The sequence below is a fragment of the Hippocampus zosterae genome, chromosome 8 (genome assembly GCF_025434085.1).
Source record: "Hippocampus zosterae strain Florida chromosome 8, ASM2543408v3, whole genome shotgun sequence".
Lineage (NCBI taxonomy): Eukaryota > Metazoa > Chordata > Actinopteri > Syngnathiformes > Syngnathidae > Hippocampus > Hippocampus zosterae.
In genome coordinates this window covers 9,501,883-9,643,428 of record NC_067458.1, presented here as the reverse complement: position 1 = coordinate 9,643,428, position 141,546 = coordinate 9,501,883, and the positions used below count along the sequence as shown (strand labels likewise).

The 141,546-nt window shown below is 41.3% G+C and overlaps 11 protein-coding genes and 2 long non-coding RNA genes across 19 annotated transcripts in view; 3 read left to right on the top strand and 10 right to left on the bottom strand.

Annotated features, from left to right (window-relative positions):
- arid3a (AT rich interactive domain 3A (BRIGHT-like)) overlaps positions 1-621 on the bottom strand; it is a 49,383-nt gene extending 48,762 nt beyond the window's left edge. For both annotated transcript variants that reach the window (XM_052074077.1, XM_052074078.1), the window contains exon 1: positions 259-621. The gene's annotated coding sequence lies outside the window, so the exon portion shown is untranslated. The remainder of the gene's footprint in view (positions 1-258) is intronic.
- A 2,338-nt stretch (positions 622-2,959) lies between these two features.
- r3hdm4 (R3H domain containing 4) lies at positions 2,960-13,474 on the bottom strand. The gene is made up of 8 exons (XM_052074409.1): positions 13,240-13,474; positions 11,750-11,907; positions 9,542-9,666; positions 9,213-9,330; positions 8,134-8,219; positions 5,860-5,945; positions 5,308-5,363; positions 2,960-4,963 (listed from the first exon to the last, which is right to left on the bottom strand). The coding sequence occupies exons 1-8, from the start codon at positions 13,278-13,280 to the stop codon at positions 4,860-4,862; spliced, it is 774 nt and encodes a 257-aa protein (XP_051930369.1). The 5' UTR covers positions 13,281-13,474; the 3' UTR covers positions 2,960-4,859.
- A 1,414-nt stretch (positions 13,475-14,888) lies between these two features.
- Positions 14,889-47,695, bottom strand: abca7 (ATP-binding cassette, sub-family A (ABC1), member 7). Its single transcript, XM_052074410.1, has 49 exons — positions 47,622-47,695; positions 46,589-46,656; positions 46,277-46,370; positions 45,493-45,634; positions 44,217-44,341; positions 43,069-43,187; positions 42,752-42,955; positions 42,577-42,657; positions 42,215-42,443; positions 41,961-42,100; positions 41,752-41,868; positions 41,434-41,631; positions 41,150-41,355; positions 40,841-41,017; positions 40,101-40,323; positions 39,639-39,860; positions 39,312-39,516; positions 37,246-37,359; positions 36,798-36,969; positions 35,547-35,678; positions 35,023-35,162; positions 34,793-34,930; positions 33,719-33,876; positions 32,192-32,273; positions 31,818-32,020; positions 29,872-29,971; positions 29,108-29,250; positions 28,560-28,684; positions 27,936-28,037; positions 27,619-27,811; positions 26,300-26,394; positions 26,054-26,086; positions 25,249-25,348; positions 25,094-25,168; positions 24,830-24,993; positions 24,478-24,655; positions 23,366-23,481; positions 23,038-23,182; positions 22,768-22,891; positions 22,486-22,657; positions 22,213-22,339; positions 22,015-22,077; positions 21,541-21,647; positions 21,306-21,447; positions 21,005-21,139; positions 20,047-20,150; positions 19,792-19,884; positions 18,438-18,684; positions 14,889-16,626 (listed from the first exon to the last, which is right to left on the bottom strand). The coding sequence occupies exons 2-49, from the start codon at positions 46,652-46,654 to the stop codon at positions 16,246-16,248; spliced, it is 6,951 nt and encodes a 2,316-aa protein (XP_051930370.1). The 5' UTR covers positions 46,655-46,656; positions 47,622-47,695; the 3' UTR covers positions 14,889-16,245.
- A 1,482-nt stretch (positions 47,696-49,177) lies between these two features.
- On the bottom strand, positions 49,178-62,184 carry si:ch73-40i7.5 (amyloid-beta A4 precursor protein-binding family A member 3). Its single transcript, XM_052074408.1, has 11 exons — positions 61,880-62,184; positions 60,362-61,295; positions 59,204-59,234; positions 58,544-58,689; positions 56,854-56,940; positions 55,583-55,759; positions 54,109-54,288; positions 52,763-52,975; positions 52,370-52,489; positions 51,985-52,125; positions 49,178-50,254 (listed from the first exon to the last, which is right to left on the bottom strand). The coding sequence occupies exons 2-11, from the start codon at positions 61,280-61,282 to the stop codon at positions 50,183-50,185; spliced, it is 2,088 nt and encodes a 695-aa protein (XP_051930368.1). The 5' UTR covers positions 61,283-61,295; positions 61,880-62,184; the 3' UTR covers positions 49,178-50,182.
- Positions 62,185-67,938: 5,754 nt separating this feature from the next.
- pex11g (peroxisomal biogenesis factor 11 gamma) lies at positions 67,939-70,202 on the bottom strand. Its single transcript, XM_052072936.1, has 4 exons — positions 70,031-70,202; positions 69,443-69,621; positions 68,854-68,916; positions 67,939-68,741 (listed from the first exon to the last, which is right to left on the bottom strand). Exons 1-4 carry the CDS (start codon positions 70,100-70,102, stop codon positions 68,525-68,527), a joined length of 531 nt encoding a protein of 176 aa, XP_051928896.1. The 5' UTR covers positions 70,103-70,202; the 3' UTR covers positions 67,939-68,524.
- Positions 70,203-71,469: 1,267 nt separating this feature from the next.
- Positions 71,470-77,888, bottom strand: si:ch73-40i7.2 (PML-RARA-regulated adapter molecule 1). 2 transcript variants are annotated; one of them, XR_007963599.1, is made up of 10 exons: positions 77,745-77,888; positions 74,723-75,284; positions 74,254-74,356; positions 73,894-73,949; positions 73,513-73,579; positions 72,945-72,987; positions 72,625-72,790; positions 72,248-72,334; positions 71,888-72,081; positions 71,470-71,806 (listed from the first exon to the last, which is right to left on the bottom strand). XR_007963599.1 is itself a non-coding variant. In XM_052072935.1 (10 exons), the coding sequence occupies exons 1-10, from the start codon at positions 77,748-77,750 to the stop codon at positions 71,769-71,771; spliced, it is 1,107 nt and encodes a 368-aa protein (XP_051928895.1). In that variant the 5' UTR covers positions 77,751-77,888; the 3' UTR covers positions 71,470-71,768. The 2 variants fall into 2 exon arrangements, 1 of the variants encoding a protein (XP_051928895.1); XM_052072935.1 differs by having other exon boundaries at positions 71,888-71,919; positions 72,301-72,334.
- Positions 77,889-88,651: 10,763 nt separating this feature from the next.
- LOC127605324 (prostaglandin E2 receptor EP4 subtype-like) lies at positions 88,652-92,894 on the top strand. Its single transcript, XM_052072728.1, has 2 exons — positions 88,652-89,640; positions 90,978-92,894. Exons 1-2 carry the CDS (start codon positions 88,798-88,800, stop codon positions 91,293-91,295), a joined length of 1,161 nt encoding a protein of 386 aa, XP_051928688.1. The 5' UTR covers positions 88,652-88,797; the 3' UTR covers positions 91,296-92,894.
- Positions 92,492-100,679, bottom strand: slc35e1 (solute carrier family 35 member E1). Its single transcript, XM_052072730.1, has 6 exons — positions 100,243-100,679; positions 99,638-99,708; positions 97,113-97,250; positions 96,710-96,835; positions 96,377-96,622; positions 92,492-95,234 (listed from the first exon to the last, which is right to left on the bottom strand). Exons 1-6 carry the CDS (start codon positions 100,568-100,570, stop codon positions 94,998-95,000), a joined length of 1,146 nt encoding a protein of 381 aa, XP_051928690.1. The 5' UTR covers positions 100,571-100,679; the 3' UTR covers positions 92,492-94,997.
- Positions 100,680-101,798: 1,119 nt separating this feature from the next.
- Positions 101,799-103,288, bottom strand: smim7 (small integral membrane protein 7). The gene is made up of 5 exons (XM_052072731.1): positions 103,142-103,288; positions 102,905-102,946; positions 102,751-102,803; positions 102,587-102,677; positions 101,799-102,089 (listed from the first exon to the last, which is right to left on the bottom strand). The coding sequence occupies exons 1-5, from the start codon at positions 103,165-103,167 to the stop codon at positions 102,074-102,076; spliced, it is 228 nt and encodes a 75-aa protein (XP_051928691.1). The 5' UTR covers positions 103,168-103,288; the 3' UTR covers positions 101,799-102,073.
- Positions 103,289-104,230: 942 nt separating this feature from the next.
- Positions 104,231-111,481, top strand: tmem38a (transmembrane protein 38A). The gene is made up of 6 exons (XM_052072946.1): positions 104,231-104,655; positions 107,617-107,773; positions 108,543-108,727; positions 108,844-108,931; positions 110,562-110,679; positions 110,858-111,481. Exons 1-6 carry the CDS (start codon positions 104,532-104,534, stop codon positions 111,059-111,061), a joined length of 876 nt encoding a protein of 291 aa, XP_051928906.1. The 5' UTR covers positions 104,231-104,531; the 3' UTR covers positions 111,062-111,481.
- A 3,499-nt stretch (positions 111,482-114,980) lies between these two features.
- Positions 114,981-140,463, top strand: comp (cartilage oligomeric matrix protein). Of its 2 annotated transcripts, XM_052073911.1 has the most exons (19): positions 114,981-115,234; positions 116,725-116,798; positions 117,057-117,108; positions 117,733-117,881; positions 118,458-118,595; positions 120,352-120,429; positions 120,600-120,752; positions 121,540-121,644; positions 122,305-122,412; positions 134,386-134,545; positions 134,993-135,111; positions 135,737-135,789; positions 135,862-136,055; positions 136,119-136,297; positions 136,568-136,616; positions 137,468-137,664; positions 139,205-139,377; positions 139,480-139,619; positions 139,972-140,463. In XM_052073911.1, the coding sequence occupies exons 1-19, from the start codon at positions 115,114-115,116 to the stop codon at positions 140,028-140,030; spliced, it is 2,301 nt and encodes a 766-aa protein (XP_051929871.1). In that variant the 5' UTR covers positions 114,981-115,113; the 3' UTR covers positions 140,031-140,463. The 2 variants fall into 2 exon arrangements, with proteins under 2 accessions (XP_051929871.1, XP_051929872.1); XM_052073912.1 differs by lacking the exon at positions 116,725-116,798 and having other exon boundaries at positions 115,098-115,234.
- On the bottom strand, positions 126,376-128,694 carry LOC127606002 (uncharacterized). 4 transcript variants are annotated; one of them, XR_007963710.1, is made up of 3 exons: positions 128,620-128,694; positions 127,717-127,794; positions 126,376-126,447 (listed from the first exon to the last, which is right to left on the bottom strand). It is a non-coding gene; the product is annotated as an uncharacterized LOC127606002 (long non-coding RNA). The 4 variants fall into 4 exon arrangements; XR_007963708.1 differs by lacking the exon at positions 128,620-128,694 and adding an exon at positions 128,173-128,248; XR_007963709.1 differs by lacking the exon at positions 126,376-126,447 and adding an exon at positions 127,270-127,341.
- LOC127606000 (uncharacterized) lies at positions 130,902-131,852 on the bottom strand. Its single transcript, XR_007963705.1, has 3 exons — positions 131,773-131,852; positions 131,317-131,394; positions 130,902-130,944 (listed from the first exon to the last, which is right to left on the bottom strand). It is a non-coding gene; the product is annotated as an uncharacterized LOC127606000 (long non-coding RNA).
- Positions 140,464-141,546: the final 1,083 nt, after the last annotated feature.

The following is a 141,546-nucleotide window of genomic DNA, read 5'->3' as shown; positions in this document are numbered from 1 at the left end:
TAACGCTACTTTTTTTTGCCGTGAAATAGTGCGACATTCGGCGTAGGTGGAAATCTTCATGGCGAGGTGACAAATGGCAGTGGCTCCATCCGCCGTCCAGGCGATTGATTATCGATCAAGCCGCTTGATAACGTATCGATGAAAATATACATTCAGCGAGCAAAAAGAGTCACAAACATAGCGAGGCGCACCGGAAACACACACACTACTGCACCAATATAACGGTATTAAATACGGGGAGGAAAATATTAAACTTACCACTTCGACTTCCGCTCGTTTCTTTCACTCTTTGGGACCGGAAGAAGCATTCCTGATTTTCCCTGACTCCCCTAAATGACACACAAGGGGTTAAAAAAGCCCCGCAAACAAAAAGAAGAGCGACGGCTCTCGTGTTTATCTGTTACAAGTAAACTCGTTGCATGTGACTGCATGGTATTTACGGCGACCTTCAGCTTTGGCGTGTAATTGTGTTTTCGGAGATTGGGTGTCGATGTGAGAGCCCGGATCGCGGATACACACACGCGCACATACATCCACACGCATAGACACACGTAGGCGTGTGGAATAGTCTCCGGCTTGCACACTCAGGCCATTGGTTGACAAACAGCAATCAAATGCAAATTCCTAACCTCTGAATCAGCAGGGGCCAACCCCTCAGTCATCACCCCCACCCCCTTGGAGAGAGAGAGGGGGGGGGGGGGGGAGCTATCGCTGCTAAATGCACCGGTGGCAGAAGGGGCAGTGCTCCACCTCCATATGGTCATTACTCTCACTTAGATTCATGAAAATAAATCAAGATAAACATTAAAAGTCGATTCCAGTGACGTGGGGGGCCGAGGTCTGGGGCGACGGTTCAATGTCATTTTTGGAATTATGTCTGTCTTGCACAAGTAACCAAACCGTGAGGAACATCTCTCAATATGATGCAGTGCAGCTCTGCAGCACTGCAAACTAACCACAACCACAATATAATACTGCACAGTACTGTAAACAAATATGCCTCAGTCAAATTGAACACAATCATTATCGAGGAAGAACTTTGGTAATATTGCATATAACTTATGCAAGTATACCTACTGTGTATGAACACAGATTACGTTTAATTTCACTCTTCACTATGAAAAATATTACAGTGTAAACTCTGCATATGAACATACTCTGTGGCTATTTTTTAAATCTTTAGACCCCAAGGTATGATGACACAGAAACTTCATCAGAATGACAAATCAATATTTGTTCAATAAATATTATGTCCACGATGCTTATTCTGTTTACAGTTCAAGCCAATTACTGCTAATCTTACCCTGTAACGTCCCATTTGAAATGTGCCAAGAACAGAAGAGGATTTTGAGTTTTGCACATTATTTAGGCTCTTTATTAAAATCATAGTTGGGTATAAACCGTCATTTCACATTCATTACAGATTGGGAACAAAATGCAAAACATCTCACTGTTTATCTTTTCTGTAAACAGAAACAGATTTAATGACATTTACATAAATTAAAAATAAACTGCAAACAGCTTTCAGTAAATTATACAATAATTTTGACAATCTGCCAAAAGCCAATCGGTAGACATAACTTGAGCAAGCCAGAGACTGAACTGCACTGTATTTGTTTACGGAGTAACGTATTGCAAGAGTGCGAGGTGGTTATAGTTCGCGTTTCTTCCCCAATATGTTGCGTCTGGAAACTCTGTATACGTCTGTAACATTCAAAATGTTCCATTTTGAAAAATATAAACCTTTACAACCCTATTTAGTGCATGCAGTAATTTAGTATCCAAAGTTGCAATTTACAAGGCAGACAGTAAAAAAATGACATCAATGAGATACTAATGTCATGAACAACTTGTGACTACATTGTACTCTATCAATTTCATTTTTAATGTTTGTTTGTTTTGTTTTCATATGTACAATACATTTTATAGGCATACATGTGTGTTCCATCAAATATATGTGTAAATATCTATGTCTACAGTATGGCTACTACGCACATATCGACATCCAAAAACAGCTTCGGGAGACTATTCTGTTATTCTGCAAATAAACCCGAGAAGAAAAGCTGACCAAAAACTCACAAGTTCAATGGACGCAAGACTTGCAAAGTTGCTATCAAATAAGAGGTCCAATTACAAAATGTAACTTGACCTGTTAAGATGATTTTGATTGAAATAGCATTTGATTTCCGCAAAATACAACCTCCTAATGCTGCAAATTCAACAAATGACTTTCAATTTTTCGCAATGATAAAAAATCTCGAAAACACTACTTGTGCATAATGTGGAACAGTGCATTTTAACAAGAACAATGTTTTGATTCCTTTAAAAAGTACTGTTATCATTGGGAGGTTTGTTCAAAAAGATTTAAGATGAGTCTGTGACAGTTGATTACTTGAAAATTATGCTGATGCTGAGTCGTCTTTGCATAGACTATTATAAAAACCTGAGGAAAACATCATTTTCATAATAATTTGGAACACGGCGTAGTGCAGTTTTGACTCACTCGTAACATGTAGTTGACAAAAAGCGTATGGGTATATAGGCCATATAGATATTAAATTGTTTGAGCTTTTATAAATCAATTCAGTAGAATAGTAGAGCAACTGTGTCTTACATGTAACGTGTGGGGCAAGTCTGGTGGTACGAATAGGGTCCAGTAGGCTACTCATGCATCACCCATACTTTCTCGTTGGGCATACTCGTGTTGTACTGCAGCATACAAGTTAATTAATAATGTTTGTTTACTAGTTGGCCCGAAGTGGCACTATTAGTGAAAATAAAAACAACACTACTGATAAGTTTTAAATAAGTGTTCAAACGTATTTCCACAAGGACGAAGTAGCCCGTTTCGTGATTCTATATACTCTAGTGACGCCTAGTGGACAAAGTAAAAATAACCGCCCGCCGGAGATTCATTCCCATATAAGGTAAAACGACTGTGCGACAGATCAGAGAATGGTGCACTTGAAGTATGTTTATTTAACATCAAATCAGACATGGCTTTCAGCTTTCTCATGCACATTGTTAAAAGACAAAAAGACAACGTTGCAATAGTAACAGTGGCAACGATAGTTATAACAAGCACCATAGCACATACAAATATGTACACAATCTTGTGTGTAAACTGATGACACTAAAAGGCTGCTCTAGTCTAAATGTTGGCACACAATTAGTATTTACAGTATGACTGATTGAATATTATGGCAAATAAAGATGCATCCATGATCATCTTGAAGAGTGAGTGTTGTACAGAAAGAGTGAAATTGCAACATGACATTCAGTGACAAAAACCGCACAAGCCTGAGAAATTAGATTTCATACAAACTTTGGTTGTTGGCAACAAAGACCAACAGCTCAAGCTTTGTTCAAAGAAGACACGATGAATGTGCGACTTCATTTCTTACAAATAACCTGTATGTGTTACGAATGTCTAGTAGAGTACAAAATGCAGAAATAGCTTTTGCTTTCCTAAGGCAGAAGTGCTTTTTCAAATTCTATGCTCTTCAGAAATTATCATGTTAATTTTGTATGAAGAAGAAGAAGTTTCATGTACATTCAGGACACCGTTGAAACAAGTACTTTTTGTATGTTACCAAGAGCCTTCAAAAGTCATTTGCATCTGCAAATAATGGCGCTAGACGCCCAGGCTAAACGTACATAACACATAGGGCGTCCCTGCATGGACAATAAACTGTGCAAGGCATTATCCGAAACTCAGACATTTTGATGCAGCTCAACTGAAACATTAATACTAATGCATGTGATAAATGAAACAATCTGGAGAACTGCAAACAAGTTAACGCTGAACAGAATTTTCTCCAATTTCAAGTAACTATATCTTCCCAGGTATTTATGTACCTGTTCAATGTATTGATACACAGATTACAGATATGCACAACTTTTTTTGTTTTTTTATAAAGTTGGTCCACCCAAGTTACAGACACTTCATTACCTACAACATGAGTGCAACATTTCCATGATCAATATTCATGCACTAACTACAGTACTTTAATCCTACTTGCTAGTCATTCAAGCACCTTTAAATTTCACCGCCACGCAACAGATTTTTTTTTTTAATTTTACATTATCATGATAATATCGGGTCACTGTTCACATTTAGAATTTTTTTTTCAATTAAAATATATGACTGGTCATGATCAAGCATGACAAGGTCTCAAAAGTATTTACCACTGTGTACATAATTCCCAAGTAAATGCACAAAGGTAGAGATAATATTATTATTAAATCATGGTTGACCAAAATGTATCCAACTAGGTGTCATTTGGATTTTTTCATGTATCTCATTACCCAAGTAGAGTAATTAGTGTAATTTTTATACCAACAAGTTAAATAATAACCTTTAAAAAAAGTAATGTGTCAAATATGAATATGGAAACTGCACAAAGTCCTGTTATGTACACAACAGAATGTGAACAGGCTCCAAATAAAAATATGATCTGATTTCGGCATGTCAAGAAAATGGTGCGTTGGCAACAGATGAACTGTAGTTTTGTCGAGGGGCAAAATATTCACATCACAAATAACTTCCCTTTCAGACACAGGAGGTGCATTGTACTTAATTACGGCAGGAAATAATGATTTCGCATCCTAACTGCTATATATCATGTTAAGTGATGAGGTGGAAGATTTTGTATATTCATAGACTGACATTTTGAAGTTACTCAACAGGCCAGTCAGTAGCCCAAAGTTATCTTTCTAAACAGGCTGAGCCTTGCAGATGGTACCGTTGTGCAGACATTTTTCTGACCTGGGTCAGCCTCGCAGAGGGTATTGTTGCACAGACGTTTTGCAGGGCTCCTGCTTCCTTTAAGGCCAGGCTGGTGAGTGAGGGCCTCTTCTTAGCACCTTTGGTCCAAATAGGCCGACAGCAGAAGTGTGGGAGGCAGGAAGTCCTCCTGTTTGTTCACCACTTCAGTCTGACGAGACCCATTCAAGTCACTGCCTGAGAGACCAACAGGGAAAACATGCTTTAGGGTTCATTGTTCTTGTCCATATGGAAACGTATCTTTAGTCTGTTTGTGAACATGATTGCTTTTTGTAGTGTTTCATCACGGTGTTGTTTTGTTGTTGAGCAGTTTTGTATTTGTGCCAAACATGCCATTTGGAATCATGCCCCCCCACCCCAAAAGAAGGTTCCATATGTTTCAACTAAGGGTTTGAAACAAGAAAGATTTATCTTGCTCTCATTTTTTCTTTTTTAATATCACAAAAATCTAACATTCGAACTGTGGGGGTGTAGACTTTTTATATCCACTGTCGGGTGAAAGATTATGAAGTCCCACTCACTTGAGGAGACGAGGTCCATGTACTGGCAGACCGCATGGAGCAGCAGCCTTTCAAAGCTGAGCCACAAACAAGAACATCCACATCTTGGGTGAATCGTTTGTACGGCCAAGCAATCAACTGCAATCTGATGTGATTTGAGCAGCGCACACTCACACACACACTAGTTGCAGAGACCTCACTTAAATAAACAGCAAGGTTTTGTAATCCCTAAAGTGCACACTACTATAAATCCACAAGTTCACAAAAACAGGCTTTTCCATACAAAAAAAGACATTTACAATATACAATACAATGCTTCTTTATGTATGTCACACTTAAAGACCACTAATAATGTTGCCAATTTGGAAATTAGCTGAAATTTTAACAAGACACGAAAAATATTGACTCAGATCACAAGCTTACATTCAAGTTTAACGTTTTTTCTGACTTATTTTCAGGGTGAAAAAATGTTGTTCATTAGCAACGAAAAATAATTTTATAGAATAGAATATGTTCACACGCGCACACACAGATTGAAAAAAACCCACAGCAAAAGATAATAGAAATAGATACCTGGTGGAGAGGTTGGTTGTGTAAACTGAATGAGGTTGAGTGAGAAAGAAGCTCAGAAGGTTTTCTTCAAGCACTTCCAGCTTTCCCTGTGAGGGGAACGTAAAAAACAAGGAAAGATGAGAGGAGAAGCAACAGACTGTCTTTGTTCCCGTTCAAATACTAAAATACTTTTTTCAGAGCAGCAGGCTCTATGTTAGTTATTGACTCCCATGAAAGCACATTCACATTACAAGTCTGTACTTTTGGAGCTTGGTCTCATACCATGCTCGAGCACCTGTTTGATCAAAATGGCTGAATTTAGGACATTTGATTTGAATGTTTAATATTTAACCTTGAGTAAGACGTCAACGCAACTATGAAAAAAGTCAAAATAAACCAGTCAGCATAAAGATGAAGTACAGTAAACGCATTTTCATGGCTGAAAAACGTTTCGCGATCTAAATATTCCCTATCTGTCAATGTTGGTAACTAACTTTTATGATATTTAACCCTTTCCATCCACAAATAATAAGATTAAGGATTTTTTTTGTGTGACTGTCATGCTTGTACGTCGTGTGATTTAAAAAAATGTTTTAATACAGTAAAGACTCTCTAGTACGGACTCGTGTTTGTCCTGATAACAGAAATTTCTCATTTGGGAAATGAGGATGGTACATGTCCTTTATGAACCTGCAAGTATTTTTACAAAATGCACGTGTAATGCATTTTGTCACACAATCAATAAAATACAAAAATATACTGTCCAAAAACTGTTTATATAACAAAAACTGCAATCCAGGTGTATCCCAAAAAATCACAACAGTAAAATACGTACAGTATTGGTTTTTTTTGTCTTGGGAAAAAAATTGTATTTTGGATGTATTCTTTGTTTTATGACAATGTTTGCCTGCGTGTCATACAGTTTTCTTGCTAGTTGCAAGTAACTGTCCCGTTGATCACCGATGTCTGGTAATTCTTGTTCATCCTGTAGGATTTGTGTTGTCATTTGCATTACTTCCTTGCTGGATGGTGGCTTGTCATCAGGAGTTGAATCGATGCCTTGTTTTTTAAAGTTTCGTAGATATGCATCTTTCCGACTCCAAGTGTCTGCTGGATGTTTTTAACTTTGTGTCCAGCCTGCTCAAACGGATGCATTTCACTTGCTCCGCTCCAGTCATTACACTTCTTGTACGTTTCGATGACATGATCTACACGACGTAAGTGAATAAAGTTAAAATCATTCACAATTACTGTAAAACGCACGGCAATAAAAACTCACTTCCACATCGTCGTTTAGAATCTGATGATCGAAAAACGCGAAGTGAAAACTTGTCTCAGCGTTGTCATTTCCGTTGCATCGGGTGGGCGTTGCGTGTATTTAAGATTTCGCGGCATTACGCCTCCATCCAGGTTACGGGTAGTGGAATTTCCGCTTACGCAAGTTCCGGTAACACGTAATATCGTAGTCAAAATGTTAATGCATAGGTTTTTATTACGGGTGAAGGATAGTCCTTTTCATAGAATTCCGGGGATGGGAATATTTACTGTACACGCTAATTATCCATTCATCCATTTTCCGATCCGCTTTATCCTCACAAGGGTCGCGAGGCGTGCTGGAACTTATCCCAGTCGTCTTAGGGCAGTAGGCGGGGGACACCCTGAACCGGTTGCCAGCCAATCGCAGGGCACACAGAGACGAACCATCCACACTCACGCTCACACCTCGGGACAATTTAGAGTGTTCAATCAGCCTGCCATGCATGTTTTCGGAACGTGGGAGGAAACCGGAGCACCCAGAGAAAACCCACGCAGGCCCGGGAAGAACATACAAACTCCACTCAGGGATTGAACCGACGACCTCTGCACTGTGAAGTCGACGTGCTAACCACCGGGCCACCCAGGTGTCAAGCAAAAAAAGACCAAAATGGTCGGACGAATATGTACCAGATGGATTCCCATGCATCACGGAGCGTGATGGGACTCAGCATCCTATCTGCATGATTTGTCATGCCAAGTTGAGCAACTCGAGTCTCGCAGTGGCAAAACTGAAGGAACACTTCTTGAATCAGATTTTTCTTTTCACTAAGGGTTCAGGGAATGTGCACATGAATTGGTTGGCTTCGGTACCTCTAACAAGGTTAAGCACCACTGGAATAAGCAGTGGTCGCCATAAAAGTTGCTATGAGGAATTTGAGCTTTGGTCACTTTTTAAACACGAGCATCTTATTGTTCACAGCGGTAAGAGAAAGGATGGAAATGAACTTGGGAGAAATACTTTTCAAAGAGCACACTCACCACAGGGATTTGTTTTCGTCGAAGAGTTGCTCGCAGTCTCCGGTCGATTCTCTGGAAACATTCCTGAGCTGTGAAGGCGGGATTTACTGCGCAAAGACAAAGAATTAGTCTTTCAAACACAGCCATCAACACTGAATCAATTAGTGAGTGGTTATTTGACATCAACATTTTGTTTTACTTGATGACCATAAACTTTCTTCAAGCATTTTCATATTTTGATGAATATAAACTCATAAAAGTCCGTTTTCAAGCAGTTTATTATTTAGTTGACTTTGTACTCATAAGTTTTTGTTTTTTTGAACTCATCGACCAGCAGACTGGCTCCGTCACAACTGCACACTTGAAAATGGCATGCCATCAGGAACGGCCATGTTTGAGAATTGCGCATATCAGTCAAGGGCACTGCTTCGGTCAGACTCAACAGAGTTGGAGGGATTACTGAAGCAGGGCTACGTTCAAATCTTTCATTGTTATGTTTGAACAGTGTGCCTATTGTTGTTGTCTATTTTACTCGCAATAGTATCTTATGCAGTACACAAATGCTGTATTCCAAGTTGTTGTTTTTTTGGGGGTGGAGGGTGAAAATCTGTACGGCAATTCACAAGTGGATGGATTGAAAAATCTGCTTTATTCCTCCTCCAACCACTTTAAAACCAATGTGCTTCATAGGGCAGAAAACTGAGATGAAGATTTCACATTTGGCGATATGAGACAAAGCATGGCAATTTAGAAGAAACGTTTCTTTACCCTGGAGAACCCGTGGGGTCAAATTTGGCCCCTATAAATTCTGTTACTCAAATGTTACCCTTAAATTCCAAAGGGTCAAATCTGGCCTTAATCCTAAATTCAGATTAAAGCATTAAATATTTGGAAAAAAACATATATTTTGGTGTTCAGTGATCATGTAGCAGTCATTTATTATTTTATTGGGTTCTCCAGAGTTAAAAATAAAGAGATATATAAATGCAAAGAAATCATTGCATCAAGCTGCAAGAAATATTCTTATTATATCGATGACACGTCAACGATAAACTCAAGCGCCAAAAGAAACCTTGAAGGTGACCGTGAATGTGAATTACCATTCATCTGATCTTTAAGGAGACAACTGGCAAGTTTCTTCTTGGCCATGCCCTGCTCCAGCAGGGACAAAAGTCTCTCTTGTTCTTCTCCGGAGCAATTCATGAAGTCACTCCATGGCTGATAGAACAAGAAGTGGGTTTACAAATTTGACACAAACTCATCTGATCCAGCAGCAGAAGGTGGAAAACCCATTCGACACAATCCAACAGGTTAGCAAAGTAAAATTGAGCTGAGAAGCACACAGACCACAATTCAGAGTCTGAGAGGAAGTTACAATCCTCACAGTTCTATAATGTCATGAAAAGATGTACAACATTTGTGTACCAACCTCAATGTAGTCGTCATTGGTCCATGCCTCCGTGAAGATAGACGGGATTGCCGGACTACTGCAAACTTCCAGTTCATCTTTGGGACACTCGTCGTCTCTCTCAAGAAGATTGGCTAGATAACGTGCTTTAAGAAAAAAAAAAAATTAAAGATGGACAGAGTTGAAATGTAGACAATAATTACAGCTTGTTCACAATCAATAAATCTTCAATTTATCGTATGGTACTCAAACCCTGAAATTTTGCCATCAAATGGATAAACACCATGGGCCATTTTTATCCTAATCACGCCCCTTTTTGGGGTCAGGGGGGAACCACTTTTTCTGTGTTAAAGCAAATGTGATCAATGAGGGTTTTTTTTGTCTGATTTTGTAATTTCCAACTACAGCTCTTGTTTGATATCAATTATTAACTGCTTACATAAAATTGTACCTTGTGACTCCAACTTTTATTTGCTACACTTTAACTGAATCATTTTTAAGTCGTTTTTGTCTTCCTGGGTTTTAGCACGGTGTTAATGTTCAAACAGTACATGACGCTAAAATGTCAAACTGCAATACTGAAATTTTTTTTGTAATAAAATCTCTGTCCCATTTTTTGAATAAAACTTGGGCCTAGTAAACTAGTTTAATTTCAAGTTGATCATTATGGTCGTAATTGGAAAAACAAAGGACCTGCTGAGGTCAAAGTTGATGCAAAAGGTTACAACAGCACTCTACTGGAAACAAATGATGCAATTGTCATTTACAGTTATTCAATTGCTTTGGTACATTTCTCATGACCAGAATTAATTACAAATACTTGTTCAACCATCCATCCATCTTCTAATCCACTTATCCTCACAAGGGCCACGGGGGGTGCTGTAGCCTATCAATGCTTTCTTTGGGCAGTAGGTAGGTTACGCCCTGAACTGGTTGCCAGCCAATCGCAGGGCACACATAGACAAACAACCATTCACACTCAGTCACACCTCTGGACAATTTTGAGTGTTCCTCTAACCCAGGGGTGTCCAAACTTTTTGCCAAGGGGGCCAGATTTTATGTGGTAAAATGTCGGGGGGCCGACCTTGGCTGACATTCTTTACATTGAACAACAATATTGTTCAACAAATTTTAGTAAGCCAGTCTGTTTCACATTTCCATTTTTATTTTAATTTCAACAATCTTAAGAATTTCTTTTGGTTCATTTGAAACAGGAATTTGAAATATGACATATCAGTCAATATAAACACGGAGTGATGTCTTGTTAACTCGTGAGTGATGCCCTCTAGTGTCTAAATGCTATTACTCATTTAGCCACTAGAGGGAAGCAGTACTCTGTGAAACATCACTCCCCAGTCTACGAGACCTCAGTCAATGCAACATGTGTTCCATTGCGCCCAACCTGCGGGCCAGACGGCACTGATTTTATGACAGGGGCCGAGGGCCGGATGAAATTCGACCGCGGGCCGGATCTGGCCCGCGGGCCGGACTTTGGACGTGCCTGCTCTAACCTGTCATGCATGTTTTTTGAATGTAGGAGGAAATCTGAGTACCCGGAGAAAACCCATGCAGGCAAGGTGGGAGGAGGTGGTGGGGCTGAGTAGTTGTTCAACCGTCACTTCATTGTATCACTTGTGCACATAAAAAAAACTGTTTCTCATTCATTTAGGGGTGCAAATGTTTTGTCAAATGTAATTACATTGGTTCTCTGTTGACCCGTCTCACACCCCACAACAATTTGTCATTAGTTAAGCACATAAGTCTTGACATGAAAAGCGGCTGAACAAGTTTATCAAGCATACGAGATATGACTATACATTTACATTCGACTTTTTCCCCTCCAGGTGAATCTTCCTTTCTCTCTGATGGGCAAATATGCGAAGCATTGAATAAACGCATTATCAACTAATTTTCTGAAACAGCTCATTACGACAAGGTATTTGTGATGTGTGTGATGCCCGCGAGCCTTGTGAGGATTAAGGGCAATGAACAAACTCAAAGATTAGTAAATCAAACAAGGCATTAGGGTAAAGTAATCTATTTGTCCATTAGTTTGCTAAGGACATTTTAATGACTGTTTACTGTATTTCTTGAGGTCTTTGCTCTAATAAGATAAGATATCCTTTTTGTCCCACACTGGGGAAATTTACAATAGTACAATAGTAATAAGTGCAAGTCGAGTTAAATTGGGCTTTTTAGCATCACGTGTGGTGTCAGTGTGGAGCTTACTGTTTTCCTGTCGGCGCAGACTCTTTTTGCCTTTGGCTCGTGGTGTGAGGTCAGAGTTGCGGATGGCTTGGTTGATATAGAACTGTTTCTTTTTGCTGGGACACGCTCGCCTGGCTGGAGAGTTTGGCAGAGAGGTGCATTTACGCTCCTCAATCAGGCTGCCAACACAATAAAAACATCTTTGATTATGAAGGGGAAACAAAAATCAATGTTTATGACATTCATGTTGTGCTGCGACACACACTTAACTTTGGGTTTTGATTACTTCCCCAGTCAACAACGATAAGTGTTCAAAAGACATCATAGAGGTTCTGCATGAGCGTTGAAATGTCATTGATTGGTTGTTTTTTTGTTTTTTTTAAAGAGGTCTACTTCTAGTAAAATGGTGATCGGTACAGAGCAAAATGAGAGGAATAGTTCATATATTAGTTGTTTTATGCCTTAGTGATTTAGTCTCTCGACACAGTTTTTTAATGTACAATCCTTTGTTTCAGCTACTGTTTTTTTAAGTGCTCCATCAATTAAAAAAGAAAATTAATTAAGTCAAAGTTGAATTGAGTTTCACCGGCACCAGCCAAGGCAGTTGGACTATTCTTTTTGTTAAAATTGTTGAACATTAAAATTTATTGAGAAATACATGTATATTACAAAAGGGACATATTTGCAAAAAGACGGACTTTGTATTTTAACTGTGGAAAAAAATTATTTCTGTCATAGTTGATGCGAATTGAAGCTGGGGAAAAACAGGGGCGGGGTCTGAAAATCAGCTTTAAAAAATTCCTAGACTGAATTTTAATCGTCCAGTTTTACTTGTATTATTGCTAAGTCATTAAAATGATATAGACACACTATCTAGTCATTTCCAATGGAAGACCTGTACGTATACTTCTTTCACAAAAACAAATGGGCTGAGTTTTGATCGACAGATGGGTTAGGTTACAAAATTGTCTTTTATTGTGGTGCAGCTCATTTTTGGTCAAGTAAATTACAAATAACGGGGGGGGGTGTTAGGTAGGTGTCAATCAAAGATGAGTTTTATTATGATTTTAAGGGCAGATTATTATCATCGGTTTACAATTGTAGATCTTGCATCGGATCGTATTTGCGTTTCCAGGTGTACCCAATGAAGTGTCCAGCGAATGTAGGTCAGTAGTACTGCAGCGGCTGATGCAATGTTTATCGTTTGGGCCTAAAACCCAACATACATGCATATATATTTTTATTTGTTTCATTTTATATGAAGTGTTTTAATTAAAAAAACATGTAAACCTTAACGTAGATTTACTTCTCACTGTTTAACGCTTCAAGGCAGCATGCTCTAAACAATCACACGGGAACTCCATTATTAACAATAATTTAGATCTATTGAGTGGACACAATAAGCGAAACAGTGCAGCTCATACTCTGTACAGTCGCGAACAGGAACAAACGTCCATTTAAAAGGACGTTAGCGGAATGGCTCATGAGCGAGACACGTCATTTTCACTCACATATAATCCTGATCTTCATTGTGTTTTGTCAAAAAGACCATCTTATGACGAAGGGCCTATTTCAGGTATTTTAACAAAGCTGGCCAAATAAACGTGACTATATTATGTGGTCCAAACAAAGGTTAAACAGTGGCCAGAAGTTAGAAGTGGTGCGAAAGCTCAAATGTTAGCAGGTGCTAACTTGGCTTGGACTGAAGGCACCAACAACAAAAATAACTAGCCCGTCCCGCCCTCTACAGAGATCGAAGACGAGAAGTAGCTCACTCCAGTCACAGATTTGGGGTCCGAACATCAACTTTGAATAATTATATTTAGCAATAGTTATTTTGTCAATAACTAAGCATCTCAATTAAATTTGTAGTTATTTTTAGAATTTATCCATCCATTAATGTTCTGCACCACTTAATTTCATTGTCGAGTCCAGGGTTAGGGAGATCTAAAACAGGCAGGATATGGCTCTCGAGGAACCGGAGTTCCCTATCCCTGGTTTAGTCCATGCATCCAGTTTTTTTTCAATTCTTATCCTGAAGAGGTTCGCGAGCCCGTTGGAGCCTTTCCCAGCCGTCTTTGGGCAGCAGGTGGGATACACCCTGAACTGGTTGCCAGCCAATTGTAGGCATGGATATTTAATGGAACACACTAAATTGTCTCTCGGTTTGAGTGCGAGTGGCGATACTTGTTCATCTAAGTGTGCCCTGCGATTGGTTGGCAACCAGTTCAGGGTGTACCCCACCTACTGCCCTAAACAGCTGGGATAGACTCCAGGACACCACAGACCCTTGTGTGGTGGTGGTGGGGGTAAGTGCTTAGAAACACAAAGCTGATGCATATCGGCTTTGTGTGTCAAGTAGGCACAGACTTTACATGAAGTCAATGTGAGTAAATTGAGACACAATCGTAATTATTACAGTGTCTTTATTTTTTATATTGTTATCTTTTTTCTTGTGGTATGCAGTTTCTCGAATGCAAATATGCCCCATGGCTCAATAGAGATTGGGAAACAGTATAAGGGAGCAATGCACAGAAGGGGGTCACACAGGTCACTGCTGTTGTAACAATTAGAAAGTGGGAAATTGAGCAGTGTGCTGCAGACAATGTCTCACAATCATCAAAGTGTTGTAAGCAGTGTTGTCTTTTTATAGATTTTACCCCCCCCCCACCCCCCCAAAATAAAACATATTCAGAGCAGAGATTATATATTTTTTGTATTTTCAATTACCGGTAATTGACCAGTCAGGTTTCTTAGTATTGTTTTGCTGGACTTTTTTTTTTTTTAAACATTCACTTCAAATGTTCTTTTCTTCTCATCCATATGCTCCTTTGCCAGGGTGTGGTGCCATTTGGGCAGGGCCCCAGGCATCCACCCTTGAGGGGAGGGGGGGGGGCTACAAATGCTTTCCTCACACATTCCAAAAACATGGATGGATGGATGGGATTGCTTTGGTCCGTAACATGTCATAAAATTGTTAAAAACGACCGTCGAAGATATTTCTCGACAACTAAGTAGCCTAATAGTTATAGGCCACAATAATAGTGGAAAAAGTGATAAAGAAAATGGTGTACTGTATGAACACCGGTGTGTAGACATTTTATATCTAGGTTACAAAATTGAACAGTATGTAAAATATGTAGCCTTGGCTCAATAAAAGTTGGGGAACATTGCTCTTTATACTCAACCAAAATTCTACTGAATTGTGAGCAATATGACTTTCAAGTGAAACCCAATTTTAACACATTTCAAAAAACATGTACGTAGTCTGTCTGGTAAACATTCACATTGGACATACACAGTACACATATTCTATGGCCATCGTGCAGGTGAGCCAACATTCAGTTTCAAGTGTAACAGCTTCGAAGTACATTCAATAATAGTCAAGCTTTTCACACCAGAATCAGATATTTATTGAACAAGTTTTGTTCATTTTAACTCATTTAGTCCATTTGTGTCTTTGAAATACAATATAGCGACAATCACCAAATCATATGCTTTCGGATCAAATGGGTTTCAATTTGCCGCAGGAAGCTCCAGAATAACATCACAGAGCAATCAATACTGTATGTGCCTTGGACAGTCAAGTCACCTCAGATTTATTTAGTTGCAAAAAAAAATCTAAACACAGATAAAAATATATTATTTGTGATTGTTATGTTGAGTATTTGTCATTCACTCTCGACTTTAACACTGAATTAATTTGGGTGTTACAGCAGATTTCCATGCAAAAAAAAAAAACCTTCAATTTGCTACTTTCAGTCACGTGCAGATAGGACTTATGTACTTAATAATTGTCCTAACTTGTCTTTAAACCAGGTTTTCAGAGCTGTTCAAAATGGTAGAATTCACAATTAAGAATCACAATAAACAAAAATAACAGGTGAATTGAAATCATGTAATGTCCTTTAAAAAAATGTTTTCACAATAACATACATAAGACATGAGCAAGATAATGAAAATGGTTTCAAAATGATCTAGAGACGAACAGCCTGGTCACTTTTTTTTTTTTTTTTTTGCATTTCAAGTGAAAAATAAGAGATTGCAAAGAGGAACACCTCTTTTGATTATCAACTGTCATGCAAATGTAACTATAATTGAGCACCATGGCTCAAGTAGTTGAATGTTTGTCTCCCAACCCAAAGGTTGTGCATCAATCCTCAACCCCTGTGACCATATCGAAGTGTCCTTGAGCAAGACACCGAACCCTAATTTGCTCCCAGCGGACATGGCGGCAGCCTCCCACTGGCGTGTGAATGAGGCTTGTAAAGCCCTTTTTAAATCTAAGTGAAGTTTCCTAGGGTACATAAAGACTAAGAGCATGTGGAAAAGGCACAGAAACCATTTTGGGAGGCATCATGTCAAACATAACATTTAAGAGTCCCTTTTCACTTTCGCAACGTTATGTTGACACTGTTAGTCGGTGACCTTTCCATGCTGGGAAGAGTTTAACCAGATGGAAGCCATGTTCCAAGTGAACATAAACAGCATGTTTGCAGTTTGCCCATACTCCTTTGTCACAGGGATGTGTCGTCTGTGCTCATGCCAACTCCAAAGACAGACGAATTCTGATTCTGATTTTTGCTGCTCCGTTTTGACCTTGTAGATTGACAGCCCTCTTCCTCTGTGCCAATGGTATTACCACTGAAGCTGCTGCAGCGCCTGCTTTTTCTACATTTCTTCTTTGGCTGAGATTTGAAGGTTTTAATTTCCCTCTTGCTTCTTTTGTCACAAGCGGAGGTCCTTTGCTGCAGCGAGATTGGCGTCTTGTGCGGGATGCCTGTGGAATATATCTGAAATCGGCGGGTGGACAGGTTGCTCTGTACGGTCCCATTGTCAATGTTCATGTTTGAGGGCTGATCATCATCAGTCTGCTCCTTAGCAAAGTTGACAAAGACCTAGGCCACAGAGAATATGTTCATTGTGGTTTAGTTACATTTCAAAGGATGGGTTCAAACAGGAATGAGTAAACATAGCCACAAGGTAGTGCTCAAGCGCCTACCCTTTCACCTCGGTTGAGAAGTGTCTTTTTTTAATGCAGTTTGGTGCAAATTTAAGCAACCGAGAAGGCTCAAAGTTTCCTAAATACATGCAAAATACAGGGTATGGAGGGTGGGGTAATTCTTAAGCAATAGTTGTTAAAAATGCTTGCTACGCTTTTCCCACCATGTGTTGTAGAAAAGAAATCTGATATGAAAGCTGTGCCTGGTTGCTACTTACTGATGTTAAAGTGTCATGTTTAATGGAGAGAGCGGGACAGAAATACAGACACAGACAGCTGTGTCACAGCATAGAATTTTAAGAAAACTTTGTATGTAAGACTAATTCACTAGTTTTATTTCATTGCAAGTATTATGATGTTGACGCAAAAAAAAAAACATGGCCACTAGCACATTTCCAGTAGGACGTCAATATATATATATATATATATATGTAATACAGCATCCTTGCCAAAATTGTTTGTGTCAGAAAAGGGATGTTCACTAAAACTTTAAACTGCAAATACAGTGATTCCTCGCTATTACGCGGTTCGTTTATCGAGGCTTCAGTGCATCGCGGATTTTTTAAAACATATTCATAATTTTTTTTAAAATCATATATATGTTAATTGGTAGCTACTTCACGGATTTTCATTTATCGCGGGTGGTTTTGGTCCCCCATTAACCGCGATAAACGAGGGATTACTTTATCTACTTTTACAGTAACACTCAATTATGGAAAACGTCCCGCTATCAAGGTATCAGCTGTGGCTAATGTTGGTTTGTCTAGAGAGCTAATGCTAGCTTAGTATTGCTGGAGCTGCTATTGGACTAAAGTTGGAAGTACGCATTTTCATAATCGCATGCCATTGTAAATGGCCATGATTGAGATTCACATTCGTGCATGTTAGAGTGGGGGATAGCTTCGGTCAGAGAACCAAAGGGGAGGGCCGGGGGATGCGGATTAGGCTAAATTTAAATCTTGCTAATTAACACAGCAAATTCTACAATATTGTTGTTGTTAAATGCAGCAGTGCTAAACTGCACTGCATCATACGGAGTCTCATACATTGGGAAAAAGAATTGAAAAAATGATTAGGAATGCCGCCAGCTATGAGTGCCAATAAAACCGGCCTCAACTTCTCCTCCACATCGAGAGCAGCCAGATGAAGTGGCTTGGGGATCTGATTCGGATGCCTCCTGAACGCCTCCCTGGTGAGGTGTTCCGGGCATGTCCCACCGGGAGGAGACCCAGAGGACGACCCAGGACACGCTGGGGAGACTATGTCACCCAGCTGGCCTGGGAATGCCTCGGGATCCCCCGGGAAGAGCTGGAAGAAATGGCTGGGGAGTGGGAAGTCTGGGCTTCCCTGCTAAAGCTGCTGCCCCCGCGACACGTCCTCGGATAAGCGGTAGAAGATGGATGGATGGATGGCCAACGGCACAATCAGTGTCATTTGCAGCACGTTACTTTTTGAAATTGATGTGACAGCTTAATGAGATCTCCACAAGTATAATGAATAGTATACCGATGGGTTTAGTCGTGATCAACGGGATCAGTGCATTTCTGAAATCTTGGTCTTTTTTTTTCATGCATTCGTTTAAACCTAAGTAAATTTCAAATTCGTAAGTAGGCACTGTGAATCCTGCCTTGCTGAAATACCATCATTGACTACCACCGCTCCATTAAAACATGAAATGTTCACTGTTTGCTGGAATCTTGTCCTCACCTGGTCCAAAGTGGTCTGTGACACGGAGAAGTCACTGATGCCCAACTCCTCATATTTGGCCAGCACGTCAAACACTTTAGCCAGACAGCAGGCATGTGCTGGAAGCTGGTACTGCTGCACGTTCTGGTGCTGCTCCTTCAACTCGATCATGGGAAAGGTGTTCATGATAAAGTTTTTGACAGGGCATGTGTCTGGATTGGAATCACTGTCTGCCAGACGCAGGATGATGGTGTAGCCATCACCAAATCTGTATCATTAACAAGGTGAAGTTATTTGTAGGCTTTTCAACAGCAACTTGTCATGTGTTCAGTGCATCGATACTGTATTTTACTGTTATCATTACGGTGACAGAACGGTTATTTTTGAGGGCTGAATGTGGTGTAAAAGGTTTGAGAATCTACAAGCAGTAGAACTGCTCCTAAACAAGCTCATGCACATGCAAACTAGAAATCATCTGATCTGTGTGATTCTCAACCAACCATGAGTGTGACGTCAAAGATCATCAGTTGCGCCGTGAGAAATTGGCCAATGTCAATTATTTGGACGAAAATGTATTCTCCATAAAAAATGCTTCTGTTAATATATCCATGCCAACCACGAATAGCAAGAGGCAGAACAATCACATGCTCTTCCACCAGATGATAGAATGTAAATAATTAAACACTCAATTATAGTGCCACCGCTCTGCATCATGGGATATAGTGATGTGAAAATGAAGCTTCAAATATGCTTCGTGAACCACTTGTTTTTTGACTCCTCTAGAATGATAGTGATTTAAATAAAGGGAATAATGTCATGACAAGTTTGTGTGCTTTCAGCCCAATGCTGAACAGAGAGTGCCATCTACATGAGTCAAATAAATACTTGTTCATGAAACAATTATGAAGCTTTTTCCCATCGCTAATGGAATTAAAAACCGCAGCTAAAAATAGGTCACCAAGTCATGAAAATTGGCTTATGTCTGAACACAGAGATGGCAACAGATGGAGCATATTTACTCCATCGGTTTCGGTGCAAATGTGGGTGACCGCAGTCCTTACTATGACAAAATTGCGCTTTGTCAAAGTGATTTTATTGTAAATGCAATTAATCGTTCAGCCCTCCTATTACTTTAGCTCGACTATAAACACCACCAGGTGACCATGTCAAATACCACAAACTGATCATCGGATCCAAAGTTAACCTAAACTTTATGGCCAACAATAATAAATGGCTCAGAATGTGAATACAGTAGGTGACACAGTAAGGGCGCAGTCGGGACATGTGGGCATATTAGGTGAATGATGTCAAACAAATGAGTTGTATTCAAACACCCCCTGCCCCTCCACACACACAAACAATTGATTTTGGTTACCTGTTCTTCAAGTGCTGCACAGAGCCAAGACACTTGAAACGGCCATTGACCATGATGGCCATTCTGGTGCAGAGAGCCTCACATTCCTCCATACTGATCATACAAGCACAGCATAAAAGCCATCACCTTTCTACGAGACTGTGAATGTGTTTTTATGTACATTCAACCTTTTTGTCAAATATATTGACTGCTTGATCAGTGCTGGTGCCATGACATTTATGAGTTGATGATGGCTGAGTGAATAGTCGCCTCTACCTGTGGGAGGTCAGAATGACAGCACTTCCCTCTTTGGTGAAGCAGAGAATGCAGTTCCACATGAACCTTTTAGCCTTGGGATCCATGCCCGTTGTGGGCTCATCCTGGGGGCAAAGATGGAATTAGAAAGAAATTAATGTTTGAGAATGCAGGGATAGTATTCAGCAATACTGGTTAGCATGTGGTTAGCACGTAGGCCTCACAGTATAAAGGTCGTGGGTTCGATCCCAGCTCCGGCCTTCCTGCGTGGGTTTTCTCCGGGTACTCCAGTTTCCTCCCACATTCCAAAAACATGCGAGGCAGGCTAATTGAACAGTCTAAATTGTCCCTAGGTGTGAGTGTGAGCGTGGATTGTTGTTCATCTCCGTGTGCCCTGCAATTGGCTGGCAACCACTTCAGGGTGTCCCCTGCCTACTGCCCGAAGACGGCTGGGATAGGCTCCAGCACCCCCCGCAGCCCTCGTGAGGATAAAGTGGTTCGGAAGATGAATGAATTTAGGAGCAAGCTGGAGTACCAGACGAAAAAAATCGGAAAATGGATGGCTGGCTGAAATTTTTATGCAGTTATTTTTATTTTATACTGTATGCCGTTTGTGTTTATTGATTTAAAACCCAAAACAAGTCAGAAGTTACTCACAATTTAAGAGTGTACTTGAATAGCATTTTTACTGAGGATGTTTTTTTAATCTTACTCAGGCATTTATTTGGAGGAGTACATTTTACTTGAGTCATATCATTGTAAAGTAACAGCTTTCTTACTTGAGTCCAATTTTTGGCTACACTACCCCCTCTGCTCTTTATGGTCACCAATGGCAACACTTCTAGTTTTGCATGCTGTCTTTTTTAAAAACTGTTACTTGTCAATTACAGCCAGTTTAAAGTCACATCTGTTATTATGGTGCTTTCGCCCACTCTTGTTACCTCAAGCATGCTTGTCAACAAGTCTCCACGTTGCTCACCAGAAATAAAACAGGCGGAGCACCAATGAGGGCGATCGCGGTGGAGAGTTTCCTCTTGTTGCCTCCGCTGTAGCTTCCAGCCTCTTGCTTGGCATACTGACTCAGTCCCATTTTCTTCACACCCATCGTAGCTACCTAAAAGACAACACAAAATGTGCATTTGTAGCCTAGTTATGGTTTTGGTGAAATCTAATTAAAAATAACCACTTTGGGTCTACACGTATTTTGGAACAAAATTAAATGTATAATGTTCATTATGTTCTCTTTTTTTATACTATTGGTGGATTGTTGTTAATGGTACCTCGGTGACAGACTCCTCAGGTATCCCTCGTAGACGGGCATAAAGCTCCAGATGTTCAATGCCAGTCAATAGGTTGCAGATGGCGTCAAACTGCGGGCAGTATCCCATCAGCTGGTGAACCCTGTCCAGCTCTCGCAGGGCACTTTGAAATGAAGTAATGTATTAGAGTCCTGTAACGCATAGGTCTTTGGATGTCAGTGTCGTTACAAAAGAGGATGTCAATGAAAATGTGAACCTGTGGTGGTTGAGGAAAGCCTCTCCAAAGGTGATCGACGTATCCCCCGTCAGCATGCGAAACGTAGTTGTCTTCCCTGCGCCATTCACACCGAGCAGGCCAAAACACTGGAGGACAAACGTTACAGTATATAAATAAGACCTAACATAACACGGGGGTAGGACTAGATAAGTTCTTTACTTCTTCCTACTCCCTTGAACATAATAACTGTGTTGAATGATGACTGATTTCTCTTTCCTTTTTCCTATTTAACTTACCTTACTTTCTGTCAAATTATTACTGTATAGGTTTTATGTTCAATAAACAAACGCAACAAAAGACTTTCACATGTAGTTAAATGAATAACTCTGATATTGTCAATTAAAACTGGGTATACTGTATTATCTTCGCTCTTCTATTCAGAGTAAATTTGCGTGTGCAAGGTGTCTTAATGTTGTGGCTGGCTGGAGTAAAATGCCTGAACATCGCTCCCACCTCGCCACGTGGAATCCCCAGGCAGAGCCGACTGACAGCCGGTTTCTTTCCAGCTTTGTATATCTGAAAAATGTACAATTTGATGAAATGCACTAAAATCTGAAACGTGTACAGGCCTGTGCGTATATGTTTAACTCTTAGTCCACTTTACTTTAGAATAACTGCTTCTTAAGATCATGGACAAAATAAAATACACACTTTGGTCAAGTCAATCATGGTGAGGATGTCGGAATCAGCGAAGCCTCTTTTGACCCGCTTTCGTTCCCTGGCCACATCCTCATCTTCGGGGCCAAGAGGAAGGTCATCAGACACAATCGACCATGGCCTGAGCACACAAAACCACCACAGTTTGATAGCATTTTCACAATTAAGACAGATGTGCACTGTGACATTAGTAGGAATCGAATGCAATTTTTTGCATTAAAATCAGTCAACACAGCAGAGAGAACAGTCTCTAAAAACTGAGCATACCTGACACATGACAGACAAAGACGGGTGTTTCGGAAACTCATGTGTCCAATGAAGAATTTGTATTGCAGCATTAAGGTGAAAATGAAGAAGACAACACCCTGTATTGCCATAGCAAAGAGGTTCTTCCCAACAAAGTCCCACTGCAAAGGGTGGTCCGAGCTCTGATTCATGCCTGAAGAAAACAACAACCACTATATCATGAAAGCTCTGGGACTGCTTGATAAGCATCAGCTGTAGCTCAACATAATTAAGTACAGTATTTTAATTCGAAGATCGCCATACCTAGTCTCTGAGAGACCTCAGTCATGGCTTGGTTCTTAGCCAGGTCCATGAGACCTCTTCCCAAGCAGTAATGAGGGAAAATGAGTAACAATTTCTTCAGGACCTTGTTTAGCTTGTCTAAAGACTGTAAAGGCACAAACGTCCAGAAATTATTTTACAACTGGAAATATAATGTGTGAAGTTTTAGACACAGGCTCAGTTCAGTTCTAACACAGTTGTAGAAGAGACTGCCAGAAAAATACAATATTAAAGAGCGGCTTGTGATTTTACCTCATCTGCAAACAATTCCAAAACAAATGTTGCAATGCTGCCATTAATTCCAATGAAAAGGTTGACAGAGGTCAAAACAATATAGGCCGTGCTGGGAACGGTGAACACAAAGGATGCTGGATACATCAAGGGGGTGACAGACCACCTAAAGTGATTGATGACATTTGTTTGTATAAGATAAGATATCCTTTATTTGTATAATGACCAAATATAATTAAAGATGGGTATCTTAAAGATATCAATATTTAAAATATATCAGCATTGACATGACTCACACCATGTGTGCTGAGCTTTATTGAAGATGTGCACAAACTGTGCCAATACATACCCGTAGAAGAGGAGGAGCAGGATGAGAGCTGGCAGGTTGGTCGCTGAGACATACGCTTCTTGCTGGAAACTGATGAAGATGAGGACCACGATAATGGCTGGGATGGTGTAGTTCAGCTGAAGCAATGGCAACATTCAAACAAAAACAAGATTGACCCTATTGCAGCGACCCCACCCCACCCAATCAAAATCAGTGTTGGTACACGCATGCTACCAAGAGCATGCAACCATCAAGCACAGATTCTTTTCCTTAAATTAATCTCATGGCCAAAACGCTGAAAACAGTTCACAACGGGTCCACATGATGTACAAAAACCACCATATGACAAAACAAAAGACAAATACAACAAAAAAACAGAGGTCCTGTAGATGGCTGCCAACTACAGCGCAATCACATCTAAGGCCAATTTAGAGCATTCAGTCAACCAACAATGCATGTTTTTGGAATGTGGGAGGAAACTGAAATACCCGGAGAAAACCCATGCACATAGAAAAAAACTCCACACAAAAGGCCAGAGGAGGATTCAAACCTGCAACCTCTGCACTGTGAGACGAACATGCTCAACATTTGTCCCAGAAAATTCATAAAAAATAAAATTTTGGTGGTTGTCTTGCAATATGAGCATTGTGGAATTGCGTGGTTAAAAAAAGAAAAATGAATGGATATTTTCTCCTAATGACAAGAACTGTTTTCTTTTTTTCTTTTTAATCATAGATTATGGGCCCAAATGATCAAAATGCCAACAAGCTGAGACTAAATCGCATGATTTTCTTTCACAGATTATTAAGTTAATTAAGTATAAGTGATTTTACTAAAAGGCAAAAAGCAAAAATTAAATTGGTGAAAGACGCAAACTAGTATCTAAACCAAGTGAGAGAAAATACATCGATTGCTCTGATCATTTTGAGGCTGCCGGCAAAAGCATAAAAGCAAAGTTTTGTTTGTTTGAACTCCGCCTGCGTGCATGGCAAATGGATGATGTCCTCATCCCACATTCCATTATGCTTAAAACTTGGCGATGAAATTTCCAAATCACTCTCCTATCTTAGTTCATATGCTAAACGAATGCCCACGCCCAACACACAAGGTGTAGTTCTGATATCTGTGCTGACCATGTCCCAGCAGAAGTTCGCCACCCAGTAGAGGATTGGCTGGACGCCGCTGACCAACTGCAGGTGTTTGGCTTTACTGGCTCTTTCATCAATCAGGAAAAGCACAAAGCTGGCTGGCACAAAGGACATGGCAAAGATCACACAGACAGAAATCACGATGTCCACTGAAGATGACCTCCTAAAAACAAGAGAGGAAATACCAAATTACCATTGCAACAATTGATTTGATCGATTCGCTTTTACAACGCGTACATCCCTACCAATCACATGGAGAAGAAAGAAAAAATGCCAGAGATCATTATCTCATCTAGCCATATTTGTCATGCATAAGTGTCACTGATGCAGTACTCACTGGGCAATTTGGCTAAGCTGCTCCTTGCTGAGGTTCAGCGGGTGATTATATGCCGTGATGCTTGGTCTACGAGGGCCATGTTGAAATCCGGCTCTGAGCAAGCCGTTGTTCACCACGTTAACAAATGACACCATAGCGTGCCAGCCTTTGTTATTGAACCATAGCTGTCGGACAACAAAGAAACAAAAAAAAAAAATCACATATAAATTAGAAAATTCCCTTTCTTGCTTGTGGTTTGGTGAGAGAGAAAATAAATTATGCTACCTTGACATTATTTTGTGCATCGAGGCGTTCCAGAAACCCAACCAGTTTGTTTAAGAACTTATTCAATGCACTATTCTGAGAAGAATAAAACATGTTGCATTGCACAGTGTTGAAAAAGACAAACAGAAGGGAAAATTAAGTAGCATATAATATACCTGTGGAACTGAGAAGTCATTTTTGATTTTTGTAACTGAATCTTTGATATTGATGTCCTGAGGTAAAGGCCTCACACTTCCGAGGGAGAAGCCTCCATACCTGCAACACAGTGACTTTAATAACTTCCACATGGTTGAAATGAAACGGGCTTGGAAAAGTGAGTTTCTGTTGGATTGATTATTTTTAGTCATCATACATTCGCTTATGCCTGACATGATAAATTGATTATGCTTGCAAAGAAGAACGCTTATGCTTGCAATCATTAATTGACTATGCCCGCAATGAAGATCGCTTCTGCTTTTAATAAAGATACATTCTTTATTACGTACTCACATTTTATCCATTATATACTCACTTTTATAATCAAGAATGCTTGGTGCACTGTGTGGAAGTTTAGGGACGCAACCACATTTCCGAGGACGTGGTTGGGAAGAGATAAGTGTTAAGACTAAACAGTGAGCAAGGGTGAACAGTGAATGGAGCCATCAACACCAGCTGTGGCGTGATGTTTTTGTGACAATTGCACACATGTATGTAATTTGCACTCACATACACACACATAGTCAAACAAGTTCAGTGTGTGTTCAACAGCCCCGACCCTTTAGGTTGGACACACTTATGTAGGAGCTTTCCCAATAAATGAGGTGAAGGGGGAGATCGTTAGGGTTACGTGTGGAGAACTGAAACCGAACGCTTCTCCTCGTTCCCTCCTGGTACCAGAATTGAGTCTCCTGTCTCCTCCTTGTGTTTTATTCCTGAGTGTCAAATTGGACCAAACTGACAGTTTCCTTTCTTGGAATTTACCTCAGTTCATTCACCAACTTCCTGGACTTCATTCTGTAAGAGAACATTTTTATTATTTTTGGGGGGTCACAATTAGCCTGGATTCAGAGCTTATATGGAAACAAAAATTCAGTATATAAAAAAATTTGAAACAATACAGTACAATAATGTGATGACTGTTGCCAAAGATGAATGATTCTGAAAGAGTAAAATGCTATTTCCATTGATCTTAATTTGAAAAAAGGTTAAAGACCATAGAAAATGTACCTCTTCCGAAGAATTTGTGAGTAGGTTTTCACCAGGTAATCTGACATATTATAACTTGTCAGATTTTGCATGATGACACCAGGATACAGTGTGACCTGAAATTATAATATAGGGACATCAGAAAACATTTGACATTGGAGAAGCCTCAATATTCGGTGATGCTGTTCAAAAATCACACGCCATTTCAATTTTGAAAAAAGGTGTTGCAACATCGTTCGTGGCTTTTATTGTACAGTATTTGATTCCAATTTCCTCTAATGTTTTAGTTTTTCTAAAAACAACGTTCTCTAACACCTGAATTTCCCCTGTGGGAAGCAAGAAATAATGACCTCACCGATCATACAGTATATTACAGTATTTCAAAAGCATTCAATGAGGAACTGCAATGCTCTTAAAAAAATACATGAAGATGTTGCTGAAATTGACAACAAAGGTATTTTTGTTAATAAATTGCATTCAGATCCAAGCAACTAAATCAACAATCAAAAATGCAGAGGACAGAGCAGGGAAAGAATAATTTTAAGGCTGTGAGCAGCATAGAAATCATCCATTAAGCTATCCTCAAAATCTCTTAGGTAAGGGCAATCTAAATGGATGCATGATTCTAACATTTTAAGAAATATGTAAGGGACAAAATTTTTAGTTCGGTGTACCGTATTGGCCCGAATATAAGACGCCCCTGATTATAAGACGACCCCCCGTTTTTTCAAGACTCAAGTTTGAAAATAGACTTTTTGAACACCAAATTAATTTTTATACCGAAAATAATTACAGTACATCTGAAAAAAATGATGAATATTTTTGTGAGAAAAAGCGTGTTATTTTGCCTCATTAAAATCTTAATATCTGAACATTTAAATATGTAAACTAAGGTGCAATTACATTCATAAATGAATGGCTTCTGGTTTTTGAAATGTAAATTAATCATAACTTCTCCTCAGCTGCCGGTTAACCTGGCCGATCTTTGACCCACTTTTCTCCAGATTGTCACTACGTTTCTCCATTTTCTGTTATCTCTTCTATTATTTTCTTCTCTTTTCCTTCTTACCACTATTTTTTATTTTTCTACTTCGTGCTACCGCTATTTTTTTTTTTTCTGGCAGGGGTTCACTGTGGCCTGGGGAGTCAAGTTCAGCATTCGCTTCCTTGATATCTGGCACCATCTAGTGTCGTGAATAGGTATGGGTATGGGTCTCGACCCCGAATATAAGACGACCCCCACTTTTTCAGTCTTATTTCAATGCAAAAAAAAAAAAAGTCTTATATTCGGGCCAATACAGTAAATCAGTGAGGATATGACATGGTGACATCATACTAACCTGTGGAGGGGGAAGTCCGCCAGCTCCCTCTGGACAGACTGGGAGCATCCGGCGTGAGTCCTCTGTGCTGCACTGACAGTCGGGCGAAGGTTTCTCCTTTGTCCAGTTGACTGTGCTGAACATTTGCCAGGTGGAGTCAGGGACCTGAGGCCGCTTAAACACACGCCCTTGTTTATTTTCATGCCGGTGGGTACTGCGGGAACATGGGATTGGCGGATAAGGCAAGGCAGCAATTTTTGTCCAACACAAAGAGAGCAGTAGTAAGGTTTAGCTTAAATGAAAATGTGTTTTAATGTTTTTACATGTTTGAATCTTACACAGTGCTTTTCTTGTTCTCCATACATTTGGAATCGAAACCTGGTTGGTCCAACAAGGCTTCCAGTAACTTTTCCATGGGTAGATTTTTAGGAGCATCCATGCTATAAATATGTCAGGTCAGAATGACAATTAACAAGGTGTCAAGATAAAATCTTGCATCATGACAGGCTGACTTTTATAGTGGTTAAGGAGGTGATGGAATGAGTCCTGGATAAATATGACTAGTAATGTTGTTTTATTAATCAGTCACCCGCACAAATAGATCTACAAGAGTCACAGTGAAATGAAACCCAGTGCAGGACACAAAGTTAACAATGTACTTCACATACTTTCACCTTACATAAAAAATGTTCATTACAACAGAAAACACTTGGTTTTCCATTCCATTTCAGCCACACAGAAGTGAAAATTTCTTAGGTACCATACTAAGATGATCCCAAAATAGAGGTAAAGAACAGTTCATCTGGTACTGATCACAACAGCCTCCTTTCTAGAACAGTATGAAGTAGCAACTTAGTAACAACAACTTAGTGCCAACAGGCTGGCCAATAAAGTCAAGTTCAGTGCATTTAGAGTAAGCAAGCAAGGACAGACCAAATTGAATACATATTTATTTAGTATACCTGAAGAAAATGGACTGTTTTCCATACATGCAAGGCTGGAGCTCCAGGGCTGGGTACTTCCCAAACGGTGGTACAAAGCGACTCACAAACAGGGCCATCAGCACAAACACAGCAGGCAGCACAATCTATAGCACACAAAATTACAGTACAATGAATCCAACTTATCGCGGGGGTTGGGGATACATTCCACACTCACGTGCAACAGGTAAAAATCTGCAATATAGAGAGACAATATACCCCTACACATTTGTGTGAATATATTTGAGCACAAACAATTTCAAACATATCATGTATAAAATCATGTAACGATTGTAGTGTGTGTGTGCCTTTCGGAGGAGGGGCCTGTTGGGGTGGCATGTGACATCAGCAAGTCTGTTGATTGCATTCTATTGCTCGCCAATCCCACATTCGAGGGTACTCAAAATTATACAAAATAAAAACGCTTTTACCAGTTGCTTAAAAAGGGTGACACATCAGGAAAACACTTCATTTCCGAAGGATGCAGGTCCTTCATAGTGACCCACTTTTCTCCTGCTTTTTGTGATCACCTGAGCAAAGAGGGCTCGACGACTTCTGCGAACATACAGCCATCGTTTGATGAAGAGAGCTCGCAGTTGCTGCCATTTCAGGCTCCATCCAGTCAAGGTGGCACCTTGGCCAAGCCTACTCAGCAGCTCTTCCTCCTGAGGCTCTGTGACAAAACATTGTGGGAGCTTGTTAGGCACAGAGAATCCATTATTTTTCTCAGTTTTGAAATACTTGTGAAGTTGAAAGACAAGCTCGTGGACAGGAAAGAAATGCTGTGGCAATGATGTGTTTGTTCAACTAAAAGACAACACAAATTAAACATCCAATGATATTGCGCTCTTTCTTCTCACACATACGCTGCTCACAACCCCTGAAGCTGAAGGGTATAATTATGTTCCGTGAATTGTTGTTCGCCTGATTTCTGCGTGGGCAGCGTGGGTTTAGTTCCCATTCAGTGTGAATGTGAGTGTGAATGGCTGTCTGGCTCTATATGTGCTCTGTGAATGACTGGTGAGCAGCAGCCAAGGTGGCTGCGTCCCTGCGACCGTGAGCAGCAAAAGCTACAAAATGGATGGATAATTACCATGCCAATCCTGATTTCTTTTTTTTTGGACAATACCATATAACTGAAGTGAGTTGCAATTTATTTTGTATTACTGTAATTTGAAGGGTACCTTGCTGACAAAGTTTTATTTCTTCCTTGAAGTCGTACAGGAAATGAAAATAGTCTGAGGTACCATTGACATGCTAGGACAGACAAACACACACACACACACACACACACCTATCTTGGGCTCTTCCTCCTTTTGCGAATGCTTAGGAAGATCAGCCTGCAACCCTGGCTCTGCTTTAACCTCAGTTTCCTCCGCCACTCGTAGAAAGATCTGGAAAAGACATTACATTTGTTCACATGCTGATATAGTACGGTACTCTTTCTCACTCGGCGTAAGAAATCAAAGCTTTGAAACCAAATTTCATTAAAAGGGTTTAAATAAGTGCAACACAGTGGACTACTGGTTAGCATGTCCACCTCACAGTGCAGAGGTCAGGGGTTCCATTCCGGCCACACTTCCTGTGGGGAGTATGCATGTTCTCTCCCTGTCCCTGCGTGGGTTTTCTCCAGCGTCTCCGGTTTGTTTGTTTGTTTGTTTGTTTATTGAACATAAAACATATACAGTAATAATTTGACAGAAAATAAGGTAGATAGAATAGTAAAAAGAAAGAAATCAGTCTTCATTCAACACAGTTATTATGTTCAAGGGAGTAGGAAGAAGTATAAAACTTATCTAGTCCTACCCCGTTATGTGTTTGTATCTAATATATCATTTTTATATCCATCAGAAAAGAAAAAAAGTAAAAAGGTTTTCACCCACATTCTAAAAACCTGCATGCTAGGTTGATTGATCACTCTAAATTATCCCTAGGTGTGCTTGTGAGTGTGAAAGGCTGTTGTTTGTCTGTGTGCCCTGCCATTGGCTGGTAACTAGTTCAGTTGGTCCAAAGTCAGCTGGCATAGACTCCAGCAGACCTATGCCCCTCGTAAGGATAATGCGGTTCAGATAATGGAGTTTAAATAAATAACCTATTTTCATTTCAAACAATGCGTGCATAGGAATAGTTGTTACAATTGTTATTATTGTCGATGTTTTTTTATCTTATGTGTTCTGTTGTGTTATTATTACTTTATATTAAATGTTCTGTACAGCGCTTTGTTGCACCTGCAGCTGTTGTGAAAGCGCTCTATAAATCAAGATGTATCGTGTTACAGTGATCCCTCGCTACATCGTGGGGTTTTCCCCCAATGTACTGTATTCAGAAAAAAATGTTGAATGGCACAGAGGTTTTGTGTATGGCTGTATGCATGATTGGTTCCCGGTGCGACGTTCACCAATGACAGCATAATTGGATTGATCCCGTGACCTGGTTGGCTGTGCATCTTCTGAGATGATTGGCTGTGCATCTTCGCAGCACCGCTCAGCACCTTCCATTGTGTCTAGTCACGTGGTTTACTCTCCGATCAATGTGTCATTAGGTGCTTGCCACTTTCATCAGTGTCGAGCCACATTGTTGCCTCTGATCAGTGTCTCATCAGCTGTGGACTCTGATCAGTGTCTCACATTGTTTTGTTTGCTATTGCTTGCTAGGGGGGTGCTAGAGCGAAAAGTGATTGCGAGAGAGCAAGAGAGAAAGAGAGGGGGTGATTGGGCTTGTTCGAAAAAAGCAGCACTTCTCTCGCCGCCTCCTCGTCATCAATAGAGATGAATTGTTTTATCATAAACACTTTGGCTGCGCGCGTATAGCTGGCCAACAGCTAGCTGGAGGCTAACGGCGGCGCCACTGTCAGAGCAGCATAAAGTGAGAGTAACACAAGTCTCTTTGTCCCTCTTAAAGGGCAATGCTGATGAATGTTAATTACTGTATAAGGTTTTATAATTACCGATTTTAGTAAATATGTGTACTGCTGTAGTCTTTGCCTCAAATATGTAAACTATAAATACTGTTGCATATTTTAACCATGCTGGTACACACATACACTTTCAGAAAAATTCCTAGTGGGGGAGCCAATGGTCCACTGCGGTTTTTCACTTATAGCGGCAGGGTCCCGGTCCCCATTAACCGCAATAAGTGAGGGAACACTGTTTTGAGGTTAGGGTAACAGCACCATCTGTTGGTTTGGAATGCATATTACAGCCCGCAAATGTGTTTTCGTGGGGGCAGAGATATGCTTACGTCCTCCAGTTTGCTGTCAGACAGGCCATAGCTGAGAATTCCAATCTGGTTTAGATTCTTATCCAGTTCAGACAGAAAGACAGCCAGGCGGCTGTTCTTGGAGGCTTCGTGGGGTAGATTTAACACCGCCTCACACTGCGACTCATCCACCAGTCTGGAATCAGGAAAGTGGCGTTGTGCCAAGGACAGCAGTGCTTCCATGGCTGCCACAAAGAGGTCAATCAGCACATAAGTCATGAAAAAAATGGTCATCATTATAATCACAATCAGTCCGTATGTCAAAACAATTATAATCAAACTGGAGCGTGAAAAAATCCTCTGAAATCTAGTCTTTAACCACTTCATGTCATGTCAGAATCATGGAGAATACTCACATGAACTATTGTCCACATTAGCCAGACCTGTGTCTCCATTGCAGGATCTGGGTGTACCTCCAGTCTGTAATAAATTGCTGTCCTAAAACACATTATGTTACATTACATTTTTTCAACATCTTCAAATTTCAGTGTTAATCAAAACCGGATTCTGAACACGATTATACTTGTCAAGGTAGAATTTTAAATACAGGTTTTATCAGTATTTTTCTTTAATTGCCTGTAGAGTGAATTCAGAGATTTGTTTGAAAATACATTATACAAGTTTGAAGTGATTTGCGAAAACCTGCAAAGACTGAGAATTGTGTCGTACTCAATTCCAAAGATATATCATGAACTGTTTATCATTTCAGATTTTTACAGGTTAATTGGAAACATGTGTCATGATTAGGCATAAAAGCTTTCTTCTTTTATGCCCCACAAGTAACACAAGTAACATATAATCGCAAGGAATTTAGAGATCATCAATGGTCCATAATATCGTCTACAAATCTGGAAAAATCTGCGGAAAGGCCAAAATCCAATATTAAATGCCCGTGATCTTCAATCCCTCAAGCAGCACTGAATTAAAAACCCGCAACCAAATTGTCACATGGGCTCAGGAAGACATTTAAAAAAATTGTCAGTTAACAGTTTGTAACTACATCTACAAATTCAAGTCAAAACTATACCGTGCACTGCCACAACCATATAGCAGTGATGGCCAACCCTTTGTGATTGAAGATCTACTTTTCAAGCAACTGACCTCCCGCAATCGACCTATTACCGCATGTGCACGCATTCGCACATGCATGAGCACGCATTCGCACATGCATGAGCACACATATACGCATGTCATGATGCGACAGCCATAATGGCCCCTAACATGATCGAAAAGTTTGTGAAAAGGAAATCACGGTCTACGTTAGTAGAGACGACCCGGAGGCATGGGATCCACTTTTTGCAGCGTGTTAAGTGCAGAAACTATCGTACGTAAATGTACCATTTTAAAATGCTTCTCCCGGCGCTCCAGATTGCCATTCTTTGCCAGTGCCATTGGTGACTTGTACATGAAACAAACTTTGAATGAGAATAATATTTAAAAAAGATAGATCGCAACAGCTGTGTGATTTCTAACAACTTCTGTGATACAGGTCACGTGCCACCGTAGGTAAAAGCTGACCTGTTTTTTTTTCCATTTAATTTTTTTAATTTAAGTTAAACTGATCAGATGCTTACGGTGTTGTATACTTGAAAAAAAAGCAGTTTGAACACTATTAAATATCTTGTATATTTAACTGAATATAGGTGGACAATTTGCAAATCATTTGATTTGTATTTTTAAATATTTTTCTTAATGCTTTAACACAACATCCTAACTTGATTGGCATTGGTTTGTCTTTATTTTCACATTAGCAGGAGTTTAAGGTAAAATGTTGAAAAATAATTATGTTTCTCTTTCTTTTTTGTTCAGAAACTTAGTTTTTAAAATGGCGAGAAAATGCAGTGTGGTGGCACGGACACTGTCACTGATAGTACTGTTGCTACCTTTTTGACAACAGTCAGGGAGTAGCCAGATCCCAGTTTTGATTTAAGAAAAAGTGGTGATCCGCAGCAGCACAGCCTTCCATGGGAGATGATGGCAATGCGATCACCAAGTAGTTCTGCCTCATCCATGTAATGAGTGGAGAGGATTATGGTTCGGTCTAAAGGGGAAAAAAGGAAATAAAAAAACACAATTATGGATGCTGACAATGGATCCAAAAAAATGTCCAAACATTACCAGTTATTATTCATTCATCTTTGAATGAATGAACCAGTTATTATATAGTTCTGAATTTAAAAATGAAACGAGAAAGAAAAAAAAAACTTTCAACAGCCCATGGTAATTTTTGGCTTGTTTTCTTAGTTTTTACAATTTTGCAACGGCAACATTGTCATGTCTCGTCATTTAAGTGGTTTGGCTGATAAGCGGTTTAGTTGTTGGTTCAGTGTGATGAGCGGTAATGATAATTTTAATAACCAATTCATCTGTCTATTTTGTCGATTTAATCAATAAATTGTGTAAAAATATAAATTATTTATTGAAAAAATGACATTATTTCAAACTGACAACACATATACATTTTGACTCAGTTACTGGTTAGCCACAGAACATGTCAAGTACTGCCGGTAAAAGTGTTTGTTTACCAAAGTAAAAGCAATTGTTTTATTTTGATTCAACACAAAGACAATCAGTTCACTTGCATGGAGGACTACAGATCCAGTAACATTTACTCTTGGGAAGCTGAAATTCCAAGCTTTTAGACAAATTTAAATTAAATAATTGATAAATAATCGAATTGATAATCTTATACTTATACACTTCTAGTTAAAGGTAGGCAACTACCGATTGAATAAAATGTTAGGGTGCTGATAAAATGGAAAAAAAGAGCCTAAAGTGAGCTTGGTGAGCATCATCCTGATGCATGATCTTTTAAGGCAGTGTTTTCTCTTTCTCTCTGCAGAGAATATTCAGATGTAATATAAAAGGTTTTGGACCATTGTTTTCTTCTATTCTACAGACTACATTTTAAAGCAAAAAAATAGCATGCACCTTAAACTATAACAATTTCAGGTCACCTTTGCGATATTTCAGCAACAAGTCCCAAATACTTCGACGGGAGTACGGGTCCACCCCTGCTGTAGGTTCATCCAAAACAACCACCTTGGAGCCTCCGATAAATGCTATTGCCACAGACAGCTTTCTCTTCATGCCACCTGGTGGCGATGGGAGGGAGATTACAGGTAGACGTTTGCAATTTTCAATCGAAAACCCCACTGGTTACCATGCAGTACTTGTATGAGCTCACCAGAGAGCGTTTCAGTTTGTTCATGACGTTTGTTAAGAAGTCCAACTTCTTCAAGCCAAGAGTCGAGCTGAGTCTTCACTTCTTCTTCAGACATACCCTTCAGACGTCCATAAAACCATACATGCTCCTCTACTGTTAGACTGTGGCAGAAAGCCAGACAATATGAACATTAGTGATTAATCAAACCTTTAACTCATAAGTACACATTCACTACAATCCCAAAACAGGAGAACTTTGATGTTTTAACTTTTGAATGTGCATGTCCAACTGTTCAATGTTTCCGGACTTTTTGCACAACTTGCAGTTTTCTAACAAGCTGCTGAATGGGAGCATTTATTTGATCCAGGAATTGACTGATAAATTACGTGGCTCACACTCTGGGAAACTTAAATTAATGACGTAACGATGATAAAATTTCAGCCTTTATAAAGACTGTCTCTGCTTTGGAGATTTTGGCTCTCGTGTGGAAAGAACCGTTGAATTGACTTTTAGGGCCAGCAAGTGTAACACAAGACAATCCTTACAAATCAAACAGGACATTATGTTGCGGACAAACTCCAAGTGTCCTTCGGATGGCGTCTGTGTTGTAGCGGATGTCCATTCCATTAATATACACTGTGCCCGAGGTGGGTGGGAACAGACCGGTCAATATCGATCTGGCAGAGAAGTGTACATGTTTTTTTGTGATTAGTACAGGTTCTGCAACAGTTCAAAAATGAAGTCAATTACAGGATGTGAATTGAAATCAATGATATGATACAAATTGTGTAAACTTAAAGGGACACTTGCATGGGCTGAAGGTTTGAATTTTGAACAATTAAGCTTCCAAAAAGCCTCTCGGAACGCAAAATGTTTCCCTATCTTGGTGACTTACTCAAGAAAACAGACAAGATATGACATAAACTGCACGTAAGCTGCTCATTTCTTCATTAGCTTTTGAGTCAGCCATAGAAAGGCGAGTTGCTTTCTGATATTTTAAGAGGTTGAAGTGAGTCTAAGTAGAGATGTCTACATACATTTAGGGGCCTATCGAAGCCCGCAGTTTTGATATTAGCGATGTATGATGTATGATTTTAAAGGGACAAAGAGTCTCCGGTCCCTCCTGTGACTCCGGCAAAGACCTGGTGGAAGGGGAAGCTAAGTGGCCAAATTGCTGGTTTCCAGTAGGCAGTTTCAAAGTCTTTACGTTTTATTATTGATTTCTCCCAAAAAAATTACTGTCATTGAAAACGCAAGTTGATATCATATTTATGATCAAACTACCTGGTTCGCCGCCCTCCGGGCGGCTCATCAGCTAGTTCCTGCGGAAGGCTGGTAAGGTGGGCCTTCGGCCCACAAAAGTGTTGTTGCTTGGTTCGACTTTTTGTTCATCTTCATTGCTTATCGCGAAAATAAAGAGATGTTTAGCTCTACTAAATAACTAACAATTTCATTGCAATGCTTGTGGGTAGACAACATTTTTTCGCTAAGATGCCCGCGCGATCGTAGTGAGCCACTGCCTGAGCAGCGCAGTGGCGGCGCGCAGCGGCGCGGTGAAGTAGGTACGTTTTGAAAAGGGACAGACGGAAGGACAGACCGCGTGCGGGACGACGCGCAATATATATTATTATAATAAGATATGACATAAATGGAGCTTGATAGTGAAAAATTGACCATCCCGGGTCCAAGTGCCCCTTTAAATGTTTGGGGAGGGCTACAGTTTTTTTTTCGCATGGCTTCAACTTTAAATCGGATAAAACACAAATGAAACAATCCATAACTCAATCTGCTCGTACATGGTGGTAGTTTTTCCCGCTCCATTGTGACCGAGAAATGAGGTGATCTGCCCCTCGTAGAACTTCAGGTTGAGGTGGTTGACCGCCAGCTTGGCTCCTTTCTTGTATATTTTCACCAGGTTACTTATGCTGACGCCAAGGACCAGGTTACTTGGGTCTACTTCAATGCGATCTACACACACATACAGTAATAGCGATGAACAGACTATAAACTTTTTACCTGAACAAATTATACTCATGGTAAAATGACAATATTCGAAATAAAGTACGCAGTGACTTTTGGTCTCCAAAGTGGAGCGGCCTGCAAATGCAATAAAGTACAAACAACAATGTAACGCTCCGGAAGTCACTTTACCGATTCCCACGTGCATTTGTTTCCCCAGTCATGCTGGCAGGCAAAATATGTGAAGGAAACAAAGGCAAAAGGTGCGGCAGCTTCTCCTCTCACCTTTACCCTGCTCCATAGGGGCTGTGGGGATTGGAATGCCATCCTCCAGCGGAATTCCCCTCCAGTAGTTAATATGAAAGAGGAAGTACCACGGCCGGGGCATGCCATATTCACCTGAAGGACACACACATTGTCAACCACTCAGTTACTGCCCAAACAATACCACCGCAAATCACAGCAATTTTTGTCAGAGTACCGTGTACAATGCGTGTTTAGTGGTTCTTAACCTGGGTTCGGTGAATCAGTCTCGGGGGTTCAACAGAGCCTCTGCCATGGTGCTTAAGACACACCCGACTCAACATGTCATTTAGTTATGACACGCCCGCTTGGCCATCACTGCTTGGTTCATTTTGTGCACAATTAATAAGCGTCTATTTCCGCTTTATCCTCACAAGGGTCGAGAGGAGTGCTGGAGCCTATCCCAGCTGTCTTCGGGCCGTAGGCGGGGGACACCCTGAAACGGCTGCTTATATATTATACTTATATTAATTGTGTTGACTTTTTAATGCGTTTTTTTTAATGTCTTGAATTTGCAAAAAATCATATTTTTATTTTTCACTAATGAAGGGTTCGGTAAATGTGCATATGAACTGGTTGGGTTCGGCACCTCTAACAAGAACCACTGTGCGTGTTCAAAGGGCTGAAGTAAACGGCTTGCAAAAAGCAAGCGGCACCGTCTTTCGATATTATTCACGTTTTCATATTATTGAATGAGACGATTTAGTCAGAACAACAACAAAACAAGTGTCTCATATGGAACGGGGCAAATGTGTAATAATTTGCTGGCCACGTATAGGCTGTGCCCAAATTCACAGGCCGGGTCCTCCAAAGACCACATGACATCACTTCCGGCGCAACTTGACAGTGTCCAAATTCACATCAGCCGTGTCCAAATTCGTCACGTTTTATGCAGTCGACAAAGAACCCAGCCTACGAACTGTCTTTCTTGAAACCCCTTACGGTCAAGTTGCGGCTGAAGTGATATCATGCGGCCAGAATATGCAGCCGAAAACGCGGCCTTCAGGGGACGCAGCCTACGAATTTGGACACGGTCATTGACATCATCATTCACATTCGACAATTTAGTCTTCCATCCATTCTCTGTAGAGGGTTTCCCATCCTCTGTTGCGCCAAGGCATCAATTTTACATGAGAAAAAAAATCACCACCAACATAAATACAAAAACATCAAGAAAGAACACTGCAATAATGATGATCTCATCTCTATCTACGTACTCACAAAACGAGCCACTCAGTGTTCAAATTTGGGGCAGTTTACTTGAAGAAAAAGCTGATCTACTTTACAGGAAGCCATAATTAGCAACAGATGGGTACACAGCTTTATTGCATCTTTTGCCATTTAATGTGAAAATATTTAATTATTCTGCCAGTCAATATAAATCGCTGGCATAGAGAGATAAGAACATTTTGTGAACTTTTTTTGCTGACATCTCACACCTCGTTCTGCATCACTACTCCCTGCTGCTTTCCATTACGGGCTCATTCACAAGGAGATGGATCCTATCCGAGCTGACTTAAGGGAATAGGCAGTGTATAACCAGCCAATAGTGACAGATAACCCTTCATGCACACATCTATGGACAATTTAGTTTATATTTAAATTATTTAATATGCACATAAGGAATTGTGGGAGCAATCCAGAATAGCCAAAAAAATAAAACGGGGAGAACATGCAAACTCCACCAAGAGACACTGTAATCAGCAATACATCGTGATGCCCAGATTTTCATTATATCGTCTGAAATAAATGTCTTTTTTCGTAAATCTTTAAAATTACATTGTACTGTATCATCTTTGTAGGTAAGAAATACATGAATATAATATTATTCTTTTGTGTTGTATTGGTGATACACTTCACTAAGATGTCCCCCCTTGGAGTCACTCACTTGAGTTGGATATGAACATGTCTTATTTCTGTTTCTTCCCAGAGAAGGAAATTTAAAAAGAAAATACAATAAGATGTTTCGTCGTCACCATTAATTGTTTTGCATACTAAAAGATGCACTTTGCAAAATGTACCACAAAGAAAGTAAAACGCAATCATACCAGGGAACACCATTTCGATGTACCAAGCTGCCACGGCATAGATGAAGGCATCCACACAAAGCATCCCAATAGATGTCGCAAAGTTGTATGAGTCGCCCTCCACCGGACTGGACGGCATATTGGACCACTGGATCCCAACGCCTTGCTCCTCATATAGAGAGAAATACTCACAGCCGAACCCAAAAGCCACAGGAGACAGAAAGCTCTGAGAAAAGTAGGTAGAAATAGCTTTTAACCAAAACACAATGTTCTTTTGTAGCACTAAAAGATGTATTGAGCACAAATGCTAATTTCAGTTGAGAAAAAAAAAGTTCACATTTCACTTACGGCAAAAACTTTAATTGTGGTGGTGGCTCGGTCTTGCCACGCCACAAACAGTACGTATGGAAGGTAGAGGCTAAAGTATATGAGCCCCCCACATGCGGCAGCTATGTTGGCCTTGGAGAAGAAAGTACTGATGAGGAAGCACTGCATGATAGTGGCAGTGGCAAATGCCATCAGGAAAAGAAATACGACAACCGCGTTGCTATATGGCAGGATCTCGCCCCACTGAACACAAGGAAAGGGACACGATTCATTAAAACACAAAAATTCATTCTAAAACACAAACTATACATTGGCAAAAGAAGTATTGTGACACTTCATTCAGTCATTAAATACATTGAATAGTGATTGCACTGCTTCGAGGACTTAATAATGGTTTTCAGATTGTGGCCAGTCCCTTCTATTCTAGTGTGTTATTTTTGTCTCATACATTTGATGCACCGAACAACAAGAAAGAGTTCTTGCCTTAAGCAGACCAATGAGGAGTATAGCAGACAGCAGGAAAGGCACCAGACTGCTGATGAACCAACTGAGCCACAGCGTTCCTGTATTCAGACCCATGATTTTCATGGTTTCTTTGAGCCTGGCTTCCTTCTCGTATACCACCGCCTTAATGATTACCGCCACAGAATAGATCCAGGCTAGTGTCAGCAAAAGCGGCAAGGTGCGATTCAACACTCTCAGAAAACTGTGGGAACCAGATGGAATTATGCAATTGGTAAATAACAAGAAATGAACCCTGTATGAGTTTTAAAAAAAAAGTACACCAACCAATCTGAACAATATGAACACTTACACCACTTGCTTACACTAATACAAAATTGCCGTGAATATTACATTGCTTTAAAAATAAACAGTTTTGATTGACAGAGAAACACGGCAAGGCGACCGTTTCCCATTTTGTGACACTCATGTAGCGTAGCGGCACAAGCAAAATATTAAATACCTCTCAGTGTAATGCAGTGCAGTTTTTGAGCATGACAACCACAATAATAAACATGAAGTATTGAATCAATAGCACCCCAACAGTGTCAATCAAAACTGGGCGACATTGCATCTGTAAAAAAATCATTTGGATGCAGCTCAAGTACTGCATCTGCTCAGACGGTCAAAATGTTGTGATCCGTGACCTTTTCAGCTCAATAAAAAGGTGTAGAATCGGGTTCAAACTGCATCATCCTGAATTTTGACATGGCGTGACTTACATATCATCCACAAAGCAGGGGTATGGCATTTGCTGTAAGTAGAGGCCAATGTTTTGCTGCGCTTTTGTCATAATACGGGACACGGCCTTCTCCACCAGGTCCTGAACATATACAAAGCCTCCTTGAATGTACCGCATGTCGTTGATTGGATCAGCTGCCGGACCAGGTTTCCAAAACCTGGAGGAAAAAAAAACACCATAAACAATCAGCATGCTTAAGTATTATTAAAAACATTTAGCTGAAATATTTTCACTTTATAGTGGCATTTTAACTGGCACAAGCGTTGTCATATATAAATTATTAGACTACCTGTCTTGGATATTATCAGTGCGGGTAACATCATCAATGTCCATTCGGATCTTATAGTTGACATTGGATGGCAGTTCAGCAGCAGAAGAATTGGGTGGGTCAAAGACGACACCTGCCCAAAACTGCCCATCCTCAACGAGCTCCAAAGCCCTGCCGACCAGCTGATCTTCACTCGTCAACCCTTCCATCTTGTTTATGAAAAAACACTGTTGGGAGACAAGCGGAGAGCTCGAGGTGTGCACTTGCTCAGTTGAGTAATTAAAACTACATTGGAAGCTACAAACCTCAGTGACTTGTGCAAGGTAGGTGATGGTGTCATTGACATTTTTGTACAAGTCTCTCCATGTTGAACTTCCTCCAGGCCTCCTCTGTGCATCTGATGAAGGACTGGACAGGAAATGAGCCAACTGTGCGGCTGTCCATGACGTGTTTGCCAGTCGCTTGTTGACCAGTGTCGATATACTTGGCAGCTGGAGCAATCCCTGTTCCCACCGTGCAAGCACACACACGAACACACATTTCTACAACTGGCATAAAAGTTTTGACATGAATAAAAAGACATGAGCTTCCATGAAGAGATGTATGTCTGTGGGGAATCGGACCTGCAATAGCGGGACCTCCACTCTAGTCTCCATGTTTTTTTTTATTTCTGGCCCCACCTCCAACCAAGCCTCATTCAGGTCCTTCAAGATCTGCAGGTCTTGAAAAGTCTTGTTCACCTTCAATTGATGGAAATATTGGATTAAGTTTGATTAGATACATATTCAAATTGTACACGTGACTTTAGTGAGTCTACAACTATGAGTCTAACCTCTTTCATAACTTGTTGAACTGCAGGAGTGTCTGGTGTGTACAGCAGTTTTCCACTGACAAAAGGTTTAATTGTTCGCCAAATGCGATGGGACACGGGACTGGTCGTTAAACTTTGAATCAAGCTCTGGCAGAAAGCAGCTTTTAAGGGAGGGAAATTTGGTCAGTTTGAGCAAAATTAAGACAACCAACACACTTGTTTTATTATTATCTGAAAATGTGTCGGTTCAGGTTCAGACTGGGTGTTTTACTTACGGGTTTGACTCGTGGGGCTGACGTCCATGTCTTGAAAGTCATTTGTCTCCATCAAAGACTGATTAACATAATACCCGTTGAATGATGGGGTTAGGTTGTTGCCAATCGCAGAGCGATTGCACATGATCCTTGAGAATGCCTGGAAACGCTGCATGGGTGTAGCAACATTTTCTGAAGACAACGGGCCGAGTTCCTTACTCATATCAGAGAAACTGGAGTGGGGCGAGAACTGAGGGGAGTTAGAGAAGTGGGATGGGAGGGGTGCCAAAGCAACAAAAAGGGAAGGAAAGAGATTATTTGATATGTGTGTGTGTGGGGGGGGGGGATAATTCCTGTGCAATTATGTTGTCATGGGCTCTTACATAAACCATGATGTCCGCAAACTGCTGGGAAACTAAAGTGATTGCTTGGTAGAGGGCCACCAGGTCCACAGGGTTGATAGACTAGAGAGAAAACAATACCTATCTTATATATGGTGTTTTATTTAGCAATGTACTAAAATTAATCATTTGAGCTTTATATTCAATTTTTTCACACCTTGAAATTTGCCACGAGCTTGGCTGTGTCCAGCTCTGAGAGAAAGAGGCGATGAGCCTCCTGAACGATGTCATCAGGCAACGCACACAGCTGCCCTTGCAGCTCACTCACGTCCTCCCCTTCGTCCATAATCAGAAACTGTTTTAATTTGTCTTTATCGCATAACACATTCTTTAGCTGCAGCTCCGGTCCTGCCAATGATGGCTAGATGAAAGAATAAAAATAGGCGTCAAATAACTATCCATGACATTAGCAACGTGACAAGTAGCTGCCATCTTGGTGGACCCCCCCCTCCCCCCCAAAAAAATCGATTTCACCTTAAAATTGAGTTTAGTCGTCAGCAGCTTTTCCACAGTCTCAGACGAAAGGCCGGTTTTGGTGCGCAAGTATGTGGAAAACGCCTCATTGGCTCTTAGGAACTGTGCTATTGGGAGAGCTGCAGTGGATCAAAAAGAGAAATGAGTCGGGCTAGAGATTAAAGTGTGCTTGAAATGAAAAGTTCGACAACAGAATATTATCTTAACAAAGCACAAAAACAACATACGATGAATCAAGGATCACTGATCTGTTGAGTCGATACAAACCATCAGGCTTAAAAAGATTTGGAGTATATCGACGTGGGCGTGGGTCAGAATATTATGACATTAAGAGGCTGGGCAAGAGCACTCAGGGGAAGTTTAACTGGACCTGCCTCCAGAAACACCAGAGTAGACACTCCTTTCATATTCAGATGAGTAGCAGTACAAAGCCAGTCACTTGATACCTGCCTTGTTTTACATGTACTTTCAATTACAGTTCATCGTACTACTACTAAAGCAACTTTGACAGAACAAGAAAATGTTAAAACGCTCTTTAGCAATTTCAACATATAACGCATATTTGGGCATTGACTATGCTCCATAGAGACAGACACTATCTCTGTATATATAGCAGACTTTTAAAGTGGTACGAGCATAACACCCATGATGGAGTCATTCACTATGTTTGTTGCGTATCGTGAATTAGCTGGTTCCTTCAGCTTGCAGATCTGTGTAAATCAGGGGTTTACAACCCTGTTCCTCTTGGGCCGCTGTCCAGCCTGTTCTCCACCTCCCCATGCTGCAACACACCCAATTTAGATGATCATCCGCAAGTTCTGTAGAAGCTGATTAACTATCCTGACAATTTGAATCAAGTATGTTGCAACAGGGAGACAAATCAAACATCCAGGGAACCGACCCTCGAGAACAGGATTGAAGACCCCATGGTCTAAATGTGGTCAAACGAGGTATCGGATGTGTTAAGTAATGTAAAATTCAATGAAATTTCAATCAGACAAGAAAAGTTACAATGGCAGGAACTGTTCGTACAAAATCACATGAAATACATGCCAACAACATTACCGATGCATTTGAACTGGGCTATGTAATTGGATCTCTCAGAATCAGAACTAAAGTCAAAAGATATGTTCAACAAAGGGTCATACTTGGCCAGAGTTCAGGTTTATTTCCCACACTCTGGACGGTTGTCCGCAGCGTTTTGAGGCTTGACTTGTCCTGATTTGCAACATAGTTTAAAAGCTTCTGTGCATCCACAAAGACACGAGAAATTCTGGAAGGGTAGGAAAAAAGGAGTTTGGCATTTACAGTGATCTATTTCGTGGTTCGTTTATCGCGGCTTCGGTACATCGCAGATTTACATATTAAGAAAAAAAATAAAATTTAAGTCCGCAAGCGGTCCGCGAGAAGCAGCGAAAGTCAGCGAAACAGCAGCAAGTCACATTGAGGAACATATACAGTACTACATGTATGTTTACTGTATTTTGTGATTCATACACTAACCTTACCTAACTTATACATGTTTAAATCTATTAGTATACAGCATTAAGTAATGTTAATTACTACAAAATGTACTTCTACATGCCTGTATACCATTAAATTTGGCATTATATTTTTTATACTCATATACATGTACATTTACCTGGGGGGGGGGGGGGGGTCGCTACTTCTCGTTTGTCGTAGGGTGGTTTTGGTCCCCATTAACGCAAATAAACGAGGGATTATTGTATCTAAATTGCAGTACTGTAAAATTGTGCCTTTTCAGTACACCTCAGTTTGCATGCACACTTGATGCCATGTTTCTGCATTTTCAGTCAATTAACCCAGACTATTATTGAAAAAAAAAAGTTGCTAACACCGCAATATTAAGCACACTCTGATCATTATGGATATTGGATAAGATTGTAACCAGGCAAAAACGCTTAAAAAATTTGATCCATTTGTCAAATTACTGCCGTGGTTCACGTTGATTTTGATTGAAGTACTTCAATGTCCAGACAGGGGCCACATCGCTGTGAATGTTTTTGCGATCACTAAACCTACATTGGGGCGGCCCGGTAGTCCAGTGGTTAGCACGTCGGCTTCACAGTGCAGAGGTACCGGGTTCGATTCCAGCTCCGGCCTCCCTGTGTGGAGTTTGCATGTTCTCCCCGGGCCTGCGTGGGTTTTCTCCGGGTGCTCCGGTTTCCTCCCACATTCCAAAAATATGCATGGCAGGCTGATTGAACACTCTAAATTGTCCCTAGGTGTGAGTGTGAGCGTGGATGGTTGTTCGTCTATGTGTGCCCTGCGATTGGCTGGCAACCGATTCAGGGTGTCCCCCGCCTACTGCCCGGAGACGGCTGGGATGGGCTCCAGCACCCCCCGCGACCCTAGTGAGGATCAAGCGGTACGGAAGATGAATGAATGAATGAATAAACCTACATTGAGTTGTCAAAGTTGCCCACTTGGCCCGGAGTCTCCCCTAGCGTTGGGCTGCTGTAACAGTGATTGTTGATGTTGCAGAAAAAACCTTGAATCCACGGCAAGGTGCCGGCTGATGGCAAGGCTTTGTTTAGAAAGTGACCTGAAAAAAGAAAGAGCAATGCAAGAACAGAGCAGATTATCCCAGAATACGTGAGTATGATTATGCTGGCAAAAACGCTTTAAATGTAACAAGCGGTGTATTAATTTACTGCTTTTACAGAAACAAAGGCTGTGTTTTTATATATGTAACATCATTGACCTTAACATTCAAATACGTTTGGAGGGGACAATTCAAACCAGAAGTTTAAATATTCAACATAAAAATTGCACACTTTTTTCCTCACTGGCTGACATCAATTCAATGAAACATTTCCTGTTTTAGGTCAATTACGTTTACCAAATTAATATCTATTTGCTCAATCCCAGACTAATGAGGGTACTTTTGAAAACGTGTATTCATTTTAAAGACCTTCATAGTCTTAAATTTAAATACAGTAAGATTACTTTGTCTTTAAACATGAAGCCATTCATTATTTGTCTTGGGACAATTTGGGGGAAAAAAACCTTTTTTTTGGGCGGGGGCCTTCTGATAAGTTGTTGACCACATTTGAGTAATTACACACTGCGTGTTTTGTTTTTGTCTGGTGACCTGTGGAGGAATTTTAGATTGTCGTGGATGGTTCAAGTCCTGTAAATTGCATTCTGGCATTTAGAAAGAGGTACTGACATAATATTTACTCACATTGACCCTGCTGAACAGGAAGATTGGTGTTACGAATGTATATGAGGACGACAAAGATGAAGAGTGGCCAGAAGAGCTCGATAATCAGTTGAATCTGCACAGGCGAGAAAGAATGCATGTATAACCGTAACCTTTTCCTGTTCAGGTGCCTGGCCATCGACTGCAGCCAGCCAACTCAAAAAGTGTCTTGGTCTTGATTACGCCACACATGATTGTCAATTTCCATATAATGTGTGAACCCCCAGCAATTTCTCTGTTAAAGGCTCATTTGCGAACACAACAACCAAAAGCATCGAAAATGTATGACTGCACCTTGTTTCTTCTGCGATAGGTGATGTGCTTCCAAAGCAAAAGAAGAAGCTGCTGGAAATTATCCATCACTGTTAAAAACAAAACAAATGGTAAGCCATGCAGTCCTGAAACCGCCGAGCCTCTCATTAGCATAGTTTATCAGACCACCAATGTATGTTTATAGCGACTGGACAACTCCTCCACACGCCCATCGAATCAACTGTACATACATGACATTACATTACAGACCAAAAAAAAGAAGATGTATTTATGTAGTTATTTGTCGTGACGGTTTTCGTACGCGGCCAGTGCTCAGAACTAACAAGCCTCCTTTCATCCCGAAATCCTCCTAAAACCAGCAGACTTTTAATATATTTTACGCCTTTTTAAAAGTCAATGTGGAGTCTGTCTACGTACGTTTTGATGTTTGACGAAAAACAAATAATAAATATAGGCTTTAGGACGAAAGGATTTGTCTGCCAATCTTCTTTTTTACGAATTTATGTCGTTACGTCAGTTCATGGTAATTTGTTCTCGTGTTTGATGTTGCCCACCCCAAATTACTACATTTGTCAGCGAATAAAAAAAGACGACGTGGACCAGTTGTTGATAATTAAAGCAACATTAAGGGCCGTAAATATGTCAATTTTTCGCTTTGTCGCACGGTGTGCGACTGGTCGGCACGTTCGCCTCACAGTGCAGAGGTGGAGGGTTCGATTCCGGCTCACCAACAATGGGAGTTGCCAAAGTTTGCATGCTCTCCTCGTTATCCGGTTTCCTCCCACATCGCAAAACCATGCATGCCTGGTTAATGAAACACTGTAAATCACTCGGTGTGATTGTGAGTGCTAATGGTTGCTTGTCTACGTGTGCCCTGCAATTGGCTGGCGACCAGTTCAGGGTATACCCTGCCTACTGTGGTAGGCCTCAACATGGCCACAACCATTGTGAGGATAAACAGATTACTGTAGAAAATGGATGGATTAGCTTTTCACCGAGCTGCTTCTCCAAATTGAGAGGAGTCAGATGAGTTGTTTCGGGCATCTGAGGTTACCTCCTGGATGCCTCTCTGGTGAGGTGTTCCAAGCTTGTCCCACTGGCAGGAGGGGGATGACCCAGTCTCTCCCGCCCGGCCTGGGAACTGTTGGGAGGAAAGTGGACTTCTTCCTCCGCGTGTTCGTTGAATTTCGGATGATGATGATGTTGGTTATCCAAATACAGGCTGGAGTCGATGAACAGTACCTTCGAAGGGTTTATTTGCATTATATTCCGGGCACCCGCGGTTGACAGACAATGGCTGGATCAGGAATGCAATGAAGCAAGGGATTCACATCGTATTTATATCATCAGAAGGGCGGTACCGAAACTTACGGTGCAGCATCAGAACTCTCGTTTCTCCTAAACCGATTCTTAAATTGTATCAACTGGTACATTCCTATGCCTAACTTGTGAGGTGTGCTTCAAGGATACATCTGGCTACAAAATAAAGTTTCACTGCAGACATGAGAACATTAATACTTGCAAGACTAAATATGGGCAGAATGATGGATAAGTTCCTCTTCTGACCAAGGTTCATAGCGGCAATCAGTCCAAATCGGCCAGCCAGCAGGTCCCACCTGTTCTCATTCTGGACACACAAATGGTCAGATTTGTGTGTCACAAAAACACACATAAACACACTGAAAATTCATAATAATCACAGATAAAACACCTATGGAAAATGAAACAATCATATTATTTAATATGATGTAATCTTAGATTTATGTACTAGACAAAGCATGTACATTCGTACAAAAGTTAAAACATCTTTGGTTAAAAAAAAATTTGATCCTTGTATTTGCATATTTATACATGTACGATTGTCAGCAACCAGTACGTCTTGTTTTATGAAACCATTTTAAAAACCTTGAAAAAGGCTTTCTCCACTCAGTCTCCTCAAGTTAAGTGTCTGTGTTCAAAGCTATCTTGTCAGGTTTTGATTGTAGGATGTACTGTATTTTTCTGTCAATATTGCAAACGTTACTATACATGGTGAATATTGCACTGAATATCTCTCAGAAAAATCACTATTCAATCTTTTCCTAAAATCGTCTGGGCCCTACTGCTCAGCATCAAGCGGAGCCAGATGAGGTCGCTCTGATATGCGCTGATGATGCCTCTGTGATGCCTCCATGCTTGTTCCAAGCATGTGCCACCAACAAAGGGACAGAGCAACATCCAGGACATGCTCGAAAAACATCTCAGCTGACCTGGGAACACGTCAGAATACCCCCTTGGACAAATGGATGAATTAGCCAAATAGAGAGAATTTCTGCGCTGGGCTGCTTTACTTGTGACACAACGCCAGAGAAGCAGAAGATTGGTGAATGGTTTCCAATGCTTGCCTTCTATAAATCAAAACAAAACCAAAATATTAGTAACAGCTGTCATTAGAAGAAGGGGGAGAATGAACATATCGCTAAATTAATCTCTATGGCAATCAAAATTCTGCATTATTTCGATCTCATGTTGTTGTGTAAATGATGGCAATGTTCTGGTGAGCAAGTGTGTATATATATTTATATATACCGGTGTGTCACATTCTTATTCATACAATCGATGACTAAATGCCAATATTCTACATATGTTTAATGAACATCCAAAACGGCAATTTCATTAAAAAAATACAGAATTCGATGTCAAATGGCAGTTGTCTTAAAATAAGCATATACACTACTCACAAGATATTTGGCTTTCACGTGGAATGTGTGGAAAATGTATCAAGATCAGGTGACAGTGATATTATATCATGAACATAGGGCATTTAAGTAGAAAAATGCACTGGTGATTTCCTCATCTCAAACAATTCATTGAAACAAAAGTTAACAATGGGGGGTACACACAACAAAATATGTCAAATTGTCAATAACTCATCATGTGCCCTTGAGCATCAATAACAGCCTGACGATGTTGTCCCATGCTGTTCACAGGTCAAACTATCGTCTGATGAGGCATGGCATCCTACTCCTCTTAAAGGGCAGCCCTCAGGTCATTGAGGTTCTGGGGTGCAGCATTTCAAGCATCTACATGGCAACTCAGCTGATCCCACAGTTTTTCAATAGGATTCAGGTCTGGAGAACGTGCAGACCATTCCATTTGAGGTCCACCAGTGTCCAACAGCTGTTCTCTAATGATGCGACCTTGATGACCTGGAGCATTGTCATCCATAAAGATTAAATTAGGCCTGTGTTGTTCATGTAGGTGCACAGTCACCGGATTAGTAATGTTATTCAGGTAGTACGGGCTTGTCAAAAAAAATAAAAATACACACAAACTGGAAGGCCAAAAAAAAAACATTAGAGGCAAAATATGATTCATTTATGTAAATTGGTGAACTGTAAACCATTGTACCTACAGTGTAGATTATATCATCTCAGCTACTTATGGCCTTGTTTCATACATGCTAATCTTAAACCAAGCAATATAAACCCATCTCTGTGTTTTGGCATTTCTCCAACATACTTTCTAAAAATTGAAACAATTGTAGTTAGTTGTGTTCAAGGTGGCAATGCGGTTATTGCAAATGTGCTAGTGTGGCAAATGCCTGTGGATCTTATCACATTGATCAGTTGTAGTTCAAAGAAATACTGGCTGCTCTTGTCCCGTTAAAAGTCGATATGTTGAGGCAGGCATGGTCTTCAAGTGAATCTGTGGATTTAAAAAAAACAGACAATATACTTAACTCTGCAACCCAAAGAGTTCATCTAATTGTGAGTGCTTGAACCTAAGGATGCACCGAAAATTTGGGATGCCTAAAACTAACCAGGATGTAGTGATGATGCAAGAATGCGCGGTCGGCCTGTTGAACTGAGCAAAGATGGTGCCTTGATAGTGGTAAATTAAAGCCAAAATTCCCCTGGGCTGTTGACCACCGAGTTCTATCGATGTTATTAAAATAAATGTGACTTCAAATGTGAATGGAATGTGACGACACATGGCCACAAAACACGACGTCATGTAAAAACAATTACGCAAGTAAATACGGTTCTGCGTGAAGGGGCTCATCTTATTTCTCTATTTGTAAGTGCCTAGGTACTCATTCCTCACGACTCTGTTTACATTTTAGCTCCTACCACCAGAAATCCCACTGAGGAGACGAGTAGATTGACAGGAGCGTGGCGAGAGGTGGGAATAATGTTTGAAGAAATGAGACAATGATGACGGTGTCTCATTTTATGTAATTTCCCGCAGAGTGCTGCTAAAGATGAGATCATGTTACTGACTCGTGTCATGAACCAACTACAGTCATACCCCGGTTTTCGACCATAATCCATTCCAAAAGGTTGTTCAAAAACCCGATTTGTTCTAAAACCGAAACCACACTCTTTTAAAAAAAAACTTTATTGAACATGTCTGTTCACAATAGAACGCTGCACGAGGAATCGTCACTTCCTCGTGTAAGGAAGGCGAGAGGAGTCAAGTGCCGCATTCAAATGCGCTCAGTTTGTTCGAGAACCGAAATTCGGTCGTCATCTGAGGCATAAAAAACTCGAAATTTTTGGTCAAAAACCGATTTGGTCGAGAACAGAGACGTTCGAAAACCGAGGTTTGACTGTATCTCCATGACTCAATTCCTACTGAATTAAAGTAAAGAAAATGATCAACACTTGTTACCTCAAATGGGGCCCATATTGGAGTGACTCCTAAATATTTATCACATTCTTATTTTCTAAGTGTGGCCAAATGCAATGAAGAAAACATCAGCCTTTTTTAGACATCCTCTGTAACTACCTTTAAGTTAATTCGGTGTCAAATACTCCTCCAAATTGAACGCATTAAACTAAATATGTATATTCAAACTAAAATAATCAAAGAACGACAGAAACGGAGATTAACTATTTAAGTTAAAGTGCAGAAAATGATCAGGTGAAGGATTGTGATTTTTTTGTTTGTATTTTATTTATTTATTTTTTAGGGTGGCCGGCCCGGTCGTCCAGTGGTTAGCACGTCGGCTTCACAGTGCAGAGGTACCGGGTTCGATTCCAGCTCCGGCCTCCCTGTGTGGAGTTTGCATGTTCTCCCCGTGGGTTTTCTCCGGGTGCTCCGGTTTCCTCCCATATTCCAAAAACATGCGTGGCAGGCTGATTGAACACTCTAAATTGTCCCTAGGTGTGAGTGCGAATGGTTGTTCGTTTCTGTGTGCCCTGCGATTGGCTGGCAACCGATTCAGGATGTACCCCGCCTACTGCCCGTAGACAGCTGGGATAGGCTCCAGCACCACCCGCGACCCTAGTGAGGATCAAGCGGCTCGGAAGATGAATGAAAAGGATGAATGTTTTTTAGGCGTTTTTTTTTTTTTGGTTTGCAGTAATTGATTTCCTCATTTTCTGTGTCGGCCAAGAATGTTTATTTTGGTGCATCCCAACTCGACCCCTTACCTCTCCAACTGCATTTGTAAGGATCTGAATGATTTTGTCATGCGGTGTGGCAACGACACTCTGTCCGTTAATCTCAATGATGCGGTGTCCAACTCGGATGCCTCCTCTTTCTGCGATACCACCTCGCATTAGACTACAGATCTGAGGAAAATAAGGATGCATTTTAATTGGTTGATAATTGACTTTTGTAAACATACTCATTTAAATAAATACTCAAGCTATTTGTGCATATTTGCCAATATACTGTGGTCTAATTTCCTTCATTTGGGGACCTCCAAAGGGTGACAGCAACATTTTTTCAATATCTAGGTTACATTTTTGTAGTTGACCGCATTTTTATCCCAACCAAGCAGACAGAATACAATAAAACATGAACATGACTTACGATGCCATCCTCCACGCTGAAACCAAGCTGATACTTGGGATCTGGTCTCCTGATAATCGCCATGGTGACAGGAGGGCAGTGGACAATGCTGAGTTTAACATACTTCTGGCTTTTCAAGTCCTGAGATAAACACAACTTTGAATGTCCAAGTGGTCAGTGTAATGGAAAAAGTTATAATCAGTTCTGTAAACAATTATGACAAATTAAATAACATATTAATTAAAGTGGATTGTTGACCAAGGACGATTGTCATTTCATCGCACATCACCTTTGTTTGGAAAAAGCACTATAACGTACCCTTTTCATTCAATATATAATGTTTGTATAATTTCGAGAACAATAGTACCGGTATTCATGGCATAACAATACCATTTATTCATGTGTATCTCTTACCTGAATTATATGTTGGCAGGTGGTGATGGGTAGACCCACCATGCTGGTGCCGTTGACAGACATGATGCGATCACCGATACTGAGCTCGCCACAGCGCTCAGCAGGACCTCCGTGAAGGAGATTGGCCACCATCACTGTGGGTACGATAGAGCCCCAGCCTGATTCCACCACTGCCAACCCCAAAATTTCCCCTGGGGCCTTGGTGATAGCAACCTGAGCCAGAGATTGAAAAACTGTTGTAGTGAATATCATTAGACTGTGCCGTTAATGCAGGGTCTTCAGTGGAACGTTATAAAGTCGTTCACCTCTTTTGTAACTGACTTTTTGGTGATACCTATTCCAGAAGAGGAAGCAGACTCAAAAAGGGGAGAATAGGAACTGAAATGTCCCACAGACACAAGCGGAGCCAGAGGGGGTGGCACTGGTCTGCCCCTGCAATTGACCACCAATTCTGCTGCCACACCTGATAATTCAATGACATGTTGCCATCTTGCAGCACTGCAGTTGTCTGTTAGAACCCTCTACGAGTGAGAAGTTCATATAACAGCTTAGTCGACACTTCCACAGTGCGCCAACTAGGTGAAATATTAACATCTATAGCAGTCTATTTGTTGTGGGGGGGGATTTTTTTAATGTATGTGTGACCAAGTGATGCCAGTTTAGAAGTAAGAATGGGTATGTTTTATGTGAAAATTCAGGCTTTCTTGGGATGCAATTGGACTATTTAATTTACAAATGTATTCAAAGAAGGTATTGAGACCACCCCTCGGCCACGCCAAAGATAAAAGTCTCACTCCGCCACTGCCCATGCAGTGCACTCCACCATACTTCTGTCCTTATGTCTTAATACTTACGGTAAATAAGTTTGAGATAGTAATTTTTTAAAACTAAAAATGATTGTTCACTTCTATTTAGACTTGCGCGACAAAAATGTTGCAAACATCCTTCACATTTGTTTCCGATTTACACCGTCATCATTTATCATTCAAACGAAAGCCCCTCCCCCCATTCTTATTATTAATATTAACACATGCTTAACATTTTTCACACTAAAATTAAATGAATAAAAATGGGCAGCAAACAATTGAAGGCAAGGGTTTAATTTTGGAAATGATCATTTCAAATAATGATAATATGGAGAAATTGTTTTGATATTTGAACAAACGCAACCAACATTGGAGCCTGAAACATATTTCATTCCATTTTAGGAGTGCCACTGTACTTTCAGGAGCATGCTGAAACAAATAAGTCTTTTGAGATAAGGGACTAAGACAAGGTGAGTCTGAGTGAGGAAAAAAAAAGCAGTAGTTTGGTCTAGTTGACAGAAAAACTCATACTGTACTTACCTCTCTGATGTTCTGGGTGTCAGAGAAGTGGGCCAGGTCTGCATTATAGAGCTCCTGACTTTCCAGGTAGTCGCTGTACTGGCCAGGCTGCAGATCGCTGGCCTTGATGCCACTGGCTTGAAGGAATTGCTGGTAGGCCACTCCAAATGCCTGGCCGATAGCCTGTGCTATGATCTGGGCCTGGATGGAGATGCAAAGGCCTTGTTCAGACTACCATTCTCAAATTACATTTTTATTATAGCCACATTTCATTCAGTACTGTTTCCACGTAATAAAAACCACATGAAATTTTAATTTGATCAGGACAGATTCTAAGCCACGTGAGGTTTGAAATTGGGTACAAATCTGGACTTGGATAACATTGACATTGAACAGAAGAAAGCAATGCCAGTCTTAGCTCCGATTGTTGCTGCAGTCGCATCTTCACTTACAAGCGCCGCAATGTACGAGTTTTTCCGAGTTCCAAGCCAAACAAACAAATGTTACTAATAAGTGAGGTTCAGGCACTCCACCATGAGATACAGAAGAAAACCTCACAACATTCAATCATCCAGTCTTGTAATGAAGTACAAGGCATTTTACTGACCAAGCCAATCAACGGACTCAAGCCCAATAGAGCATCGGTGTCAAACTCAAGGCCTGATTGCCAGATCTGGCCCGCCACATCATTTTATGTGGCCCATGAAATCAAATCAAAGATGTCAACTTTCATGATGCTTGCTAAAATCTCTACCAAAATTTAAAATTCTCATTTATAATACATAAGAGTGATACTGTAAGCATTTTCTTGTTAACAAACCCCTCATTTCAGTAACTTAAACAAGTGAAGAAACCGTTATTATTGACTCCTTTATATAGTTTTAGTCATAACAGTCCGCCAAGGGAAACTGCAACTAAAATCTAGCCCGCGAAAAAAATGAGTTTGATACCCCTGCAATAGAGCATGCATGCAACAGGAGACTGAAAGGAGAATCCCCCAGAAACAAATAAGAACTGAAAGAGGGTGGAGTAAGCAACAAAACAGCCTATTTCAAGTCACTCATCTCCATGTGCCACAGATGCCGTCGCTAATGCGTTCCAATACTTTTGGAGGAGAGCGTACTGTATATTACTGACTTGGCAGCACCATGGCAGGAGGCCGGCAGAGTCTTGCTGAGGCTCAGAACCCGCAAAAATAAAGTAACTTTTTTTTCTGTGATGCTGCAATGCCATTCACTAGCAATTTCAATTTGGAATTGCAGAAAAACCACCAGCCCATTGCATGACACTTCAGTCGGGTTCTTCTGCATCAGTCGTTGTCCGGTGGGCCTAAGATTGTCTAATTTATGTGTTAACAGGATAACCTAACCTCGTAACAAGCAATGTAACCAACATACAAACTGCTTTCAAAGCATCCTTGCTTGTGGTGGAGATAAATACAACAACAGGAATACAGTACAAGGTCTAAATGTTTCCATGTAAAGAACAAACTCACATCCACAGATGAGAAGACGTGGCAGATCATTAAGCACTTCTGAGGCTTGGAGGAAGATGAGGATGAAGATGAGGCCGTTTCCTGCCCTATTCGCTTCCTGCGTGCCATCAGGACCACGATATCGCCAATATCTGCGATGTAAGAAATCATCTGCAAAGAGTGATCCATCATGGCCTCCTGGGTGGACACAGGACGCACAAAAGGAACATTTTCTTGAAAATCGGACAATTAAACTCATTCAGTACCAGCCAATTCTAGACCAAGTCTGAAAAGACTTTAAAAACGTCTTTGGGAGTGAATGAGTTAAGTCTGGTTTCCCTTCAAACTGGCTGAACATCTATAATCGATTACAATAAGTAAGATGCGCCCTCCTTAAGTGTGAGGCCTAGGGATCGGTAAGGTAATGTATAAAACCAGCGTTCATGATGCGCCGTTGGGGTAACTCAAGAAATAAGCGTTGAAAAGAAGCGATTTTGGAGCGGGGACAATTTTGCCAGATCATGACGACATGAATAATAGATTGTCAATCGATCTGTTGAGCTACAAAATACTGAAGTATTTAAAAACTTACAAGACTTGCAGTCTTGTGAGGGTAACTGGTTAGGGCAGGTGCCCATTAGGTAGATCCTAATCTACCGGTAGATCTAAGACAGGTCGCAAGTAGATCCGAGGATTGTCGAGGAGAAAAAAAAACAAATTTGTGTGTCTTTGTACATGTTAGTAATATATTTTTTGTGTTAATGTAGGCTGCACCCTAATCATCCCATCAGTCTCATTTTCACCCCCCCCCAAAAAAAATATTCAAAAAAATAAAATAAAGCAGGTAAATCTTAAGTTTACAGTGGCGCATGATTACGTCACCGGAAGTTGTTAGCGCTCAGCAGTTTGCAATTGCAGCTTGTGATCAGAGCTGTTGCGCTCTATCTTTTATCGTCATGATTCTCATCCAGAGTTTGCTTCGTGTACAATTCACCGATGGCACAAGCAAAGAATAGGAATCTAGGAGGGCCCAGGGAAGCACGGTACGTGTGAGCTACGATAGTTAACAGGCTGCAAAAGTGTGTCGCATGCCTCCGTTTCAGGCTGTTTCTCATCATGGTGTGCGCGCGCGTGTGTGTGTGCGTGTGTGTGTGTGGGTGTGCGCATGCGCGCGCCGGTAAGGGTAGATCCCGGGTGGTTAGTTGATCGAAAAGTAGATCTTCGATCCAAAAAGTTTGGGCACCCCTGGGTTAGGGTGTTTGCTTAAAAAAAAAATATTTGGGAAATCCCACCTGTGTGTCAGCTGAGAGAACTTTGATCCTCTGAGTGGAGATGAACAGATCCACCTCGGTCATTGGTTGGGATTCCCCTTCTGGGGCCTGAAAGAATTAGAAAGAATGAATAGCTAGACCAGTGTTTCCCAACCTTTACTGAGCCAAGGCACATATTTTAAGTTTGAAAAATCGCACGGCACACCACCAAACAAAATTGTCACAAAAAGGATAAATATGCCAGTTTCATAATTGGTGTCATCGTATAGAATATCATTTACTTGTTCTTTCCATCATCATAAGTTGCTGGCATAGATAGATGGATAAAGATACATTATTTAAATTTAACAAATCATTTTCTCACCAATGTTTTTTTTTATCCGCTTGGCTCTCAACGAAGGCGGACGCTTTTTTGCACAGCTCCTGCCCCCACCCCGTGCCCTCTCCCTGCTCGCCACTTACTCTTTGTGCTGTCTTTGTCTAACTTTTTTTTCCTAGCCTCCTACTGTATTTTCATCCGAAGAACTAGTTGGCTGGTCTCTCGATGCAATCAACAAAATTTTTTCAACGGAAAGAGCAGGCAGTGGGGAGCCAGCTTGCCCTCCGGGGACATTTGCTGTCGGATACGCCCTGGATCCATGGAGAAAGTGGAGACCGGTGTGGCAATACTGTCAGTGGAGGATGTGGAAGACATCTACATTATTGGCCTTTTTATAAAAGGCATGCTGCTGTTTGGCGCTGGCAGCTTTCTGTTCTATCGCAAAATTCAACCGAGGGGAGCGGCTTTATTGGAAGTGAAGAGGCTGCCGGTCATTCTGGATGGTTTGAATGTCCAACACTCAGACTCAAGCGGGGACTGAGCTCAACCGCAATATTGTTGCGGTTTTGGAGCGACTCCTCCCGATCGACAAGAACATGGAAAAGTTAGAATCCGCACTGCGGAAAGAGTTTTCGGATTCGGGCTGATCGGCGCCAGTGAAGAGATACAGACCACGGACTCAAGGCTGTCTGAAATTGTTGGCAGCCGTAACAAACAATGCTATCTGGCCTTTCCCCTGGATGGAACTACGCATGGAATCTAGGGCCCCCACCATCAACCCCCTCCTTCTCGGCCATGGACTGATAAGCCGGGACTGTCTTCATGATAAGGAGCTATGACCTGTACACGCATACACATACACAACTGGACAACCACACGCGCATAAACATCCTTGTTATCACTGTATTCATCGCTCCGATTCTTTTTCCCCCCGTGACGTGGTTCGATCGGCAGAGCGCACGTGTGCCCGTGCAGCTGGTCAGGACGGCCGCGTCGCGGTCATCAACCCCCCCCCCTTCCCTTTCATCCTCCCCCTTATTACATCTTATGTCTTGTGACTTGTTGTAACTGTCATATGCTTATTTATGTGCTAGGGGTCTTTTTTTTATCCTGGACTTAAATTATTCTCAGAAGAGGATAGTTCAAGCGTGTTTTTTTTTCCCTATCCCTACCCAGCGTTTTCCTTTCTGAAGTCTGATTGTAATTTCCCCATTGGGGGACAAATAAAGGATATCTTAATCTTAAGTGAAATTTGACAATTTCCCACGGCACACAATTAGAGCTCTCACAGCACAGTAATGTGCCCCGACACGCTGGTTGGAAGTCACTGCACAGCTGATGTCATCTACCAAAGTGTTAAGATTTACAGTACAGCATGAACCCACAGTTTACCTTAATACGGTCCACCGCCTCCTGAGCCTGTGCCATACGGGCATTGGTAGATGGGTTCTTCTCCGACTTGAGCTGTGTTGAGCCCAGGTACTTTGCACCAAATATGACTCCATCTAAGAGGTCTTCAGGGTCACATGGACCAGGCACTGGAAGGTAAAGGCACTAAAATGGTGTGATTGCGTTTGTCACAAAAGGAGCCATTCAAGACTGCTGATTTGGTGCAGAATTGCTGCAAATATAGAGTATAGCAGCATCAAAAATATAGAGCTAAGTACATACCGTCTGGATAGAAATTGAGAAAAAAAATCCTCTTTTTCAGTCGACAATGATGAGTTGAACATCACGTGATCCGTCCCGATTTCCGATCAAATGAAGGGGGAAACTCTAATTCTAGTACATCCCGCTTCAATTACAACATCACAAGGTAACATACAATTATGATATGAAATGTGAAAAATAACTCTTCAATGACTGTGCTCCCACAATTTGTATTTTTATTACAAAAATAGCCCTTCTGACAAATTTTCCAAGCGACTACAAGAACACAATACATTACACAGATTTTAGAATGACCTGTTCCCTAATTTGGCACTTGAAGGAAAGGCACAAAATACGCATTGTACGGCCGCTCCATTGTCAAAATCATCAATTAAGACTTACCATCTTTGTATGAAGGCTGATCATCAGCATCCTGTAATAGCAACAGAATCAGACTGCAATCAGCACTTGAGATAATTAATAATTAGGAAGCAATTTCTGATTAGGTAACTGATCTATTTGCTCGGTCAAAGCCAATTCTGAGCATTATTAGAAACAATTCAGTACTAGAGTCTAAGTTATATTACAAATAATTTTAAATATTTTACCTATCAACACATAAGTATCCATCCATCCATTAATTTACTGATCCGCTTTATCCTCACAAGGATCGCGGGGGGTGCTTGAGCCTATCCCAGCCGTCTTCGGGCAGTAGGTGAGGGACACCCTGAACCGGTTGCCAGGCAATCGCAGGGCACACAGAGACGAACAACCATCCGCGCTCACATTCACACCTGAGGACAATTTAGAGTACATTCAGCCTGCCATGAATGTTTTTGGAATATGTGGGGGAAACCGCAGTACCTGGAGAAAACCCATAGAGGCCCAGGGAGAACATGCAAGCTCCACACAGGAAGACGAACCCACGACCTCTGCACTGTGAGGTCGACGCACTAACCACGGGACCACCACGCATAACTACTGTATATTATTATATTTACTTAGAAATACTCATCGATACAACCTCAAACGGACAGCAACACATTACAGTACTGTATTGTCATTAAGTATACCACATAGGGGAAAAAGCAATTATTCAATATCCTCTTACCAAACAGTTTTAAAACTACAGTAATCCCTCGTTTATGGCGGTTAATGGGGACCAAAACCACCGGCGATAAACGAAAATCTGCAAAGTAGCGACCATTAAACATATTTTTAAAAAATAAAATGAAATTTAAGTCTGCAAAAAGTCCGCGAAAAGCTGCGAAAGTCAGCAAAACAACAGCGAGTCACATAGAGCAACATATACAGTACTGTACTCCATGTACAGCATATGAAACAAAAACATTTTTTTAAATCTTTTATGAATATGTTTGAAAAAATCCGCGATGCACTGAAGCCGCGATAAACGAGCCGCGAAATAGCGAGGGATCACTGTACCCTAACATTGGATGAAAAATGTGGTCTTTGCATAAATAAAGCAAGCAAACTGACCGGTTTTCTGTCATTACTTCATATGCTAAATGAACTTCTCGTGACAGTTATAGTTAGACCAACCTGCTCGTGCTCTGCAGAAACCTCCTCCTCTTGTCCCTCTTCCCTCAATTTCACCCATACCGGCTCAAGAATGTCAGTGTCAGGCTGCAAGTTGACCAAGCCGTCTTCCCTGTATGGCTGCTGTTGATTATTCCCATGCGGCCCCCAGAAACTCTCTGCATCTTCCTGGTTGTAGGAAACGGACACTACAGCATCCATTTCTCCTTTGAGGGGATAGCAGCTGTGATGCGGCTTAGCCCTGATGTCTGTGCACTGCAGCAGTCCCAACACATCTCTCTGGTTGCTTTCAGAAAACAACAACCCAGTGGTTTCAGTGCTGTCCTCTGGTAAGGCTAACAAAGAACATTCCTCAAGATCACAGGGCCCCGAGTGTGGATACTCAGTGAGGCAAGGCGATGTTCTCGGACAAGTATGAGCTTCTTCCCCAATCATCTGAAGTTGGCAGAGCAATGTTTGGATACGGGTGTGGTCTTCATCGCCTTGTATTTGGTTAGCTTCTTCATCCTGCACATTTGCATCATGTGCTGTCTGTTGAATGCTATCCACATCATCCTCCACTTCAACTTCCACTTCAACTTTCTTCTCCTTTTTCAACTCTGTGCTGTTTGCCACAAGCTCCTGCTGCTTCACATTAGGTGAAGCCAGGGTGCCATTCGCATGGACATAATCTGAGCTGGCCTTTTCCAGACAACCAGAAGGAGAGAGGAAGCTGCCGTCGTCCAGGTCTTCTGTTGAGCCAGCCTCAGTGGAGGAGTCAGACTTCCACTCTAAAGGAGGAGGCTCTATCATGTTGTACGAGTCCAACTCCCCCACATGTGAATTGAGCTCAACAACACCAGGGCCTCTATCAATAGAGGTCAAGCTGTGGTTGTGTGAGGGTGCAGGAGATGACACATCAAGAGAGCTGTGGTTAGGGTCCATTTTTCAACTGGGCCTGTGGGAAGTAAAAAAATGCCCGTTTGTCATCCATGAACTTGGACATTAGATGAGTGCCTCATTGCACTGAAATACAGCTCAGCAAGAAAGATTATGCTTTGAATGTTCGAAAGCAATATCTGGAGCAACTTGTAAAACACATGGCTCTTGGCCATTGAGATACGCACAGCACAAAGTGTATTGCAACATGTTTGAAAAGGATTCGCAATGTAATCTAGAGACCTTGTGTATATAAATTAAACTAAAACCCGAGATTGCCAATCCACGTGTGCCTTGAATGTGTAATACCATTGCCCTTGTACAGTACGCTGCTACGGTTAAAATTTCAAACGGTTTAATTTCGGAATTCCATTCTTGAAGGTCAATTTGGTTGAAAGAATGAAGCAAACTCCTGAATAAATTGATGACTGACGTGAGCAGATGGACAATTGTAATTACAAGAATTAAACAGTGAGCTAACTAATTTGAGGAGTGACGGAGCCGAAAGCTAGCAGATAACTTCAACAACTGAGGCCACGAAGATAAACTCAACCAAATATTTTAACGCAATGCTCTAATGTGAGGGAAAAAATAACATCTGACCTGATATTTCGTGTCTCGCTGACTTTCTTTGTGCTCAGGTGGAGTTGTCTGTTGGTGCCACGACATATAAATTAATATGTGCTGGGGTCTTTCACTGAGGGTTTTAATCATCATATTAACAACAAGGAAATCATTAAATGTTTTATTTTCACAAAATTCTAAGGACTAGGCTAAGCATCAAACACAAGCATTATCTATAAATGTTCCGATCCTGAAGAAAACACATACAGTACTTCGGCTTCATTATTTACTCGCTGACGGTGTTGCCTTGTAATTAGGATGCATTCACGTTTTATAGTTTTTCTAAGTGCCCAATGATCCACCCAGCAGCTTCACAAGGTAAATGGTTGTTTTTTACATATTTGTATTTAATTTGAGATAGCAGGACACATTCCTTAGTAAATATCGAAATCACATAATACGAGCGTTAAGAATGTTGACGTTTTGTATCGTAAACGAGACGTGAGTACATGGATTATAAAAGAAAATAGTGTTGTTGAATGCACCACGAGCTCAATAGTTTGACGTCACTAGCATGGTTCAGTCCACCTCAACAGAAAAAGATCACATCGACCTAAAACCTCGAATGTATTTTTCAAATCGATATCGGTCCGATAGACAAGAATACAATGAAACCATGATTCGTTGTCGTGGTACACCTAGGCTAAAACTAAAATATTAGTTGCAGAAGTGGGTCAAAAATGACCCGGTGAGGTTGCTTTCTTGAAAATTTGTTCATCCATCCATCCATCCATCCATCCATCATCTACCTCTTATCCGGGGCCGGGTCGCGGGGGCAACAGCTTTAGCAGGGAAGCCAAGACTTCCCTCTCCCTAGCTACTTCTTCCAGCTCTCCCCGGGGGATCCCGAGTCGTTCCCAGGCAAGCTGGGTGACATAGTCTCTCCAGCGTGTCCTGGGTCTTCCCCGGGGTCTCCTCCCGGTGGGACATGACCGGAACACCTCACCGGGGAGGCGCTCAGGAGGCATCCGAATCAGATGCCCAAGCCACCTCATCTGGCTCCTCTCGATGTGGAGGAGAAGCGGCTCGACTCTGAGCCCCTCCCAGATGACTGAGCTTCTCACCTTATCTCTAAGGGAGAGCCCGGACACCCTGCGGAGAAAACTCATTTCTCTGACTCAAACTCTGACATCGGTGGTATAGTGACCGAACAGCCCGTATCAGGGGGTTCGGTACCCCATACCCACGAAGCACCCCCCACAGAACTCCCCGAGGGACACGGTCAAACGCCTTCTCTAAGTCCACAAAACACATGTAGACTGGTTGGGCGAATTCCCACATACCCTCAAGGACCCTGCTAAGGGTGTAGAGCTGGTCCACTGTTCCACGGCCGGGACGAAAACCACACTGCTCCTCCTCAATCTGAGGCTCGACTTCCTGACGGACCCTCCTCTCCAGCACCCCTGAATAGACCTTACCAGTGAGGCTGAGGAGTGTGATCCCTCTGTAGTTGGAACACACCCTCCGGTCCCCCTTTTTAAAAAGAGGGACTACCACCCCGGTCTGCCAATCCAGAGGCACTCTCCCTGTTGACCACGTGATGTTGCAGAGGCGTGTCAACCAGGACAGCCCCACAACATCCAGAGCCTTGAGGAACTCCGGGCGGATCTCATCCACCCCTCGGGCCTTGCCACCGAGGAGCTTTTTAACAACATCGGTGACTTTAACCACAGAGATAGGAGAGCCCACCTCAGAGTCCCCAGGCTCTGCTTCCTCGAAGGAAGGCGTGTTGGTGGAGTTGAGGAGGTCTTCGAAGTACCCTGCCCACCGGTTCACAACGTCCCGAGTCGAAGTCAGCAGCGCCCCATCCCCACTGTACACAGTGTTAGTGGTGCACTGCTTCCCCCTCCTGAGACGTCGGATGGTGGACCAGAATTTCCTCGAAGCCGTCCGGAAGTCGGCTTCCATGGCCTCACCGAACTCTTCCCACGCTCGGGTTTTTGCCTCGGCGACCACCGAAGCCGCGGTCCGCTTGGCCAGTCGATACCCGTCAGCTGCCTCTGGGGTCCCACAGGCCATAAAGGCTCGATAGGACTCCTTCTTCAGCTTGACGGCATCCCTTACTGCTGGTGTCCACCAGCGAGTACGGGGATTGCCGCCACGACAGGCACCAACCACCTTACGGCCACAACTCAGATTGGCCGCCTCGACAATAGAGGCACGGAACATGGTCCACTCGGGCTCAATGTCCCCCGCCTCCCCCGGAACATGGGAAAAGCTCTGTCGGAGGTGGGAGTTGAAACTCCTTCTGACAGGGGATTCCGCCAGACGCTCCCAACAAACCCTCACTATACGTTTGGGTCTGCCAGGACGGACCGGCATCTTCCCCCACCATCGGAGCCTACTCACCACCAGGTGGTGATCAGTTGACAGCTCTGCCCCTCTCTTCACACGAGTGTCCAGAACATGCGGCCGCAAATCCGATGATACAACTACAAAGTCGATCATCGAACTGCGGCCTAGGGTGTCCTGGTGCCAAGTGCACATATGGACACCCTTATGTTTGAACAAGGTGTTCGTTATGGACAATCCGTGACGAGCACAGAAGTCCAATAACAAAACACCACTCGGGTTTTGATCGGGGGGGCCGTTCCTCCCAATCACGCCCCTCCAGGTATCACTGTCATTGCCCACGTGAGCATTGAAGTCCCCCAGCAGAACAATGGAGTCCCCAGCAGGAGTACTCTCCAGCACACCCTCCAAGGACTCCAAAAAGGGTGGGTATGCTGAGCTGCTGTTTGGTGCATATGCACAAACAACAGTCAGGACCCGTCCACCCACCCGAAGGCGGAGGGAGGCAACACTCTCGTCTACCGGTGTGAACCCCAATGTACAGGCACTGAGCCGGGGGGCAATGAGTATGCCCACACCTGCTCTGCGCCTCTCACCGTGAGCAACTCCAGAGTGGAAGAGAGTCCAACCCCTCTCGAGAGAACTGGTACCAGAACCCAGGCTGTGTGTGGAGGCAAGTCCGACTATATCCAGTCGGAAATTCTCTGCCTCACATACCAGCTCGGGCTCCTTCCCTGCCAGAGAGGTGACATTCCATGTCCCAAGAGCTAGCTTCTGCAGCCGAGGATTGGACCGCCAGGGTCCCCGCCTTTGGCTGCCGCCCAGCTCACATTGCACCCGACCCCTTTGGCCCCTCTCATGGGTGGTGAGCCCATGGGAAGGGGGACCCACGTTGCCTCTTCGGGCTGTGCCCGGCCGGGCCCCATGGGTGTAAGCCCGGCCACCAGGCGCCTGCCAACGAGCCCCACCTCCAGGCCTGGCTCCAGAGGGGGGCCCCGGTGACCCGCGTCCGGGCAAGGGAAACTGAGATCCATTAATTTTACTCATCATAAGGGGTCTTTTGAGCCGTGCTTTGTCTGGCCCCTCACCTAGAACCTGTTTGCCATGGGTGACCCTGCCAGGGGCATAAAGCCCCAGACAACTTAGCTTCTAGGATCATTGGGACACACAAACCCCTCCACCACGGTAAGGTGACGACTCACGGAGGGGTGAAAATTTGTTATCATTTCATATTCCAGGTATTCCTCAAAAAACATATTTTTTATATAATGTCATTCACAATTTTAAATTACCTTTTATACATTTTAAGAAATGTCCGTTTTTGTATTACGCTTCCATAAGTGGGGCAAAAATGACCCGCGTGCATTTTCTATGGAATCCAATGGAAACCACTGATTCTAATCAACTTTGGCTGTCAGGAATAAATTAACTGTGGACCACGCAGACTATATCAGAAGTGTTACCCCTCAGGAAGATTATTTTACACAGTAAGATCTGATACGTGTAAGTGTTATCTTCATACAATATTGTTTGTGTGTCTTTCATGACTTTATTTATCTACAAATTGGCCTGCTTAATAACTAGCTAACAAAGATAGCTAAAATTACTATATGCATTGTGTGTTCACGCATGTCATTCATGATTGTTTTGTGAAAGAGTATTTTATTATTTATCAACATATTAGCCTATTTCACACCCAGTGTATATGTAAAATTGTTTTCTTTCCGTGCTGAGAAAGCAGGTGGTGCTCATGTTTTTTTAAACCTTTATTGAACAAGTCATGTATCATAACTAGCCAACGCTCGTTAGCTAACATTACTATATGTAGTGTGTGTGTGTGTTGTTGTGCGTGTGTATTTATTTATATAGCTACATATTGATCTATTGAAAACACTAATCTTGTCTTTCCTCATCCAAAGTGTCATGGCTGCTAGATAAACAGCTGAAATGGTCCAACAGATGCTGGATGATGAAGAGGCAGTAACAGGGTTGGACTCCGAATCTGAAATTTCTAATAAGGACCCATACTATTGTCCAGGTTGCAGTAGCAGTCGTCCATCTGGAAATCCAACTGAGCAGGATCAATCTGACTCAGATGATTCCTCTTATGTGTCGTCTGAAGAAGAAAGTGTCCAAATCATGTCCAACAGAATGAGTCGGAAGGGCTCTCACTGGAACGAGTTTCCTCCCACCCAGGGAGGAACACAGAGCCACAATTTCCTCAGAAGACAGTCAGGGCTTGTACAAGGGTTTAGCACCACTGTCTCGCCCAAAAATGCATGGGAGCTCTTTATCACTCATGATATAATCCAAGAGGTGATGAAGTGTACAAACTTGGAAGGACGGAGGGTAGCAACAGCTAGAGGAAAAATGTCACCAAAGAAGAATTTGTGGCTTTCATTGGATTGACCCTGCTTGCAGGAAGTGAGAAGAGCTGGGATGTATCTGTCCGTGAGTTGTTCGGAGGTCCTCTACATAATCCCATGTACAAGACCACTATGGCTGTTGGAAGATTTGAAGACATTCCCCGTACTTTGCGCTTTGATGATAAGAGGACCAGAGCCTTCCGCCTGGAAACAGATCATATGGCAGCCTTCCGCTATGTATGGGACCCGTTCCTGGTCAACTGCAGACAGCGATTCATCCCCAGTGATTGTGTCACTGTGGACGAACATCTTGTGCCATTCAGGGGTAGGTGCAAGTTTCTACAGTACATGCCATGCAAGCCTGCCAAGTAAAGATCTAAAGATCTGCGTTTGTGATGCACACATCCCCTATGCAGTAGATGGTATAGTTTACACGGAGAGACAACCAGGGGAAGAAGTTCAGAAGAATCTGGTAGAAAACATTGTCCAGCAGTTGTGTAGTAGATTTACAACCACAGGTCGCAACATCACCATGGGTAACTTTTTCACCAGTGTGCCACTCGCGCAGCATCTCCTGGAGAAGGATCTCCGTATTGTGGGGACTCTAGGTCAGAACAAGCCAGACATCCCTCCTCTGATGGAGCCTTCCAAGTCCAGGGAGGTTTACAGCACAGAATTTGGATTCACCGATAGCCTTACCATGGTCAGCTTTGTCAAAAATAAAGGAAAAGCTGTTGTGCTCCTGAGCACGATGCACCACGACAAAGCAGTGGATGAACATAGCAGAAAGAAAAAAACTGAAGTGATCACATTTTACAACGAGACAAAAGGAGGTGTAGACACCATTGACCAGATGGTTGGCAACTACACATGCAGTCACCAAACACGGAGGTGGGCCACGGTGCTGTGGTACAACATAATTGACATTGGCACCTTGAATGCCTACACCTTTTTCATGGCTCAACAGCCAGATTTCAAGAGCGGCATCACCAATGTACGACGGCTGTTCCTCAAAGAGCTGTCAAAGGAGCTTGTCACACCACACACGAGGAGCCGATTGGAAAGCTGCCCCCAACTGCAAACCCCGATTATTGAAGCAATGGAAAGGTGCGGGGTGACAAAAGCCACAACCCAGACACAGGAAAGAAATACAGAGGGCCGACCAAAGAGAAAAAGGTGTCAGATCTGCCCAAGTAACAAAGATGCCATGCTTACCGATTGTAGTTATTACAGGAGCCTAAATAATAGTTTGTGCTCAAGACCAAGACTTGTCGAAGACCAGAACTCCCCAAGACCAAGACTTTGGGGAGTTGAAACACAATCAAATCCAAGACTCCGGTTAGAAAAACAAAATAAAAATGACAAACCATGACAAGTTGGAACCATTATAGAACATTCTCTCTGAAATTTAATGATCTTTTTAATAGATTTGACAGCCCAAAACACAATGTCGGCAACTCATTCAAGGATAACAGGCAAAAATATAAAATGTTCACCCCCTCCCTCTCAGCACTAAACACTTGCAAGCTGACAAAGTCCCAACAGGTTGTGCAAAGCAGGGCTGCAACTAATGCAGAAGGTCGCTTAGTTGTGTTATATTTATAAACATATACAATATGTTTTACCATTACAGTATTAACACCAGCGTATGTCAGGTCAAGAAAAGACTGCCATATATGTGTGTGTGTGTGTGTGTATTTTTGTGTGTGTGTAAACTTAGTTACTTTTAAAACCAAGTAGCCAGGGAAGTACAGTAGCTGAGTTACTTTTAAACTTAAGTAATTATTCAAGTAACTAAGTTACTTTTTCATGATAAGTGTGGCAACACTGCTCGAGAACAGAGCAAGGATGCCCCCGGGACGCCTCCCCGGTGAGGTGCCACGGGCCCCACTCAGAGACAGCCCAGGAAATGTTGTAGAGACTATGATGGATGGAAGAATGGTTCCGTGCTGACCAAAAGCATCCATTACTCAGCACTGCATGTTTGATCAAAGTCTCCTTCTTTCATCTTGATCAAACCAACAAGAGAGGACATAGTGCCCATCAGTCCCACGAGCCAAGGAGGGAATCGTCCTGCCCAAAGGAAGCCAGGAGGCATCCAGTGGATTGCGTTACCGAGGTCTGCCATACATCCAAGGATCGAAAGCAGTTCCGCCTGCATCTGCCTATGGATTTGACAGTGGCTGCAAAAGGTGGAAAAGATGAGTTTAGACCAAAAAAATATATATCTCACATGCTGTCCTTTCTTTACTCTGAACGGGGGAGCTAATGAAAAGAAAGACATAGATAAACCACCTGCTTCCGTCTTTGTGACATTTCCTAAGCTCCCTCTTGAGCAGCATCAGGACTCGGAGTGACCTGGAGAACACACAGGTAGCATTACAAATGAACTCTGAATGACTCTGAACAAGAGGCACCATACCTAAGGTGGCGGAAAACTGTTTGACTACCGACATGAGTTGAAATGATGACGAAAAACTTGTGTTTGGGGATGTGCCGCCAGATGTAAACTAAATGTTCAGATTTGTTGTCAATATCCTCAAGAAAGTGAAAGTAATCCAACAGAATCTGTGCATTGGGAGGATGAATAGAGTGAATATTGTAAAAAACATTATTGGGCAGACAAGATCTCAAGACTGAGAGGCACTGCTGACGGGATAAACTGGACGCCAAATCTCCATTTTGTGATAAGTACCGGTATGAAGAAAATGTTTGTTAGTGTTGACTGAGTTGATTAAACAAAACAGACTAGCCTGCCTTTTTTGCATGCCTTGGCATTCGCTTGGAGATCACTTGAGACTTTTACCACCCAGAAGTATGCGTGAAGTCACGCTTAAAGCCCCATAGGACGGATGACCTGAGAATAGCAGAGAGACGACTTCACCTAAGTGTCCCGAGCAGCAACGAGGTTGCCCACAGCACCGTGCTGACGACCCACCATCTGTCAGACTTCACTCCAAGGAGGTGAGAATCAGCGGCCCAGGCCACGTGTTCGCACGGGTAGTAGAGCTGGTCGGCTACATTTGTAAGCACCGATATCCAGCGTGTGATTCCATCTTTCTCCTTCAGATAACATCGAGCATGTGTTGGTGGTGAAATCACAGCAAACATACATCTGTCCATTTTTCTCATGAGGTTTGTGTGCGAGATGGATGCTACCACAGTTACATTTTGGTGAGAGGCATACGGCAAAACCTTTGAGCATTGATTTAGAGTGCATTTCCTTTTTTTTGTTTATATGCTATTAGAAGAATTAGGGTGCATGAGCAGAATGACTCTTAATAGGATTTTTTTTCCATGACCGTCTTAAATTTCTCAACGGTACATAATGTCTGCACAAAAGAAGTTTAGGGGTAGGTGGATGGAAAGAAAGAAATTGAATCAAAGCAGGGAGGAAAACGAGACTGATTTCAGGTGTTGTCTGTTAGTATGTGGTAAGTAATAAGCGTGGTCCACTTGGAACATGTGTCACCATTAGAAATAGAAAAGGAGACCTTGGCTCCAAATCCATAACTGTAGGAGTAAGCCAGCATGGACATATCATCGAACAGCCTCAGCACCGTCCTGCAGTGGCTTAACTGAGAAGAAAACAGCAGCAGACTTTTCCCGAGGTTGTGGGACGAAGCATCTGCCTCTGCCTTGCGTGAAATAATTCCTCCTACCAACTGGGAGCCATAGCAAAGTGTCCTGATCTGTAAGCAGAGAAGACATTGTGTCAGAAACAGAAAATGTCAGTGAGAGCGTGTATTTTATATTGTTCACGGGATAATTTATTTACTCAATTTTGTTAGTGTTTTCACAACCATTAGGCGCACTTAAAAGGATTAAACTTTCTCTCAAATGAACATCCATCCATCATTTTTAAATACACAAGTTTATTTCTAAAAATATACGTCCTTAAAGTCCCTTACTTGTAATTTCAATAAACAGTGTAATATTATTGTCATTATTGCCATATCCTACGGATCATCACACAGCTCATATACTAACTAGCTAATTTGAGTTATAGTACAACTTAGGTCTGTTTTTTTAATATTATAAGATTCAAGGAATTTATCAGCGAAGATTGACTGCAATAGATGCAACGTGCCATTCGAACATTTTTGAGTTTCATCTCAAATACCAACAGCTGCAGTACTTGTTAATTCCAGTGTATGTTGGACTACTCACAACTTTATCTCTTCCCCTGTAGGACTCGAGCACCCGAACAAGGCAGCCGACAGAATGTTGCATGTCTGACACAACTGTTAAAAAGAATAAACGAATAAAGTCCACTGGACTGTCATTCTTTTGTGTAAAACATCCTTAACTTTACCTCCGTGTTTTTCTAATCGTCTGCTCAGCTGGACTTCGATCACTTCAGACTCAAATAGTTGACAACCGAGCTACTCGAGCCTCTGCTTTCATACGCTGGGCACTACTGCCTTCTAACGGACAAGTAGTTTATTGTCTAGCGAACAATCCCATACAGCGCTTTCACAACAGCTGCAGCTATAACCAAGCTCTAATTTCCAGAGTATTTAACAAAACAACAAAAACAATATGACAGAACAGGTTATGTTTTTATATCATTACAGCATTCGTTACATTTTACGTACATTATTATCATTATTCTTATTTGATGTGTATATTTATTATTACGAATGTTTTTAAATTGTTACAATACAATCCATTCTGATTTATATAGCGCTTTCACAGCAGTTGTAACAATGCGCTTAACAAAACAGTTAACATAAAGTAAATTAATAGACACAACACACGACATAGAACACGGACAGTCATGCTATCCTGACCATCATTAATATAAGAGCTGTTTTTTTATTATTTCAATTAAAGACAATATTTAGGGAACTAGTTGGATCATCTTTTGTGAACAGTGTGTTTTAATGCAGACATATCAGAAAAAAAACGTTTATTTAAATAGCAGGGTTTATTAAAAATTATCTCAGAGTTCAAGGCAAGCAAAATCTACAATAGAGTCCATATTATGTACAACAACCTTGAGTGATTACATCTACAGTTTCCTTCATTTGATAGGTTCGATGAAAGATTGATGCCCCCCTCCCCCTCCCAGTTTATAAACAATACAACTCTCTAGCAAGCAGTTTTGGTTCTCAGGTTCATTTAGTTTTAATATACTGTAGTCTGTTTCCATCCATTTATCTCTACATCGGTATGCATCTCTTTATCTGGGTTTAATTTGACATGGATTAATAATCAGTGTCCTCATAGTCGTTTTCATGTGGTTCTGAAAGAGAAAAGAAAGGCAATAAGGAAATGCAATTCTGCAGTAAACCGTTGTTGTCATTTAAGGACGCAGATAACTCACCACTGACATAATGGTCATAAAAGTCTTCTTCCCTGGAAACGAATAAGATAAATATCAATGCAATCAATCACCCAATCTTCATTCAAGTTTCCTTTGATGAGTCTTTTTAATTTCTTCGCCACACGACCCATTGACTACATCAGCATCAATAACTTGTTTTTTAAAGAACAATAATCATTAATGAAGCTTATAATGTACTAGCTGGTTCGCCGCCCTCCGGCTATATATATATATATATATATATATATATATATAGAGAGAGAGAGAGAGAGAGAGAGAGAGAGAGAGAGAGAGAGAGAGAGAGAGAGAGAGAGAGAGAGAGAGAGAGAGAGAGAGAGAGAGAGAGAGAGAGAGAGAGAGAGATGTGTTACGAGATCCACATGAATGAAAGTTGCAAAGTAACATTAACTCACAGCCGAACGAGAAGCTTTCTGGATACATAGCCACCTGCAAGAAATAACACAAGAAGAACCTTAGAGCAGCCTCTTTGTTTTCAGCAAATGTTGACAATGCTCACTGAACTTTATTTTCAGGTAGTCTTCTGTTAGCAAGTGAACAGTTACCATAAAAAGAATACATAAACGTGAACAAGAGGTGTTTGTGTGCGTAAATATGATATAACATGCATGCACATAGACAGCGTATGTCATTTTCCATATCTTTTACCTATTTGACCAAAACAGTCTGCCAGGTCCATTTCACACAATAACAATGTCAAAAGTGATATATTCGCTTACATTTTCCTGATCTGCGATTGTGGCAAAGAGCTTTCTTGCTTTTGGTGAGCTGGATGATGTCGACGACATCCCCTGGAGACACATGGAGGTCCTTCCTTCCTGCCTTCTTCATGACACCGTTGGGATTGATCATCACGGTCTGCAACACTCTGAGTGGACCCTTGTACTGACACGTTTAGCACAGATAACTTCAAGTTCTTATCCATTTTTAAATGGTAGAATAACTAAAATAATCTATTTCACAGCCCATTTTAGCATAATCAATTTAACTGACCAATCATAAATCTTTGAGTAATGAAAAACTATAGAAAAGCACATACCTTGAATTTTTTCCTCAGTTCCTTTTCCACAATGGCGTCAACACTGTAAAAGCCACAAAACACTTTATTGCTTCTTTTCTGTCATCTGATTTATCAAGACAATTACAGCAAATGACAGCCCTAATTAAGATCTTAAAGCGAGTAAGAGCCTGCTGACATCACCAAATGTTACTTTTTCTGGCAGACATCTCCGGACAAAAAGTAGGTACGTAGTTTTTGTTTTATTTTTGTTTGGAGTGGTCAACTTTTCTCATACTTGTATGACATAATATGAAAGTATTACTTATTATCTAAACTGGACAACTGCTAAACATTTGCTGATGGCGATATTATGAACGTGGCACAAACAAAGTCATTCATTCAATGCACATTTTCTAAGGAGAGATCAGATTGAGTTTGACTTTGGGTGTTCCGCTGAAATGCAAAACAAAAAGGGGAACCTCAAATGAACTCTCTCTATCTCCTGTGTTGGGAACACAAACACCTGAATAGGGATGAAACTGCAGCTCCGCCATTCATTTCCAGTTCTTTTATTGAACAGCCAAATAAATGAATACCGGTACTGTACCTAATGTCAGGTGGTGGTGGTGGTGGTGGCGGTGGAAAATCCTCACTTGATAGATCATCATAGTCATCTGAGAACACAGAAAAAATTATGTTATCTTGAAAAATGTTAACATGCTGTGCACAATTCAGAGTTCTGTTTTGTGAAACAGTGCCAGCTCAATGCTTTACGGTCTTTAAGCAGAATTGAATTTGTCCCATTATCCTCAATTGTTATACATCAAGGGCTAGAAAACTTTCAGTCATGCTGGATCTTTGTAATGTTCAAATAAATACTTCATAAAATGAAAATGTCAAATTAATTACAGTGATTAAAAAAATATATGTATCCAATTGTTTATTAATTCATGCTTGTACATACGATTTTCATTGCACTTATTTTTACCTTGGTCCTCCAAGTTTGCAATGTCATCATAATCATCATGGTAGATGTCAACTTCCCTGCAGTGAACAACACGAGATGCTGGGTGTAAAATTCTATGCAAGAGCTTGTCGTAAAAGGAGCTTCTTCTACACAACATCCTTTGCATTCCCAAATGAGTGAGTGAGTGAGTGAGTGAGTGAGTGAGTGAGTGAGTGAGTGAGTGAGTGAGTGAGTGAGTGAGTGAGCGAGCGAGTGAGTGAGTGAGTGAGTGAGTGAGTGAGTGAGTGAGTGAGTGAGTGAGTGAGTAGGAAATTCTGTGGAACGAAACATTAGACAAATTCATCTGTCTCAGACTTGACCTAGATGATGCCAAATACTCACACAGAGGTAACCTGATTCTGCAGCCCGCTGTAATTGATCAGTTGTGAAGGAGGATTTGGTGTACTAGTCACTCCAGACAAAGATATTTGTCTTGTTTCTGAGCCTGAGGAACCATTTGAGGTGAAAGTGTCAATTTTGGAACGTGAACAGCACTGAAAACAGATGTAGACATGGAACGGGAACTAAAATGTGGAAAAACAACAAAAATGGATTTGACACCCATCTCCTAAACTATAATAACCCTTGGTTGTACTTAATTTTTTTGTCAGGTAATGATTGTTTTGTGAGTCATTTTGAGGTGACAGTAAACATACAAGGTGTAGGTATAAGTGTGTGATACCTACAAGATGTAAGCAGACGACATTCTCCCAAAGTGTCATTTCTTCACTGTTGTTTCATTTACCTTCCAAAGAATGTACCCGCTTCTGGCTGATAGCGTATGTCCTTAAACAAGCACATATCCACTGACCTTCTCTTGTCCCCGAGGCAGGAAGTGGCCTAGCTCGCTGGCCGATGTTGAAAAATTGCTTGAGGTCAACATTGTGTGGTCGTTTGGGTTTCAAGGGAAGGGGTCCATCAGGGGGAAGTGGCTTTCTCAATGGAATGACGTCGATTGCGCTCCTCAGTCGCGGTGGGGGGAGAGCAGTCAATCTTGGAGCTGGAAGGGGGACTCTGGTACCCGCAGCCCCCCTCAGCATCAAATTTTCGAGCATCTCACCCGTCTGTTTAATCTTATTACCACGTGAAGACTGTACCACTTCTCTGACTCCTGTATGAGAAGGTGAGTGAGGGAATAAAACTGTCTCGGACTGGATGGGGGCTACCATTGCTACATCTGGATCAGCCACATGTGGAAGCACTGCAGGAGACATTCTAGGCCGGAAAATGTCCTTCTCTGGTGTTGATGGCATGGCTCTGCCAACACCACGCCGAGGTGATTTTGGAGAATTACTGTCCCGGCTGCTCGTGTGCGACGCGCTGGTGCTGCTGCTGAACCTGGCCCTCAAAGCCTTGACATCAACACTGTCTCCCTGAGGACAACAAGCCAAAACACATTTGTTTCTCAAGCGGGACGGTAGTCGTTGCATGAATGCCCGCCCAGTGCACTGAAGCCAGCAAACACGTTTGAAAAACAAGAACGCGACAGGAGAAAAAGCAATGTGTCAAAACCTTACTCCGAGTACAAGAAGTGTGTCATTAGAAGAAAAAGAAAGATGTTTTGAAATGGCCCAGCCAGAGCCCAGACCTAAATCGAACCTGTGGGGTGATATTAAGACGGTTGTGCACACAAGATGCCGTGGCTTTAATTTCTACAAAGGAAATGTGAGTAAACACTATATTGTCAAGTCAGGATGTGTCATACTTGTCAATTTAAACTCTGACAGACGGAATATTATAGCGAAAGGGGTTTAACCTCGTTGGACCCCGAACTCTTGCATGACTGTACTGTCCACGTACATTCAGCGAATGAGTTAAAATTGTGAAATGCTTTGCATAGCACTATCTAGAATAGCAACAGTAGAAGTCACTTCAACGTGCTTCCCCAAATTAGAACCTCAATTAAATTGTCATATTATTTGACAAAGAAAACAAAGAATTCTTTTTTTACTTGATGAAACGTCCTTATGTGTGGACGCCAGGCCCTTATAGTCCAAAATTTAACCTTATAGTCTTCAAAGCCAAAGACGTCATGTCCACACGCGTGGACACACAGGCCCCAGGAGGTAAACAAACTCTTAGTTTGGTGTAGGTACAGTTCCCTACACGAACTGTCAGAGATTTTCTCGGACAAAGTTAAAGAAACGACTCGGCACACAGGAAAATGCGCTTCAATATCGGCGGGAGCGGACCTCTGAGAGCAAACGACGGTTGTTGCTCCGCGATCACACTCAAAGTCCCGTCTCCGCGAGTTCCACTTTTTATTGTAACATATGCAAAATACAAGAAAAACACTGCCCCTAATATTTGCATGCCGCACCCCCGGTCCGGCCCCTCAGTAGTGATTGGTTACCTGTTTTTCAACCTCGAACCACCAGTACATTGGCGCCTTTTCTGGCTGGTCTACATCGAATTAGCACGCTGTAGACTTTGCGGATGGTCAATGTCTTCCGGGCGCGACGGGTGTTCTCACCTCGTCTTTTGTCGCTCAACCGCTGTTCCCGAATTATTCATTCCCCTTTTGTGACCGAGTTTCGCCTTCTCCCCTGTGGTCGCCCACCTGCATTGACGTGCTAATTGTGGACTTCAACAGCCCTCCGGCCAGGTGGCCAGCGCCCTTGTGTGTAGGCATTTGGGGGTGCTGGATATGCACCCAAACGCTTCGATGTGCCCAAATAAATGAAACTTTAAACATGATACATTTTTGCTCATAGATTCTTCTAACACGAACTCATTCGACCCTTTTGCACATGCGCAACAGATCTTTTTGAATCATATTGTACTCAGTCACAATAAAGTTTAATGTGGTTTCATTTCTCTCACATCAACAAACCTGACCGCAATTTAACATGGACGTGTTGCCTTTTCTTCTTCTTTCAGCTTAATGGAGGATGAGTACATGTTAAAGTGTTAGCTGACACCCCAAACTTGGAAGAGGTAAATAAGGTCCCGTGTAAGGAATCTTTTGTCTGAACACCTAAAAGTTGCAACCTTTAGAGAGCCAGAGTGTGAAGGAAGTGTACGCAACCACACACGCCTCAGCTGGCATCCTGCACTGGTTGCTCTAGTTACCGTACATTTGTGTGTACTGGAAGCGTTGCACCAAAAAGCTGCGAGATTCGCGGCGAGTCATCTTGCTTTCAGAGAACAGAGGAAACAGATACTGACTTCTACTTGGCTATCAGTCTACTTGCAAATGAAATTCTAAGCTTTAAGTTCGATTGGATGCACTCACTGTGGACAGTTCATTAGGGACATCTCCACGATAGGATGAAATGAAGCGCTGGCCAAACTTTCATTTCCAATGCTAATCTTTCGTAGGTGGTCCCAATATTTTTCATTGTTGTGGTTTCTCGTAGCACAGAATCTTTTCATCATTTCAAAAGGCAATTCTCAAGCAGTGTTTTGATGATCTTGTTCAATGAAAGTATGATGCTGTGCAGCTCTGTTCAGAGTGAAGCTCGTTCTCGTCTACTTAATTCCCCTGTGTGCTTATTTCAAACCAAATTGAATAAAAATGAATGCATACAGTATATTGAAATGTTAGACATTTTAAATGAAGAACACATAGGAATAAATCATTACAAATAAATTAGACTGGCATTCAGATATGCTATTTCAAATGAAAACTTTTTAAATAAGGCAAAATCCTAAACTAAGCAAATTCAAATATTTATTAATTTAAAAAATGCGTCAAAGAAACAAATCAATAAATGTTACCGTATAGCCTGGTTGAGGATTTTCAGCCATTCACGCCCCATTCAGCCCCTTGATCAATCAGGCAAAACATCTATGTTGTATTCGAAGATAAAAACATTGTAAAGTGCTCTTACCATCATTTTGTCCAGAGAGTCCAGAATTGTCAGAGCAGGTTGGTGGCAAAGTGCTCCGAGTTGGTCTCGCCAGATTGATGCGACCTGTGTCAGTGCACTTGTTGAAAACCAGGAAGTGACAAACAAAAACCACGTGCAGTTCCATAACATAGCTAAATATAAAAGTAAAAACACATTAAAAAAAGACACTTCAACAGGTAGCAAACTGCACTATGCATTATTGTGTATATCTGATAGATAGATAGATAGATAGATAGATAGATAGATAGATAGATAGATAGATAGATAGATAGATAGATAGATAGATAGATAGATAGATAGATAGATAGATAGATAGATAGATAGATAGATAGATAGATAGATAGATAGATAGATAGAGTTGAAAGTAAAATTAATTATGATTAAAGTCAACTTCATGATGCTTTTAAATCAAGTCAAACGATAAAGGAGAAAATCAGCAATCCGTTAACAGAGTGATTCATGGGGGTGTCCTGGTGTCCTACAGAAGTCTGACAATATTTTCTTTTGAATGAGGTTTAGTGAAGGAGGGGGTGGTAGTGTCACCTGGGAGCTGACAGTGTTGAACGGGTGTCTGGCAGACCATAGCAGGCGATGTCATGCCTGCCGATCACCACAATGAACGATTCTCCAGGTGGAATGGACAAGTTGACTCGTCCGCCTGTATGTGCACACACACACACACACACACACACACACACACACACACACACACACACACACACACACACACACACACACACACACACACACACACACGCACATACACACACAGCAAGTACTAAGTCAATACTGTACTATATTTTGCCCCCTTATTCATTTTATTAATTCCTCTTCAACCAAGTAAATCGTGGGAATTGCCCAGCTGAGCAATACAGAAACTGGCCTGAGTGTGGTAACCCAAACAGGTGTACAGTGGATAAATTTCATGGTTTCGGTTTGCAAGTCAACAGAAATGTTTGTCATGCGACTCACTCAGGTTTGTTGATCCACAATCTGCAAGCCTACGGATAAGACTTTAAGCCAAATGTTTTGCTTTTGCGTGCCACTTTTCCTTGCAGGTGTTTCCATTTGCTGCAAAGCAAAAGTGACTTTCAATGTTCACACTTCATGCCAGTGGTGTGTGGATTTTTTTTTTTTTCATGGGCCGCAAACTCTGTGCTTATGTGTGTGTGTTTTTTTATAGTAAGAAGGTTTTTCATAACTTGAAAGAGTAACATTTTTGAGTTTGGTGTATGACAGTTTTTTTGGAGGTAACGGTTGTGTATGAAGTGATTTTTTTTTGTACGTCTGAGAGTTCTTTTCTGGTGAGTGAAAAATAAGTGTGTGTTTTATTTATTTATTTTTGGGCGTGTGAACTAAGCAAATGCTATTCATTTATTTTTTTGCCCATAAAGAAACTCATCCCAATAAAACCAATAGGCTTCCCAGTGGTATGACATTCAATAGCAAGAAGCACAGTTACGATGGAATTATAACCCGCTAAACATATGGTACATAAAGGTACATTGGTGTTACACTCATGCAAACAGTGAGTTAAAAATCACCCAAAATATGTTAAATAGCTAACCCGGTGCTGGGGCCAAAACAGGTCTGAGTCAGTGCTAGGGGTAATCTCTACCTAGGATTTGACAAGCATGTTGAGTCAAGATTTTGATCCAACACGAGGTAAAAAGTATTAAGACTCATGCAAAGATTTCCCTCCTTCATCTCATTGTCTTCAGCTTCACGCAGTTTTCCTTTTCTGACTTTGCTGACATTTCTCTCAGTGCTTTCTCTTTTAGCTCTTCAATAAATGACTTAGCAAAGCTTAGATACAGACTCATATTCCAGGAAGCTTTTACAATGCTCACTCTCAGAAAGGATGACCTCTGCGGGATTACTTGGACACAAAAACTAATTCTACTTTTTGAATCGTCACCGCTCATGAATACAAGCGGTTAGCTCGTGTGAAAAGGAAGGTCAATGATCATTCAAGTCTCCAAAACATCACAAGAGAATCAACAGTAGTGTAGTGTAACAGCAACGGAACATGCGTTCAATGGTGTCCATGTTTACTTCACATGACTTCACTTCAACTAAACAGTTCCAGCTGAGCCCAATACAAAGCTTCCTAATTCCAGTAAAGCTATTCTGTACAACGTCAGCGGTCGAACAGCTGGAACACTTGAATGCAAATACTGACTCAGATCTGACAAACACGCTGCAAAAGACGGTCAATTTCTCGCAACAACCTTACGCACGCTTGCATACTTGCATAGTCCAACGAGGCCCAAAACAAGACTCAGGATAAATCCCAAATTCCTTTGCAATAAATTTCATAGATAATGATCCATTTTCATTTGACCTGTCAAAGAGGTATTCATGAAAAATATTGTTATTATTGTGGTTGTACAAGTGCACTGCAGCATGCTGGGAGTTATTTCTGATAGTTTGTATCACAGGTGGCTGAATGAGGTCATCGAAATATAAGTTGCGGTGCAGTATGCGTGCAAAATCAAAACATATTTGTGGTCAATTCCAGGCAGCTGGAACATTACGACAACGTTCACAGCGACTTATTATCGGCTCTGCTTGTGTTGCTGGTTACAGGATGACGTTATTGTCAACGGCGGCTGCGGTGTACCTCTTCTGTTGGGCGGCAGCCATGTTTGGACGTCGGTTTGTTCCAACACAGGACATCCCCCTGCAGACTGCGACGTATCCATCACCACGCGTCTTTCTGGGAAATCCTCAGCCGGTAGTTGCTGGAGAAAAACAAAATCATCTCGAGTTGTAGATATTGTATGTCATAATAATTTTGGGGAAAAAAATCCAGCTTCTGAATTTGTAATTAGAAAGCCTGAAAAAAATAATACAAGGAATAAGTTAGAACAAAGTTTGTTTGTTTCACCTGCTTGGAGAAAGTCTGCGTTACTTGTCTTGCCGCAAGGCTTAAATAGCTCGAGGTCAAAGGTTGTCTGAGAATCATTGGTGAAGCATTAACATCCGCTGGGAACTTCACATTCATGGGACCTCTTGAAGAGGATTGGCAGATCATGGTCCGGTTATGTGTTTCTCTCAGGGACTGGCTGGGAAAGGAATCAAAACTAATGCTCAAAAATGGGGGGAAATAAATAATTGTAGCGAAACAGCATGTTTGTGGTTTTTGTCTTATCCATATTTAGTCCAAAATTCTATTTATTTAATTTGATTGTAAGATGGGCACACAGAGGCGGCCCGTTAGTCCAGTAGTTAGCACGTCGGCTTCACAGTGCAGAGGTGCCGGGTTCGATTCCAGCTCCGGCCTCCCTGTGTGGAGTTTGCATGTTCTCCCCGGGCCTGCGTGGGTTTTCTCCGGGTACTCCGGTTTCCTCCCACATTCCAAAAACATGCGTGGCAGGCTGATTGAACACTTTAAATTGTCCCTAGGTGTGAGTGTGAGTGCGCATGGTTGTTCGTCTCTGTGTGACCTGCGATTGGCTGGCAACCGATTCAGGGTGTCCCCCGCCTACAGCCCGGAGACAGCTGGCATAGGCTCCAGCACCCCCCGCGAACCTAGTGAGGATCAAGCGGTTCGGAAGATGAATGAATGAATGACTGATGGCCACACAGAAAATTAAAGAGAGAACATCTGAATTGTGGCGGCCCGGTAGTCCAGTGGTTAGCACGTCGGCTTCACAGTGCAGAGGTACCGGGTTCGATTCCAGCTCCGGCCTCCCTGTGTGGAGTTTGCATGTTCTCCCCGGGCCTGCGTGGGTTTTCTCCGGGTGCTCCGGTTTCCTCCCACATTCCAAAAACATGCGTAGCAGGCTGATTGAACACTCTAAATTGTCCCTAGGTGTGAGTGTGAGTGCGAATGGTTGTACGTTTCTGTGTGCCCTGCGATTGGCTGGCAACCGATTCAGGGTGTACCCCGCCTACTGCCCGGAGACGGCTGGGATGGGCTCCAGCACCCCCCGCGACCCTAGTGAGGATCAAGCGGGACGGAAGATGAATGAATGAATGACATCTGAATTGTATTGAGTGAATGTTGGAATTCCTACCAGGACAAGAGCACAAACAGAAAACAATAAATAAAATGTTAAAAACACTTCTGTTTATGATGTACAAAAAACGAAAGCACGGTTTCATTGTTTGTGGAACTTCTACTTAAGTGTGACTTGACAAGGTTCTCAATAGTCGATATCTTCCTGTCCGACGTTACAACTTTATTATGTTGACTTTTTTCCACGCAAATATCATTACAGTACTTTATTCTCAGAAGAATCCAACATTATTCATTTTCATTTTCATTCATTTTTCTTCTCTTATTCAGTACATCTCAAATAACTCAAGTTTGGAAAGAAGGAACATGGGTATGCTCGCGAACTCACGAGGCAGTTGCAAAGTGTCCTTTAATTTAAAGGCAAAATAGTAAACACAAATGATCAGCAGGAAGTATGTTTGAACAGATAAAGATATACTACTGAAGCCTCCAACAGTATCTGTCAGCTTCCCTGCACCAGCTTTGAGGCTTGTGAGTCATTTTAGGAGAAGAGAGAGTGCAAACTCTGCACACAGCTCTTTCTGTTTAAGGAGACGATGCTACATGGGGGTAAAAAGAAAAACAGTTTCAAAGTTGACATTAAATTTTGTTTTTTTTTGGGTGTGTTTTCTTTAAATATTTTGCTCGAGCATCGGAAAAGTTGAGAAAATGCTAACATTGAGTTGGGCCGAGCTCCACCCCGAGTTTTCAAGGTCACATAAGCCATGGTTTTTCACTTGCATGAAGCAGAAGTGCCTCTTAAAAACAGGTGTGACAAGTGGATAAGTGTACCGTTATTCTTTATCCTGTCTGCATTTTGTTAGGGGAATGTCATTAAAACACCTGGGAACACTTTTAAGTTCCGAAAAAGCATCCAATGTTCTGTGTTATTAAACCTTAATGTTTAATAACACGGAACGAGAAGTCCTGTTTAAGGAACACTTGTGCGGCGACATCCGGCGCTCCGAAACACTTTGCTCAGAAGAAACAAATTCTCATGTTGAACTCTGTTGAATGAACGTTGTCGAGGAAGACTACCATTCTCATGTGTGTGTTAGCCAAGGGCTTTTCCGCAACGTCTTCTGATGAAACAGAGTTATTTTGTCGTAAATTCCCAGGCAGAGGAAGATGTTTGTATCAGATCATCCACAAATCTTCTCTAAATGAGAAGGATTATCCTTTAATTGAAATACCAAGCAGTGGATATTTGCGCCACTCTGACAGGAAGGCAAACGGAAATGATGCACAACAAACAGGAAAATGTGATTGACATCAGTGGAAAGAAGTCAATAACAGTCAGATGAATACTCGGCAAACAGAAAAAAAAACTTAATGGTGAACCAGATAAAAATGCAATGATGAAGATTTGAAAGATGAATGCAAAGAAAGCAACTTGTTTTCATCATCCCAATTGGAAGAGCACTTCGAAAGCATTTTTTTTAATACCCATAAAGCCCACCCATCCAGCTTTGATCCACTTTATCAAGCTCTTCCAATCAGAGGACATAGTCTTCCATGCATGTCTGGGTCTTCCCCAGAATCTTCTCTACAAAACTCCGACATCAGTTCTACAGAGCCCTCTCGACCTGTATCAGGGGGTATAAGTCGTGTGTACTCCTGGAGTACCCCCTGCAAGACTATGCACGGGTCATGGTCAAACACCTTCTCAGAGTCCACAAAGCACATGTAGACTGGTTGGTGGGTCTTCAATGCATCCACGAGGATGCTGCTTAGGATTTATAGCCGGTCCTCTGTTCCATGCCGAGAATGAAAATCATAATGCCCCTCTTGAACCTGCGTTTTGATGGCCTACTTCACCAAGCAAGCAAGAAATGTGCCAGTTATGCGGCGCTAACACAGTACTGTACAATCAACACAATTTCCTGCAGCTCTGTTTCGATTTTGGCTTTGACATAACCGTGGGGGAGGTGTGGGGTGTGTTCCATCTTTTAACCTACTTTCCGAAAATGTTTGAGCTCAAAATAAGTGTTTACACTGTGGCATTTCGTTATACGACAGGTAGGCCTGTTTTACTACCACTTTACCTTTCTTCCCTGCTCCTCTCCTGCTTGGAGAGTGAGCTAGTTGGCAATGAGCCAATCTGAGGCTATTGCTGTATGGAATTTGCACCAACCATCCAGGCACCAACACTTGCATCGCCGGGTATAGGAACAGAAGGCAGTGGGACCAGGCCTCTCTGGTCCTGCGGAGTCCAGTATAGGTCGGGTGATTCTGTCACGAAAGCGGCGGTGGAGGACCCCAAAAAGCAGGTAGGACGACGGACGGACAAGCAGGGTGAACTTGACAAACTGTATTAACAAAACACTGAGATAACTAAATCCAGACCAAACAAAGTCCTGAAAAATAACAAGAATCCAAAGTACAAACAAAAGCCCATGGCAGAAGCAAAACACTAACAGGAACAGAATAGGCAACAGAAACAGTGACCGTCAGGCCGCGAGTCCTTTTAACAGAAAATCGACTAATTTGATGACTAACAGGTGTGCCGCTGTAGGAGGAGCCCTGCAGAGCCACCTGTTGGTCCCAAACAGATCAACCATGACAATCTCTCAATCTGTGCTCCCTTTTCAAGGTGTCTTCATTTTTCCCTCAAATGGGCTTTCAAGTTTTTCCTCGCTCAGTTTGGTCCTTTAGCTCAGGGGATGTGGCTCATCTTTGTCAACTGTGGGCGACTGAAGCCCTTGGAGACTCTTTTGTGATGAAGGGCTATCCAAATAAACTTGACTTGACTATGTCTTGGCAGAGAAACTCAGTATGGGGTTTATGTGTAAATTAGCACCACTGTTGCATGTGGCGGTAGCGAAGAACGGCTCGCTCGTGGAAACATTTTCAGAAATAGGGAGAAAAAAAACTATTTTTCTTGATTTTACAATTCATTATCTTTGGATTAGCATGCACTCCAAAGACCCAAGGATTGTATCGAAGCAATTAGAAAGTAATGATAGTCCCCTTTAAATAAATGAAGCACAACCCGAAAATAAACACAAACAAGAACACTGATGCCTAACGGATGCAAGTGAGATTTCTCTGATAACATTTTGCAATCTTCTCCCACGACGGGTGGAACAAATGAGCTGAGATTCAAACTTAACATGGATGATTAAACGGGAAACTGGTAGTTCCAGTGGCATGCCCTTACCTCAGTTGACTTGTTCATGTGCTTTTATAATGTATCCATGGCTGGCATGGTGTGTCTCTTATTTATAAACACACTTTGGCTCCAACTCTGAAAGTTATGCTGAACCATCTAGAAGTCCTGCCCCCTCAGCTTTGGATTGTCTTGGGATTCCCCCATCATCTTGATTTACGTCCAAGCGTGAGCTGTTTGCCTTCACTACAAACCTCAAGTACCACCAAAAATGTCATTCTGCATGACTGCACAACATGAAATGCAACTTATTTGCATCGATTTTTATATATTTGTCAGAAAAGCACCACATATTTTATGTCAAACATCTGTGACACGACTGTTTTGCAGTTCTGTTGCCAGGCTTTGACACAATTACATAATAAATCTACAGTATATTTGTCAAAAAGCGAATTAAGAAGAAAATAAGTTCACTTTTCCATGCCTTTGCTTTTGTGAGGGATTTGCTTTAATGCTCTTATTGTCACATTTCGGTGCTTTGGGTGCATGTTTAAAAGGTGATTCATAACAGTTGTGGTGTCTGTTTAAGGCAGTGTTAAGGCTGGTTTGCACATACCGATTTTTAACATCATAACCATGTATCTATGATCCACTTTTTAAATGGCATATCTCCACAGGAAAAACTCGACAAGTGTGTTCTCACAATTCATGACATACTCATTGATCGGCACAGCACATCAGGAACATAATCAATAGGTAAAAAGGGGAAAAAAATCACTCTTGAGCACACACAGGAAAGCAAACACAAGACAGTTTAAAAACAAACATGAAGACATAATCTTTGCAAAGTAGAGACATTGGGAAACGACTTCCAAAATATGCAGCTATAAATCACTAGAGAGAGAGAGATAGAGAGATAGAAGTCAAGTCAAGTCAACAGTATTTATAGAGCACTTTCAAACAGCCATCGCTGCATACAAAGTGCTGTACATGGAGCAATTTAACATGCACAATAAACAGTAAGACAAATCGGTAATAAAGGCGGTAGAAAGCACCCAACAGTAAAACCAAGAACAAATCTAAGTCATGCTGAGTTGAATGCCAAAGAATACAAGTAAGTTTTGAGGAGGGCTTTTAAGATGGGCAGCGAGGAGGCTTGCCGAATGTTCAGTGGGAGGTCATTCCAGAGAGAGGGACCAGCAACAGAAAAGGCCCGATCTGCTCTGAGCCTCAGTTTAGTTCTTGGTACGTCTAATAATGTCTGGTCCAAAGACCTGAGGCAGGTGTGTCGGGGCGGATGAGCTCAGAGAGGTAAGGTGGCGCGAGATTATTCAGAGATTTGAAAACAAAGAGGATGATCTTGAAAATAACTCTAAAATGAATGGGGAGCCAGTGAAGGGATGCCAGAGTAGGAGTTATGTGCTCCCTCTTACGAGTAACAGTCATGAGGCGAGCAGCAGCATTCTGGACCAGCTGAAGGCGCTTAACGGAGGACTGGCTGACTCCAAAGTAAAGGGCATTGCAGTAATCGAGCCGGGATGTGACAAAGGCATGAATTACTGTCTCAAAGTGTTCATGTGAGAGGAGAGGTTTTATTTTGGCCAGCTGTCTAAGGTGAAAGAACCTGGATTTAACAACGGCACCAATTTTCCGATCGAGTTTGAAATCACTGTCCAATTTAAGGCTCAAGTTGGAGACTCTTGACTTAAGATAAGGAGACAGGGGGCCCAAGTCTACAGGATGGAATGTACAAGCCATCTCTGTCTTCTTTTCGTTGAATTTCAAGAAATTTTGTGCCATCCAGGTTTTGATTTCTTCCAGACAGGATAGGAGTGGCCTTAATGAGAAGGCGTCTTTCTTGTTCAGTGGGACATAGATCTGGCAGTCATCTGCATAGCAGTGGAAGGGAATACCATGTTTCCTTAAGATGGAACCCAATGGGAGCAGATACAGCGAGAACAGCAGAGGCCCCAGAATTGAGCCCTGTGGAACACCACATGACAGGGGAGCAGTGCGTGACTCAGAGCAGCCGAGGGTGACACAAAAGGTTCTGTCAGCTAGATGAGCTATTAAAGACGACCTTTGCAGCATTGAAGGGAACTATAAAGCAAAGCCGGACAGCTTGTTCATGCCATGATTTAATGTTGTCTCTGGGACATTCCAGATAGCAGTGGAGTTTCCAGGCTTTGGCATCACTTAAGTGCTGCGTTGTTCTTAAACAGGCTGCCAGCTCACTTGTGTCTGGAACAAAGAGATGGTGAAGTTTACGTCTCGGGTAAGACTTCGATGTGGTCTTTTAAGGCCGGCTGTAGACAGAGACCCTCAGCGAAGCTCCTCACTCTAAACATAAGTCACAGCGTATAAACGTGTGATGGCCGCAGAGTCGCACCAGGCTCATTTTGCTGACGTGGTGACTGTTCCTCATGCGTTTATTGTCAACTCAGTTATCTCACTGTTCTATGTCGATCCAAATATATGGAGTGCTGCACACTTGCATGTAGTGTATAACAAATGTGAAAGACACTTTTATGTATGATAATATTGATGAGCATGACATGTACTCTTTGGTAATAATTTCCACGTCATCAAGTTTCATCAAGCTTCAGCTCCATGACATAATCACAAAACGTATGTCATTATATTTATGGTTATTGTTGTGGTGTTCAAATTTTTAGATTTGCACAAAAAGTTGCATGTCTCATTTGGTCGTGATCTTAAAACTGATATTTTTCCCATTTGTTTCAAGCTATCACAGTGTTAGATCACATCACTGCGCTTCAAGGTGTTTGTGAAGTTCTTATATAGAATAATGTGACTTGCTTCTACTTGAAATATAAATAACTGCATGCTATGGTATGAAACCATAGTGCACCTCACAAAACCTCCATTTTATATTTTACAGTGGTTAACGTATTTTTACACTTGTGTTATAATTATGGATGTGAAAAAGGATATTCTTATGACAAAACTGGTCAGGGGTCTTTATGACCCACTCCATGTTTTGTCTTTTTGACATAAAATCTTTTGTTTTTTTTTTTCATCGACCAAATACTGTACATACGACAGACAAGAAAAGATCACCCATCCATCCATCCATCCATTTACTAGTCCGCTTTTTCCTCAGGAGGGTCGCAGGTGTGGTAGAGTCTTTCCCAGCTGTCTTCGGGCAGTAGGCGGGGTACACCCTGGACTGCTTGCCAGCCAATCGCAGGTCACACATAAATGAACAACCATTCATGTTCAAATCAGAACTAGGGACAATTTAAAGTGTTCCACGAACCTGCCATTCATGGTTTTGTCGTGTGGGTGGAAACCACAGTACCCGGAGAAAACCCACACAAGCAAGGGGAGAACATGCAAACTCCGTGCCAGAATCGAACCCTGCACTGTAAGACCAATGTGCTAACCAGCCAACCACCATGCCACCTAATTTATATTGTTCCAAACGTAAATGTTATAAGTTTTTGAAAGATTCCCATTGCCCGAGTCTTTGCAATTATTTTTTGCGTTATATATCCTAAGGAAAACTTTTGGAAGGAAGAAAGTGTCCTTTAAAATGTCCCTTGGCCCTCATAAGACTTGTAGTATTTTGTACACAACTAATTCATCTGTGTTTGTTTCCCCATTGCTTGACCAGAACTACGAGGCGGGGTACGGGGTTGGGGGAGGGGGGGGGGGGTGACGTAATCGCAAACGGATGCCAAAATGAGCCGGAAAAGGGAAAGCAGGGCAATTTTCACGTCCAATCAGAATGCTGACTGGGCGGTCTCATTGAAAAGGGCGTCCTGCCCCCAATCGCGTAAAGACGCAGTGACATATGCATGAATGGAACCATAAAGCGCGCACAGTCCCTCAGCTCCTACTCCTAATTACTCTACCCAAGTGCGAACCTCTCCAAGTCCACGTTGGATCCGAAAGACATGCTCTCAAACGCGAGCTTCTTGTTGCATTCGTACACGAGGAGTCTCAACTTGACGCACGGCTCTCATTTCAGAAACGAGACTTTGCTGGTTCATGCCTGGAAAGAAAGAATTACTTTACCAATATTTATGTTTGCTGGAGGCGCCATTGGGAATATAATAGCAATCGTCGTCCTGTCGATGTCCAGACAAGAGAGGAAAAGTTCCGCATTCTACACTCTGGTGTGCGGTCTGGCAGTGACCGACCTGCTGGGCACATGTCTGGCCAGCCCGTTGACCATCGCCAACTACTTGGACCGACAGGTGCTCCAAGGCGGGACCCTGTGCGACTTCCACTCCTTTTTGCTGCTTTTTTTCAGTCTGACTGGCCTGAGCATCATTTGCGCCATGGCAGCGGAGCGCTACCTGGCAATATGCTGCCCCTACTTGTACCAGCGGTGGGGGGTGGACCGCCGATTTGCGCAAACCTTCTTGACGTCCATGTACGCCACTAACGTCCTTTTCTGCTGTCTCCCGATGACGGGCGCGGTGAGGAGCAGGTTGCAACCGTCCCAAACGTGGTGCTTCGTTGACTTAAGGACCCCCGAGCCCGTGGCCGCGGTGTACTCGGTCCTGTACGGCGCGGTGAGCGTGCTGCTCATCGTGGGCACCGCCGCGCTCAACGTGGCCGTGTGCGGCGCGCTGCTGCTCATGCGTCGGAGGAGCGTGCGGAGGAGGACCGAGAGCCGCAGGAGCAGTGTGCGGGACAGGTGGAGGGCGCTCTCTTCTGCTGCGGAGATCCAGATCATGACCGTGCTGGTGATGACATCGCTCGTTGTGGTGGCCTGTTCGGCTCCACTGGTGGTAAGTCCGTATTGACACCTGAATCGGATACTTGAATAAAGTAGGCTACACCAACTCTTTCAATGCCAGGCATGTTCAAATAAGAGAACCTTTTGAGTGCCACCCAATTTAGAGCATTCTGATTGATTTTTCGGGGCTCACGGATTATTGTTTTTTATGATGATGCAAACAGAAACTAGAAAGTGAATGACTAGACCGGGGGTCGGCAACGCGCGCGGCTCCAGAGCCTGAGGCGGCTCGTTAACGACATCTAGTCGCTCCCTGGAGCTTTATAAAAAATATTTGAAAATGGAAAAAGATGTTGATAGTCGTCTAATATAGCTCACATAGATATAGATACATGTTGCAGCTCCGAAAAAGGAGAGCTGCGGTGTTGTTTTTTAAAAACGTACACTTTTTGCTTTTAACAGTCTCGACAAACACAGACACGTTTGCTTCCCACTCCGTGCCTTCTCTCTTCAATAGCTTTCGACTCCAGAGGTATTCAAAGACAGTCTCAGAAAAATGGAAATTAATGACCACTTCACTGACACTAAGAAAAGCGAAAATAAACAAAGAACAAACAAGAAATCAAAATCAAGCGAGGAAATTACAAAATAAATTCTATGGGGGCGTTTGTGAACAACAAAGGAATGAATAACAAACAATTCCGCGACAGTCCAGTCTCTGACGTACATACTGCATGTGTTTCCTTCATTGTAAGTTTTATAGAAGGCTTTTATTTATTTATTTATTTTGTGGCTCCAGACATACCGGTATTTCTTTTTTGTTTTATTTTTTTGTCCCATATGACTCCTTCAACATTTTGGGTTGGACTAGACTGTCTTCTTTTATCACACAAAAAAAGTTTGTTTCTAACTTATTCTTTTTTTAGTAATCAGCAGTAAAACCTGGGTTGGTTTTATCCCCCGCCTCACCGCCCCCAAAAATCAGAAAACAATCGTTTGTGAAAAGATATATTTAATGCCAACCATCTCAAACTTCCAAACAGTCCTTTTTTTCTATAATATGGCTCTTATTTCAGTTACTTCATGTGGAACATCTGACTGATCAGCACATCTGTCTCACAGTTTAGATGGCTTGAATGCGCAGTTCTGGTCCTCCTGTTTGGAGTTTGGATGTTCTACCCATGCTTGTGTGGGTTTCCTACTACTTTTACTGGAGTCTTTCTCTAAGTATCTGTATTTAGTGCGTGTGACTACTTAGCAAAGTATTCCTTAAAGTTTGTAATGAGACTTTCTGGGGGCCTCATGCCTGTATTGAAGCATAGTGGGGGCCCGCTGTATTAGAACATCGCCATGAGATTCCAACTACAATAAAGTTTTTTTTTCTTTCAGGTCCGTGTGTTCGCCAACCGTCTCATGCTGAAAGATGACTCAGAAGCCGACCTGGCCGCCATCCGGATCGCGTCCGTTAACCCCATCCTAGACCCCTGGATCTACATCCTTCTCAGGCGGTCTCTGTTTCGCAGACTACTAAGTCTGTCCAGACAATGTCGGACTCGCAGCAGTAGCGTCCTGCTCACACAAGGGCGTCTCTTTTATTCTGAACACGCTAAGGACAGCCATGCGTTCAGTCAAATGATGCACGCTAGTCTTAGAATTTCCTTTCCTGATGACTGTCTCAGTGCCAGACATTCACATTGTAGCTCTTAAATTCATAGACTGAAGGCTGGTGCTTATTATTTAATTTGAAGGAGGCGCACAGACACTTTTGTTACTTTTGAAAAAGGACATTAGGCTGCATGGAAATGATCCCATCCATTTTCTTGAACACTGCGGGTCAGAAGGAGGCTGATGTCCCAGCTGATGGGGTACACACTGATCACCTGTCAAATCACAGAACTGACTCACAGAGACAGACAACCATTCCCACCCATGCTATAAAGAGTCTTCAGTGTACATAAACATCCAATTGTACTAGTATTGGATGTTTAAGGACAATATGATGACATACATGCTTACAGTGAAGTGTAAAAAGAAGGAAAGAAGGTAAGGCCGAATATTTATTTCGTGCCATACACTCACCCAGCATTGTCTTGACTCTAATTTTGCGTGTGTATTTTCCTCATGTTGCATCACTCATCAAACCCCATGCAGCATATCACATTGCTGAGAATCAGTCGGTTGAGTTGCACATCCCAGGACAAGACTTTGGTTCATCCTGAAGAGATGCTGATGTTTTAGCTCAAAGTACAAACCGACATGTTAGATCTTTACGGGATGGGAGTAAAAATAAACATCAACTATGATGTCTGTAGTTTTACCTTCTATATAATTTAAACCACATTAATATAAGATTACAACTCCAAATTTCCTGTCGCTCCAGCTTTGGACACACTCTCTAGATCAGGAAGTTAAACAGAGCGGGAGTCCAATACCTCAGGGCAAATCCATGGACATTCTTAAATAAAATCAGATGTTTATTTACGGTACTTAAATAATGTGTCCAGTGTGCCATCCATTCAATTATTATGAAGTAACAACGCTCTCAAGCTTGGTTTGGGGAGAGAGCATTCTGTCGATTGTGTTTCATCTGCATCGTATGTTTTTAAGTGGAGTGATCGAACCAGATGTGCACTCTTAATGTTTTCCTACGAAGGGAAGGAGGTTTGTAGTATTGTTGCAACTCAAACTTGAAGCTGACGTATGGTGAGTGGTTTCTCAATCTAACAAACCAACTGACATTCAGTGATACGCAAAGACTAAGGTCATTTGTGCGTGCCTTATTTGGAAGTACATGGTTTCATTGCCTGGATTATTTTCTTCACAAGTCCATTCTTTTATAGCCGCAGATTGATGTCATTTGTTGCTACCCAAACCCTGAAATTGCATTTATGCAAGGAAAAACATTTGGTCGACTTCAATATTCTATTTATTTAGTTTAACATTTAAAAATAGCATTTTTGATTAGAAGCAGAGACAACGGCTCATAGCTGCACTGCTGTAAAACAACATTTTGTACCTTAACAACCATAAATAAAAATCTATAACCTTAGCCAGGTAAAAACCTCACACAAAAAGAATAATCATACAAGTTTACAAACAATCCAACTCGTTATTAACACGGACTGTACATCCCAGTGAGCAACCTCGGTTCCGTGAAAATGAGCAGATATCCAAATAGCATCCACGAGACTTGATAATGACAATCAGAAAATTATAGGATCAACTTTAATGACATGGCAAAACCTCTGTGGCCTTTTTGTTTTTGGCAACATGATCAAGGAACACAATATGAGTAGTACTTATAAATAAATAAAAAAACGAAAAAAAATTGATTCGCTAGTCCATGAGAATTATGCACACTTGGATTCAACCCAGCATTCCAACACACGGCTCAGATTGTGTCATCACTTTGTTGGCTTCGCTCTCGGTAATTTTGGTCTCCCTGTTTGTTCGTGCTCCCATTTAGCTGGAAACTTTCTACTTTCTTAGACCATTTAGAGAATTACACAAGTATTCATCACCCACAAGATAGAGTTGGCCAGAATGAATGCCCAACTTAAAAAGCTTCACGGTTGTCAATCAATATGTGCCACTCAATAGCCATTTTACTTTGAGGGATTTTTTTAAAATTTCAATTTATGATTGGATGTGGTTTTCCTCATGATTACTTCCTGTTTAATGCAAACATGATGCACACTCTGGCTACAGGTGCAGGCACACCTGCAGTATCTGAGATCCAAAACAAAACATTCTGACGATTTTCATTTACACATCAACACCAATGCAAAATGAATGCAAAGTGCTATTTATTTTTTCCTTTCAATGTTTGTCACTTTCAAAGGCGCTTTTAAATCAGCCTGCTTGACTTCCTGCTACGCATGAGTCAAATTGGTCACCTATTCCTCATTTTAAATCAAGCCGATCCAAAAACACAGGCGAGAAATCGGGGAAAAAACTTCAAACGGCGACATTCAGATATCTTGAGTGGACTGTTAAAGGTTTTGCAGACACTTAAGCCCTACACCGCGGCAGGCAGGAATCAATGGACGAGAAGAGCAACAAGAACTGCAGCCAATCATATTTGGTAAGAACCAATGTGTACGCAGTTGAAATAAATTCACTTCAAAAGGTTGATACACTTGCATTAGAAAATACAGTAGAAAACTTGGAGCACACTTGATATTGCTGCATCAAAATGATTTCAAATAAATCCGCAACACTCATATCACGAGATGGAGTGACACTGTAATTGAGTATAATGTCATCCGTGGTTGGCAGTTCAGTTGTTTATTGCACAAACCAAACCTGTAATTTCTTTCCAGGTCTATCCAGTGACTATTAAAGACAGGACATTACACTTTTGACTCACTCACTTGTTCTTTCAATGTGTGCAAATGAGAGACCGCTTGAAGAGAAGAGAGAGAAACAAAATAAGAAACGTGACTAAGCAACTTTGGTTCAGGCTGACACTTTGCCTGATAAGACAGAGGATATCCCCCTCTGCCTGAGAAGCATTGGTGATGAATAAATATCAATGAGTAATTTGAATATTCTCAATGGACTGATTCATTTCCTTTTTCCTCGATCTCACTTCTAAGACAGCAATGACCTTAGGAAAGAGAGAACAAAAGTATATCCTTGTAGGTTGCAGCTATTGGCATATTTTACAAGGAAGCTTTGTTTTATAAACCTAAATTGTCCCCCCACCCCCACCAAACATGTCTAACCAATGATGACAGATGCCATGAGTTGGTGTATCATAAGAAAAGAGTGGTCACTAACTGTTCTGGGGATAAGAACTCGTCTCGCACTTAATTCTGATAGGGCATGATAGCTCTGTGTGTGTGTGTGTGTGTGTCTGATGCAGTTGGCTCAACTTCATGTGCTAATATTTTATGCACGTCCATTTATTAAAAAAAAAAAAGCTTTGAAAAGTGTTGTCTTGCAGCAGTTTGTTCCTCCTCTTTCCAAGACACCAGAAAATGAAAATATTAAGGCTTTCCCACTCTGTTTTTGTTTGTTACCAAAAGTAACGTGACAGATGTGTGTGAGGTCCCAGTTGGAAATGACATCGCTCCCTTGGAAAATGAACAATTCAAAATCCGTGTTGTGAACACATCTGCAAATATCGGTCGGATATGAGTGTTGTTGCAAGCCCAGCCACTCAAACAGTCAGGACCAAAGCAACAGACTGGAAACACAGCAAGGTTTGGACATGGAGGAGCATGGGAGAGGTCAAGTTGCTGGCCTTTCTATGACAAAGACCTCTTGCTCTTCCTGTGTGCAACACAGTCTCATGTGTGGAGCGGACCGGAGAAGAATTTTTGCTGCTGCTGCGGCGGCGGCTCCTCCACACGCACAATAATGTCTGTGAGAGCCTGCCGGAGCAAGGACAGCTTCCCCTTTTTTTTATACCACATACTGGTGGTTGCTGTTGGAGTTTGTCGTGTAGGTTAGGCGATTGTACTGGAAGTGGTCGGTCAGCACGTTATTCCAACTGTGCTGCTGCTCCTGCTGGAGTGAACCATGGGAGAAAGGCACGGACCCGTTGGCCTGATGCTTTTGGAAAGCCGGTTTGTCAAAGGACACCAGATCTTGCTTGCTGCTTGGCAGGAGTTTCTTCTCTTGGTTGGCATCATACTTGGCCTATTGGGGACAGAGTTGGAATGATTACACGTGTCCTTAATCTGTGTATCATTCGCTTTTTCCATTTACTACTGGCCATCAAAAGAGCAAAAAGGTGACCGATTTTTTTTTAATAATCTGTGTAACCTTACACAGAACCAACCAAAATGCAAAAACAGAACAGAAAAGAATGGACTAAAAGGCTGTAGTTTGAATATCTTATTGGTCATCTTTACATGGCTAGTGAGGTTGGTGCAATTGCGATTTTGGTCTATCAAATTCCATTGTTTTCAGCTCACTGAGAGCCGCAGGAGTACTAGGAGACTAGTAGTGGGGCAAATGACTTCAGCTTTCATCCGTTTTCAGCCATCGAGCAATGCTACACCAGGAACTCTTGGTTTGGGGGGGGGGGGGTGGTCCCCGAAAGTCAGCGCAATATGGTGCGTGAATTTTCGATGAGCTCCATTATGAAACGTGAACTGTTCGTGTTTTAATCAAATCTAAACACGTCATTTAGTACTGTGAATTATTCAACTTACAAAAATACAACCAAATATCTAGCGCTGACAGCCGCGTTTTTCAGTCCTGGACTTTCAGGGCTCAGACTGGTTGGCCCACTTTTGTTCACATTTTCATGGAGATACAATTTTATTCTCTTTCAACAACGTAAAATAGCCCTTCATATTTAATTTGATGAAAAATCCAACTTAAATTTGAATGCGCGTACAAGATCACGATCAGTTGTTAATTTGAACAAGTTTGTGAACATAAAGAGTTCAATTTAAGGGGGTTGGGGGGGGGGGGAGACCAGTGAGCAAGTATGCATGCACTAAACAAGGCACATTTGCCAAACGCTGTTAAACTAGCAAGATTAAGGGGGCTAACACTACACTTGCTGTTACTGCTTTTACTTTGAAATCTATTAACACTACTTCTGGTGCACTATTTAGCCAACTGACACTAAGACAGCAATTGTAATCATAGGAGGCTTTCTTATCATGCGTTGTTGCCATCAAAAGTAAGACGTGTGACTGTTATGCCTCTTTAACGTGTTATTTTTGTACAGACAGCGTTTAATGTAGCCAAGGAAGTGGCTTGAAATTAGTGAGGCAGGGAGAAAGAATGTGGCGTACAAAGTCATGGCTATCTGTCAGGTGACTCACCTTGTTATAGAGGAAAACCCCGACGATGGCTGTCATCATGCCCAGCACATTGGTGAGCGTGACTGGGTTGCGCAGCATGAACAGCGAGATGCTGATGACCATGATCCTCTTGGTCGCATTTGCCACGGCGTAGCTGAGCGGGCTGACCAGACTGAGCACGCTGAAAGCGATGACGTTCTGAGCGAAGTTGCAGAAACCGCTGATGAGCAGCAGAATGACGGTTCTTGTCCATCCTGACATGTCCCACTGCGAGTGACAGCACGTGACATTCGGACGGTGTTCTGGGTCAGACAATCAAGTCAAAAGCAGCAGAAAAAAGGAGTAACTACGCACCAGATCATCATTCACAAGAAAGATAGAAAGGTCAACCAGCACCCAGGTGGGCAGCATGAATATTACAGCATTGAAGCCCAAAATGTTGAGAAGCCGCAGGTGGTGGATGTGCGTGTCACGCAACACCTGTAAGAGAAAAATAATATTTAAAACATTCTCCCCCCCGCCCTTCCCCAGGGCATGAGCCTAGACAGCTTTTATTTGCACGTCAAGTCTTAGGCGACATTAATGAACCTCATTCCAAACTATGTCTGAGGCAGCAACTGTGAGAAAGGAAATACTTCAGATGTCTGTTTCTAATTCCTAAAAATCAAGCAGCCTGATGGCCTGATAAACACAGGTTTATCTTCAATGCAACAGTTACGTCACAAACTATACATGTGTCAACAATTTCAGTGCATACCTTTTTGGAGAAGATATTCTGCAGAGAGAAGCAAAGCGTGGCGGCCAGAGCGCTGATCAGGCCCGAAAGGTCGAAGGACAACTCCGTCGCCGTTGCCAGCAGCACTCCGCCAATAATGGGGATCAGAGATACGTACACCTTCCGTGCGGACCGCAAACAGATCGTACAAGAAGCAAAAAATAAAACTGAGTTGAACTATTTGATCAAGAAAACGAGTTGGAACGATAATATAAAGTGGCCAAGATTATTTTGACATGTCATTTTCCATTAGCCCCAAACAACACCACTCCACACAAACACAGCTTGGCTCGGCACCAGATTGCACAGCCTCCGTAGCTTTTCCATCACAACATGCACCGAGCAAAAAAGTGGGAGGATTTGGGACAGAATCAAGGAGTCAAACACACAGAAGCTTTCACATATAGACGAAAAATCCATTTCTCGGATTCAGCCGGCGAGACACGGCTGGCTGCCCGCCGTCTAGCCCAACAATAAATACAGACAGTACAAATATATTGTGCTTAAATTTTTTTTTACTATATTTACAATTTAATATGTACCATGGATGAAATGGACCAGCTCTACACCCTTGGCAGGGTCCTCGAGGGTCGATGGGAGTTTGCCCAACCAGTCTAGTGGACTTGGAGGTAAACCCCCTATTACGGACTGTTCGGTCCACCAATGCCAAAGTTTGGTTCGCATTGCCGGCAGTAATTCGGATTCGTTCCCAATGAGGGTTGGACTCCACCCTTTGTCGTCGATTTTGTTCATAAATTTGATGGACAGAATTTCTAGGCGCAGTCGAGTGTAACAAATGTGACACGTCAAAACAACCTAATTTGAGGTAAGAAACTTCACGAATGTAAATTATATGCTGAGAAGCAAGTTTGTTCCCAACCTGGTTGCATTTCACGAGGTCATTAATCAATTGTGTCTTTGTAGATGAGAGAAATGTTCAATGTAGCCACGAACTACATAGCTAAGTGGACTCGTCATTATAGCTTGCACATGCCAATAAGTAACTACAATTAACTGGTTGGCAGCCAAGGTTCAAAGAGAGTGCTGTCATGATGTCTTAAGGTCATTCATTATTTGATTGCATTTATGGCCGCAAAGTGTTTTCCTATCCCAAACATATGTACAAATTGGGCTTAAATCCACTCCATAGCAAGGGGACATCATCCCAATTGCACTTAGGAATTAACTTTTTTTTTGTGGAAAAAAAGGCCCTCCTTTAGGGTGGAAGTGAAGTCACATTCTTTCTTTGCAATAATGTACTCGCGTCACTAATCCAAATAAGTTATTCTGATTAATACTGCGTTTGTGGGATAAGACTTATGCTGAAGAATCTACCCGTTTTCACTCATCTCCCGGGGCTGGCATTTTGTCCCGCACTGCCACCTGCTGTCAACTGAAATTGACGTCAAAGTGCCCAAGGGCTTGCATTGTGAAGGTCACATGACCAAACGCAAGATACAGCTGAGCTGTAACGAAAGTAAGCTGACCCCGTGGGTACTTTGATATTAACTTCAGTCGACAGCAGGTGGCAGTATAGGACAAAATGGCAGCCCCCTGAGATGGATATAAAAAAAAAACGAGTGGACTATTCTGCTTAAGCTTAATTCTTCTTCCACAAATGCAATATTAATGATACTGCGTTTAGACTTGTGAGGGCACATTGATCATATTACTGCAAGAACGTTTTTAGCACGACTTCTGCTTTACATGACAATACTAAGGACTATCGTGTAACAAGCAACATGATTAAGGGCTGTATAGTAGTGATAAAGTACTTGTAACAGCTAGCTAGTCATTTCATTTCCAACTATTGCCTGGAAGTTTCTCGCCCCAGTCCAATAGGACTTGTGGACTAACATGTCATATTCAGCTCCATTCCCAGTCTGTGTAAACACTAGTCTCCAAAGTAAACATGACACACGGATGTAAGATGCAACAATCAAGTACATTCATCCACCCTTGTTCCAATAGAAAGAATTCAGTCTGTATTTGGATAGACAGTGTGAGGCAAAAGGATGCCGACAAGCAGTTATTTCATGTGGTCAATCACATATTGGTTTTGAATTGGGTTGCATCATGCAATCCAAGAAACTGCATCAATATTCAAAAAGCCACTTTAAAGGTTTTGTCTGGTAAAAACATCTGACATTTCCCCGAGGACATGTTAATCACGTCAATGACTAATTTTGTTTCTATAACCACATCACATTAGAGGGCAATTTGTCAGATCGTGCTTCCTAAGCTTGCAGCACAGACAACTATCAAGACAAAAGTAATTTGCCATATTAGCATTAACCCCAGTAGTTTCTTTTGTAACGATCAAAAGGGGAACTAAAAAAAAAAAAAAAACTCCACACCTGACTTTCAACGCCCAACCCTGACAAGCTAATGTGGCATGGCTGTGATGTGAAATGAGCTGCGGTGCAGTTGCACACCATGCAATGTCACCGCTGCAGAAACAGCACAGGGTTAGATTAGAGCAGGTTGGTTGCACTCCGGCGACTCACCTTGGTGGTTTGCTTCTCCCTCATGATGAGTCTTGACAAGAGCACAACCCAAATTGGCATTGTGGCTTTGACTGCAATGGAAAAAAATAGGAAAAGGTGACCAGGAAGTTGTGAAAATGACACACAGAAACTCCTTCACAATATAAACAGCAATTCAAATTTTAAAATATAACTGCTTCGCCACACTGAAGGGATCATAGGTGAGTAAAACAAATTTAAATTGCAGAGGCGTGGTGGCCAATGGAAAGTTCGGGACAGTCCCATTTCAGCGGCTGTCGACGATAAGATTTTAGTGCATGGTGGCTGCCGTTCGCCCCAACACCCCCACGCCCCCACTATGGTTATGTCCCTCCGCCGCCTCCACAATTATGTTTCGATGCGTGACGGCCACCATGTGTCCACCAGAGGAAGAACATCTTGTAGCACGCAGGCTAGCATCATCAAAAGTACCCAAGACTGTCTACAACAAGCAGACCGACTCAAACAAGGCCCACACCGAAGTTTAACATTGTCCCATGTTAGTCGAAGGAGCTAACATCAGCTGATGCTATTCAAGTAGAGTAGTCATTAGACAGACGCAAGCACTTCCCGAAATGTGTACTTACTAGTGTGCGCATATGAAACGGGAACCTTCCATATGCTGAAGTGGGCCGAAACCGATGCGAAGTATTTTCCGAAAGCTAAAGGCAGAATGGTCCACCAGTAGTACCTCTTGGGGAGTTCTGTTTTGGGGACTCCCCATGCCCGCAACAACGGCGGGAGGAAGGTGACAATAGAAAAAATGTGAAACAGAGACACCGTGACCGGGTACGGGAATCCATTGAGGATTATCTTGTTGATGATGTTGCCGCCCGAGCTGACCGTGTACCAGCACAGGCAAAGAACAAATATCCGGAACCCTTCCCTGACCTGAGCCCGCTCCATCGCAGCCATCTTTAACAGCGGAGTCAAGTGACGCGTCAGCGGCGGCGTGATTGCTGCGCCACGGAAGCTGAGGAGGCGGACATGGAGACTTGCAAGCCATCCAGGAGCATGATGGGAAAATCACGTAAAACGCGTCGTAGCTGGGTGTCGTCACACCAAAACACGCCATGCACGCATTTATGGTGCGTTCAAGGAAATGGGAAGTCGGAAATATCACACTCGCAATGCCCCAGATCCGACCTCAATACGTGGGAAGCGTATGTAAACAACAAAAATGGCTGATTCATATAAACTGTTTGTTGTTTTGGTTTATCACAAGACATATTACACTCAGGCAAACCTTCCTATCCTTTTTTTTATAAATGAAGGAATAGCACATCTTAGAAGCCTTTCATTCATTTCACAACTTCATGCAAGGATAACAGCATATCTTACGTAGCACAACGTGATTTGCACTGTCGGCACGAAGTAATTTGAATAACCACATTAATATCGTGATAAAGAAATAAAGGTAAATTTACGTTATAATCTTTAGTTGTTTCGCCATTCACGGTCTGTCTTCAATTAATCGCCATTGTCCAGTGACGTCACATGGAAGTCTGTCGGGTCCTTTTTTTCCGATTTCGCCCCCAGTGTAAAGGGGCGTTCTCGTGCATTTTTCCGAATCGGAAGTCGGAAAAGTCCTATTTCCTACCTTCCCCGAATGCAGCAGCACATGCATGCTGGTAATCGTTTTTCCTAGAGGTTTTAGGACTACAGTATTCACTAAATGTGAATCAAGATCGTTCTCACTGATAACAAGCTCTACAGGAGCCTGATAACTTCTTAGGCTTTTGCAAAGCTTGCTGAGGAGTTGACCTTTTGAATCAGGTGTGTTGCAGGAGAGAAACATTTAAAACTTGCAGGAAAGCTGCCATTGAAAACCAAAGTTTGAGATCCCTGGTCTAAAGCCTTGATGTTCATCAAATCATGATAAACAATCAAATAAGAGATTGTCGACAGAAATATAATGTAGAAATACAGAAATATAATGCATCACAATCAAGTCCTGGCATCCAGTACAAGGACGGCATTTCAAAATTAAGTTTCAGGAAAATGGAAGACAGAGGCATACAACTAAGAACTGGTTGTACAAATTCTGATGTAATTTTGTTGGGACAAGAGAGAGAAAATGCTGAGGAAAACTATTGTATCGGTTTTCAATTTTCCAACTTTAAAAATAACTAAACAGAAAGAAGATGGTCCATTCATTTTATGCAATGATGGTACAAGAATAACATCTCACACCATTGAATCCCATAAATGTCAAACCTCTGGATAGATGGGATGAAATAAATACAGCAGTCTAAACATTTCTGTAAAGGATTGCAGCTGAGTGGGGGTTAAGAAGGAAAGGAACAATTAAAGATAAAATAAACAACCCCCGCCCCAAAAACAGAATATCAAGGGATTTTGAGCACCAGTCTTGAAAAATCAGTCGCCTGGTCGTAGTCCAGCAAGAGCCACCGTTGCTCATGATCCAAACAATCTGTGTATATAAAATGCCATTTTTAGACAAAGAGCAAAACAAGTTCAGATTCCATTTTCATGACTTCTCTCTATAACCGTATTAAGCCACAGAGTATGGTATGATTGAAAACAAGAAGACTCTGTCTTAAAAATGCACTTCCAACATTTAATATACTGGTACTGTTGAATAAAAAAAAAAAAAAATCGAGACTGAAGATGACGGCACTTTGTGTTATACGTGCATAGGTGTAGGCTATTGCATTGAGTGTTTCTTTTGCAAATGAACTTGTCAATAGGATGCAAGTCACGTGGTGTACAGGTGGTCTATCAGCACGGGGAGTCAAATCATTTGTTCACTTTGCAGAATGATTTGACTTAACTGTGAGAGGATGATTGGGCACATCAAAACAAAACATTACAAAAAATATATTTCTCAGAAATTCCATTTGGTTAAAAGAGTGCACTAGTGTAGAAATGAAACTACGGTGGGTATTATGCATTGCTAGTCTTACTCACAGAATCATGCAGAACATAATGAAGATGTTCCACAGTGCAATGAAGATGCGAAAGTATCGCAGGCTGAGGAGGAACTCGCGAATGTTGTCACCTGCATAAGATATATTGAGACAAAAACAATAAAACACACCCGCGCTTTAAATTTCTGATTCTTTTACACACACCTGTCGTTGGACCTCTGGACTCATCTCCAAATCCATGGGATTCTTTCCTTTTGCTACAAAAGAGTTCACCTCACACTGATCAACGTGCACATTAATTTACAGCAATGGCGTCTGCCTTACAATAAAATATGACTACTTTTGGTATTGTACTCACAGCTTGAAATTCAGGACAGCCCCTGCGTTGATCAACAAGGTCCTGGAAACGGAGAAGACGAGCTGTTATTTCCAAGCGTTACATTCGCACCAGATAGCTTGTGAAGTGGCATGAGCACAGAGCTAGTTAGCAACACTTCAGACAGTTTGATCCCCACGTACATTAAAAGCAACTATTAGGAACATATATGGCATCTAAATGTTAAACGTGTACGTTTGATTTATTTCACTACATTACCCAAATAGCAGCAGATCTCCGATCATGGTGTCAACATTTAAAGCTAACACTTAACTTCCGTATTCGCACCATGAAATGTGATAATACCAAAGAGGGTTTATTTTGCCCTCAGTTTTGTTTCCCGGGCATAGACCTGCTCGGCAATATTAACCGGGATGAATTCTTTTTCATCATAATACATATAAAGGATACCAATAAAAGGAAAGCATTTGTGTATTTGCAATTAGTTTTTTTAAAGAGGTGAAAAAACTCCAGATGACTGAACAGTAATTTTAAGAGTGTATTTATTTTGTAATATGATAGAAGCAGGGCGGCAGCCCTGTCTAATATGAAAAGCAAATATTGACCTAAAAGGTGACAATTTTAAGTCAACGCGCATATTCATTTTGACTCACATCAAATGTAAAATCGAGTATAAAATGGTGAGTGTTTCTAAATTTTATTCGGATCCAGTAAGTTAAGATTCATCTCATTTTTTAATTAACAGTGCTGTTTTCCACTAATCATAATAAATGGTCGTCATCATTTTTTGTGGTTCGTTCAAAATTGTCAGAATGTCGCCAACATAAATGAAAGTAAAATGTCACTTTTACTTTCTTTTGTATTTACACATTTCAAAATCTGTATTTTTTCCTTTTCGTCAAGTTGAATCAGTACTTCTGTACTTCTATACTTTTAACAAAGTATCTGCACTCCTACTTTAGTAATGATTGTCACTACTTTTGCCACCACTTCTGATGACCTTTAAGTCTTATTTCATTGACATACAGTATTTTGTGCCCGTGACATTTCCTTTTCCATTTGGTGTTGTACCGCCATCTTGTGTTAACAAATGGCCACGGTTATTTTGCGAGTAATTCCGTTTGTTGACATTGATAACATGTATCGTCTATGTTTTGTCACGCGGGGGCGTATGAACATCTGATGATATCAGTACATGTGTAGATCTGCTTTGGGATTAGAGACACGCTATATATTTAATGTTTTTTAAAATCGTCTCACTGGCGGTTCGATGTGAATGTGTTTCTCCACCAGCCACCCCTCCCCCTCCTCCAATATAATATAGGGTGCTGAAGACGTCAGGAGCCGTTTTTGAAGCAGCTGTGTGCAAACCTGTCGCCTAAAAAAATCGGAGCAGCTGGCTCCGCGCACACGCTATGATGGGGATGAAGATGGTGATGCTGTTGTTGTTGTTGATGATGATGATGATGATGACAACCCGGGGATGAGTGGTATTAATAGGAAGGCTTGAGTGTCTCAGCCTTTCACAGTCGAGGCCTGCGGGGGCTTGGTGGAGAGTCCGTGGACCGGGTTGTGGGGAGGGGGGGTCTTCCGATACTGACTGCGCAGTTGGACATTAATAAGAGCGAGGAATCACCTCCATAACAACATGGATGTGCTGGCTGCCCTCAATTTGGGAGATTTAGCTCAAGCTTTCTCCAAAATGGGAATGTTTCCTGTGTTCGATGTGGCTTATTACATCGTGTCCATCCTCTACCTCAAGTATGAGCCAGGTGAGTCAGAAGAACACTTTTTTAAATTTATGAAGGGATGGCTTGTTTTATTCACTATTTCATTCATCACAAATAGAACTCACATATGGATTAGCTGTGATTTTCTCAATAAGAGAATTGTATGACTACAATTAACACAAGTGTTTCTTTTTTTATTTTTTACTGAAACGTTGGTTTGGCTATCCTATCAGAAATTAAAAATGCAGATGAATGAGTGTTTGTTTTAAAAGTTAATCTGTCACAACCACACTGTTCCAATATCCTTACAAGGACTTTTTGGTGATTTTATATGGTGAGTGAGTGCCTCTTTTCCATAAAGAGCTTGACCTGTTACATAAAGTGTGCAGCTGTAAAAACTCAGCTTGCTTCTGTCTGAAGGAAAGTCGGACCCCATTCACATACACAGAGGAAATCACTGAATTGAATTAAAGTACTTAGGCTACTGACATTGTCCAAGTTTTAAGTCCTTTGAGCAGCAGAGACTTAGGTGGATGAAATATGAGAGAAGGCCTCTGCATGCCAGAAACTTGGGTAAAAAATAGAAGACCCTGAAATAGTTGTCAGTGGGCCCCAGGGCGCTTGTAGGCGTCAGGATTAACTGTGTGCTATGTGGACTGACTGTTAAACATAGAACAATTTACTACTCTTTGTACTGAAGGAAAAGTGGCCTCTTAGTTTCTCATTGCTTTTAACTTCAGTGGATCACTGGATGGATCTTTTATTTTTTTGTATTTTAATATGAACACTTTGGAGTTTGTTGATTGTTACCATCACTTATTGCATGTTCAAACAGTTAATAGTCATCCTACCAGTCTGCGTGTGTTCTGCCCTGATTTATCACACTATTAAACTGCCATGATAGAAGTGAGGCTATGATCCATTCATCCAATTTCCCTGGCTGAGCTGGAGCCGATCCCAGATGACTCTGGGCCAGCCAATCAGGGCACACATAGTAGAGCCTTATACCTAATATCTTTTTTTTAATATTTCAATTTGGGAGCAAGCTGGAGTACCAGAAGAAAAAAATCATTACAGGGAGATCTTGCGAACTCCACACAGGAAAGCCAGATTCAAAACCATAGAACCACTTGGCCGTAAAGTTGTCTCCAAATAAACCAGTACATTTGAAATAGGTTTAAAATGTATCATAATGAAATTCAACTTATACTCTCATACATTTTCGTGTTGTGCATCATACATAAAAGCAGTTCACACATATGCAGACATACAGTGATATCAGAGTTAAGGGTTCCATAAACAGTGCTGCTCATGTCTGTTTACTTTGGAGAAAGTTTGACAGTCAAATTGCTCATGCTGCGTTTATTTGCATGCTTTTTATTTATTTTTTTAACATGAGCGCAGCTTCTTTGTAGTGCACACGGTAAGACATCAAGGAGGTCAACATTGTCGTGGGAGTAGTACCAACAAGTGTTGGTGTGAAGGGTTTAAGACAGGGCCGACACATGCAAGGCGGAGGAAGAAGAAGCGTAGAAAAATCTATTCTTAGTATGGCATTTCTCAGCATCAGATTGCTTTCAAAGTCAGCACCACGACGCCCTTGTACACCTGTTGTTGGACATTTATGAGAAGCACTCTGCTCACCGCTTAATTGCCTTTGTGTATGTGTGTGTGTGTGTGTGTGTGTGTGCGTGTGTGTGTGTGTGTGTGTGTGTGTGTGTGGGCATGTGTGAGTGTAATCTACCCCCCCTCCCCAAGTAATATTACAACCACACAATCTATTAAATTATTCTGTTTTTGCAAGACACTCTCTATGTACAGTAGAAGCAATCAATTGATGCATTTCCGTGTCAATATACTTGTCAGCAATTCTTCCGAACATCATTTACTAGCAACATTTGAATCACATTGTCTTTTCTTCCCAATGAGCATTTGAAACATTTATTGCACATTTGATCTGTTAAACAGTCAACCCACAAATGAGTTATGATAAAAGCCTCCTATCAGGGGTGTACACTTGATGCTGGTATGGGCGTGGACACAGATACAGCACATAGACACACGCGCCTTGCACCGATAACTTTTGAAGGTCACTGCATAATATTTAAAGCCATGAGAACTAACAGAAACACCAGGCACCAAAAATGAGCAAAAAGAAGACTTTTCCCCACTCATTTTATTGTTCTTCTTTTTTTAATTCTTTATTTTCCAATAATTTAATTAAATGAATTACATGGGTATAGAGCAGGTAATCTGAGGTCCAATTACCGGTAATCTCAATTTAAAAAAAAGAAAAATACTGCACCACAAGCCCTCACAAATGCAAGCAATGAAATAAGCAAGTTCAACCGCAGCATGTTTACATTGAAATACAATCGCTCCAATGGAGTCTTCTGAAAATAGAAGATCATTTAACTTCTTTTAAGAAACAGACCTTGTGTCCGAATTCAATTTTTTTTCTTTGCCAAACACAATACCGCCTAGGTTTAAAAATGTGTGTTGCTGAGTTTTTCATTCATTAATTTTTACATCATTTAAATGACAGGATCAAACAGAATATACATTGGAATTGTTTATGCCAAATAAATTCACCAGCCTCAATGCCACTTACCGGTACATAGCTTCAATACAAACAATGCTGAGGTGGTTGTAATTTGCACTCCACTGCATCATACTGAGAAGTGTTTTGAATATTTTGATAACTTTCTTCATTCATTTGTTGTATTTTTTACAAATACCTCACTCAGTGTCACTCAGAACTGAGCAATGACAAGGCAACCATTATCATACAGTTTTTATATTGAAAAGACAACCGCTCCACGTTGGTCGTTGAGTTCGGTTGGTTAGCATTTTTAGCAACTGAAGTTTAAATTTGGGCACCAGCTTATTACAAAGACAATGCATCCAGAATTTTTTTCAAAAGGATATCAATCTCTTTTATTTCTCAAGATAAGATGATATTATTCCTTATATGCTCTATTCATCTCTCTGTGTGTTGTGCAGGCTCAGTGGAGGTTTCTCGCAAGAGTCCTGTGGCCTCGTGGCTCTGTGCCATGCTCTACTGCTTTGGGAGCTACATTCTGGCCGACATCATGCTGGGAGGGAGCCCTGTTGACTATTTCCAATACAACAGCCATATCCTGCTGGCCTCTGCTATCTGGTGAGGAAAACTCACTTTTTATCTTTTAATAACTTACTTCTGAACAACAGTCACATCAGATTTCCATGTGGAAACTGCCATCGTTTTTCACTAAAAAGCATCCAGCCATCCATTTTCTTGACTGTGCAGCTTTTCGCGTTCAAGGTTGCAGGAGCTGGACCCTATCCTAGCCAATAATCAAAGGGAACGTGCAGTAACAGACAACCTGTCACACTCAGATTCCACACCATTACTGATTGGGAACTGAATCCACACTTCCAGCGCTGTAGTCAGGCCAGTGGCCTACCACACCATCAGTGACTTGACTGGCAACATGTTTTACCAACAACATTCAAGCTTGGCAAAAGTTCACTAGAGCAAAACAACAACAACCCCCCCCCCCCCCCGCCCAAAAAAACGACAAAAATGTCATTGCCCTACCATTTTTGACACAAAAAATATTTTTCAGGCGCACACACACACACACACACACACACACACACACAGATCGGGGGTTGCTCCAGCACAGCACTTGACCAGGAAAAGTCAGATGCTCAGGGCATAGTGAGCAGGCACGGTGTCCTGCACAACTCTCGCCTCTTCTCACACCCTGAATGAAGCAAACGCCACAAGAGCCTTTTGTAGACGATCCTGGTTCATCTGGTTCAAGGGTTTGAGTTTGACATGTACTCTTTGTGACACCAGTCTTGGAATGTTGTAAAACACCTTGTTTAGTAGTGCAACTCACGTAAATCCTTTTTAAAAATGTCTTTTTCATATACAAACACAGGTACCTCATCTTCTATTGCCCACTGAACCTCTTCTACAAATGTGTGGCTTTCCTACCTGTCAAGTTGGTGTTGGTCGCGCTGAAGGAAGTCGTCCGCACGCGCAAGATTGCCGCCGGCGTCCACCATGCCCACCACGCCTATCACCATGGCTACTTCATCATGGTCATCGTCGGTTACGTCAAAGGTAACAAATTGGCAGGCCACACTATAACACAAATGAGCATTGATCTTGGAATATTGCAATGTCAAATATGCAATCACATGTCCGTCCTTAATTGTAGCCACTGTGTATCCTCACAGGGTCTGGAGTGGCTCTTATTTCCAACTTTGAGCAGCTGCTGCGTGGCGTGTGGAGGCCCGAGACTAACGAGATCCTCAACATGTCATTGTAAGTTTCTTCTTTCGCGCCTCCCCCTGTGTGTTGAAACACACACCTTCCTCACATTGGTGGATCCCGTTGGAATAAGAACTACGTTGCCAGTGTCACGTTGTACCCGAAGCGACAGAATAATCGCTTCGTGTACAACCAAATAACTGAAAGTGGATCCCCGAAATAGCAGACACAGAAAGAGGTTTGTCAGAGAACAAAAGGAGTCTTTAATACAAACACAAAATTACCAGACTGGGAGAATAACAAAAAGCGCTGGTCAAAATAAGGACCAGGGATAAAATAAAGAGAACAACAGAAAACGCTTGCGGAAAAAATAGCAAGGAGGGTCTGATTAGACAATGCTATAAATTTCACTCTAAAGAGGAATAACGACGCGCAATAACAGCCACAAGGCTAAGAGGCAATGAATAATTCGAATAGGAATTGGGCGAGAGAATTTTGGCACGGCGTGGAATACTCCGGCAGTGAGTAGACTGCCAGAGCGTCCAAATAAAGTCTGAGTAATCAATCACAAATGGGTGACAGGTGTGCAAGCGGCGGGCAGGAAGCCCGCCCCCTGCTGGCAATCACGGGACGTGACAGCCAGTTGCTATATTTAGCGCTGTCACTTAGTGTAGCTGTTTAGAATGTTACTAACTGACCATTTATACTGTTAGTACTGTCAAGAAAAAATCTTACTGGAAATCATTGATACAATCTAATTTAATCCTAAATAATTTGTGATTGGCAACACTATTGCATGTTGCTTGTGATGTTGTTCGTTTGAATCTGCAGCTGCAGCCTTTCCTGTATGGACTTTGCATGTGTGGGGTTGCATCAGTTTCTCAGGATAGTGTGACTTTCTCTCCAATTTAAAAAATGTGCATGTTAATTTGATTAAAGACTGTAAATTGTCCATGGGTGTGATTCGGAATGTCAATATATGCCCCCATATTGTTGTGTTAAAGTAAATTGTGTTATTATGATAATCACAGTCACTGATGGTGTAATGGTCCACTCGCCTGAGTTGTGCGTGGGTACAGCGTGGGATCGTTTCCCACTCAGTGATTTATGGGCCCTGTGACTGACTGGCGACCAGTTCAGGGGTTATTACACCTTTCGCCCAGAGTCAGCTGGGATAGGCTCCAGCAATTCAGGATGTTGAAAATGGATGGATGGATGGTGGTCACCAGATTCTGACAAAATACGCCCCCTGGTGGTTGTGAGAGGTAACACGTCACTGGATGCTCGGTACAGTCACATACAGGTGCAGTTGCAAGAATCAAATGTTTCTGATAATTTTAGTACAAAGGTGCTTTAAATGATAAATTTGCAGGCATCACAACACAGTATCATTACTTTGGTGTCCACAATGTCCCTCTCATGTTACATCTGTTTATGCAAAAGGCTAATTAGTCACAACTGTATTCGTTGTATTGCTAATGTAGGGTAGCTTAAATGCGCAACAAGATGTGTTCCAAAATAATGTAAAATAAGGTTCATTTAGCATATATCTAGTGAGGTGAACAGCTCATCAAATTAAATGAGTTCACCTCCAATTTTACAGCCACAAGTAGGTATCGAATGACATGCAGGTAAAGGCATGTGTGTGCATCATCATAGTTTTTTTTTCCTTTTGCCTCTGCAGCCCTACCAAAGCCAGCCTGTATGGAGCCATCCTCTTCACCATGCAGGAGGCTCACTGGCTTCCAGTGTCTAGGAGCATGCTCATCATTTTCTTCACCCTCTTCATGGCCACAAGCAAGGTCTGTACTGCGCTGCACTTTCAACACACCGTGACACATTAAAATGAATCATTCCGATTATTAACTAACAAAACAAATATTGGTACCATATGGGATCTTTGGCGTTTTGTGCACGACGACAATGGCATGTTTGGTCTTAGGAAGAAATGAACTGAAATCTTTTTTGTCTGTCCCTCAGGTGTGGATGACTGCCCGTCACTCTCATAGCTCTCCCTTCGCCCTCATCGAATCCTGGATTTGCCATGTGCTCTTCCGCTCACCTCTGGGCAGCTCCGAAGAAGCCCATCATCACCCTCCAGCTGCCTCAGTGCCTTCATCACTCAAAAGCAAAGAGGAACTGAGTGAAGGCGCTCGAAAGAGGAAAGCCAAGAAAGCCGAGTAGACTGTGAAACTGCGTCTGACTCGCCGACATGGCCCTCACTCCACGTTGCCTCTTTCCTAAGAAGAAAAGGCACATTCACTATTTAGGACACTTTCTGTTTGAGCCAAGTGCCGTTCTGCGTTTTATATTTTCATTTACATCTCAAAAGGACTGTAAATACAATCATCCACTTCTCAACCTTAAGCGGCCATTTTATATGTGTTTTTAACGTTACCATGCACATCTGGTGTGGTCGTCCACATTCAGCCCGAGCCTGCTTCTTGTTGCAGAGTCAGTAGTTCTCTTTTAGTCCATTTCTCTTGATTCAGAGCTGAAAGAAAAGTCCATTTCAATCAGTCAAATGTGAAGAAAGTATAATGTGAAAAAGAAAGAACTTTTTACCTTGACGCTTATGACGAATCAAAGAATTTGAAGAAAATGTTGGTCTTGTCTTTTTTTGCATGTGTTGTGGGTGACGGTTAAAAGTTTTGGAAGTAATATAAACGACTTGTGTTGATTGACAATTAACAATTGTCAGTGTGTCTTTCGTAATATTTGAACAATGACAGAGTTTATGATTGATACACCACCGCAATGGATTTGAAACAAAACAATCGATATGACTGAAGTGAAACGTAGTTTCATTTATGATCTTTCACCAAAATATGTTTTGCCGAAACAAACCAGACCTCACACTCGCTCGGATACAAATATATATTTGAGCAAAAAGGAAAACACACAGATGATCAGAAAAATGTGTCCGTCTGACTTCGAGCGTCATGTCGGCTATCATATAGTAGGCTATTATTATATGAGAAGTGCTTTATGAAAGTTTGTACGTCATACTCCAGTTGATTGAGAGGTCCCACCTATAAGGGGGAGTTACAGGAAGTGACTGCGAGCGAGCACACTGCATGTTTGACAACTCTGACACGTTGTTATTAAAAGTCACATAAAACGTAAACCTTGTCTGCTGAGTGACCATCATTACATCGGCTAGGCTAGCTTAGGTGTTGTCGTAGTTCAAAGCTTATTTAATATGTGGCGTGGGTTACGTCGGCGCCGTGAGTACACCATACCTGTCAACTTTTCGGAGCGCCAACCTGTATAAACTACCAAAAAAATCCTTATAACATACCAAAGCATTTTATAGGTCAAAATAACGGCAGAAAACTCCCCACAAAATTTTCAATGATATTTATTGTAGATCTCCATAATACAATGTCTGGTTAATGTCTAATCATCATTCTATTTAGTGGCATTACTGTGTTCAGACTTGTATTCCTGCGTTACTTTTTTCATAAACTCCAAATCATTTGGAGTTGGTGAAAAAAACCCGGAAATTTTCAGAATCCGTATGATTTGTCCGATACAGCCGTATAGGTAAGATTCACCACAAAATCCGTATGAACTATGGCTAAACCGTATGAGTTTACAGGTATGGTACACGCGTGCACAGCAGAGAGCAGCGGACTATGGACTGCTGAGACGCGCTTCACTCGAGTGACGTTGCTAAAGTACGTGTATATTATGGAGCAGCTTCCGGACAAACGCAAATTGCCCGCCGTGTAGGGCCATTTTGATCTCCTTTTGGAGAATAAGGTATTTATTCGAATCTCCTTGTCTCACCAAGTGTCTCAGATTTTTGACATGTCTTATTCCATTGTGTGTGTGTTCTCCACAGCAGGGGAAATAGCATGCAAGAAACGCAACAGACTGAAATTTAAAACACCAGAGCATCTTATTCTTCTAAATAAAAATTTGTGAAGACAAAGCCCACAAACATCCTCATTCACATGATTTTCACATTATTGAAACACATTGTTTGAAATAGATATATACGTAGAAAAAAACTCCATGATGTTCCTTACTGCTGTAAAACAAGAAGAAGTATCAAATATTGTAAAAACTTTTAAAAATAAAAAGTCAACCGAATGCTTTAATAATGATATGACAATAATAAAGCAGATTATAGAATATGTAGTGCGACCTTTCACGCACATATGCAACCTGTCATTCAAAGCTGGTATCTCCATCAAAAATGAAAATTGCTAAAGTTATTCCAATCTATAAAAGTGGAGAAAGACATCTGTTTACAAATTATAAACCAATAACACTACTACCACAATTCTCAAAAATATTAGAAAAACAATTTTCTCGCAGACTTGATAGCTTTATACAAAAGCATGCGCTGTTAGTGAGAATCGATATAGCTTCAGGGAAAAACGGACCACCTCAATGGCAGTTATGGAGTTCGTGGAAGCAATAGCCATTAATATAGACAACACAGAATTCACTGTTGGGGTTTTCCTAGATCTAAAAAAAGCTTTTGACATAATAGATCACAGTATAATATTGAAAAAACTAGAAAGATATGGCATTAGAGGTGTAGCTTATGAATGGATAAAAAGTTATTTAGAAAACAGATATCAGTACATGCAGCTCAACAATAAAAAAATGAATCAACTGAAAATCACTCGTGGAGTTCCTCAGGGGTCAGTGCTTGGTCCAAACTATTCATCTTATATATAAATGATATCTGCAAGTCAAGTCAAGTCAAGTCAACAGTATTTATAAAGCACTTTCAAACAGCCATCGCTGCATACAAAGTGCTGTACATGGAGCAATTTAGCATGCACAATAAACAGTAAGACAAGGTCTCAAAACAATTTAAATGTGTCCTATTTGCTGATGATACAACTTTTTACTGTTCTGGAATAAATCTGAAACAGCTCCTGACAACCATAGAAAACGAATTAAACAAATTAAAAAAGTGGCTCGACAGAAATAAATTGCCACTTAACCTGAAAAAATCGAAGTTACCGGTAATTGTTTTTGGCACAAGACCAATCAAACACCAAGCTAAAATTATGGAAAACTCAATTGAGATAAAAAGAGCATATGAAACCAAGTTTCTCGGATTAGTAATAGACTCAAAACTATGTTGGAAGCCACATATCGATAATGTAAAAAGAAAAATAGCCAAAACCGTAGGGATCCTCTACAAAACCAAGGAAGTGCTAAATAAGAGATTTTTGTACACATTATACTCTTCATTGTTATTACCATATATGACCTACTGTGTGGAAATATGGGGAAATGCCTGCAAAACAAACACACTCCCTATTCTAAAACTACAAAAAAAAGCAATTCGAATTATTAATAGATCAAAATATACGGAACCCACAAATCCACTATTTATCAAGTTAAATACGATGAAATTTTATAACCTGGTTGACTTTAAAATTGCCCAATTAATGTACAAAGCACACAATAACCTGCTCTGCCAAAACATTCTGAAGTTTATGGAAATTCGAGAAAGCAGCTATGATTTAAGAGGTACCAACTTATTCAAAAAAGTGTATCTATCAAAGGTGTTCATCTGTGGAATAATTTCGAAACGGACCTGAAAATGAGTAAATCGCTTGCTGAGTTCAAAAACAAATTTTTAAAAAATAGTACAAACAACCTACATCAATCAGAGTTAAAATGATAAATTCTAAACATTAAATATAATAATAATAATAATAATATAAATATAAATATAATAATAAATCAGAACTAAGTTGATAAATAGAGAAAGGTATGGAAATATCCATTATGAATACAAGAGAAAATAGACACAAGAGTGCCAGGGTGTGTATGTATAAAATCCTGATACAAACCCAAAGTTTGTACGTAAAAATATCACGGTTAAGGGTAAAGCATGAGCCTTAATGGAGACTTCTTTCTTCTTACTTTCTTTCTTTTCTGATTGATATAAAAATAATTTATTGGATATAAACACATAACACGGGGTAGGACTAGATAAGTTCTTTACTTCTTCCTACTCCTTTGAACATAATAACTGTGTTGAATGATGACTGATTTCTCTTTCCTTTTTACTATTTTACTTACCTTATTTTCATCATTCCTGCAGAGGGGGCTGAGCACTGCAGTTGGGGATGACGGTCTGGGGAAGTGGTGGTTGTGTTGGTTTTTTTTGTTGTTGTTGTTGATTTTTTATTTTTTTTATTATGGAGGATATAGAGGTATAAAAGCCAAAGCAGGGGGAGGAGATAGTGAGTCTCACGATGAAACACGTTTGCAGAAAGGTTGAAGAAGGCAGACGAGAGCGACACACACACTGCAGCATGTTTTGTTTTCTGGTGCTGACCTGTGTGTTGTGCAAAGGACAAGCTGCAGGACAGAGAGGTGAGAAAACACTTTTAGATTGACAAGCGCTGGTTGTTTTGGCTTTGGGCACCATTAGAAACATGAATAAAAAAATACCCCAATTAATGTGGGAAACAGATATATTGTATTTAGGAAAATATAATTGGGGGTGGGAATCAGTTCTTGAGTCAAACATTTATTAATTGTCCAGGCATTAGAACAGAGGTACATTATTACAAGTGTCGACGTAAGTTAACCACAGCTGCCTTAACCTTGATACGAAATTATGACCGTATTACCATATTGGACCATGTTATGGGGACAAAATAAGGCTTTTGATGTGTCTCATTGAATAAGGGAAAATGTATTGCCACTGCTTGCTGAAGTGATTTGTAAAATTCTTTAGTAGTCAGAAACGTACAATGATAAATGAGATGGATCTTAATGCTTTTCACATCAATAAGAACAATTAAGGTGTATTAATTCCACAATAATATGTGATGTACAGTGCACTGTCTGAAAAAAAAGGTTCAATTTGTACCTTTAAGGGTCCAGTGGCTTGTCACCGGGGCATTACCCTCAGAGGTACACACCTACGGGTAAATAATTGCCTACAAAATGTGCAAAATCCCAAAAAGGACAACAACAAAAAATGGTACGGATGTGGTCCCTCTTCCCAACAGTGCCTTTTTTTCTGACAGTGAATTTCACAGATAAATATATTGCAGTGTCCCTGAAGTCATATTCATTCAATAAATAGAGTTGCTGCTAACGAGAAGAACTTATTTGCTGCTATTCACACATACTGGGGGAACAGGTTAAGTGGTTAGAGCTGACATTGGGGTCATTGGGCCAGTAGTTGCTACCAATAGCTACAACAAATTGCGCTGGGAGATGAGCTTCATGACTTTCACATGCCTTCAGATTTTGTTGCCAGACCCAATCCAATCCAATCCATCCATCCAATTTCCGAACCGCTAGATCCTCACGAGGGTCGCGGGGGGTGCTGGAGCCTATCCCAGCCCAAAAGATTGTTTTTCTGTAAAAATGTTGTTTGGAAGGGAGTGTCGGGCTGTCATCTACCTTGCTTGCTCATTACTTGAAAGTCATTCTTCTTAACTTACTGGGTCACAGATTACGCGAGTCAAAGTGGGACAACGCAATGTTGCTAGTTAGCACTGGGTCAAAAAAACTGCTTCAAGATCTTGTTTTGCAAACATAAAGTAACAGAAAGAACAATAATAATTTCAGTTCAATCTTCTGCTCTTTGCAGGATTAAAACCTTCAGAAAAATCTTGCATCATGTCTGTGTCTGCAGAATCAATCACGCAGCAGATTTCTGTCTGCTCTTTAAAATGTAGTCACTGCGTAGGTGGTGCCTCTGGAATGTCAGCTATTAAGAGCCCGGTTAGGGAAAACATGTGCGCCTCACACGTACGCGCACACGTGCACACGCGCATAAGCACAATTGTTTTATAACAAATACATACAACAGATTTAACCATTGTTGTTCTTCTTTCATATTTTAGATGGTGAAATTATAAATCAAATTAAAATGTCGAACCTCGCCCTGTCAGAGATAAAAGAGCTTCTGAAACAAATGGTAAGACATGTCACACCTGACACAACATTTTACACTTGACATCAAACTCGATTCACTGAATGAAAATCAAACATTTGTACTGACACAGATGGTAGAAAACACTCAGGAATGTTTTGTTCTGTTTAAAAAAAAGAAAAAAAATTGGATGTCTGAAAACATTTGTGGTTGGTTTGAGAACTTTGGATTGGACTAATGAAAACAGTTGCCGACAGCGCCACCTCCACAACAATTGTAAAACCGACTCTTTGTATATTACAGATTCAAGAGATGGTTTTCCTCAAGAATACGGTGATAGAGTGTGATGCCTGCGGTGAGTCACCATGATCAGTATTAAACACACTCCACCGGTGGTTCTCAAACTGAGGTCCCCAGACTCACTGGCATCATAGCTTGAGGGTCGCAAAATAATTAGCAATCAATTATGATCAGATGATTTTAGAAACAGCATAACTATGTGTATATCAAACAAAAGATAATTGACCAATTATTTCTTTGGGACATTTAAAATTCCTGATACAATTGTGATATATCATTGAATAACATCTGGCATCCCTGCATGAATAAAGTAGTTTGTGGGGGATAAAACTCATATTTCTTGAGAATATACCGTAGTCCTTTTTTGGGGTAATAGAGAACTGTCATGTTATGAGAATGGTGATATTTTCAAATTTAATTTGTTTTAATATGACTTTCTTCCCACATTAAAACTTTGATTTCAATATTTTAATATCGCAATGTTGTCTTGGATTAAAAAAAATGTCATCCCTAAAAAACAAGAACATTTGTTACATCTTGCAATTTGTCAACTGTAAATGTTGTGCGTTTTAATTCTATCCTATAATTTTACCCAAATTTCCCTAACGTTTTGTGAGGAGTGTTTTGATTTTGCGAGTGAGCTCTTGGGATCGAGTAACATGACCCTTTCACATGGCAGGGACGGGAAGGGGGATGGCTCGCCATTCCTGCATGCCCAACCCCTGCTACCCTGGTGTAAGGTGTATAGAGACGCCTCGTGGTCCAAGTTGTGGCCCCTGTCCGGAAGGCATGGAGGGTAATGGCACCCACTGCAATGACGTGGATGAGGTACGCAGGCTTGAGGAGCAAACATAAAACCATAAAATGTATCCTGATCTTGGCTTAACTCCAGGTATTCCCAAATTTGTTGGAAGTAGCGTGTGTATCTTAGACTACAAAAGTATCCCAATACCTTGGTCCAGATGCACCTGGCCATGACATTTACGTGAAGTGAAACTTAAAGAAAATGCAGAGTTGTCTCCAATTTGCAGGTAAAATAACTTCTATACAGTACATCTGGCAAGAATGTTTCCATGTGTCTGTGGGATTTTTTTTCCCCCTTCGGTGGTGTTGACAGTGCTGAGGTCAAGTAAAGCCCACCTACTCCCCATCCTTACCCACTCACCGTCATTCAGTCCACATCAAAACCGTCCAAAATGGTGACCAACTTCAGCTATAGCCTGCCCAAATCTAATCTTCAAAATCAACCTTATCTGCTCAAAATCCACAGCTACCTATCAAGTGGGTTAAGAAAACGACTCAGAATTTTGGAGTGTGGTGTACGAGCAATCAAATGCTCAAGATAGCCACATCTTTTCAATTGTCTTGAAATGTGGACAACTGCTGTATAATTGTCGTCGACAGTGTTCTGTGATACCGTGCCACAGGGGTGTGCGGTGCATCAATACTTTGCCGGGGTTCCACTGTGGTCCGTGTCCGTCGGGATACAGCGGACCTCAGGTACACGGCGTCAGCATCGCTTACGCCACTGCCAACAAGCAGGTAAACTACATTGTAACATAGCGTATTCATTGTGGTTTGGTATTGATTTTTAGCCAATCATGTAAACCGGGGGGCGGCAACACGCGGCTCCAGAGCCGCATGCGGCTAATTAGCGACATCTAGTGGCTTCCTGTAGGTTTATAAACATGTTTGAACATGGAAAACGATTTGATATTAGGCTAATATAGCTCAAATAAATAGACCTACATGTTGCAGGTCCGAAAAAGGAGAGCTGTGGTGTTGGTTTTTTAAAACATACACTTTATTTATGCTTTTAACAGTCTCGACAAACACAAACACGTCTGCGAAAATAATCGAAAATAATAATACATTTCATTTATAAGCACCTTTCAAAACACTTATGGACATTTTACAATCAAAACCAGAACAATAAAACAACAGATAAAATTTTAAATAATAAAAGGAGAGATGAATTTAAACTGAATATGCGATTTTAAATAGTGGTTTTAAATAGTTGACGCCGGCAACATCGCCGTCGCGAGGAGCACTAGCCGACCCAGCCAGGCCGGCCAACACGCCGTGGTCCGTGGATCGGCCGCCGTTTCTGCCGTTGTCTCTGCGTGGCCGGTGGTAGGACGACCAAAAGGAGGTGATGCCCCTGGAGCCAAATAGGTGGAAGCCCCGACGAGATCCGCGGCGGATGCACCTCCAGGAAGGACGAGGAGCGAGCACGGGAAGCGGTGCGGCGCAGGCAGGGTGCCCGACCACCGGATGCGGAGCCCGAGAAGCACTGCCACCGAGCACCGCAGCTGTCCCCCCACGGGCAGACGGACGAGCAATAGGACGGTCCACATCAGCATAGCCCAGACACAGGCCGCGTCGACCTCCACCAAAGGGCGCATAGAGGTGGAGAAGGCACCGGACACCGTCCAACAACCGAACAGGCAGGACAGCGCGACCCAGGACAACCGTGCGACGACCGACGGTCCAAAACCACAACGAATTGCGACATGAGTGTCGGGTTTCCCCCGTGATGAGAGTAAACCGTAGAAACGACAGTAAACCGTAAAAAAAAACCCGCTATAAATAAATAAATAGCAGCAGTGGCAGCTCGACGCGCAAACGTTCACTCAATCCGGAAATAATGCACCAAAACAAAAAAATCAAGCGAGGACATCACAAAATAAAGTCCAGAGACAGTCCAGTACATACAGCATGTGTTTCCTTCATTGTAAGTTTTATAGAAGGCTTTTTTTTTTTTTTTTTTTTGCAGCTTCAGACATACCTGTATTTGTTTTTTGCTTTTTGTCCGATATGGCTCTTTCAACATTTTGGGTTGCCGACCCCTGATGTAAACATTTACAGTCAAGTATTGCATTGAAATTAAAGTATTTTATAACAACTTGAGTATGTCTGAGTATGCCCAAAATTTAGTCTGGGATGTACTCATTATTTTAGAAAGGAGCATGACCGTACATTAGAATATTGTAAAAAAGTTCATTAATTTCATTTACTGTATGATACAACACGGCACAGGGTCAGAGTACTTTGTACACTAAACTCACAGAATGGAGTTAGTCTGCTTCCCCCCACTGCTTGTGTGGGTTTTCTGTGGATACTCAGACCACATTCCACATTCCCGGAATATGCATGAGAAATTCATTGAAGACTCTCGATCAGGAATGGGCAATTTAAAGTATTCAATATAATTCCGAAGAGTTTGTGGTTGTTTTGAGATAAGGATCACTGTAAAATCTTCTGAGATGTTTTACGCTGTGGTTGTTTTCTTACGAAGGTGTGCAAGGACATTGACGAATGTGACATCCGCACAAATGGCGGCTGTGTTGAGAATTCCATCTGTCTGAATACTCCAGTAAGTATGGATGCTGTGAAACCTCGGTCCAAATCAAATATATGTGTCAAGTGCTGTTGGCTTGAAGTAAAAAGTAAAAAACGACCAACGGAAGGCCCAGATACGAAATGCACAATTTGCCGCTGTTACATCATCAAGACAAATTGCTGACGCGATGCTTCATCTGTCAGGGATCCTTCAGATGTGGCCCTTGTAAAAGGGGTTACGTGGGTGACCAGCGACAGGGTTGCAGGCCCGAGAGAGCGTGTGGCAACGGCCAGCCGAGCCCTTGTCACGCCAGCGCAGAGTGCGCCATCCATCGAGATGGAAAGATTGAATGTCAAGTAATTCAATTTCACTTTCTTCTTCTTTTGACGCAACACTGTGAATCATATTTACACTCAGCCGATGCCCTCAGCTCACACTCCAGTCGGTACACCTAAGTCAATGAGATGCAATCTGAGCGCAATATCAAAAAGTCAAAATTTTAAGTACACTAAGAACATTTTACTGAAGTAAAAAGTTGAATCAGGACTTATGCTTTTACCAGAGACTTTTTTTTTTCTTCACATGTACTTGTACTTCTATACAAGTAAAGCAAATGAGTACCTTTGACACTTCGGGATCTGGGACCTCATTATCCACAACGTTTCATGGGAATAGATTTGGTAGATATTTAGTCAAACACAACCAAATAAATTACCTCCTGCTGTTGTACAAAGTAAGTGGGCTGGGAAGAACGAGTTAATTGCATACATGTGTGCTTGGTTACTTGAGAGATCAAGGGAGGGACATTAATTTATTTTGTTTTGGAACCTGCTTGTTTTGTTGAATAACTGTTCTGGTGCATTCACACAAACATATCACGATTTGAGCATGCCTTGTGGAATCAACTGTTTTGCTGACCATAAGTAGTGCATCTGCATTTCTTTTTCAGCCTCTCTCAGTATGATTCAGTTCCAATATGTTCTAATGATTCAGCAATATACAGTACTGTATATATAATACTGCTGAATTAATGCCTCTGTAATTATGTCAGGCAGAAATGAATGGAAGAGCTTGAGTTTAAATAGCAGTAACACTTGGCCATTGAAAACAGTGTGGCCCATAAAAGGCTTGACATACTTTCAGTGTGGAGTTGGATGGGCTGGCAATGGTTTCCTGTGTGGACCTGACATCGATATTGATGGTTTCCCAGATGAGAAGTTGGACTGTGCTGAGAGGAACTGTGCCAAGGTGAGTCACAGGCACTAGGAAATGAATGATATGGAGGCGGGGTTACATTCCCAAGTTGCACTGATAGGTACTCAATGTGATGTGGGTGGAACCCTGCTATTCACACAGAGAGAAAACAGTCCAGCTTGTGAAAAGAAGAGTGGAAATCAGTGTATAGTTGACATCAATTAAAACGCAATAAAATATTGAAATGCATTGATCTATATATATATATATATATATATATATATATGGTGGCCCAGTGGTTAGCGTGTCGGTCTCATCGTAACAGAGGTACCAGGTTCAATTCCAGCTCCGGCCTCTCTGTGTGAAGTTTGCATGTTCTCCCCGAGCCTGCGTGGGTTTTCTCCGGGTGTTCCGGTTTCCTCCCACAATCCAAAAAAATGCATGGCAGGCTGATTGAACACTCCAAATTGGCCCGAGGTGTGAGTGTGGACATGGATGGTTGTTCGTCTCTGCTTGCAACCGGTTCAGGGTGTCCCCCGCTGACTGCCTGAAGACAGCTGGGATAGGCTCCAGCACCCCCTGCGCCCTTCTGAGGATAAGCGGATCGGAAAATGAATGAATGAATATATATCGATAAACTCTCAAAAATATGCTAATATAGCTCTGGTATGTTTCCATAGAAAATGGAGTTCCTCACCATTTTTTTTTTAACAGGACAATTGTCTCACAGTGCCCAACTCTGGTCAAGAGGATGCTGATCGTGATGGAATTGGAGATGCCTGTGATGAAGATGCAGATGGTGATGGGATTCCCAACACACAGGTTCTTTACACACACACACACACGCACACACACACACACACACACACACACACACACGCACACACACACACACACACACACACACACACACACACACACACACACACACACACACACACACACACATACGTGTTTTGGTGCATTTTCAGGACGTCCGTTTGTTCACCCGACATATGGGTACATGCCTTTCCCGTGGTCCTACAGGCTCCAAAAAAATATGGTAACCATGAAAAAAAATCAGGAAGACAGCCATCTACTCAGATTTTGGCTAGGACGTAATTTTTTTTTGATTTATGACAAAACTACTACATATGAGGACATTGACAGGTTTTTGTGTATTATGGAGACAGTCACCTCAAACACACTACCATTTCATGTTTTTGTGAATTTTGAGCCCCCTAGATACACATCATTTTCAAGTATATATGACTTATGAAGACCAGCTAAGAGTAAAGTGTGTATTTTTAAATTGACTCATGTTACATACCAACAGTATATGTTAGGCACATGTGTCCAATTGTCATGCTCGGGCATGGGGAGAACTCTACAAAGGAAGGAAGCCCAGATTCAAACATTCAAATACCAATTGCTGAACTGTGAGGCGAATGTGCCAAACAGTCGTTACACCCGTCATCTCTCAAATATTCACATTAATAATACAAGATAGTAAAATAAGCTGTGAAGAAGAAGAGACGGTTAAATATGTGGTCAGTCCACTTTCTTATTTTTTAATTGCTGACAAATATGAAATTATGAACACAGAAAACATGCCACCTCCTCTCCATGACACAAAGCACTGCAATAGATGAGGGTTGTTTGAACTGAAGAAGATTATGTCAAAATGTGAATACTGCGATGAAGAATTTTTAATGAATCTGGCGATATATTGTGCCATGTGTGTAGCAACTTCTTTAGCTACCGTTAGACAAAAGCAACTTTTCAAAAAGTATTGAAATTCTTGAAATAGGATGAATTCAAATGTTTTAGGGTTTTTCCGAAATATCACCTCAAACCTAATAAGCCTATCTTTTGTGAGAAGTTTGTATATCGTACGTACGTTTATATACAGCAGGGGTGTCCAAGGTCGGTCCTCAAGGGCCGCTGTCTTTTTGTTTTCCAGCTCTCCCAGGATGTTCTAGTGCTGCATCAGAGCCGACTGATGAACTGATCATCTGAAACAGGTGTGATGCAGCCGGGAGAGCTGGAAAACAGGCACGACAGTGGCCCTCCAGGCCCAGATCGGGACATGCCTGATATACAGTATAATTTACATGTTCATACATCTTCAAGGATTTTCCAAATTGCTCTTGAAGATCATGAAACAACAAACGTGAAACATAGTATTAAACAACAAATATGAAATCCATAATTGACCATCCCACCCTAAATGCACCATTGCTATTGCTTTAGTTAACTTGAACTGAAATGTACCCAGACATGCTCGCATTTCAATGGACTAGCCATTCATTTCCCTTTTTAATGCAGTTATATCCTGTTGTGGATGTAGTTTTTGATGGACACCCAGCCTCTGTCTTTCAGAGCTGCTGGCTGCGTCACAGCTCGTTTTACCTTAAACTTTATGGCTTGTTATGAAATCAAACATATGTCGCTCAACAGCCTTCACTTCATCATCTGTCCACGTGCGTCTCTTATTCCCACCTGTAAAAGAAGGCATTATTTATGAAAAATGGAAAAATAAAATGATAAAAATAAGATATTCCAGGAAATAATGAGAATTTTGAGAATTTATCTCTCATTCCATTCATGGTCTCCAGAGGGTTCAGTCAGGTCACTTGGTGTCTGGAACATAACATTACGGTGTCAAAATATTCAGCATTCTTCATTCTGACCAGTTAAGAAATGAATAAACATTAATTATCATTGAACATTGCTCACGGGAGAGTTTGGGATGAATATATCACACTATAGAAAGTTAACACTGTTCAGTTCTGTGGAACAGCAATATGGGGACATTCGAACACAGGCTCTCCAGAGTTAGGTTAAGACAAAAGTCATGTCACCTGAAACACACTCAGGGTTTTCAGGTCTGAAGAAATATGAGGACATGACGACTGAAATCATGGAGAGTCTATGTTTCTGACTTATAACTTCTCCTGTGTTTGTCAAAGAAAGCTGAAAACTCAAACCTAGTATATCATGAGAAGAAGTAGTAACCTGTTGTAAGAATGAAGTGGATCTCTCACTCCATTCATGGTCTCCAGAGGGTTCAGTCAGGTCACTTGGTGTCTGGAACATATAATTATAGTGTCAAAATATTGAGCATTCTTCATTCTGACCAGTTAAGAAATGAATAAACATTAATTATCATTGAACATTGCTCACGGGAGAGTTTGGGATGAATATACCACACTATAGAAAGTTAACACTGTTCAGTTCTGTGGAACAGCAATATGGGGACATTCGAACACAGGCTCTCCAGAGTTAGGTTAAGACAAAAGTCATGTCACCTGAAACACACTCAGGTTTTTCAGGTCTGAAGAAATATGAGGACATGACGACTGAAATCATGGAGAGTCTATGTTTCTGACTTATAACTTCTCCTGTGTTTGTCAAAGAAAGCTGAAAACTCAAACCTAGTATATCATGACAAGAAGTAGTAACCTGTTGTAAGGATGAAGTGTATCTATCATTCCATTCATGGTCTCCAGAGGGTTCAGTCAGGTCACTTGGTGTCTGCAACATAACATTAAGGTGTCAAAATATTCAGCATTCTTCATTTTGACCAGTTAAGAAATGAATAAATATTAAATATCATTGAACATTGCTCACGGGAGAGTTTGGGATGAATATACCACACTATAGAAAGTTAACACTGTTCAGTTCTGTGGAACAGCAATATGGGGACATTCGAACACAGGCTCTCCAGAGTTAGGTTAAGACAAAAGTCATGTCACCTGAAACACACTCAGGGTTTTCAGGTCTGAAGAAATATGAGGACATGACGACTGAAATCATGGAGAGTCTATGTTTCTGACTTATAACTTCTCCTGTGTTTGTCAAAGAAAGCTGAAAACTCAAACCTAGTATATCATGATAAGAAGTAGTAACCTGTTGTAAGAATGAAGTGGATCTCTCACTCCATTCATGGTCTCCAGAGGGTTCAGTCAGGTCACTTGGTGTCTGGAACATATAATTATAGTGTCAAAATATTCAGCATTCTTCATTCTGACCAGTTAAGAAATGAATAAACATTAATTATCATTGAACATTGCTCACGGGAGAGTTTGGGATGAATATACCACACTATAGAAAGTTAACACTGTTCAGTTCTGTGGAACAGCAATATGGGGACATTCGAACACAGGCTCTCCAGAGTTAGGTTAAGACAAAAGTCATGTCACCTGAAACACACTCAGGTTTTTCAGGTCTGAAGAAATATGAGGACATGACGACTGAAATCATGGAGAGTCCATGTTTCTGACTTATAACTTCTCCTGTGTTTGTCAAAGAAAGCTGAAAACTCAAACCTAGTATATCATGAGAAGAAGTAGTAACCTGTTGTAAGAATGAAGTGGATCTCTCACTCCATTCATGGTCTCCAGAGGGTTCAGTCAGGTCACTTGGTGTCTGGAACATATAATTATAGTGTCAAAATATTCAGCATTCTTCATTCTGACCAGTTAAGAAATGAATAAACATTAATTATCATTGAACATTGCTCACGGGAGAGTTTGGGATGAATATACCACACTATAGAAAGTTAACACTGTTCAGTTCTGTGGAACAGCAATATGGGGACATTCGAACACAGGCTCTCCAGAGTTAGGTTAAGACAAAAGTCATGTCACCTGAAACACACTCAGGTTTTTCAGGTCTGAAGAAATATGAGGACATGACGACTGAAATCATGGAGAGTCCATGTTTCTGACTTATAACTTCTCCTGTGTTTGTGAAAGAAAGCTGAAAACTCAAACCTAGTATATCATGACAAGAAGTAGTAACCTGTTGTAAGGATGAAGTGTATCTATCATTCCATTCATGGTCTCCAGAGGGTTCAGTCAGGTCACTTGGTGTCTGCAACATAACATTAAGGTGTCAAAATATTCAGCATTCTTCATTTTGACCAGTTAAGAAATGAATAAATATTAAATATCATTGAACATTGCTCACGGGAGAGTTTGGGATGAATATACCACACTATAGAAAGTTAACACTGTTCAGTTCTGTGGAACAGCAATATGGGGACATTCGAACACAGGCTCTCCAGAGTTAGGTTAAGACAAAAGTCATGTCACCTGAAACACACTCAGGTTTTTCAGGTCTGAAGAAATATGAGGACATGACGACTGAAATCATGGAGAGTCCATGTTTCTGATTTATAACTTCTCCTGTGTTTGTCAAAGAAAGCTGAAAACTCAAACCTAGTATATCATGATAAGAAGTAGTAACTTGTTGTAAGAATGAAGTGGATCTCTCACTCCATTCATGGTCTCCAGAGGGTTCAGTCAGGTCACTTGGTGTCTGGAACATAACATTACAGTGTCAAAATATTCAGCATTCTTCATTCTGACCAGTTAAGAAATGAATAAACATTAATTATCATTGAACATTGCTCACGGGAGAGTTTGGGATGAATATACCACACTATAGAAAGTTAACACTGTTCAGTTCTGTGGAACAGCAATATGGGGACATTCGAACACAGGCTCTCCAGAGTTAGGTTAAGACAAAAGTCATGTCACCTGAAACACACTCAGGTTTTTCAGGTCTGAAGAAATATGAGGACATGACGACTGAAATCATGGAGAGTCCATGTTTCTGACTTATAACTTCTCCTGTGTTTGTGAAAGAAAGCTGAAAACTCAAACCTAGTATATCATGACAAGAAGTAGTAACCTGTTGTAAGGATGAAGTGTATCTATCATTCCATTCATGGTCTCCAGAGGGTTCAGTCAGGTCACTTGGTGTCTGCAACATAACATTACGGTGTCAAAATATTCAGCATTCTTCATTTTGACCAGTTAAGAAATGAATAAATATTAAATATCATTGAACATTGCTCACGGGAGAGTTTGGGATGAATATACCACACTATAGAAAGTTAACACTGTTCAGTTCTGTGGAACAGCAATATGGGGACATTCGAACACAGGCTCTCCAGAGTTAGGTTAAGACAAAAGTCATGTCACCTGAAACACACTCAGGTTTTTCAGGTCTGAAGAAATATGAGGACATCACGACTGAAATCATGGAGAGTCCATGTTTCTGATTTATAACTTCTCCTGTGTTTGTCAAAGAAAGCTGAAAACTCAAACCTAGTATATCATGATAAGAAGTAGTAACCTGTTGTAAGAATGAAGTGGATCTCTCACTCCATTCTTGGTTTCCAGAGGGTTCAGTCAGGTACCTGTCACTTGATGTCTGCAACATAACAACATTACGGTGTCAAAAGTTTCAGCATTCTTCATTCTGACCAGTTAAGAAATGAATAAACATTATTTCTCATTGAACATTGCTCACAGGAGAGTTTGGGAGTAATGTACCACACTATAGTAAGTTAACACTGTTCAGCTCTGAGTAACAGCAATATGGGGACATTCGAACACAGGCTCTCCAGAGTTAGGTTAAGACAAAAGTCATGACACCTGAAACACACTCAGGTTTTTCAGGTCTAAAGAAATACGAGGACATGACGACTGAAATCATGGAGAGTCCATGTTTCTGATTTATAACTTCTCCTGTGTTTGTCAAAGAAAGCTGAAAACTCAAACCTAGTATATCATGACAAGAAGTAGTAACCTGTTGTAAGGATGAAGTGTATCTATCATTCCATTCATGGTCTCCAGAGGGTTCAGTCAGGTCACTTGGTGTCTGAAACATAACATTACGGTGTCAAAATATTCAGCATTCTTCATTCTGACCAGTTAAGAAATGAATAAACATTAATTATCATTGAACATTGCTCACGGGAGAGTTTGGGATGAATATAACCCACTATAGAAAGTTAACACTGTTCAGTTCTGTGGAACAGCAATATGGGGACATTCGAACACAGCCTCTCCAGAGTTAGGTTAAGGCAAAAGTCATGTCACCTGAAACACACTCAGGTTTTTCAGGTCTGAAGAAATATGAGGACATGACGACTGAAATCATGGAGAGTCTATGTTTCTGACTTATAACTTCTCCTGTGTTTGTCAAAGAAAGCTGAAAACTCAAACCTAGTATATCATGACAAGAAGTAGTAACCTGTTGTAAGGATGAAGTGTATCTATCATTCCATTCATGGTCTCCAGAGGGTTCAGTCAGGTCACTTGGTGTCTGCAACATAACATTACGGTGTCAAAATATTCAGCATTCTTCATTTTGACCAGTTAAGAAATGAATAAATATTAAATATCATTGAACATTGCTCACGGGAGAGTTTGGGATGAATATACCACACTATAGAAAGTTAACACTGTTCAGTTCTGTGGAACAGCAATATGGGGACATTCGAACACAGGCTCTCCAGAGTTAGGTTAAGACAAAAGTCATGTCACCTGAAACACACTCAGGTTTTTCAGGTCTGAAGAAATATGAGGACATGACGACTGAAATCATGGAGAGTCCATGTTTCTGATTTATAACTTCTCCTGTGTTTGTCAAAGAAAGCTGAAAACTCAAACCTAGTATATCATGATAAGAAGTAGTAACCTGTTGTAAGAATGAAGTGGATCTCTCACTCCATTCATGGTCTCCAGAGGGTTCAGTCAGGTCACTTGGTGTCTGCAACATAACATTACGGTGTCAAAATATTCAGCATTCTTCATTCTGACCAGTTTAGAAATGAATAAACATTAATTATCATTGAACATTGCTCACGGGAGAGTTTGGGATGAATATACCACACTATAGAAAGTTAACACTGTTCAGTTCTGTGGAACAGCAATATGGGGACATTCGAACACAGGCTCTCCAGAGTTAGGTTAAGACAAAAGTCATGTCACCTGAAACACACTCATGTTTTTCAGGTCTGAAGAAATATGAGGACATGACGACTGAAATAATGGAGAGTCCATGTTTCTGATTTATAACTTCTCCTGTGTTTGTCAAAGAAAGCTGAAAACTCAAACCTAGTATATCATGATAAGAAGTAGTAACCTGTTGTAAGGATGAAGTGGATCTCTCACTCCATTCTTGGTTTCCAGAGGGTTCAGTCAGGTACCTGTCATTTGATGTCTGCAACATAACAACATTACGGTGTCAAAAGTTTCAGCATTCTTCATTCTGACCAGTTAAGAAATGAATAAACATTATTTCTCATTGAATATTGCTCACAGGAGTGTTTGGGAGTAATGTACCACACTATAGTAAGTTAACACTGTTCAGCTCTGAGTAACAGCAATATGGGGACATTCGAACACAGGCTCTCCAGAGTTAGGTTAAGACAAAAGTCATGACACCTGAAACACACTCAGGTTTTTCAGGTCTAAAGAAATATGAGGACATGACGACTGAAATCACGGAGAGTCCATGTTTCTGATTTATAACTTCTCCTGTGTTTGTCAAAGAACATTGAAAATTCAAACCTAGTATATCATGATAAGAAGTAGTAACCTGTTGTAAGGATGAAGTGGATCTCTCACTCCATTCTTGGTTTCCAGAGGGTTCAGTCAGGTACCTGTCACTTGATGTCTGCAACATAACAACATTACGGTGTCAAAATATTCAGCATTCTTCATTTTGACCAGTTAAGAAATGAATAAATATTAATTATCATTGAACATTGCTCACAGGAGAGTTTGGGATGAATATACCACACTATAGAAAGTTAACACTGTTCAGTTCTGTGGAACAGCAATATGGGGACATTCGAACACAGGCTCTCCAGAGTTAGGTTAAGACAAAAGTCATGTCACCTGAAACACACTCAGGTTTGTCAGGTCTGAAGAAATATGAGGACATGACGACTGAAATCATGGAGAGTCTATGTTTCTGACTTATAACTTCTCCTGTGTTTGTCAAAGAAAGCTGAAAACTCAAACCTAGTACATCATGATAAGAAGTAGTAACCTGTTGTAAGAATGAAGTGGATCTCTCACTCCATTCATGGTCTCCAGAGGGTTCAGTCAGGTCACTTGGTGTCTGCAACATAACATTACGGTGTCAAAATATTCAGCATTCTTCATTCTGACCAGTTAAGATATGAATAAACATTAATTATCATTGAACATTGCTCACGGGAGAGTTTGGGATGAATATACCACACTATAGAAAGTTAACACTGTTCAGTTCTGTGGAACAGCAATATGGGGACATTCGAACACAGGCTCTCCAGAGTTAGGTTAAGACAAAAGTCATGTCACCTGAAACACACTCAGGTTTTTCAGGTCTGAATAAATATGAGGACATGACGACTGAAATCATGGAGAGTCCATGTTTCTGATTTATAACTTCTCCTGTGTTTGTGAAAGAAAGCTGAAAACTCAAACCTAGTATATCATGACAAGAAGTAGTAACCTGTTGTAAGGATGAAGTGTATCTATCATTCTATTCATGGTCTCCAGAGGGTTCAGTCAGGTCACTTGGTGTCTGCAACATAACATTACGGTGTCAAAATATTCAACATTCTTCATTTTGACCAGTTAAGAAATGAATAAATATTAAATATTGAACATTGCTCACGGGAGAGTTTGGGATGAATATACAACACTATAGAAAGTTAGCACTGTTCAGTTCTGTGGAACAGCAATATGGGGACATTCGAACACAGGCTCTCCAGAGTTAGGTTAAGACAAAAGTCATGTCACCTGAAACACACTCAGGTTTTTCAGGTCTGAAGAAATATGAGGACATGACGACTGAAATCATGGAGAGTCCATGTTTCTGATTTATAACTTCTCCTGTGTTTGTCAAAGAAAGCTGAAAACTCAAACCTAGTATATCATGATAAGAAGTAGTAACCTGTTGTACGGATGAAGTGGATCTCTCACTCCATTCTTGGTTTCCAGAGGGTTCAGTCAGGTACCTGTCACTTGATGTCTGCAACATAACAACATTACGGTGTCAAAAGTTTCAGCATTCTTCATTCTGACCAGTTAAGAAATGAATAAACATTATTTCTCATTGAACATTGCTCACAGGAGAGTTTGGGAATAATGTACCACACTATAATAAGTTAACACTGTTCAGCTCTGAGTAACAGAAATATGGGGACATTCGAACACAGGCTCTCCAGAGTTAGGTTAAGACAAAAGTCATGACACCTGAAACACACTCAGGTTTTTCAGGTCTAAAGAAATATGAGGACATGACGACTGAAATCATGGAGAGTCCATGTTTCTGATTTATAACTTCTCCTGTGTTTGTCAAAGAACATTGAAAATTCAAACCTAGTATATCATGATAAGAAGTAGTAACCTGTTGTAAGGATGAAGTGGATCTCTCACTCCATTCTTGGTTTCCAGAGGGTTCAGTCAGGTACCTGTCACTTGATGTCTTCAACATAACAACATTACGGTGTCAAAAGTTTCAGCATTCTTCATTCTGACCAGTTAAGAAATGAATAAATATTAATTATTATTGAACATTGCTCACGGGAGGGTTTGGGATGAATATACCACACGATAGAAAGTTAACACTGTTCAGTTCTGTGGAACAGCAATATGGGGACATTCGAACACAGGCTCTCCAGAGTTAGGTTAAGGCAAAAGTCATTTCACCTGATCACACTCTGGTTTTTCAGCAACGTTACAGTATCAGAAATATTCTAAAAAGTATTCTACAGTAACTGAAGAAGTATGAGGGCATGACTGAAATCATGAAAATCAACATTATAGCAACCATAGAGTGTCAGAAATATGTCGTAGTTCCATGACTTTTGAATAAATTAAACTTCATACACAGCACAAGCCGGCTCTTTATGGTAGTTACCACTGTACAGCTCTTATAGCTAACAATTTCAGGACAATAGACATGACTGAGTTCAAATAATAAAGACAACACCCGAAACATACTCTTTCAGACTAAAACAATGTAATGACTGAAAAATAATTCCGGTGACCATTCGTTGTTTTCAACTAAGTAGAGACTTTTGATGAGCAGTACAAATTGCTGATAAAAATGTGGATTTGTCAAACAGCTACCACAGCCTTCTTCAATCAGGTGAAATAAGCATTATGAAGGAAGTTTAAAGGCATCTAATTTTCCTCGACTATTACGGATAGTATGCGTTTTTATGAATTGTGATATTTGGTGAAGCACAATATTTTAACAGAAGCCGAATAATTTCTATTTCTATTTTTTCATTCCAAGATATTCCTAGTTCTGCATGGCAATACAATATTCTCAATAATTGAATGATAATGGTTGCTAAACATTTTCTTCAAAAGTACTTCAATTATTTTTGCTCCAATATGATCAATGGCATAAAAAAAACATGCTGTTGTTTATTGTGACATTTTTGGGGTAAATACAATGTACGAATAAAATCTGTCACTGAGACAGGCTTTGGTTGCAGCTCTTGTCATGTGCTTGCGGTAGCCATAAGAATTAGATAGCAGGTAGATTGATAGCATACCTTTATAATCATTGATCCACTGGGCTTTCAAACAAGGCTTGTTGACTCCAGATAAAAGGAGCAGCCTCAGATTCAGGGCTCAGTCTGGTTCTTCTTTGTGAGATTATCGCCACCAGTAAACATCTACAATGGAAAGTGAGAAGAAGTCAGCCAGACAAGCAAGCACAATATTATGGCAGCACTTATTTTGGCTCAGAAAGTACTGAGCCAAAGGAATATTATTTTCTTCCTCAAAAATACAAAAATTCATTTCATCAAACATTTGCTGGTCAGACTAATAGATTCGGGCAAACCATTTGTCAGGCAGATAACAATGTAAAATTAAAATAGAGTAACACAATATTGTCTTGACCAAATGTACCAACAAAGCTGAATTCTGCTATAATTTCATTGCAAATGTTTGTTTGTTTTTTCATTGAAACGGTGTACAATTGAATCAGCACAAGAATAAACAGTGTAAATACACCGGGCTTAGCGTAAATGCTAGAAGTGCCTGGCCCACTTTCATTAGGCTACCTGTACTAACTAATTTAAATTAACTGCAATCGAATAAAACAAATACTGCACTGAAATAAACATATGGCACCAAAACCAAGTTCCACAGACTGTGTTGTTAAAGATTTAGAAAAGTTTTCCAGAACCTTGCCTGCAGGACATGTCCACATTACTTTTACTGGAAGCTTATTAGCATGCTAACGATCGAGCTAGCTAGGTAGCTAGCTGTCTTATTGAATGATATTACCTTTGGTGGGCACTGTTAAACACGGTTATATTAAACAACTTCTATGTTACGGTAAGATAAACGAAAAGGAATTGCTTACCCGATGGTCATCCATGCGTGGTCGTGTTTGAGAGTAGGATTGTCTGGCTGCTTCACATGTTGGATTTTGTGTGACTGCTAATTGATGTGACTTATCAGGACGAGGGCGGGGAAAATGTGTGAGTCAGTCCGAAAAAGATGACATTTGAGGTCCTGCACAATGACGTCACTGAAAGTGTGTTAAAAGTGTGTTAAGTACCGAAGTTGGCCACTAGTTTTCCAAATGAAAAGTGAGTCGAAAGTTAAACACACTTAAACACACAATTTCTGAAAATTGTGCTCTTTCAGGACATCACTTATTTTTGGTGTGGGAGTATCCTCGTGAGCTCTAGAGTAGTGTAGACTGCGTGGAAATATGAGGACGCGAAAAATGTCCTCATTTTTCCACAGGTCCTCATTGTGAAGGTGTGTTATCATAAAATTGTCCTGAGATGTCATGAATACAAACGCACACACACACACACACACACACACACACACACACACACACACTTTCACGACTTCTATTATTTTTCTTGGCCGCTTTGGGCGGGAGAATTTTGCAGTTTTATTACAGTACAACCGAGCCAGTTACCAAATATGGTCCTTTGCCCACGAGTCGAGATCCTGAAAATCAACAAGTGCTTGCCTATAGGACAACTGCGTGCTTGTTCCCAACGTGGATCAAAGGAACATCGACGAGGATGACTTTGGCGATGCTTGCGACAACTGCCGTGCTGTCAAAAACAATGACCAAAAGGACACCGATGTGGACAAATTTGGGGATGAATGTGATGAAGATATCGATGGGGACGGTTAGTATGTGTCATGCTGAACTCAGAAGACTTGTGGTTGCAGTGTTAAGATAAGATGAGATAAGATAAGATATCCTTTATTTGTCCAACACTGGGGAAATTTACAGCCTACAGCAGCAAGAATGTGGGTAGAAAGAAGAAAGAAGAAAAAACAAACAAACACCATTCAATTAAGTGCAATATAAATACAAATGGATAAATTGCAGTGCTATTTACAATTGTTTTTCACATCATTTAATTATTATTGTTATTTTTATTCAGCAGCCTGACAGCAGTCGGTAGGAACGAGCGTCTCTTCTATAGATCCTTATATTATATTATATAATAATATAAATATAATTATATATATATATATATATATATATATATATAGATATATATATTAATATATCCTTATAAAGGATATAGGAAGATCCTATATATGACACTGCATACATTTTTTTTCAGGAATCCCTAATTACTTGGATAACTGCAAAAGAGTTCCCAATGCTGACCAGATAGATCGCGATAGAGACAACGTTGGCGACGCCTGTGATAGCTGTCCGTACGTTCCCAACCCAGACCAGGTCAGACAGCTCTTTAACATATACTTGGCAGCATTAAAACCTGTGCATTTGTCTGTTAAGCTGGTGTACATTTGTGTCGACTGATTCAGATGTCTTGGCATGAGGGCATTTTAAGCTCAGCTCTGGAGGAAAAAAGCTTTGCATGTTCTTTCTTTTCGATGTGAATCACATCGTCAAATTATTTGAACACAAAAAGGCATAAAATGTACAGAAAAGAGTGAACATAATGGAGTGTTTGTGTGCGATTCATGCATGTGCCTTTAAGGGGCGGCGCCTGGTGGATTGGCTTGAGCGAGTCTGAGCAAGTGTCTGTGCAAGGCACTCAATCATAAATGGCTGAAAAGTGAATCAGCAACTGTCGCTCTCTTCTCCCAAAATGCAAGGGAATCCGTAAGAATACTGTAAAAGCGAGGGTTGTTCGATACCACTTTTGTGTTCACTCTTGACTTGACCACTTTTGGAGACTATTGAGCACTCACAGATACCGAATTTCGATAACTAGTACTTTTCATACATAACATTTAAATAGGCTGGTAGAAACCCATGAGAGTGTTTGAACTTCCATGACAAGCTGTCCTAAACAGCGATTTCTGTTGTAAACCTGAAACCACCTCCTGCTTCCCAGTCTGATGCGGATAACGACCTAATCGGAGACCCTTGCGACACTAACAAAGACAGGTACAGTGAGATAAAATGACACATAATGCGACCAACATCCTGCACGGATCAATCAAAGACTATCTCCCGCAGTGATGGCGACGGTCACCAAGACTCCCGAGACAACTGCCCAGCTGTCATCAACAGCTCCCAGCTAGATACCGACAAAGACGGCAAAGGAGATGAGTGTGATGATGACGATGATGACGATGGCATTCCGGACCTACTGCCACCGGGCCCTGATAACTGCCGTTTAATCCCGAACCCCCTGCAGGAGGATTCTGATGGTAGGGATTGCTGCAGGTGAAAAAATCATTCACATTCATATCAGTTTCCACGTATGCTTCCAGGCAATGGCATTGGCAATGTGTGTGAGAGAGATTTCGACAACGACACCATCATTGACACCATCGACGTTTGTCCAGAAAACGCCGAGGTCACACTCACTGACTTCAGGGAGTATCAGACTGTGGTTTTAGATCCAGAGGGTGATGCTCAGATTGACCCCAACTGGGTGGTGCTGGATCAGGTCAATTTCATTTCATTTCATACATACTGTTCACTATTTTGGAGGATGCAATTACATACAAGAGTTACTTTTTAAAAAATTTAATCATGAAATGAGCTTCAGATGTACAGCTCATTCTTCTTGGCATAGTTCTGAGGCTTTACATTTTTTACGCTAAATATTCTACCGTAATATGACATCATTGTTTCATTCCAATTTGCTTTCAACTAATGAAGTGCTGGAAGTCCAACAATGTACCCAATTAATTATTTTTCTTCGATGACTGTGCAGGGCAGAGAGATTGTCCAGACAATGAATAGTGATCCTGGGTTGGCCGTTGGTATGATTTTTTTTTCTTATAATTTTCGGTTTATCCAAGTAAGGGGTCGCTATGTAAGTCTATCTTCTGCATCCCTTTCTTTAACACCAAAGGCGTCCATGCCTTCCCTCACCACATCTATCAACCTTCACTTTGGGCTTCCTCTAGATTACTTGCCTGACAACTCTATCCTCATCATCCTTCCACCATTATAGTCATTACCTTTACTCTGGATGTGCCTAAGCCATCAAAATCTGCTCTCTCTAACTTCGTCTCTCAAAAATCATGAACCTTTGCTGGAAGGAGGAAGGGGCTTAGAGTTGATCCCTGATGCAGTCCTACCTCCACCTTAAACTCCTCTGTCAAACCTACAGCACACTTCACCACTGTTCTGCTAATCTCACATGTCCTGTACGATATTTCTCTGCCACTCTGGACTTCCTCGTGCAGTAACTACAGTTCTTCTCGGAGTCCCCTGTTATCTTGATCTAAAAAGACATCATGCCGATCCTTTGGTGGAATTTTATTGTCAATTGAAATGAAAGAATTGATTTAGGCTTTATTTAAATATTTGGACTGACTTTTGCATTTGTAGGACAGAAGGATAGGATGCACTGTCGAAAAATCTTAAGAGCTTCATAGGTCCTGCACATCTGAATTTCGTCACAGATCCATGCATTTTTTACGAACAGATGTAGAAGAATGTAAATAAGATATTTTTTGATAAGCCTCATAACGTAAAATGCTCTTGGCTGAGATATTAATGTATGATAAATACATTTTGTGCACTTTATCGCCCCTCATTGCACATACTAAACAATATGTCAGGGGACTCAATGCTAAATGGTAAAGCAGCACCTTTTCCTTCCCAGGTTACACTGCTTTTAGTGGTGTCGATTTTGAAGGGACATTTCATGTCAACACGGTGACAGACGACGACTATGCAGGATTTATTTTTGGGTATCAGGACAGCTCCAGTTTCTATGTGGTGATGTGGAAGCAGGTGGAGCAGATCTACTGGCAGGCCAACCCATTCAGAGCTGTGGCAGAACCGGGGATCCAACTGAAGGTAATCAGCGGAAAGGCCTCATTTTTCATGGGACTGCTCAATTTCTACACTATATTGCCATAAATTGGCTTTAACTGGGTGGACCAACATCACATTAAATGCATTGAAGGGACATTTCCATGTATGCATCACATTAAATGCCTTAAGAATGGGTTGTCACTCAAGTTCATATGCAAATCAAGGCAGGTGAAGGACTACCTTTGCCAATAAAGTGTTAAATAATATCCTCCCAACTGAGAAGTTCATGACAAAATCACCACATTGCATCTGCCCATCTTGGTGGCCCCTAATCTGAAATTTTGGGAGCGCAAGGAGACAATTTAGGGGCACACTATAATTCAACCTGCAATGTAAATATTCACTACACTAATTTTCACATTACTGTATAAATGGTCTGGTCAGGAATAGTAGTTTAAAAGAATTCTGCAATTTTGTCGGTTGCACAGGCACGAGTAGATGCAAATTTTAGTTGCACTGTCTCAAATATTAGGAGCAAAATACCGCCATTTAGGAGCAGTCCGGAGCCCTGTCCAAGACTATTATAGATGTTCTCATTTGGATAATGTGAACAGATGTGGAGAATCACAGAAATAAAGTTTTGCACATTAATATTTTTGGAAGCCAGGCAGTTGTGGCATATGGCATCTGGGATTCAATCACTGAGCCAAGATTCAGTAAAGCAGAGAGTGGCAGAACACACAAAGTCTTCGCTGACCCTTGTGAGGAGAAGAAGCTCGTCCATTTTGTTGGACAGGGAGATTTATAAGACAAATCAATGGAAGTGGTTGACGTAACTTCACCAGCAAGCTGCCACGTTTCACAGAGTTGCCGTCTACGTCTCCACCATGCGCCATACTGACCTGCTACAACTCTGGTTAATATCTCCCCAAAACTGTGGATTTGGGACTAAATCTTCAGCGTACACTCCCTGTTGCTTAGCAAATGTTCCCGCATGTACTTTGTATGGAAGTGGGGTAGGGTAACCAAAGACAAACAACAATGACAAAAAACAAAGACAATACTTGAGAACACACGACCGGGGTGGCCATCTTGGTTCCATCTAATAATCATGACAATAATTAGTTCGGCCACCATCCCCTCTCCAAATGCAATCCATCCATCCATCCATCCATTTTCCAAACCGCTTAATCCTCACTAGGGTCACGGGGGGAGCTAGAGCCTATCCCAGCCGTCTTCGGGAAGTAGCCGGGGGACACTCTGAACCGGTTGCCAGCCAATCGCAGGGCACACAGAGACGAACAACCATCCACGCTCACACCTATGGACAATTTTCTTAGTGTGTTCAATCAGCCTGCCATGCATGTTTTTGGAATGTGGGAGGAAACCGGAGCACCCGGAGAAAACGCACGCAGGCCCGGGGAAATGCATTGCTTGGCTCTAATATGTCAATGTTGGAAAATATTATAACAGAGCTTCGCTGCTACATACAATTTTTCTCAAATTCCATGAACAACTTGATGACAATATGGACTTTCATAAGATGCACAGAGCTGACATTTTCATGTGTGGATTTGGAAAGGCTGTCAAGTCCAACACGGGCCCTGGTGAGAACCTGAGGAATGCCCTGTGGCACACCGGCGACACGAGCGATCAGGTGAAGCTGCTGTGGAAAGATGCTCGCAATGTTGGCTGGAAGGACAAGACGTCTTATCGCTGGTTCCTCCAGCACCGACCCGCTGATGGATACATCAGGTAGAGTGCTCGCGACAAGCTGAAACCAAATAGTCTCTCGCATTTCTACATGCCACTTTTTCCACACCAAAATTGTTTGTTTTTTGTTCTTTTGGGGTACAGGGTTCGCTTCTATGAGGGTCCTCAGTTGGTAGCAGACACAGGTGTCATTATAGACGCCACCATGAGGGGAGGTCGACTTGGAGTTTTCTGCTTCTCCCAGGAGAACATCATCTGGGCCAACCTGCGTTATCGCTGCAATGGTGAGCAACCCGTTTTTCCTCTCAAGTGTGAGTGCGTTTTATTTCATCTATCAACCCAGAAGAACATTTATTTTGTGTTAGGTTTGACCAAAGGTGTGCGATTGTCTTGAGGTCAGGACTCGCAAATTCCTGCATACAAAACGCAGCCCCCCACCCCCCCAAAAAAGTAGAGTTAATCATTTGAGGATTGCTGGACTATGGTTTACGCTCGGGTCTGTCATGATGGTAGGAAAGGCAAACTTGTATGACCTGTGCGAGTCTTCTATTCTTTATCAGAAAGACAGAGGTTCATTTAGACAGGGAAGCTAGTGTCCAAGCAGCAAAAAAAATAATTGGGTATTTCTGTCTCCAGACACGTTACCAGAAGACTTCGACACCTATCGTGCGCAGCATGTTCAGCTGGTGGCCTGAAGGAAATGACCCACGAGCCCTTCAAAGAGTGCCAATAATATTCATTCCGATCTCAGACTGGTTTACACTCATCAGAAGATTCCCAGCAGATGAAAACACAAATGGAAATTCGACAAAATATGTATGTTTTTAGCTTGTTTTGGTTTACAATTTTAACAAACTGCCACATCAGAATGAAATTGTTTCTTTGTTAAATGATGCATGGAGTCTGCAAGTAACCGTTGATAAAATTACATTTGAAGTTGCTGCAATTTTCAAAATTAATGTATTAACTGTTAAGTTTGGCAGTTACTTGGTAAAACACTCCAGTTATGGTCCCACATTTCTGCACATCCATCAAAGGAATGTCCTCTTTTTTTTTTTTAAGTTGAGTGCTTTAACATACACACACTGTACTGCCCCCCCCATCCCCCCATTCACATTTGATAAAATGTCCCTGATATATATATTAGAGTGTTCAACTCGATATATATATATATATATATATATATATATATATATATATATATATATATATATAATTTTCAAATAAGCTAATAATGCTTGGTTAGCTCGCTCTCGGCAAAAAGCATGTTGCACATATAACTTGTACCATTCTATACCAACACATTATCATAACATTTCTCATTTTTTGCTGCATTTAATCAAGGCTAAGTGCTACATTTAATCAAGGCTAAGTGCTAATGTTGTTTGGCGGGGATTAACTAATTTTTCTCAAGCCAGGAAACATTTCATGTGGTCAGACTGACCACTGAGAGATGAAGACCACGTTCTTCCGTTTTAATTGGAAATAGAAGCTAGCTGTTGTGTCCTACACACGTGCTAATATCAAAGCCAAGTACTACTACGTACAAATCAAGTGACTGCATGTTGATTACCATTATAAATGTTATACAAAGAGAGATAGCAGAGCGGATAGGATTTTACATATTAGTAATTCAAAGTATTCAGAGGTCAACATCTGTTTATGTGTTTTATATGTTGTGCATTGCATTCTAAAGAAAAGTCCCCAAAATAAATCCAGGGTGACAGAAAAAATGCTTGCTGTTATACTTGTGTCTGTAGAAGTGCTGCTGTGTCAAAATGAGCCGTTTGCCCCCAGAAATTGGAGTGATCATCATCATATCTTGTCGCGCCAGTACTGGATCCAATGCTTGGCAGCATCACTAGTGTCTAAGAGGTCTTCGTCTGTGCAGGTGGGCCCCAGTTCACAATCCCGAAGAATGTGCTCCATTGTTTGTATTGGGTGGCCACACGGACATTCACTGCTGAGTGAGAGTCCCCATTTATAGGTGTTGTTCCCAGTCTTGCCTACTCTGGTTCTTGCTCTATTTAATGTCACCCAGTGGAGTGATGAAACAATTTGATGAATGTAATCCATTCCTCTTTTGCTGTGGCTCAAAATTGAGTTAAACTTTATCAGAAATGGGTTTTATCAGAAACTTACCTAAAAATTGGGAGAGCTTCTTTCTTAAATGAGGGAGAAAAAAAGTATTTAATGAGCAAAACAGTGAAG

What these genes read in the sequence shown, in the direction of transcription:
- abca7 (XM_052074410.1), bottom strand. Translation starts at nt 46,654, where the DNA reads ATGGATAATTTCCAGCAGCTTCTTCTTTTGCTTTGGAAGCACATCACC. An exon ending in ACAAACTGAAACGCTCTCTG is followed by an intron (nt 34,931 to 35,022) that starts GTGAGCTCATAC and finishes CATCGCCACCAG; the next exon opens with GTGGCATGAAGAGAAAGCTG. An exon ending in TGGGGATTCCACGTGGCGAG is followed by an intron (nt 21,648 to 22,014) that starts GTGGGAGCGATG and finishes TTTGTCCTCCAG; the next exon opens with TGTTTTGGCCTGCTCGGTGT.
- si:ch73-40i7.5 (XM_052074408.1), bottom strand. Translation starts at nt 61,282, where the DNA reads ATGGACCCTAACCACAGCTCTCTTGATGTGTCATCTCCTGCACCCTCA. An exon ending in AGGCGGTGGACCGTATTAAG is followed by an intron (nt 56,941 to 58,543) that starts GTAAACTGTGGG and finishes TAATTCTTTCAG; the next exon opens with GCCCCAGAAGGGGAATCCCA. An exon ending in ACACCCAGAACATCAGAGAG is followed by an intron (nt 52,976 to 54,108) that starts GTAAGTACAGTA and finishes TCTCTGGCTCAG; the next exon opens with GTTGCTATCACCAAGGCCCC.
- slc35e1 (XM_052072730.1), bottom strand. Translation starts at nt 100,570, where the DNA reads ATGGCTGCGATGGAGCGGGCTCAGGTCAGGGAAGGGTTCCGGATATTT. An exon ending in TTCTTGTGAATGATGATCTG is followed by an intron (nt 96,623 to 96,709) that starts GTGCGTAGTTAC and finishes TGTCACTCGCAG; the next exon opens with TGGGACATGTCAGGATGGAC. An exon ending in GGGTTTTCCTCTATAACAAG is followed by an intron (nt 95,235 to 96,376) that starts GTGAGTCACCTG and finishes TGTCCCCAATAG; the next exon opens with GCCAAGTATGATGCCAACCA.
- r3hdm4 (XM_052074409.1), bottom strand. Translation starts at nt 13,280, where the DNA reads ATGGTCTTTTTGACAAAACACAATGAAGATCAGGATTATAT. An exon ending in AATGAAGATCAGGATTATAT is followed by an intron (nt 11,908 to 13,239) that starts GTGAGTGAAAAT and finishes TTGTGTTGGCAG; the next exon opens with CCTGATTGAGGAGCGTAAAT. An exon ending in GACGAAAACAAATCCCTGTG is followed by an intron (nt 5,946 to 8,133) that starts GTGAGTGTGCTC and finishes TTCCCCTCACAG; the next exon opens with GGAAAGCTGGAAGTGCTTGA.
- LOC127605324 (XM_052072728.1), top strand. Translation starts at nt 88,798, where the DNA reads ATGCTCTCAAACGCGAGCTTCTTGTTGCATTCGTACACGAGGAGTCTC. An exon ending in CCTGTTCGGCTCCACTGGTG is followed by an intron (nt 89,641 to 90,977) that starts GTAAGTCCGTAT and finishes TTTTTCTTTCAG; the next exon opens with GTCCGTGTGTTCGCCAACCG.
- comp (XM_052073911.1), top strand. Translation starts at nt 115,114, where the DNA reads ATGAAACACGTTTGCAGAAAGGTTGAAGAAGGCAGACGAGAGCGACAC. An exon ending in CTGAGAGGAACTGTGCCAAG is followed by an intron (nt 121,645 to 122,304) that starts GTGAGTCACAGG and finishes TTTTTTTAACAG; the next exon opens with GACAATTGTCTCACAGTGCC. An exon ending in AACCGGGGATCCAACTGAAG is followed by an intron (nt 137,665 to 139,204) that starts GTAATCAGCGGA and finishes GGATTTGGAAAG; the next exon opens with GCTGTCAAGTCCAACACGGG.
- pex11g (XM_052072936.1), bottom strand. Translation starts at nt 70,102, where the DNA reads ATGATATGTCCATGCTGGCTTACTCCTACAGTTATGGATTTGGAGCCA. An exon ending in TTGCTGCTCGGGACACTTAG is followed by an intron (nt 68,917 to 69,442) that starts GTGAAGTCGTCT and finishes TGTGTTCTCCAG; the next exon opens with GTCACTCCGAGTCCTGATGC. An exon ending in TGTCACAAAGACGGAAGCAG is followed by an intron (nt 68,742 to 68,853) that starts GTGGTTTATCTA and finishes CACCTTTTGCAG; the next exon opens with CCACTGTCAAATCCATAGGC.
- tmem38a (XM_052072946.1), top strand. Translation starts at nt 104,532, where the DNA reads ATGGATGTGCTGGCTGCCCTCAATTTGGGAGATTTAGCTCAAGCTTTC. An exon ending in CTACCTCAAGTATGAGCCAG is followed by an intron (nt 104,656 to 107,616) that starts GTGAGTCAGAAG and finishes TGTGTTGTGCAG; the next exon opens with GCTCAGTGGAGGTTTCTCGC. An exon ending in CATCGTCGGTTACGTCAAAG is followed by an intron (nt 108,728 to 108,843) that starts GTAACAAATTGG and finishes GTATCCTCACAG; the next exon opens with GGTCTGGAGTGGCTCTTATT.
- si:ch73-40i7.2 (XM_052072935.1), bottom strand. An exon ending in TGCCTCGGGGACAAGAGAAG is followed by an intron (nt 74,357 to 74,722) that starts GTCAGTGGATAT and finishes ATGGTTCCTCAG; the next exon opens with GCTCAGAAACAAGACAAATA. An exon ending in TGCAAACTTGGAGGACCAAG is followed by an intron (nt 73,580 to 73,893) that starts GTAAAAATAAGT and finishes CTGTGTTCTCAG; the next exon opens with ATGACTATGATGATCTATCA.
- smim7 (XM_052072731.1), bottom strand. Translation starts at nt 103,167, where the DNA reads ATGATCGGAGATCTGCTGCTATTTGG. An exon ending in GGAGATCTGCTGCTATTTGG is followed by an intron (nt 102,947 to 103,141) that starts GTAATGTAGTGA and finishes CTCCGTTTCCAG; the next exon opens with GACCTTGTTGATCAACGCAG. An exon ending in GTCCAGAGGTCCAACGACAG is followed by an intron (nt 102,678 to 102,750) that starts GTGTGTGTAAAA and finishes TATCTTATGCAG; the next exon opens with GTGACAACATTCGCGAGTTC.